Source organism: Heteronotia binoei, chromosome 12 (assembly GCF_032191835.1).
Source record: "Heteronotia binoei isolate CCM8104 ecotype False Entrance Well chromosome 12, APGP_CSIRO_Hbin_v1, whole genome shotgun sequence".
Classification (NCBI taxonomy): domain Eukaryota; kingdom Metazoa; phylum Chordata; class Lepidosauria; order Squamata; family Gekkonidae; genus Heteronotia; species Heteronotia binoei.
The window spans coordinates 21,400,046-21,544,224 of NC_083234.1; the positions used below are offsets into that span (position 1 = coordinate 21,400,046).

At 46.9% G+C, this 144,179-nt stretch overlaps 2 protein-coding genes across 2 annotated transcripts; both read left to right on the forward strand.

The window, feature by feature from the left end:
* Nucleotides 1–9,808: 9,808 nt before the first annotated feature.
* On the forward strand, nucleotides 9,809–30,695 carry LOC132580704 (sorting nexin-19-like). The gene is made up of 9 exons (XM_060251703.1): nucleotides 9,809–10,111; nucleotides 10,761–12,474; nucleotides 14,037–14,175; nucleotides 16,877–16,977; nucleotides 20,307–20,426; nucleotides 23,674–23,792; nucleotides 26,575–26,671; nucleotides 28,172–28,358; nucleotides 30,673–30,695. The coding sequence occupies exons 2-9, from the start codon at nucleotides 10,807–10,809 to the stop codon at nucleotides 30,693–30,695; spliced, it is 2,454 nt and encodes an 817-aa protein (XP_060107686.1). The 5' UTR covers nucleotides 9,809–10,111; nucleotides 10,761–10,806.
* A 595-nt stretch (nucleotides 30,696–31,290) lies between these two features.
* On the forward strand, nucleotides 31,291–69,423 carry LOC132580240 (sorting nexin-19-like; the record flags this gene model as incomplete). Its single annotated transcript, XM_060250945.1, has 4 exons — nucleotides 31,291–31,433; nucleotides 66,298–66,482; nucleotides 67,284–67,371; nucleotides 68,833–69,423. Coding segments are annotated over 4 exons (546 nt in total), but the record flags the coding sequence as incomplete, so codon positions are not given.
* Nucleotides 69,424–144,179: the final 74,756 nt, after the last annotated feature.

Sequence of the window (144,179 nt, forward strand, 5' to 3'; positions counted from 1 at the left end):
GTACTCAGGACCTTTTAATTTTTTAAAGATGAAGTGTCATTTATTTAATAGCAGTAATAATTAAAAATGATAAAAAGCACTTTTATCAGTACTGATTGGCCAAAGATGTGATGTAAAATTACAAAAAAAGAGGGCGGGGGAGAAAAGGTGAAGCTTATGATGGACTGGAAGTGGGGGGTGGGTTTCTCCAATATCGCAGCTCTTTAATGGTGACTAGCTAGAAGCTTTATTAGGTTCTCCCATTGCGGAAAATCTTCAAGGGAAGGGAACAGGAGAGGTGTGTGTAGGGTTGCCAGCCTCTGCTTTTATAACTGATCTCCAGCTAGTAGAGGCCAGCTCCCCTGGAGAAAATGGCTGCTTTGAAGGGTGGACTCTGTGGCATTGTACCCTGCTGAGGCCCCTCCCCTCCCCTCCCCAAACCCTGCCGTCTCCTGGAGCCACCCCCCAAAGTCTCCGGGTATTTTCCAACACAGACCTGGCAACCCTACTTTGGTTCCACCACTGTTTTCAAGGCTGAGAAACACCAAAGCATAAAGAACTGAGGTGGAACAAATAGAATGAGGGGAAATGACAGAGTTCCAACTGCCTCCCAATGTGAACATCCTTCTGTTTGACACTGAGGCCACCCTTTCAGTGCTTCCCATGGGCAGTGTAGCCAAGCTCCAAATGGGGCCTGGAGTTCTTCCGGAATAACAACTGACCTCCAGACAACAGAGACTAGTTTCTGTGGAGAAAATGGCTGCTTTGAAGGGTGGATTCTTTGGCATTATACCCGGCTGATGTTCCTCCTCTCCCTAAATGCCATTCTCCACCCCCTCCCACCAAAGCTCCACCCAGAGCTGGCAACCCCATCCATGGGCCAGTTGCTGTTGCTCAGTTTTAGGAGTCTGCTTATTTTCTCATATGACAGGGGTGGCTAACAGTAGCTCTCCAGATGTTTTTTGCCTACAACTCCCATCAGCCCCAGCCATTGGCCATGCTGGCTGGGGCTGATGGGAGTTGTAGGCAAAAAAAATCTGGAGAGCTACCGTTGGCCACCCCTCTCATATGACCAAAGTACTATAGCCTCAGTTTAGTCATTTTAGCTCCAAGGGAAAGTTCGAGCTTGATTTGATTTAGAACCCACTGATTTGCATTTTGGTGGTCCACGTTATCTGTAAAACTCCAGAACCACATATCAAAGGAATCAACTTTCTTCCTGACAGGTTTCTTCATTGTCTTACTGCTCTTCTTAGTATCATGATCTAAACTCCAGTTGAGAGTCCCCCCACCCTTGCTTGCAACGACCATCAGGAAGCCCAGCAGAGAAGGAAGGCAGGAAATAACCAGCCCCCCCCCCCCCTTTGCATCATTCCTGGCCCCATCCTCAACTGAGAAGCCCCTCCCAGAGGAATGTTTCTATCGAATTTTAATATCCTATGTGGATTTTTGTATTCCTGTAAGATACTGCCCCGTGGCGCAGAGAGGTAAAGCTGCAGTACTGCAGTCGAAGTTCTCTGCTCACGACCTGAGTCCGATTCCAGCGAAAGCTGGGTTCAGGTAGCCGGCTCAGGGTTGACTCGGCCTTCCTTCCCAGCCTTCCTTCCATCCGAGGTCAGTAAAATGAGTACCCAGCTTGCTGGAGGGAAAATGTAGATGATTGGGAAAGGCAACGGCAAAACCACCCTGTAAAAACTCTGCCATGAAAACGCCGTGATGCGACATCACCCCAGAGTCAAAAACGACTGGTGCATGCACAGGGGACTACCTTTACCTTTTTAAGATACTTTGGGGGGCAATTTTGGAGATATAGAGGGAGAGGGGGGAGAGAGAAACAGAGTGATAGTGCAAAATTTACTGACATTTTATAACAGCAGCCTTCACGCATGGTTACTATATTGTTCTTTGCTAACAAATAATATCATCCTTAATGTTTTATGTCAGGCTCAGTTCAAGGGCGGGGATGGGGGGGGTGGGATAATGAGAAGTAAAGAGAGCAGGCTTCCCTAGACCGTCTAAGTTTCTAATGTATATCTTATCTGTTAATCAACTGTGTTATCAGATCAAAACAAGAAGATGGAAGACTTCAAGAATTTAAGAACTTGGGAAACTAATTATTGTTTGCTTTAAAGCATAATTAATTATTGTTTTGACTGAGAAGTAAAGGGAAATGACATAGTTTAAATATAGGATCATACATAATATGTTGATTTTGAAGACTAGAACAATTAACATTAGTACTCATCAAAAGTAAAGAGAGAGAAGTTATTTAGATACTTTTAGAGGAGTTGTAATAATTTACGTTAAATATTAGAGAGGGGGAGAGAGACTGGCTGTTTATTTTGGTTATATACAATAATTTAATCAGTCATATATGGTTCTTCAATAAAAACTTGGGGGCGGGGGAGAGAAGTAAAGAGAAACCAATGATTTCTTATGTACCTTGGTGTCAATTCTCCACGTTATCCTTCCTTGGAGCTCAGGTGAGTTGCTGTCTTTCAGGAAGAGTAAATGCTACCAGGAGAGGAGTTGTTGGATCACAGACTCCCAACATGAGTAGCATTAACACCTCCTGGAAAAAGGAGAACACTTTGGGACTTCTCAAGCCACAGACGAACATCTGCCTTAGCCAGAGTCGAATCACTGCTCCATCTTGCTGTGTTGTCAACTGACCAGGCTCAGTTTCAGGTGGAGAAAGGCTTTCCTTAATACCTGCTACCTGATTCCTTTTACCTGGAGATGTCAAGGACTGAACCTGGGATCTTCTGCATGTGCTCCACCATCGATTCATGACTCCTTCGCTATAAAAGAAACTGCATTTTCCTGAATCAAAGAGGCAGCTTGTTGTAGTGGGTAGAGTATTGGACTATAACCATGGAGACCTAGGTTCAAATCCCCACTCTGCCTAAAAGATTACTGGGAGACCTTGGACCAGTCCCTGACTCTCAACCTAACCAGTCTCACAGGGTTGTTGCAAGGGTAAAATAGGAAAGGAGAGAGCCACGTCTGCCACCTTGAGATCTTTAAAGAAAGGACTGGATAAAAATGCAATAGACAGACCAGACCATTAGCCCTTTAGCAGCAGCTATTATTTATATCCTTCATTTCTACTCTGCCTTATTCCCCAGTGGGGACAATACAACTTATACAGACAGCCATGGGGATGTAGCTGGGATTGCAAACTTCCAGGTAGTGTCTGGAAATCTCCTGGGATTCCAACTGATCTCCAGATGACAGAGATCAGTTTCCCTGGAGAAAATTGCTGCTTCAGAAGGTGGACTGTATTGCACTATACCTTACTGAAGTCATTTCCCTCCTCAAATCCTGCCCTTCCCAAATTCCACCCTCCAAATCTCAACAAATTTTCCAACCTGGAAGTCCTAGTTGAGGCCATTTCAGCACTTGAAAAGGAATGGGGGGGGGGGGAGGGAAACAAGAATGCTGAGCTGCATGCCTTTGCAGCCAGAAGCAGGCCTTTGCAGCATTTTCAAATGACTTTAAATGACATTGGTGGTGCCCTAGGGTTGCCAGCTCTGGGTTGGAAAACTCCTGGAGATTTGGGGGGAGGGTACAGAATGGGAAGGGTAAGGTTTGGTGAGGGAACCATAATGCCACACACACCTTCCCAAGTGACCATTTTCTCCAGTGGAACTGATCTCTGTTGCCTGGAGATCAGTTGTATTCCCAGGGCACCTCCAGCTACCATCTAGTGACTGGCAAGTGTATGGTGTCCTCATGGTGGCCAAAAATACTCATCACATCTAATTTAGTTCTTAGTCTTCCAGGGCCCAGGAAAGAGGCTGCGTCTCCTTTGGTCAAGCAATCCTTTGGTCTCCTTTGGTCAAACAATCCCTTCAGTGCCCCTAAACCACCCCAAACAGCTCAGAGAATTTGACAGTCACAATTATCACACAAGCCACACTGAGGATGGCTCAAGTCCATTTTGTCACTCCAAGAAAGGTATGTCCTTCACCTCTGAGGCTTATGCCTCCCCCAGCCAGAGATGCTACAGTGCCTCAATTCAAATTTGGTTGGGAGCAGAGACCCAGACGGGGATGATTGTCTCCCTGCCATGAATCTGACAGCCAGCAGAGAGCCAATGGATCAGCATCATCCTCAAGCTGACACCCCAAGTTGGGTTGGTCAGAGAACCTGCCCTGACAACAGCCCAGTTGCACTCCCATGGAGACTCCAGACACAGAGTCAAGACACCACCCATTCCAAAATAGATTTGCCTGTTCCCCCCAGTCTCCAGCAGGAGATGGGCTTTTGGGGGTTGCCAGAGTCAAATTGAGAAATTTCTGAAGATTTGGAGGTTGAGCCTGAAGAGGGCAAGGACCTCAGTGGGGTACAAAGCCATACAGTCCACCCTCCAAAGCATCCCTTTCCTTTCTGCAGTCTGGAGATGAGCTATAATTCCATAGGATTCTCAGGTCCCACCTGGAGGCTGGCATCCCTATCAAAATCAATTCTCTTCACATATATTTTAACCTCAAAAGGCAGCTACAGAGAAATTTGGTAAGGATCAGGACTGAGGTTCTGGGAAACAGGTTTTTACATCTCCTTGGATCCATGATCAAAACAACCCCACGCCAGGGTGCTATCAACTCTGACAGGGAGCCAAAGGCAAGCAAAAATATGGCTTCCTGTGTTGTCCCCTGACTGCAGTTAAAAGCAGAAGGAGGGATCCAGCTGAAGAACATCAGAGAAGCCATGTTGAATCAGGCCAATGGCGCATCCAGTCCAACACTCTGTGTCACACAGTGGCCAAAAAACCCAAGTGCCATCAGGAGGTCCATCAGTGGGGCCAGGACACCAGAAACCCTCCCACTGTTGGAGAAACCGTGTGTGCAAAGTGCCCTCAAACTGCTTACTGTACAAAGAGTAACCTTCCCATCTTGAGCCCCCCCCCCCCCATGGTCTGATTCATATTCCTACTCCTTTCCCAGACACCGCATTGGAGATCCAGTCATAGAATTGTAAAGACATTTGTTATATGTAGCATCTACTCACATCTTGAGAAGACAAGAATCACTGGAAAAGACAATGATGTTAGGAAAAATTAAAGGCGGCAGGAAAAGAGGCAGACCCAACATGAGATGGATGGACTCCATCGAGGAAGCTACGGTTTGCAACTGAGCTGTTAACTGCAGGATGTTATAGAGGCCATTGGTTCATAGGGTTGAGAGCAATTTGACAGCACTTAACACAGAGAGAGAGAGTTGCATCTTCCATGGAATGCACTCATCTCTTGCCAGATAAATATTACCTTTCCCCAGAGAGAACGGCACATTTCTTCCCCTTGTTCTGCATGCAGGCTAACTGTGGTTGAAAGCATTGTCTTCACCAGGCCGTCCTTTGCTGTTCAGTGTCTTTCCTGGGGCTGCGGGTGGTGATCCTTCTCAAGTGCAGAACGGAACCATGTGGAAACCCTGAAAGTGTCTTAATATGTGCAAAACCAATTATGGGGTGGGGGGAATCCCTTGGAAAGCCCAGTAGTATACCTGGACAGCAAAAGCCCCTTCCTCTTCTCAGCCTCCTCCCTGTTTGGTTTCCTGAAGGAAGAAGATGGTTTACTCTTCTTCTGACTGAGGACAATTTGCCATATGGGAAGAGGGGGTTTCCACTGTAGGGTTTTTTGAATTGCTTGGCCCATCGGAGAATGACAGTGAGGGGGATTTCCATCAAAGAGTACATGTTGTCTGTGTCACCTGTTGCAGGTGAACTCTAACCAATTTAACAAGCGTTGCAAATGCAAAGGAGGTTATTATGATAGTTTGTGCTGCATAATGCTTGAGAGCTAGAGGGAACAGCCTGGAAGCCCCCCCCCCCAACTCTCACCTTAGCAAGGTAGGGTTGCCAGCCTCCAGGTGGGGCCTGGAGATTTCCTGCTTTTACAACTGACCTCCAGCTGGCAGAGATCATCATCATCATTTTATTTGTATCCCGCCCTCCCCGCCGAAGCAGGCTCAGGGCGGCTAACAACATTAAATCAATACATTAAGTACAATAATATTCGAAACAATAACTAATTTAACAATTGAATTAAAATTAATAAAGTTAATAAAATTAATAAAATTAACATCCTGGTGCTATTAAAACAGATAGTGATTTTTCTTAGCAGCCTCTCTCTCTTACAGAAAATAGATCATCTCCCCTACAGAAAATGGCTGCTTTGAAGGGTGGATTCTATGGCATTGCACCATGCTGAGGCCCCTCCCCTCCCCAAACTCTGTCCTCTTCCAGATCCACCCCCAAAGTCTGCAGGTATTTTCCAATACAGACTTGGCAACCAGGGCTTTTTTTTTAAAGCAGGAACGCACAGGAACGCAGTTCCGGCTGGCTTGGTGACAGAGGGTGTGGCCTAATATGCAAATGAGTTCTTGTTAGGCTTTTTCTACAAAAAGCACTGTGTGAAACAATGGTGATATCAGGGGGTGTGGCCTATTATGCAACTGAGTTCCTGCCAGGCTCTTTCTACCCAAAAAAGCCCTGCCAGCAACCCTAGGCAGGGGGCATCCAGAGATGGTCTTGGAGAACTGCTCAGGCAGGCGTGAGAGAAGCTCACAGCCCCCATGGATGCCAGCATCCTTTGATTTCCTGCATTTTAATAATTTGAAAGGCAATGCCGGTTGGCAGCATAGAACAGATTTTATAGACTTCTTCAAAAGCTAAATGTTCAGAAGCAGCAAACGGGAGCAGAGATCTGTGTGGCAGGGTGATTAGAGCTCGAGGCCTGGTTTTAAAGCCCCACTCAGCCACAGCATTCACTGGGTGACAGAGGGCCAGTTCCATCCTCACCTCCCTTGCAGGGTTGTTGGGAAGATAAAGTAGGGAGAAGGGAAGCCTGGATGTTGCCTGGAGCTCCATAGAAAGGGGGGAGGGTGATAAAAATAAAACACGCACAATAGAAGCAACCCTAAAGCTACAGTAGACAAATCAGTGGATACCGGCATCTGCAGTAGAATGTACAACTGGAGGGGACATGGTTAAGAAAAGACCTGCGCTCATCTAACTCATCTCATCTGAGTTAACATGCTTGGTCTTAGATTGAGGGCTGCTTCACTCTGGTGGAAATGGGAAGCCTTGTCCTCTCATCCTGGGTGTGTGAGAGCAGACTTAAGGAGGTTGTGTTAGAGCGACTCAGCATGCCTGGATGTTAGGAGTTACATCGCTCAGTGTGTATAAGGTATTACCTTCTTTGTCTTAACCTGGGAGCTGCCCCCTGACCCCTTCTCTCTTGCTCGCTTTGTCCTCTCACTCACTTCCTATGGCCTTCCATGGAGACACACACCTCTGCAGGTCTCTCTGGATGCAGTGCCCTCATACTCCCACACAAGTGATGCCAGACAAGCTGCCCATTTGTGATAGAGAAGTTACTCTTTAGGTTTGACATCTTTCTCTCTCCTTTTGACTGCAACCTGAATGGGAATGGAAATCTACTGGAATAACTATATGTTTTTATCTTTTGCCATATACTCCTTGGGAGATTTATTTACTGCACTCTTCTATGACTGGTCAAAACTCTGCTATATTAACCAAATATCCCAATAAATTGTACTAGATACAACACAGATTTTTGGTTGCATCAAAAGGCTTCCCAGAACAGGCAAACAAACAATGGCTGGTCTCCCATGGAAAAGCTCAAACACCAGCAGCAATTCAACACAGAGAGATCTGTCTGATCCTCTTAGGAGGCACTATGCTCAGTAGCTTTTCTTCCTTGGAAAACATAAATATCAGCAGTAACTCAGCTTTCTCCAGCACAGACGGATCTGTTTCTAACTCATGGCCAGTGCAAGAGTTTTGTATGTAGAGAACTCTTGGTTCAATGGCTGGCATCACCATAGAGATGATGGATGCTGAGGAAAATGTATGCATGCCTGGATGGGAGTCTAAAACTGCTGTTGACATCGCTCTCCTCTCCTCCATTTATCCCCACAACAACCCTGTGAGGTAAGTTAGGATGAGAGTGACAGGCCCAAGATCACCCAGCAACCTTCCATGGTAAAGGGAAATTTGAACCAGGGTGACCCATATCATAGTAGTCCAATACTGTGATTAGTATACAAGACTGTCCTTTTGCTCGACAGCTATTCAGTTCCTTGGAATGCTATTGCCAGGTAGGGCAGACAATACTGAGCTAAATGGAAGAATGGTCTGGTTTGGGATGAGATTGAGGTGGAGTATAACGCCATAGAGACTAACTTGCAAAGCAGACATTTTCTCTGTGGTCTGCAGATCACTCATAATTCTGGGAGATCACCACATCTCACCTGGAGATTGGCAGCCTAGCTGTGAGACAGACAAGCAACAAATATATATTAGAACAACTATTGTGATGCCTGCTGGACAAACTGGCAGAGAGGGCTCTGGGAGACCCAGTTTCAAATCCACACCCTCCCATGGGAACTTGCTGGGTAACCTTGGTCAGTCACACACTCCCCCATAGTCTACCGCACAAAGTTATTGTGAAGATAAAATGGAGGATAGGATGTTGTAAGCCACTTTGGGTCCCCATTTTGAGGGAAAGAGGATTACAATGTAAGTAAATAAAATGTAGTTGAAACAAAACACAGTATTTAATTAAATGCAAAATTATCTTTTTTCCCAGGTATGCCATAAGAAAAAGAGGGTTCTTCATATACCAGTTATAGTTCTGTTTTTCCCCCTTTAACATTGTAAGGGTAGATTCAGGTGGGTAGCTGTGAAGCAACAGAACAAAGTTTGAGTCCAACAAAGTTTAATTCTGAGTATAAACTTTTATGTGCAGGCACACTTCAAGTACCTGAAGAACAGTGTTCCCTCTAAGCTGAGTTAGAATGAGCCCGCTCACAGATTTTTAGCCTCCAGCTCACACATTTTTGTCTTAGCTCAGGAAGGATGACCCGAGAGCACAATAATTTATGCAGTAGCTCACAAGTTTGCCAGGAGCTCACAAAGTAGAATTTTTGCTCACAAAACCCTGCAGCTTAGAGGGAATATTACTGAAGAGGTGTCCATGCACAGTTTGGTCTTAAGACAATGACGACTGCAGATTTATACACCGCCCTTCTCTCTGAATCAGAGACTCAGAGCGGCTTAGTCTCCTATATCGTCTCCCGCCCCCCACCCACAACAGACACCGTGAGAGCTCTCACAGCAGCCGCCCTTAAAAGGACAACTCCTGCCATAGCTGTGGCCGACCCAAGGCCATTCCAGCAGGTGCAAGCGGAGGAGTGGGGAATCAAACCCAGTTCTCCCAGATAAGAGCCTGCACACTTAACCACTACACTAAACTGGCCAAAGGTGCCATTGGACTCATTGTTCTGTTGCTTCAGACCAACATGGCTGCCCACCTGAATTTACCTTTCAAATATTATGAAGCGACAGAACAAAGTTTGAGTCCAATGGCACCTTGAAGACCAACGAAGTTTAATTCTGGGTATAAGCTTTCGTGTGCATTTTAAGAGGTTCTTATTACACGGAGGGTTGTGCTCTTCCGCTGTAAATGCCCAAACGGAAGGGGCGCTGGACGAAACCGGCGCAGCAACCAGGCCGGCTGAACCTTCTCCTCCTCTCCGCCTGCCGTTGCTGTCGCCATGCGGTGCCGCGCTCTGAGCGCTAGGTGGCAACGAAGAGAAACCCAACCCCGCGCGCGCCTGGCTTTGTGCGCTCACCTCTCTTCGGCAGAGAGACCCAGGAAGCTCTCGGGCCGGTGCCTGCGACGGGCTTTCTGGCCAGAGGGGGCGCTCGTAGCCCCGCCGGTTGCGAGGATCCTGGGGGAGGAGGCGGAAGGGCGGCCGGCAGGGAGGCGGTGGAACTGCCCGGCGGCGCCTTTGGAGAGCCCGTGACGCAGGTGGCGCCTGGCGAGGGAGCGGCGCGCAAGAGAAGCCGGCGTCGCTGCAGAAGCAACTTGGCGGAACAACTCCTGCCGGGGCCAAGTTTTGCAACGAGGGCAACTTGGGGGGTTTTGCAAGCAGGAGGGCCACCAGTTTGGATCTCGCCTGCCTTTTGCAGAAGTCCTTGGGAGCCTCCCAATGCGGGAGCAAAAAACGAGATCCCTGGCTGGGACACTTCTCCGTCCATTGCAGCTTTTCCCCGGGCGCCGCTTGGGGATGGCCGAGAAATGATTTAATGTGAATCCTCGCAGGTGGGGAAACTGCAAGAAACGAGCCCCCCCCCCCCCGCTGTTGCCAGCAGTGTTCCCTCTAGGCAAGGTTAGTGTGAGCTAGCTCACAATTTTTTAGCTTCTGGCTCGTATATTTTTGTCTCCGCTCAGGAAAAATGGTCCTAGAGCGGTAGCTCTCCAGATGTTTTTTTTTTGCCTGCAACTCCCATCAGCCCCATGCTGGCTGGGGCTGATATGAGTTGTAGGCAAAAAAAATCTGGAGAGCTACCGTTGTCCACCCCTGCTAGAGCAAGCTAATTTATGCAGTAGCTCACAATTTTAATGCCAGTAGCTCACAAAGTAGAATTTTTGCTCACAAGTCTCCACAGCTTCGAAGGAACATTGGTTGCCAGGTATGGGTTGGAAAATACCAGGAGACTCTGGAGGTGGATCTAGGAGAAGGTGGGGTTTGGGGAGGGGAGGGGCCACAGCAGGGTACAATGCCACAGAGCCCACCCTTCAAAGCAGCCATTTCCTCCAGGGGAGCTGATCTCTGCTAGCTGGAGATCAATTGTAAAAGCGGGAGATCTCCAGGCTCCACCTGGGGGTTGGCAACCCTATCCCCCCTTTAAAGCTATTGTATGCATTTTAAAAAAATAATTTATAAACTTTTGTTGCATGATTTGCATAGGAGTGAGGAGCTCTTCACTGTTCTAAAGGAGAACTAAAATACAAAGATGTTAAGAGTCCAAGACCCTGGCGTGAGCTTAAATGACATGGTGGGGAACAGGAAGCTGATCGCCTTTGGGGCCCTGTTGGGCTGGCTGCTGGTTGTGCACTTGCTGGTGAACGTTTGGCTGCTCTGCATCCTCTCCGGCTTGTTGGCAGTGCTGGGGGGATGGTTTGGTTCCCAGGCAGTGATCGGAACTCGCAATCGGGTCCACCTGGAGAGGTTCCTTCTCCTGGAACCCTACCCCCCGAACCTGGAGGCAGAGAAAGAGCTGGACGAGGAGATCGAGAACATGATCCAGAAGATCATTCGGGACTTTGTGTCGTCTTGGTACAGTGCTGTGAGCCGGGAGCAAAACTTCGAGCGAGAGGTTCAGAAAGCCATGATGAGCCTCGCCCAGGAGCTGAAGAGGAGGCTGGCCTTGGTGAACAAGCAAGCCCTGACCCAGAAGGTGCTCCTCCTCGGTGGTTGCCACTTGCAAGCTTACAAGAAAGCCCGGGAAAAGCTGGCACTGGTGAGAAAATTCGATGACCCGGCTGAAAGAGCCAATCGCCTTTGGCTTGAGTACTGTGAATTGTCAGCCCCACACACTGCAGTTCGGAGCCCCACAAACGAGGTGGACTATGCCCGGCGTATTGTGGACTTGCTTCTGCGCATCTTGGTGCCCGAACCACACCTAGAAACCAGGACTGGACGCTTCGTGGTGGTGGAGCTCGTGACTTGCAATGTGCTGTTGCCCATGATCAACAAGATGGCAGACCCTGACTGGCTCAACCTCCTGTTGATTGGGATCTTCTCCAAGGCTGGTGGGAAAACAGCCGAGGGGAAAGAAGAGGCCGTGGGGTTGCCCCTGGAACCAGCCCTTTCCCCGCCCCAGCTCGTGGTACCCAGTTCACTGCCACTGCCGTTTCCATCAGAAGCCATCCCAGAGGTATGGATGTTGTCTCCCAGAGGTTCTGAATCTTCAGTCTTTGACACCATGGATGCTTTGGAGTATCATCAACTGGAAAGGAAAGAGTCCATCGGCAGAGAACTGAGCTCTGACATAGATGGAAGGAGAGCCAGTAGCACGTCTGCATCCAGCCTTCAGCCAGATACTTTGGGATCCTTCTTCCCTCCTTGTGAGGATCTGGAAGTGGAATCCCCCATGTCGGATGTAGGAAGGGACTCTGGCTCCATGGTCCTCATGTCCACAGAGGAATTCCTCACAGACTCCCTCGGTGCTCTGGAGGGGCCCAGTCGCCTGGATCAAGAAGATGGGGTGGGAATCAAAAGCAAGTTCTTAGACAACAGTCATGGCTGTAGCTTGGAAGCCAACCTCCGGAGCCCTTCCCTGAGCCCATGCCCTGACATCCAGATCGAACCAGCCACGGACAAGGAGGAGACCTTTGCTTCCCTTACGGCTCTTCTGGAGGACTCCCAGAAGTCTTTCTCGAGGCGGCCGTCCTACCTGGGGAAAGACTTGGTGTCGTCTGAAGGCCTGGTCCACTGCCCTCAGGATCTGCCAGGCTTGCTGTCCTCTTCCCCCACTGCTCCCATGGGCACCTTCAGCTTTGAGCCACTAAGTAGCCCAGATGGTCCAGTGGTCATCCAGAACCTGCGAATAACTGGCACCATCACTGCCCGAGAACACAGCGGAACGGGGTTCCACCCGTACACCCTGTATACAGTCAAGGTAACCAAATAGTTCCTCTGTTCATGTTATGAATGGATAGGCAGATTGTATTTAGTTAGAACACTTTTATGCTGCCTTTCCACTCAATTAGGGTCCACAGGGCAGTGAATATTTAAAAAACAAACATTTGACTAATTACAGATATAGTTAAAATTATAAAATGTTTCAATATAAAACTCATGAACAGCACTAGAAGGAGGGCCGGTAACTGTTATTTGGGGGTATAGCCAGATGAAGCAAAAAAGTCATCACCTGCTGGGACATTGATAGAAGAGATTGGATTTATATCCCACCCTTCACTAACCAAAGGAGTCTCAGAGAGGCTTACAATCTCCTTTCCCTTCCCCCCCCCCCCCGCAACAGATGCCCTGTGATTGAGGTAGGTGGGGCTGAGAGAGCTCTGAGAGAATTGTTCTTGTGAGAACAGCTCTGAGAGAACTTGTGACTGGCTCAAGGTCACATCAGCAGGTCCATGTGGAGGGGTGGGGAATCAAACTGGGTTTTCCAAGATAAGAGTCTGCATTCTTAACCACTACACCAAAGTGGCTCTGATAAAGAGAGACAGATGGAAGGGAGGGAATTCCAAAGTTTCAGTGGCCCTTCCTTGGATCACCATGCATCTAGTTTGAGATGGCAGGGGCAACCAAGGCAGGACTTCCAAAAATAACAGGAATGACTGGGTAGGACAATTGGTCGCTAAGTAGATTCTGCGTTATCAATATGACAGTGAAGCATGGATTGTTCATAATTTTTAAATCAGTGATGTTCTTCCAATGAAGCTGTTGGGCAGTAGGCTCAGGACAGACAAAAGGAAATGCAATTTTACACAGAGAGTGATTCAAATGTGGAATCTTCTGCCAGAAAAGATGTAGTGATAGCCACAGGAATAAACAGTTTTAAAAGGGGCTTAGATAGCTTCGTGGAGGATAAGTCTTATCATTGGTGACTATCCATGGTGGCTGAGGGAAACCTCCACATTTAGAGATGCTAAACCTCTGAATCCCAGAGGCAGGAAGCAACGTCAGGAGAAGGTCTTGGCCTCTGTGCCCTGTTGTTGGCCATCCAGAGGAGCTGGTTGGCCCCTGAGTGAGACAGGATGCTGGAGTAGATGGACTGTTGGTCTGATCCAACAGGGCTCTTCTTACGTTCTTATGAGGGGAAGGCCTTGGCCTTTAGGCTCTGTTGTTGGCTGGAACTGGTTGACCACTGGGTGAGTCAGGATGCTGAACTAGATGGACCATTGATCCGATTTATCAGGACTCTTCTTTTTTAAAAAAAATGGCTCTTTGACATGCCAGTTGCAGCTCTTCTATATTTCCCAATGTCCCGTGTTTCAGCCGGGGACCTTGCCTGATAGTGGGGTTTGCAGTTGGCCAGTGGTTTCTATCATGAATGGGTAAGCTGTGAGCCTCTCCAAGATGCAGGCTGCCATTTTTAAGTGGAACTCTGTAGTTCTTCCTCTAAAGCCCTTGTGCCTTCTGTGCCGTTTATACAGTTCTGGTAACACAGGAGAAAGTTACTTGCGTTCCAAGGCTGAGTATCATCTCCTTTGTCTTCAACAGTATGAGACAACATTGGATAGCGAGAACACCAGCAGCCTCCAGCAGGTGGCGTACCACACAGTGAACCGGAGATACCGGGAATTCTTGAACCTGCAGACCCGATTGGAGGAGAAGCCAGATCTCCGGAAGTTCATAAAAAGTTAGTACCAAATTTTGCTTATTTCCGCCTTTTTGGGTAACTCGGTTCAGCTCAACGGCTTGTAAAAAAATAAAGTATTGCAGGAAGCTCTCTTCTGTAGTACTGAACAGTCAACAAGCGTGGAGGCAAGCTGGATAATAATCTTAAATATTTATGTGGAGTAAACTATTATTTCTGTCTATCCACTTCCCTGGGAAAGAATAGTGGTAGAATTAATCTGAGTGATTGAAATGCTGCCAGTTGCATGGCTGGTAATAATAATAATAATAATAATAATAAATTTATTTTTATATCCCGCCCTCCCCCGCCAAAGGCGGGCTCAGGGCGGCTTACAGACATGGCATTCCATGATTCAAATAAAACAATATACACAACAATTTAAATATAATCAGTTACATAAATAATTAAATAAAATAGATAAAATAGGTGCTATAAATACTATAAGTTATGATGTCCACAAGATGGCTAGGTAACTACACGTCAGTTTAGCCGGGTTCTATTTCAAAGGCAAGCTGGAAAAGAAATGTTTTGCAAGCCCTGCGGAATTGGTTCAGGTCCCGCAGGGCTCGTATCATCTCTGGAAGATGGTTCCACCATCGAGGGGCCATTACGGAGAAGGCTTGCTCCCTGGTAGTCTTCAGTCTAGCCTCTCTTGGCCCAGGGATTGTTAGCAGATTTTGAGAACTGGATCTTAGTGCTCTCTGGGGAATATATGGGGAGAGGCGGTCCCTTAGGTAGGCAGGTCCTCGGCCATATAGGGCTTTAAAGGTAATGACCAGCACTTTATAGCGAACACGGTACACAACCGGCAGCCAGTGCAGATCCCGCAGCCCAGGCCGCACGTGTTCCCACCGTGGTAGTCCCACTAGCAGCCTGGCCGCCGCGTTCTGGACTACCTGAAGTTTCCGTGTTCGGTATAAGGGCAGCCCCATGTAGAGGGCATTGCAGTAGTCTAGTCTCGAGGTGACCGTTGCGTGGATCACAGTTGCTAGGTCGCTGCGCTCCAAGAAGGGAGCCAACTGCCTCGCCCTCTTGAGATGGAAGAAGGCGGATCTAGCAGTGGCAGCTATCTGGGCCTCCATTGATAAGGAGGATTCCAGTAGCACTCCCAGGCTCTTGACTTTGCGCACTGGTATCAGTGGCGCACCGTCAAAAGTCGGTAGGGTAATCTCCCCTCCCGGTCCGCCGCGGCCCACGCAAAGGACCTCAGTCTTCGCCAGATTCAACTTCAGCCCGCTCAGCCTGAGCCAGTCAGCCACGGCTTGCAACGCCCGGTCCAAATTTATAGGGACGTTGCCAGCCCGGCCGTCCCTATAATATTGGTGGTGGAAAATGCCACTAAACCACAGCTGACTTACATTGACCTCATAGGTTTTCTCAAGGCAGGAGGCATTCAGAGGTAGTTTGCCATTGCCTGCCTGCTGTCTCTATATAGTGACCCTGGTATTCCTCGTGGTCTCCCATCCAAGTACTAACCTGGGCTGACCCTGCTTAGCTTCAGAGATATGATGAGTAGAGGCTAGCCTGAGGCATCCGGGTCAGGGCCTGGGAATATTAAAATGCAATTAATAAATGTATCGTATTGGTTAGTAACATTTTAGGTAGTTTTTCTTTTAAAAAAATACATTCAGGTTCTAGTCTGAGGATTGTTTTACAAAAATAATTTTAGCCTGCTGACCTCTTGAAGGAGAAAACACTGTTGAGGAACATATGAACATATGAAGCTGCCTTATACTGAATCAGACCGGGGGTCCATCAAAGTCAGCATTGACTTCTCAGACTGGCAGCGGCTCTCCAGGGTCTCAAGCTGAGGTTTTTCACACTTACTTGCCTGGACCCTTTTAGTTGGAGATGCCAGGGATTGAACCTGGGACCTTCTGCTTACCGAGCAGATGCTCTACCACTGAGCCATCGTCCCTCCCCAAATATATTGTATATGGTATATGTTGATATATTGTAGCCATGACATTCATCTTGATCTTCCCCTCCCCTCCTCACACACAGTTGACTAAGGCTAATATATTTTATTTATTTATAAGGCTAATATATCTTATTTATTTATTTAAAAGAACAATATTTTATTTTGTTCTTTAAACAACAATTATTTTAAAGAACAATATTTTGGCAATTTATTTATTTATTTGGCACACAATTGTGGGCATTTTATTTATTTATTTATTTTCCGCATTTATATCCCGCCCTCTGTGCCGAAGCAGGCTCAGGGCGGCTAACAACATTAAATATCCAGAATAAAACAGTAAAACCATAAAACAATAAGAACAATTACAACAAGATCAGATTAAAATTAACAATTGCACTTTAAATATTAAACAATTTTAAAACAGTTTTTGGTGCTAAGTTCCATACCAGCAGAAGAGTGGGGTCAGAAGGTTGTGGTTCTGTGGACAGAAATCCTTCCATTTATGGAGACTTTAGCTGGGATTTGAGCAGCACATTTTTATTTCACCTTTCCCAAGCAGCGTTCCCTCCCTCATGTTGTCCTCACGACAGCCCTGTGAGGTAGATTCATCAGAAGGAGTGACTGGTCTGCGCTCACCTAGAGTGGGGATCTGATCTCAAGTCTCCCAGATCTTAGTCCAACTCTCCATCCACTACACCTCACTGAAAAAAAAAAATGTCTTTTATTAACGTTGTTCAAGGTGGTATGAGATTCATGGATTTATTTTTTCCCCCCCTCGAGATGTAAAAGGTCCAAAGAAGCTCTTTCCTGATCTTCCTTTTGGGAACATGGACACAGAGAAAGTGGAAGCCAGAAAAAGCCTCTTGGAATCATTCCTGAAGGTAGGGAAAGACTACTTTACACAGAGAGTGATTAAAATGCGGAATTCGCTGCTAGAGAATGTAACCAGCTTTAAAAGGGGATTTGATAGATTCAGGGAAGATAAGTCTGGCTGAGGAGAACCTCCACATTCAGAGACACTAAACCTCTGGATCTCAGAGCTAGGAGGCAAGATCCAGGGAAGGCCTCGGCCTCTATACCTTGTTGTCGGCCATCCAGAAGAACTGGCTGGCCATTAGGTGAGACAGGATGCTGGACTCGATGGACCACTGGTCTGATCCAGCTGGACTGTTCTGTAGTTTTTATAAAGGCCTTGGCCTCTATGCGCTGTTGGTGGTCCTCCAGAGGCATTGGGTGACCACTGTGTGAGACAGGATGCTGAACTAGATGGACCACTGGTCTGGTCCAGCAGGGCTCTTCTGATGTTCTTATGTACCCTCTCAATTTAAGTAGGTGCGAAATCTTGAGACACAAAATAGCATCCCAACTAGAATAGCCCTGCTTGTTCTACCATCTTCTGGCTTAGATGCCATCTTCTCTAAGGTGTTGAAAATGTGATTGAGAATAGGGGAGGGACGGTGGCTCAGTGGTAGAGCATCTGCTTGGTAAGCAGAAGGTCCCAAGTGTTCAATCCCTGGCATCTCCAACTATAAAGGATCCAGGCAAATAGGCGTGAAAAACCTCAGCTTGAGACCATGGAGAGCCACTGCCAGTCTGAGTAGACAATACTGACTTTGATGGACTTAGGGTCTGATTCAGTATAAGGCAGATTCATACGTTCAATATAAAGTTATAGGATTTATAAAGAAACAAAGGAGGCCTAGCTGTTTTCTTAGCCCACTCCCCCCCTTGTGAATTGGGAATGGTACAGGTGTTTAATCTGTGTGAACCCTTTCCTAACCAAAGCTTCTCTTCTCCTAAAATACTAGCCTGAGGTGCTTTCTGTTTTTCAACTCAAGTTGTTCTGCTATGTTGTAGTCAAAGCATCAGTTATCCCCTTCAGAGCCCCTGTTATTCAGTCTCACCACACTTGTCAACTGGAATTTGTTGCAATGACTGTTGATTCCCTTGAAGCAGCAGGGACTCATGTTTGCATTACATGAAAAAAGAAAAACGAAATCTAAACATGAAGAAGGGTTCCAGCTTGGTAGAGGAGCCACAGCTCAGCAAAAGAACATCTGGTTCACATGCAGAAGGTCCCAGTTTCAATCCCTGGCATCTCTAGTTAAAAGGATCTGGCAGTAAGTGATGTGAAAGGCCTCTGCCTGAGACCCTGGACAGCTACTGCTAAACTGAGCAGACAGAACATAAGAGAAGCTATGTTGAATCAGGCCAGTGGCCCATCCACTCTGTATCACACAGTGGCAGAAAACCCCCCAAAAACCTCAGGTGCCATCAGGTACAGTACTGACCTTGATTGACCAATGGTAAAAGGCAGCTTCAAGTATATATGTGGTAGGGAGCCGCCATTGCTCACTGGCAGAGCATCTGCTTGTCATGCAGACAGTTCCCTGGTTCAGTTCCCAGCATGTGCAGTTAAAAGGATCTAGCAGTAGGTATTATGAAAGATCTCAGCCTGAGACCCTGGAGAGCTGCTGCCAGTCTGAGTAGACAATACTGATTTAGTAGGACCTGATACAATATAAAGCAGTTACATGTATTCAGTTGGGATTTCTTTTGAAAAAAGATAATGTAGATGATCTGCTTAAGCTGAAGGGAGTCTCTGCAGGCTGGAGGAAGAGTTGTTGATTGGTAGGATACCAGCCACCGTTTCTGAACTCCAATCCGTAATTATTTTCTGGAGTGAAATACCAAATTTTATTTAGATAAGCTTTTAGCTGATAGAGATCAAGAGATTACCCTAAATGTGGCAAAATTTGCTATGCAAGCTATAATAAGATCCTGGAAGCAAATCATTGGAGGAAGTATTTAACTGGTTTATTAACCCTAAGACTTAAAAAGCTGGAACTCGGATGTATATAACCGAGGTTGATTTTATACTTGTATGTTCTATTCTGAATGTATGTTTATGTCTAGAATGTATATTCTATCTGATTGGTCTTTGACCGTATTTATACTACTACTAAAAGTTACGGTGGAGGCAGGCAACCAAGAGAGCGCCAGGCAGTCAGCTGCAGTACTGCAGTCGGAGCCCTCTGCTCATGACCTGAGTTCGATCCCAGCAGAAGCTGGTTCAGGTAGCTGGCTCCAGGATTCAGCTTTCCATCCTTCTGAGGCTGGTAAAATGAGTACCCAGCTTGTTGGAGGGAAAGTGTAGATGACTGGGGAAGGCAACGGCAAACCACCCCGTAAAAAAAGTCTGCCATGAAAACGTGAAAGCATCGTCAACCCAGAGTCGAAAACAACTGGTGCTTGCACAGGGGACTAGCAGGGGTGGAATTTTAGCAGGAACTGCTTTGCATATTAGGCCACACACCCCTGATGTAGCCAATCCTCCAAGAGCTTTCAAATAAGAACCTTGTAAGCCCTTGAAGGATTGGCTACATCAGGGGTATGTGGCCTAATATGCAAAAAAGGAGCTCCTGCTAGAATTCCACCCCTGCTCGTAAGTTGCACATCTAAATAAAGGGGAGGCCATGGCACCACTGAATGTGTGCCTGGAAAGGTATTGCTACAGGGATGGTGATGGAATTTCCAAACGTTCCTGTAAACCAGGAACTTTAAAAAAAGGGGGGGGGATGATATCTGGGTGAGGGATGGGAGGAATATGTCCATTTTGGGGGAAAAAATTAATAAATGATGAAGTGAATGGTGTCAGTACTGAGTAGAAAGCCTCATGCAGAGGCTTCCCCAGTAGGGAAATGGGTTTGGCTTACTTAGAACAAAAGCCTGGGGAACGTGTGGTTGAGTAGAGTTTACGTCCCCAATGTAACGCCTGTGGGTGCCAATGGCAAGCACCCAGTGATACCTGGTTCCCACCGTGTTTTGAGAGAGAGGGGCCATTTCTGATTGGCCACTGGATATCTCATTGGCTGTGCAGATTCAGCATCAGCAGCTGCCACAATGTTGGTTTTATTTTCTGTCTTATTCTTCTTTTTCAGTGTGCTTCCTTAAATTGTGCTTCTTTTGCCCTGCACATGGGCTTCCTCTGGTCGTGTGTGTGGCGCTGCCTCATGTAGCAGCTGTTTCGTAGTTGCACCCACCACCCTATGTCAGAATGCCCAAAGTGTCTGCTGGCTCCAAAAAGGTTGGGGACCCCTAGGGAAGGGATTGTGTCCCCCCTCTAGCTGGCATGAGGAACCTGTGTTGCTGGCCCTGGTTCAAAGGAAGCTGGATGTGCCCTTAAACTCATATCTCTGGTTGTTTTCAGCAATTGTGTGCTATTCCTGAGATTACCAACAGCGAAGAGATGCAGGAATTCCTTGCCTTGAACACAGATGCCAGGATTGCCTTTGTGAAGAAGCCTTTTGTGGTCTCCAGGATTGATAAGGTAGCGTGCTCAGTCCTGCCAATTGTGTTGCTTTCTAACATTCTCAAGAATTACAACCATTGAGATAGAAGAAGAAGAAGAAGAAGAAGAAGAAGAAGAAGAAGAAGAAGAAGAAGAAGAAGAAGAAGATGATGATGATGATGATGATGATGATATTGGATTTATATCCCGCCCTCCACTCCAAAGAGTCTCAGAGTGGCTCACAATCTCCTTTACCTTCCTCCCCCACAACAGACACCCTGTGAAGTGGGTGGGGCTGGAGAGGGCTCTCACAGCAGCTGCCCTTTCAAGGACAACCCCTGCCAGAGCTATGGCTGACCCAAGGCCATGCCAGCAGGTGCAAGTGGAGGAGTGGGGAATCAAACCCGGTTCTCCCAGATAAGAGTCCGCACACTTAACCACTACACTAAACTGGCTGATGGAGTTCTGCTTTGTGTTCAGAATGTTCCAGGTTCAATCCCTGCTTTCTTCAGCTGAAAGAATCAGACAAAGAGATGTGAAGGGGTGGGGGAGAAGATGATGATACTGGATTTATATCCCACCCTATACTCTAACTCTCAGAGCGGTCACAATCTTCTTTTCCTCCCCCCCCCCCCCACAACAGACACCCTGTGAGGTGAGTGGGACTGAGAGAGCTCTTAAAGCAGCTGCCCTTTCAAGGACAACTCTACTAGAGCTATGGCTGACCCAAGGCCATTCCAACAGCTGCAAGTGGAGGAGTGGGGAATCAAATCCAGTTCTCCCAGATAAGAGTCCCCGCACTTAACCACTACACCACCCCTCCTTTTTTTTCCTTTTTGACTTTTCTCCCCTTTATTTTTTTTTTTCTGATGGGAAGAATTGAGGAATTTGGGGAGGACTGAAAAGAGCTCAGTGTTCTCTATTTTATAAAGTTCAGGTTAATATCTGAATATGCTGATAGGCCTCCCTGTTGTGATTCCTTGAGAGAGCGTCTATCCAAGTTATAACTTTCTTTTGTTTACTGCAGAATTTGTTTTTTACCTTCACTTCCCCCCACCCCCCAATCTCTCAGGTGGCAAAAATTAAAGAAATGTGTGCTATGGTAATGTTAAGGGGGCATCGCTCTGCAGCTTTTTATCAAATATTGAATAACTTTCCTCTTTTTTCCTCATAAGAAACAAATACATTTGTAATTTTAAATTCCATAAATATCCCAAATGGTACAGTTTTACATGCTAAGTTATAAATGATGCATTTTTTCCTCATACAAAAAAAAAGACGTTTAGAATTTTAGATTCCATAAATATCCCAAATGGTACCATTTTATATACTAACTAAGCTATAAATGAAGCATTTCTTGTTGTTAAATCAGTAGAAGCAGTTAAGGTTTCATAGGGAAATAAGTATTGCCTATATTTCAATCCCCCCCCCCAGCCATTTTTTCTGGGGCGGGGGGGGGGAGAGAAAGAAAACTCCCCTCTCCAGAGGAATTCAAAATTTTTGGTAATTTTACATCTCTTGCCAGTTGGAGATGTCACTGGCAAAGACAGCTATACTATAGTGGGTTCAGCACAAGGAAGAGGCGACGTGGTAGTGATCATAGCTCTTTATTAAGTTCAGCGAGTATAGGGCTGCGCTAAAAGACTGAAGAAATGGGCCAACGGGGCCATTGGGGTTCTCAGAAACTCAGGGTTCTCGCGCAAGCACGTTATTGGATCATTCAAACCAGCAGGGGGCCTGTGATTGGTGCAGGGCAGCAGGGATTTGAATCCTGCTGCCTATTGTTCCTGGGTCCCCAAGTTCAGTCCTTATGACTCCAATGAGCTCAGCAGGAATATCCATAGCAGTCTTCACTTTGATCCTCATACACAACAACAGTAAAGCTAGAAGTTGAGATCAGTGGGGGCGGGGTGGGGGGGAGAGGACAACCCAACATGAGGTGGATTGACTCAATCAAGGAAGCCACAACCCTCAGTTTGCAAGACCTGAACAAGGCTATTAACTATAGGATGCTTTAGAGAATGTTGATTCATGGAGTCACCATAAGTCGGAGGAGTTTGACAGTCACACAACCAAGTTATAGGTAACATGAACAATTTCTCTTTGGGACCCTCAGTCCGCCATCCAAGCAATTAGTTTCCCCCTGGCTATTTCATCTTAGGAAAATGACACAACGGAAGAGGCAAAAAGCTTTATCTCTCTGTGTGCCCTTAGAAATAGAATTCCTGACTGGGAGACTGGTGCTGCCATGAGACTAGAGTGATAGGTTGGGGAGCCAAAGCCCGAGCCGTGGAACAACAAAATGTGTCATCTGGCCATCAAGGCCCTTGGCTCCACCAGCTCTCTTCCTGTGAGGAAAACGTCGTGCATTTCACTTAGTAAGGACCAGAGGTGGGGCCATGGCTCAGTGGTAGAGTATCTGCTTCGCATGCACGTCTGAAATTTAATCCCTGGCATCTCCAGTGAAAGAGGTCTGTCAGGAGCTGATGTGAAAGATCTCTTTCTGAGAGCCGCTGCCAGTTGGGAGTAGACAGTGTCCATCAAGAGTCTGACTTAGTAGAAGGCAGCTTCCTGTGAGTCGCACTGTGGGCAAACACTCCTCCAGCCTTACTTGGTCTTCTCAGTAGGAACAAGGACCTTATTTCCCATTTTATACACACCCTCCGTGGGATGCCTGTGACATACAGAGGCAGGAGGTGGTGGTGGTATTGGTGAAGCTAATGGCACAAAATTCCAAGGGGCCAAGTTGCTGGGGTATCATAACAGAAAACCCCTCAGGAAGTACCTTGAGCGTTTCCTTCTGAATGTTAGAATGTCCCAACTGTGACACAAAAGGGTCTCTTAAAGCAGGGGTGTCAAACTCATGAGGACCAGATCTGACATAACTGAGACCTTGTTGGGCCAGGCCATGTGTGTCATAAAATGTAATGCCAGGTAGTGGAGACATGAACTTTATAAAGGACACAGACAAACACAAAGATTTTGTTTTTTTGAAAACCTTTAAATAAAACATGCTTAAAAGATTAGCACTCATGCAGTTTTTTATTTAATAGTCGCTAATAACTGAAGGAAGCAAGAGAGAGAGGGAGAAGGAAGCAGTTTTGCTCGTGGGCCTGATGGGAGCCCTCTGGAGGCCTGATTTGGCCCCCAGGCCTCACGTTTGACACGCCTGTCTTAAGGAATCTTTTTGTGGGGCTCTTGGTACATCTCATAACAAGGGTTGAGTGGTTAGTAATCTTCTTAAGATGGTCCTGACCTCTCTGGCTTTCTTTGTGGTCCGTTTCAGATTGTGATGAATGCCATTGTGGACACGTTAAAGACGGCGTTCCCCAGATCTGAGCCTCAGAGCCCCACGGAAGACTTGAGTGAGGCGGAAGTGGATGGGAAGTCCCAGAAGACAAATAAGTAAGGGTACCCTTGAGGCTCACTTCCTTTGGTCTGAGGTTGGCCCCCTTCTGTGTGGAAGATTCGTACTCTGAGAAGTGATGGCCACTCGGTAGCACTTTGCGTTGCCCTCGCTGCTCAGAAGTACTTCGCACTCGCGTTGGCCTCTAACTCTTTCGTATTCTGCTGACTAAAGATGGCTGAGGGCTTACAGGAGATAGTTACTGTTGCCAGCTCTGGGTTAGGAAATACCTGGAGATTTTGAGGGTGAAGCCTGGGGAGGGTGAAGATTGGGGAGGGGAGGGACCTCAGGAGAATATAATGCCATTAAGTCCACCCTCTGAAGCAGCCATTTTCTCCAAGGGAACTGATCTGGGTTACCTTGAGATCAGTTGTACTGGCAGGAGATCTCTTGGTGCCACCTGGAGGTTGGCAACCCTTTATAACTTCTATGGGTTGTAGAGCCATCAGCAGCCTCGTCAAGGAGGAGGGGTGTCTGTTGAGTGTTCCCTGGCCAAAAATACAAAACAAGTGGATAGAAAACAACGTTGGGGATACAGCTGATCTGAACCTTTTCCCTTAATATGCTCATTTTCTTCTTTCAGGGAGGGTTGTGAGGGAACAGTCGCATAGTCTTCAACAGGGGTCATTTTTGTAGAAAAATAGGTTGTGGAGCTCATCCAGGGATTGTTATGCAGCTACACCTACTATTCAATGGTCAAGGTATGTGGGGAGGAGGAGGGGGAACCCTCAGAAAGGTTCAGGAACTGTGTTCCTGTGAGCTCCTGCTGAATTCAAGGCTTGGTCTTTAGCACCCAACAACTGTTGGATGTTTAACAGTACAGTAAGGGAGGGGCTGTGGCTTCGTAGTAGAGCATCTGCTTTTCATTGAGAAGGTCCCAGGTTCAATCCCCTGCATTTCCAGTTAAAAGGATCTGGAAGTAGATGCTGTGAAAGACCTCAGCCTGAGACCCTGGAGCGCTGCAGCCAGTCTGAGTGGACAGCACAGACTTAGTTGGGCCAAGGGCCTGACTCAGTATAAAGAAGGGGAGATTAGATTTATACCCCGCCCTTTGCTATCCTAGGGAGTCTCAGAGCGGCTTACAATCTCCTTTCCCTTCCCCTCCCCACAACAGACTACACCGTGAGGTAGGTGAGGCTGAGAGAGCTTTGACAGAAACTGCTCTTGAGCAGAACAGCTTTGAGAGAACTTGTGGCTGACCTAAGGTCACATCAGCAAGGGCATGCGGTGGAGTGGGGAATCAAACCCGGTTCTCCCGGAGTCCGTGCACTTAACCACTACACCAAGGCCGCCTCATGTATTTGTGTACCTCCGCATGAGACGATAGAACCCAGGAATGTTTGTACCGTTCGAGTCATCTCCTTGAATAAACGAGCATTTGCAGGAGAAATAAATCCTATGAGATTATCCTTCGGTTTCTCCAAAGGGTCGTATTTTTACCCTGAGCATCATGTGCTCTTCAAAGGCCACGAGATGTGGGAGCCAGCAAATCCTTAGCATTGTTTATCCAGAGGAACAGCAGACTGGTACCGGCCATGTGAAATGTTTGCCATTTCTGTAGATGACTGGCCGGTCAGGGATTCTTGGTTAGAACAGGGTGAAATGCCGTGCTTTTTGCAGCCATATCTGGGACGCGGTTCTTGGAACAGGATTCCGCTTCATTAAAGCCATCAGATAAACAAAATGAAATCTGGTGTGTTTTTAAAAGAAAAAGAAAAAAACCACTTTGGCTGGATATGACATTCCTTCGCATATAAACAGAGTCTTTTACTTCAGAAAGCCAGAAGACCCTTCCAAATTACTCCAGCCTCTCCCTGCGTGTAGATTCCATAGAGGGAATTTTGCAGTTTGCTTTGCATCCTGAGCCTGTGTATGTTTGGAAGCAAATCCCACTGACGTTTAAGGAGACTTGCTTCCTAGTGAGTGCACTTAGGGACATCGCTGTGCTGTCCTCTTCATGGAGCACATTTTCAGTGCAGAAAGCAAAAGCATTGAAGAAGAAGAATTGCAGATTTATACCCCTACCTTCTTTCTGAATCAGAGACTCAGAGTGGCTTACAATCTCCTTTATCTTCTTCCCCCACAACGGACAACCTGCGAGGTGGGTGGGGCTGAGAGGGCTCTCACAGCAGCTGCCCTTCCAAGGACGACAACTCATAGCTATGGCTAACCCAAGGCCATTCCAGCAGGTGCAAGTGAAGGTGTGGGCAATCAAACCCAGTTCTCCTAGATAAGAGTCCACACATTTAATCACTACACTAAACTGGCTGTTTCAGAGTGGCTTACAAATCTCCTTTTCTTTCCCCTCCCCACAACTGACACCCTGTGAGGTGGGTGGGGCTGAGGGCTCTCCCAGCAGCTGCCCTTCCAAGGACAACTCTTGCGAGAGCGATGGCTAACCCCAAGGCCATTCCAGCAGCTGCAAGTGAAGGAGTGGGGAATCAAACCCGCCTCTGCTTGTCCTTTCAGTTGACAACTCCAAGAGGTGGAACTTCATGGAGTCTCCATTCGTCTGTTGCAACTCAGTGGCACATTTTACCTTCAGCTGATGTGTCAAAGCTTTAACTTGTATGTGTGAGCAGGTGGTAACTCTTTCAGACTTTTGTATCGCTTCATGCCATGTTACACGGCATGCTTCTTTAGTACCACCCCCCCTTCAGATCCATGTCTGGACAAGCTCTTTCAGAGGCGAATCAGAGGTGATAAATGCCATAAATAATTGTTTAAATTATCAAAAAGAAATATTTCTCTGAAATAATGTTGGGGTTTTCTCTTTCACAGGTCCAAGCTAAGGTTCTCATCCGGTAAAATTGCCCCTGTGTTAAATGTGGCTGGAACACAAGAGAAGATTGCGTACTCCCTGAGGGAAGGCACCTCTGTAAGTTTATCACGTCTCTGAGGAAAGCTCAGTGAGGATTGGGGGCTTGAAATATCCCTCTTGTGTTTCTTTTGGATATCTTTCTGAAGTGTTTCTGTGGCAGTGTTTTGATTTGAAGTTTATTCAGTGAAAGCCAGTGTGGTGTAGTGGTTAACAGTGTTAAACTAGTACCTAGCAAACCCAAGTTTGAATCCCCCGTTGTTCCATTGAAGCTCATTGGGTGATTTTGGACCAGTTGTACTGTCTCAGCCTAACCTACCTCACAAGGTTTCTTCATTTTTATTTTGTGTGTGTCCTTGTGCATGTCTGGAAGCCATGGCTGTCTTCTGGTGACCTCTTCTGAGGCATGGAGGTTGTTCAGAAAAGTGGCTTGATACAGCCTGCCTCTGCCTCCCGTCCTGGTATTCCAAGGAGGTCTCCCATCCAAGGACTTGCCAGGATTGGCCCTGCTTATAGCTTCCAAGATCTGACATGATTGGACTTGCCTGGGCTGTCCAGGTCAGGGCTACCTCACAGGGTTTTTGTGAGGATAAAATGGAGAAGAGAATGATGTAACCCACTGTGGGTTCCTGTTGGAGTGAAAGGCAAGATATAAATGAATTCAATAAATAGTTATATGCATTTGAAACAAAAATGGTAAAAACTGTGTTGAAATAGGGGTGGGGAGCGGAATGTGTCATGAAGAAACAGAAAATGGTGCAAAAATAAAGGCTTGTGTTTTTGATTTGCACGTGGGAAAAGAAGAAGAAGACTGTAGATTTATACCCCGGCCTTCTCTCTGAATCAGAGACTCAGAGTGGCTTGCAATCTCCTATATCTTCTCCCCACAAAACAGACACCCTGTGAGGTGGGTGGGGCTGAGAGGGCTCTCACAGCAGCTGCCCTTTCAAGGACAAGTCCTGCAATAGCTATGGCTAACGCAAGGCCATTCCAGCAGCTGTAAATGGAGGAACGGGGAATCGAACCTGGTTCTCCCAGATAAGAGTCCACCACACTTAACCACTACACCAGACTGGAGAGCCGGTTTGGTGTAGTGGTTAAGTGTGCGGACTCTTATCTGGGAGAACCGGGTTTGATTCCCCACTCCTCCACTTGCACCTGCTGGAATGGCCTTGGGTCAGCCATAGCTCTGGCAGAGGTTGTTCTTGAAAGGGCAGCTGCTGTGAGAGCCCTCTCCAGCCCCACCCACCTCACAGGGTGACTGTTGTGGGGGAGGAAGGTAAAGGAGATTGTGAGCCACTCTGAGACTCTTCGGACTGGAGGGCAGGATATAAATCCAATATCTTCTTCTTCTTCCTCTCCAACATAAAACAGGGATTTGTGACTCAGAATAGTAGGCAGCATCCAGAATAGTGACTGCAGAATTTGGCAGCATCCATTCTTGGGATTACCAAAACCTGCCTTTGAATCACTGGAGAAGATGGCGGCTTTTCCGGAATGAGAGTTTCGTTTGTTTTGCTCTGGAGTTCTGAGAAACTGACATACTCATGCTTTCCTTAGGTGGTGGAAGGTTTGTCCCTAGCAAGAATGGAGTCCTTCATCCAGAAGCAGGAGAAGCTTCTGGAAGCGATGCTCAAGGAAGGCCTGGAGAGTGAAGGAGATGGAGACACTTTTGACGATTTGGCAACTCAAGACTCAAATCCCTTGGAGATGCTGCGGCAGCCCGCTGAAGACAGCGACGATCAAGGTGAGCTTCATTTCTACTTCAGAGGGCTTGACTTGTCTTTCTCCCTCTTGCCCTCATTTCCTAACAGGGATTCTTTGCCTCTGCCTGACTCTCACACGCAGGAGACTGAGGTAGCAGAATAGACCGTGCCACTACAAACTGCCGGGGGTGGATTCCAGTTTTGATATTCCTTTGCACCGGAAAAAAGCCATGCAAATTTAACAACAACCACCCCCCTACCAAGTTCTGTTCTCCGCCTCCCCCCCCCACACACACACATTATTTGCTGTGCTGACTTTCTATTTGTGGGGAGTTTTTAGTGTAGTGGAATCTTCCAAGACATAGATTCAGGTGGGTTAGGGTTAGCCATGTTGGTCTAAAGCAGCTGAACAAAGTTTGAGTCCAACCAAGTTTTATTTACCTTGAATAAAACTTTGTTGGTCTTAAAGGTGCCACTGGACTCAAACTTTGTTCTCCCAAAACATGACCCTCCAGTTGCAGTGGTACAGTTCGTTCTGTGCTTTTGATTTATTTTTTTATCCTGGCCTTCCCCCAAGAGATGAGGGGTGCAGACTTGGTTCTCTCACCCACCCCTCCCCCAGTGTTATCATCAAAATAACCCAGTGGGGGAATGTAAGCGGAGAGAGTGTGACTGGTCCATGGTTACCCAGCAAGCTCCATAATGAAGTGTGATTTGAACTTGAGTCTTCCAGGTCCTATTCAGACACTAAGGGGTCGTTTCAGGTCCTACTCCAGGTCCTACTCAGACGCTAGGGGTCGCTTCATAGAAAAACGGGCGCTGGAGCTCATTAGCATAACTCATTTGCACCTCATTTGCATATGCCACACACCTCTGACATCACCGGAAGGTGTACTAAATTATATCAGCTCAGCATCTACCTTAAAATGCTTCTTGAATTAGAATTGACATTATAAAACCTTACTCCGATCATACTTTTAAAAATTACTTTCTCCCATGTGGCCGCAGTGGCATGATGAAGATTTCCATCACTCTGCTTTATGCGTTTTGGTTATTTTCCCATTATTTTGTGTGAACCATATTAGAAAGTTTGTCAAATCTTAAGAGTTCAGCAAAATTCTCACAGAGGGTTTGAACAATGGAGCCCAGAAGCAAGTATTGGGTGGGAGGAGGTAAGAAAGAACACCATAAAATGTAGAGGTTCTGAAGCTCTGCTCCTGTGAGCTCCTGCCCCAAATGAGGCCTACCAATCACTAACCCATGCTGTCTCATTCCACCATTTAGAAGAAGAAGACCGTAGATTCATACCCTGCCTTTCTCTCTGAATCAGAGTCTCAGAGTTGCTTACAATCTCCTTTATCTTTTTCCCCCACAGTAGATACCCTGTGAGGTAGGTGGGGCTGAGAGAGCTCTCGCAAAAGCTACCCTTTCAAGGACAGCTCTTGCGAGAGCTATGGATGACCCAAGGCCATTCCAGCAGCTGCAAGTGGGGAATCAAGCCCGGTTCTCCCAGATAAGAGTCCGTGCACTTAACCACTACACCAAACTGGCTTTCCTGTATGTTTACTTTATGTGTAAGCAGGATTCAAAGGTGGCAATTGTTTACCCGAATGTGGCTGCTTTGCAGAGCTTGGTTGCTGAGTCCTGATGTTACCATCAGGGGGTACCAAAGCGACATAAATGAAAAAGACCGGGGGGGGGGGTATAAATAGCAGAAAAGAAAACTAATTCTGTGTCTGCACCACAAACGTAAATGTCTTGGTAGTCATTCGCTCTCCCTAAGGACTCTTGGCAACTGTAAGATTTTTTTAGGATTATTTTGTGTGCTTGGGATGGAGGAATAGAGATGATCTGGATTCTTGGAAGGGCACCAGGATAGCTAAGCTGGTGAAAAGTAGGATCTTTCCAAGGTTTGCAATCTCTTGGTTTCAGCATAGTCATCCTACTTTCAACCTTTCTTCTCCCTCGTGCAAATTGAAACCCATGGGTCTTTTAGGTTTCTTCCCCTGTCACCCCCCTCCCTTTTATCTAAGACAATTTTAACATTTAATTTTAATTTTTGCATCAAGTGTGCATAAATGGCAAAAAAGAAACAATGGAATGCAAGCAGCAGAAATTGGAGAAATGAAAAGGCTCACATTGGCAACATGCAGAAAAGGATATATCTGTACATCCCCTGTACAAACCTGATCTCAACCTCTGAGAGCTCTCTCAGCCCCACCCGCCTCATATCTGTTGTGGGAGAAGGAGATAAAGGAGATTGTAAGCCACTCTGAGACTCTGATTCAGAGAGAACGGCGGGGTATAAATCTGCTGTCGTCTTCTTCTAAATGCCTGAACCTTCTCTCTTGGTAGGTTGTGGTTTCCTAAACAAATGAAGAGCCTTGATGACCTGGCTTCTCCCACCCTTCCCTGCTGCGTGTCTGCCTACAAAACACCTCAGTTTGATATTGTGGTTAAGTGTGTCAACTCTAATCTGGGAGAACTGGGCTTGATTCGCCACTCCTCCTCCACTTGCGACTGCTGGAATGACCTTGGGTCAGCCAGAGTTCTCTCAGGAGCCATTTCTGTCAGAACTCTCTCAGCTCCACCTACTTCACAGGGCGTCTGTTGTGGGGAGAGGAAGGGAAGGAGATTGTAAGCTGCTCTGAGACTCCCAAGAGAAGGGCGGGTTATAAATCCAATCTCTTCTTCTCACCAAACCCTGGCATCTTTAGCGAGGGCCTAGAAGGCCCCTGTGCCAAAAGCAATGCTCCGTCTAAGCTGTGGAGTCTTGTAAGCAAAAATTCTACTTTGTGAGCTACTGGGATTAAAATAGTGAGTGGCTGCATAAATCAGTTTGCTCTGAAGCCATTTCTCCTGAGCTAAGACAACAATGTGTGAGACGGAGGCTAAAAAACTATGAGCTAGCTCACACTAAGCTTAGAGGGAACATTGGCCAAGAGCCCCTGCTGATTTCCTCATTTGCCCCTCCTTGCCTTGGCAGAATCAGAGACGCCACTGGCTGACATAGCCATGGACCTCCTCCGCTTGGTCATGATGGATCATTGGAGCTGGCTGTGCACCGAGAACATGCAGAAGGTCCTGCACTTGCTCTTTGGGACCCTGATCCAAAGGTAAGGCCGTCCACATCGTCGGGCTATCAGAAGAGGAATACAGCTGGGGAGAGGGAGCAACTGTCAGCCCCGGGTAACTTTTTCTTCTAGAGAAGTCCAGTTTGCCTGCAGATCGCCGTCCCAAAGGGATCCAACTTCTGGTGACTCGGTGAGAACAAAATGGCTAACGGTGCTAGAAAACCCACCGATCTGGCTCCCGTCCAGCTTTGGCCCTTTTTCCCAAAAAGATGTACGAAGGCCTCTTTGAACCTTCCGTGGTGTTTCAAAGATGAGTTGATAAGCATACTCTAAGGCTTTTCCTGTAGTTGTTTTGAAATCGCCTATGCTGCTATGTGCAGTGGCTGCCTCTGCACTTTTCTGCAGCTCCTTGAGGATTGAACTGCATGTGTAGGATCCATGATTCGGTCCCTGGCATGTAATTTAGCCACAGAAAGCAGCCTCGGGGGCAAGACTCCCTCTAAGCTGCGGAGTCTTGTGAGCAAAAATTCTACTTTGTGAGCTACAGGCATTAAAGTTGTGAGCTACTGCATCAATTAGTTTGCTCTGGAGCCATTTTTCCTGCGCTAAGACAAAGATTTGTGAGCCAGAGGCTAAAGAACTGTGAGCTCGCTCACACTAACTCAGCTTAGAGGGAACACTGCTTGGGAGTTATAGATTGGCCTGTTGCATGGGGCAGTCATGCTCACTCTTTGCCCTTGCATTTTGGCCCATAAAACACTATGGCCCCTGGACTTGAAGCCCTGGTAAGAGAAAAAAGACAGGCATTGCGCTTGCTCTTTGGGACCCTGATCCAAAGGTAAGGCCGGCCACACTGTTGGGCTGTCGGAATAGAGCTGGGGGGGAAGGAGGGACTGTCAGCCCTGCATAGTTTTTTTTTCTTTTAGAGAAGTCCAGTTTGCCTGCAGATCGCCATCCCAAAGGGATCCAACTTCTTGTGACTCGATGAGAGGCATTGTGCCTGTCTTTTTCTCTAGCTGGCTGAAAGCAGCCTTGGGAAAAGGGGAACAACTGCAATTGGCGAAGCAGCACCAGGACAAAGAGCTAGAATGCTTTCCCCAGTGTCTTGGCTTGCTTCACCTCTTCTCCAGTGGCTGCTAAATATCTCGGGGGGAGGGGGGGGGGGACATGATCTGCCATGTCAAGTTACTTTGGCCAACCTGTCTTACTCAGGTAAGAGCTGCCTGAGAGTTGATTCCTGCTGGATTTAAACGATAACGCTGTCCATCGAGCATCTTAGTGGCATGCCACAAACAGAAGCGTGGACCTTGCTCCTTTTCCGACAGCCAGGTTTCCATGTAGTAAAATGTACACAAGTTCAAATATGTGGTTGGTTGGTCTTACATTATCTCTACGCTGCCTCTTCAGCATCCGGGTGTTGTGATAGAATGGCAACTTTGGGCTAGAGTTTCAGTCTTTGCTCAGGCACACAGCTTGCTGGCTGGTCCTCAGCCGTTCACACGCTGTCGTCTTAGCCCACGTTGGTGGGTTGTTGTGATGAGGCCCCGTGATGTGTTTGCCACCCTGAGCTTGGTTGACGAAGGGCAGGGGATAAATGCAATGAAAACCCAGGAGCTTACTGTTGTGGAATTGAACAAGTTAGAATGCGAGTCTGCTCTCAGTCTTGTGTGGGATTGTTACCACCAGCAACCTGCATAGCTCGGAATAGCCTGATCTTGTCAGATCTCCAAAGCTAAGCAGGGTCGGCCCCAGTTTGCACTTAGATGGAAGGCCACCAAGGAAGTCCAGGGTGGCTATGTGGAATGGCAAACCACCTCTGTCGCCTAGAAAACCCTTAGGGGAGGGGTCAACACAAGTTGGTTGCAACTTGATGGAGCTTTAATTATATTAGCATGTGTTTGAGTTGAATTTGTCCTTCTTTTTGAATGAAGGCTGTCTGTGAACACATGAGAACCAGTTTGGTGTAGTGGTTAAATGTGCGGACTCTTACCTGGGAGAACCGGGTTTGATTCCCCACTCCTCCACTTGCACCTGCTGGAATGGCCTTGGGTTAGCCATAACTATTGCAGGAGTTGTCCTTGAAAAGGCAGCTGCTGTGAGAGTCCTCTCGGCCCCCACCCAACCTCACAGGGTGTCTGTTGTGGGGGGAGAAGATATAGGAGATTTTAAGCCGCTCTGAGTCTCTTGAGTTCAGAGAGAAGGGCGGGGTATAAATCTACAGCCTTCTTCTTGAAGCCACCTTGTATTAATGGACCATCAGACTTAACAGTAAATGAGTTATTAAATGCAATTATTTGAAACACCCAATTAAATCCAAGGTTTGAACACCATCAAAGGTGTCTCAAGTGTACTAGCCTCATTCATGAAGGAGAGAATTCTTCCCCTGTCAGATCGTGCTGGCTGATAAAAGAGAGAGGCGTAGTGGTTAGAGTGTCGGACTAGGAGGGAGAAATCCAGGTTCAGTCCCACATTCAGCCACAGGAGCCCCTGGGCAAGACACCCTTTTCCAGCCCAACCTACCTTGTAAGGTCACTGTGAAGTTTAAACTGAGAAGATGAAATGGTATGTTGCTCTGAGCTCCTTAGAGGAACGGTGGGATAAAATAGATTAAGTAGAGCTGGGAACTAGGACAATCGGTAGAGACTTCTGCTCATCAAAAAAAAAAATCACTGATGCAATCATCTACTGTATAATCAATATAAAATTAAATATATTTGCCCATGATCAGAACATCAATAGATGAGCCTTTTTGCATGCTGTTGAAGACTAACATGCATTTAAACATGGAGAGGGACGGTGGCTCAGTGGTAGAGCATCCGCTTGGGAAGCAGAAGGTCCCAGGTTCAACCCCTGGCATCTCCAAAAAAGGGTCCAGACAAATAGGTATGAAAAACCTCAGCTTGAGACCCTGGAGAGCCGCTTCCAGTCTGAGAAGACAATACTGACTTTGATGGACCAAGGGTCTGGTTCAGTATAAGGCAGCTTCATATGCATATGAAAACACACAGAAGCTGTTGCACACTGGGGAAAGTAAAAGCTCTTGCTTTTTCCCCCAGTCATAATTCCAGTAACACACCAGAACCAAAGTAGCTTCCCAAACTAAGCTGGTTGGCCTTTTTGCAGTCAGTTAAAATTTGCCCTTGCCAATCCAAGGTTGTACCCCTTTCTTACTCTGTATGGCAAAACTTTCCTAGACTGACCCGAGGTTTGGACATAAATCTTTTCCCCTCTGTTATGGCATGCAGCCCCAAGGACAGTGTCTGGGGTACAAAAGGAGGCTTGTGAAGAGGTCTGGCTTATTTGATCTGCTGCCATCAAAGATTGCCAAGATGTTTCACGGTCAAGGAGATACTGGCAGCCACTAGAAAGCCAATTTCTTTTTAAAGAAAACGGGACTGGGGGAAAGCAGAGGCCAGAGCTGTCATGGCTCTGAGCAACATTTCTGAAATGGGCTTTTAAAAGCAGAGTGACCGAGCTGGAAACTGATACCCTTGAGAGAGATGCTCGCGGGCACGAGGCCTTTCAACGGAATGTCATCACCTGCTAATATGCAAGACCCCAGTCGTCTGGGGCGCCGTCATGCGGACCGAGTATTTTCTTCAGGAGACGTAGCCACACGATAATTGCCCGGCTGACTTGGATTCCCAGCAGAACTTGGCTTACAGAAGTGTCCCTGGCTTGGTCCCGATGAGACCTAGACGGTCCAGTGTACACTGTGGGTCTGTGCTATGCAGCTGCAAAACAGCTGGCAGAAGGTGTTGCTGGATGCGCACGTTTTCATCAGCAACTTCCACCCTCCAGCTGATTTTCGGACTGATGTCCACAGGCCCATTTGCAGGTAGAGGGGGAAAGCAACACAGAGGGAAAGGATGCATACGCACATACCTACACAACTGCAGAACAGAGTTTGAGTCCAACAGCACCTTTAAGACCAACATTGTTTAATTCTGGACATAAGCTTTGGGGTGAATGCACAGTTCATTTTTTGCATTCACGTGAAAGCTTGTACCCAGAATTAAACTTTGCGGGTCTTAAAGGTGCCACTGGACTCAAGCTTTGTTCTGTTGCTTCAGATCAACACAGCTGCCCACCCGAATCTATTGGTCAGGAAGGGATGGTGGCTCAGTAGTAGAGCATCTGCTTGGTAAGCAGAATGTTCCAGGTTCAATCCCCGGCATCCCCAATTAAAAGGGTCCAGGCAAGTAGGCGCAAAAAACCTCAGCTTGAGACCCTGGAGAGCTGCTGCCAGTCTGAGTAGACAATACTGACTTTGATGGACCGAGGGTCTGATTCAGTATAAGACAGCTTCATATGTTCCTTGGTCAGGATAGCAGAGGGCACATTGTGCAGGCAGGGCTTTGATATTTCAAGAGGCCTTGGGGAGTGGGATTGTGGTTCTCTGTATGCTTTCTGTCCTATGATATATCCCTTCACCCAGACATCATCTTCATTATGGGCAAAAAGTGGCTTCTGTCTAGACAAGACCAAACTAGACAAAATGGCTTCTGTCATGCCCTATGTGGGTTACGCTGCTTTCCTTTAAAAATTGAGGAAAGGAAAGGAAAGGTCCCCTGTGCAAGCACCAGTCGTTTCCAACTCTGGGGTGACGTTGCTTTCACAACGTTTTCACAGCAGAGTTTTTACGGGGTGGTTTGCCATTTCCTCCCCCAGTCATCTGCACTTTCCCCCCAGCAAGCTGGGTACTCATTTTACCGACCTCAGAAGGATGGAAGGCTGAGTCAACTTTGGGCCAGCTACCTGAATCCAGCTTCCACCGGAATCGAACTCAGGTTGTGAGCAGAGAGTTCAGACCACAGTACTGCAGTACTGCTGCTTTACCACTCTGCGCCACGGGGCCACTTCCTTTAAATACTGGGGGATGCTTAAAGTGCTGCAGGTTCTAAGTGTTGTTGCACCTAGGTCAGAGGTCCCCAATATGGTGTCTGTGGTGGGATGGCATCTGCCAACACTTTTCCTGGTGTCCACCAAGTGGTTTTCGAAAGTGGGTTGGTCAGGATGGAGCTTTTTCTTGGCAAGGTTTCTGATTGGCCATTGGAGGCCTTATCGGATGTGTGGAATTTAGAAAAGGCAAAACAAAACATTGCTTTGGCAGCAACTTCCACCACAGCACAAGGATCTTCACTGTGTAACTGAAGGTCCACTGTGGCAGCCATTTTGTGACTGCGTCCACCCATGCTGTGTCAGAATTTTGGATGTACTGGCAGGCTCAGAAAAAGTGGGGGACCCCTCGTCATGAGAACATAAGAGATGCCGTGTTGGATCAGGCCGATGACCGATCTAGTCCAACACTCTGTATCACACAGTGGCCAAAAAAAAGCCAGGTGCCATCAGGAGGTCCATCAGTGGGGCCAGGACACTAGAAGCCCTCCCACTTTTGCCCTCCCCCAAAACACCAAGAATACAGAGCACCACTTGCCCCAGACAGAGAGTTCCATCTAAAGCCAATGATGGACCTCTGCTCCATATGTTTATCCAGTCCCCTCTTGAAGCCATCCATGCTTGTAGCCACCATCTCCTGTGGCAGTGAATTCCATCTAAACCTATCAGCCTTCAAGCACCAGCTACTGCGGTGCTTGTTCTCTGCCTGCAGCTAGACATCAGGCTTCCTTCCCTCCAGAAAGCTGTCCAGCTTTTTCCGTCCTCTGTCCAGGGAGGGAAATCTGTGGCAGGAATTGTAGTCCTGTTCTGAGTTGCTCCCGCCAGTCAGTTCTGTGGCAACAGGCAGTAGAGGGGAAAAGGCATGACTGAAAAACGGTATCGCTCGGAATGGGTAAGACGTGCAGGCCCGTATAGGAAGCAGCAGGCCTGATCTGTTATGTAATATGGAGGGATCCTTTTTTGAGGACTGGTCAGTGGGATGTGTCAGCCAAGAGATGAGATCACAGAGAGCCAAGAAAAGATTCCCACTTGGGTGCTTTCCTTTTTTACTTGGTCTATAAACACTCCCTTTTCCTGGTTCGTATTCTTAGCGCTGACTCTGTGTTGCAACAGGGTGGGGTGGGGGCTGCGTCGACCCTTCAGGGCCCATGGTGCAAACTGCACATTTGCGTCCTTCTAGGGGGCTTCTCCCCACAATGATGTCCCCTCTCCCCTTCCCTTGGCAGGGGTGGCTCAGGCGCGCAAGAGCAAAATAGTGAGTCTTAAGGGAGGCAGCTTTTTCTTTAGATGACGTGTTCATGTATTTCGGCAGGGCCCGTCTCAGAAAAGACACCCCCTCCGTCACGAGATAAAAGGAGGAATGCTTATTCTAGGAATAAGACTTGCATTAAAATAATGCTTTTAAAAAAAATGTTTTCTGATCAGTCAAGGTAACCTTTTCACTTGGTCAGGGGATTGCAAATCTGCTGACCCGTGTCTTCAGATTAACACGCTTATCTTCCCACACCAGTGTATGGAATACTCCAGGAGTTCCCAGTTTTTTTTCACCCCCTTGATTCTATAAACTCATCTCCAGAGACCTCTACCTTGCCCTATAAAAACCAGTATTCAGAATAGCAGTTGGCATGGCCCACTGAGGAAGATAACAACAGCAACATCGACACAGCAACAATTAATTGCACATTCTTTCCAAATCCAGTTAAAACTTTTTAGTTTAATTCAGGCTTTTTTGGCAGCAGGAACTCCTTTGCATATTAGGCCATACACCCCTGAGGTAGCCAGTCCTCCTGGAGCTTGCAGTAAGCCCTGCAATTCCTGGCTGGGAAATTCCTGGAAGTTTAGGGGTGGAGCCTAGGATGGGGCAGGATTTGAGGTGAGGCTTCAGCAGGGTATAATACTATAGGATTCACTCTTCAAAGTAGCCATTTTCTCCAGAGAAACTGATCCCTGTTACCTGGAGATCAGTTTTAATAAGGGCTTTTTTTGTAGCAGGAACTCATTTGCATATTAGGTCACGCCCCTCTTACATAGACAATCCTCCAAGAGCTTACAAGGCTCTTCTTACAGGGCCTACTGTAAACTCTTGGAGGATCGGCTACATCAGGGGTGTGTGGCCTATTATGCAAAGCTGTTCCTGCTACAAAAAAAGCGCCCTGGTTTAATTTATTCAACAACATCGATGAACTGGATCTGGCAATACCGGCTTTTCAAAGCTTGATAGTCATTTAGCAAGATTACCACATCTAGCATCACATTGGATATCACACTGAGCGACTGTTTCACATGAAGCTGCCTTATACTGAATCAGACCTTGGACCATCAAAGTCAATATTGACTACTCAGACTAGCAGTGGCTCTCCGGGGTCTCAAGTGAAGGTCTTTCACATCACCTACTGCCTGGTCCTTGCTGGGACCTTCTACATGCCAACCAGGTGCTCTGCCACTGAGCCACAGCCCCCACCCCCCTTTGAATGGGGCAGGCAAGGCAGCACTCCTTCTCATGCCCCTTCTGCATCTCTGAGGTTGCCATTGGCACCATGTTTTTGCACTGTGTTTTGAGTTGCTGCTAGAACTCTTGACTTGTTTTAGGGTGCTTTTTAAAATGTCTTCTCATGTGTCTTGTAAAACTTTTGAAGAGGGTTTACCCCAATGTTTTTTTTTAAAATTTCCTTTTATACAATCTCTCCCCCCCCCTCAGAAATCAGAAACTAACCTTGATTGGCCCCATTGTTTGTTTGGGCTTGATCCACACCCTTGGCTATTAGCAATAAGAATTTAGGACCCCTTTGGGTCCTGTTCTGTTTGCAGAGAGGCCAGACACCTCCTGGCTATTCATGTCCTTTGATGGCATCCGATGAGAGGTTGTTGGTGTCTTGAGCATCGTGGTCCTTTTCTTTGAGCTGGTGAGTCAGAAGAATGATTAAAAATACAGATCTAACAGCTGGAACATGTGGTGTCTGCTTATGTGCGCCCTGCCCTCAAGCCATCCTGTTTGGCAGCGGATACTGTACGTAAAAAGGACAGGCCGCACCAGTCCGTCCAGTCCTGAGGCGCCTTAGCACCAAGATAAATGGATGTTCTAAGATGCTGCCTTTGCTCAAAGCAGGCCAGTTTCACAGCAGATCTCTGATCCTTACTGAACTGAAAAGCCACCCGCAGAAATCAGAATCCCCAAGACAGTGACATAGTACCGAAAGGAACAACCAATAGCCTGGACCGATAAATCAGGCAAGACGTGATTTGGCAAGAGGGGTAGGAAAGGAGAATGTGTAAATCTGTGAGAAATACGACACCAGTTGGCAGTGCCGTGCCAAAGGCCAGAGATAGGGAACTGGGGGGTTGGCGGCATCCCTTGGCAATGTTCCTTTCAATTCCTGCAAGGCAACTGCTCCAGCAAAGTGGGACTTAAAATAGACTTCCTGGAAGAATAGAATCCGAGACCAGCTCTGGGATAGGGGTTGAGCCCATTTTTGAAAAATCTTCTTATGGTATTTAGAAGTACCCAGGTGTGTTCTCTTTGCTGTCAACATGTATAGGGAAGAGCCAGTTTGGTGTAGTGGTTAAGTGCATGGACTCATCTGGGAGAACTGTGTTTGATTCCCAACTCCTCCACTTGCAGCTGCTTAAATGGCCTTAGGTCAGCCATAGCTCCTGCAGAGTTGTCCTTGAAAGGGTGTCTGTTGTGGGGGAAGAAGATAAAGGAGATTGTAAGCCGCTCTGAGACTCTGATTCAGAGAAAAGGGTGGGGTATAAATCTACAGTCATCTTCTTTTTCAAAGCCCTAGAGAACTCTTCTCTGGTCCCGCCATGATTTCTGATTCCAGGCCTGCCACTTCTTGGATACTGCATCCATTTTGGAATGTGCAGGTGAACATACAGCTTTCTACTGGCTGCTGGTCCACCTGACTTGTTAGCAGCTGTTCTTCAGGGCCCATGGCAGACAAAGGTATTTTCCGATACCCACTGCCTTTTAAGATGGAGGTGCCAAGGATTGAACCTGGAACCTTCTGCATGCCAAGCATGTGCTGTGTCACTGAGCCACAGCTGCTTTCTCACTTTCTGAGAGCCTTCTGCTGGGGGTTGGAGTAAGCCATGAAGATATGTGATAAAGGAAGTGCTCAGCCCAAGCTTCTGATGTACACCAGAGAAGAGTTAGTGGATGAGAGTTTTGTCCTTTTCCAGGCAAAACTGGGATCCCACTTCCATCTCAGTCTTCTTGAGGAATCAGTGTGGTGTAACACTTGGACTGGGAAGTCCAAGGTTCAAATCCCTGCTCACCAGAATCACCCTGGGCTGGTCAGACACTCTCTGGTGAACCTACCTTGTTGGTCTTGAAGATGCTGCTGGGATGTGGCATTCACTGCTGTAGCAATGGTCACAGAAATAAACAGCTTTAAAAGGGGATTAGATAGATCTGTGGAGGACTAGTCTATCCATGACATGATGACTGAGAGGAACTTCCACGTTCAAAAACACTTAAGCCTCTGAATCTCAGAGCCAGGAGGCAACATCAGGGGAAGGCTTCATCTTCGATGCCCTGTTGTTGGCCATCCAGAGGAACTGGTTGGGCACTGTGAGAGACAGGATGCTGGACTGGATGGACCATTGATCTGATCCAGTAGGGCTCTTCTGATGTTCTTAAAAGGCTATCCAAAGGAACTACTTGGCGACTGCATGAGACAGGGTGCTGGACTAGATGGACCATTGGTCTGATCCAGCAGGGCTCTTCTGATGTTCTTAATCTTGTTCTTTTACTGTAGACCAACACAGCATCCCTCTGAAACTACCGTTTGGAATTGTTGTGATGATATAATGGTAGAGGGGACCTGAGCTTCTGAAAGGAAGGGAGGATCCCAGTGTGGTGGACAGCACAGTACACCAAGTGATAGGTTGCCTTAAATGTGTAATAGTTTGGGTAGAGAAGGGAAGGCAACGTTTGCAAAGGTACAGACAAAGAGGACTAGAAACCTGTTTGATGACAAATAGAAGTCCAAGTTTGCCTGTGCAGCCCCATTCTGGGTTGTGTAGAAAATGTGGGTAATAGCTACAGTGCCTGCTAGAGCCCTTTTGCAGCAGGGAACTATATTCATCGCTAAGTTCGGGGCAGAAAAACTTTAAATATTGGAGATTGTATCTCACCTGTAAACTATATTATAACTCATAACTTGCTGACCGTCTGCTTCAATCCTGTCTTTTCATTTAATTTTCCTTCCCTTTGCTCCATCCTGGCTTTTTTGGTTTTTCTGTGAACCAGGGCTTTTTTGGTAGCAGGAACACCTTTGCATATTAGGTCACATAGCCCTGATGTAGCCAATCCTCCCAAGAGCTTACCGGACTCTTAGCACAGGGCCTACTCTAAGCTCCATGAGGATTGGCTACATCAGGGATGTGTATCCTAATATGCAAAGGAGCTCCTACTACAAAAAAAAAAGGCCTGCCATGAACTCTTTCACCACCTAGAGCCTTTTCCACATCTTTCTGAGCAAGAAGACAATAATAATATAATAAAATTTTATTTATACCCCACCCTCCCCGCCAAGGCAGGCTCAGGGACTCTGAAGACAAGAGACTCTGAAAATCAGCCTGGATAAATAGGGGTGGTAAATCTGAAGGGTGGAATCTGCTCTACCTCCCATTCCCCTGTATGCTGCTCTGTCAGTTCCAGGTCTGAACCTTCCCAACATCTGAGCCGTGCTTCTCCTGTTGGCAGGCTGCCGTTCTGGACTAAGCACTTCTCGTAAGTCCCATTTGCTGACCTCAAGTATCACTGGAGGGCCATGCCATATACAAACTGTTAATCCAAAGATAAAGAGAGGACATCTCGTCACATCCTGGCTGTCTGCGCTTGGAAACCTGAGCAGCTTTCTGCGGGGGGGGGGGGGGCTCAGAACAGCTTCTGTGTGTTGAAAGAGGAAATGTAGGTGCCCATTAAGAGCAGGGTGGGTGTTGAGTTCCAAAGCAAGAGTTAAAATAACTGAGATGTATCCTTCGCTTGGCTAGGAGCTGAGCATCCTCCAGGCTGCTAGTGGGTCTGTCTGTATTTTCAGATCGCTTTGGTTCAGTGCATGTAGAATGAAGTCAGAAGTTCTCAAAGAAGAAGAAGACTGCAGATTTATACCCGGCCCTTCTCGGAGACTCAGAGCGGCTTACAATCTCCTTTATCTTCTTCCCCCACAACAGACACCCTGTAAGGTGGGTGGGGCTGAGAAGACTCTCACAGCAGCTGCCCTTTCAAGGACAACCTCTGCCAGATTTATGGCTTACCCAAGGCCATTCCAGCAGGTGCAAGTGGAGGAGTGGGGAATCGAACCCGGTTCTCCCAGACAAGAGCCCGCACACTTAACCACTACACCAAACTGGCTCCTTTAATCGAACACAGCAATGATAAATCCAATAAAAGTTCCTGATAATTGCGACTTCCTTGGGATTTCCTTCCTTATCATGTGAAACAGACCCATATCATGTGAAACAGACTGTTGGCTGAGGCTCCTCCCCCTCCTGGTCCCCTTTGCCCACTTCCCTGGATCCCATGGAAGAAATACAAAGAAAGCACCTTTAAGACTAATGAGTGCTAATGTTTCAAGCATGTTTTATTTTTTTTTTAAAAAAAATCTTTAATTGTGTTTGTGTCCTTTATAAAGTTTATATCTCTGCTAATCTTAAATAGAAACACACACGGCCTGGCCCAACAAGGTCTCATTTATGTCAGATTCGGCCCGCATAACAAACGAGTTCGACACCCCTGCTCTAAGGTGCTACAGGATTCTTGCTCTTTTCTATTGAGATGCAGTTGGAAAGGAAAAGGAAAAGGTCCCCTGTGCAAGCACCAGTCGTTTCCGACTCTGGGATGACGTTGCTTTCAAACGTTTTCACAGCAGACTTTTTACGGGGTGGTTTGCCATTGCCTTCCCCAGTCTTCTACGCTTTCCCCCCAGCAAGCTGGGGACTCATTTTACCGACCTCGGGAGGATGGAAGGCTGAGTCAACCTCGAGCCGCCTACCTGAAAACCCAGCTTCACCAGGGATCGAACTCAGGTCGTAAGCAGAGCTTAGGACTGCAGTACTGCAGCTTTAACACTCTGCGCCACAGGGAGATGCAGTTAGTTGTGTGTATATTTACATGTCGTCAAGTCACTTCTGACTTAATTGCAACCTTCTGAATTAATGACCCCAAAAATGACCTCTTGTTAACAGCCTTGCAAGCTGAAGGCTTGCTTTATTGAGTCTATCTATCTTGCTCATTTAGCTATTGTTTGACAAATAAATCTTGCAGATAAATATCTCATAATGGAAATGTAATTTCTTTTGGCCAGCATTCATAAAAAAAAAAAAAAAGATTTCCAGCTTTCTGAGAGGGTAACCCCACCATCTGTCAACCTGACTAATTCATTTAATTTACATGGTTTACTGTTTCTCAGGCTTTTTAAAATCCAAGATTTACTGCTCAGGCTGTCTGCCCTTTTCCAGTTCTGTCCTAGTAACGTTTTTGCTTCTGTTAAAAGATCAGGGACGGCACCTTTTTGAATTCTCAGAATACAGTCAGGGAGAATTCCTAGCAGAGACACGCCTCAGATCAATTTTAATCTCATGTCCTTCTTTTGATAGAGTTCCCAAAGGATTCTCCTTCCAGAATTCCCTGACTTCTGGGCACGCGCTTAAAATCTACTTTTCCAACAGCACATAATGGTCAGTGCAATATGATCCAATTTAAATAGCATTGTGTTGGGGCTGGTGGTGGTTGCCCCTCCCCCTCCCCTCCCCAAATCCTTCAGTTTAGGGCTGAAGCATCAATTGATGCAAAGACCAACTGGCAACCTTTCTCAAAAATTACGTTGCACCCTTGCCCTATCCGTTTCCTCTGGCAAGGATATTCTTGTTTGTAGACACAAGAGGGTGCTGCTAGCCCATGTCTGCCCCTCCTGTATATATTAGTGTTCAGAAGAAATGGGCATACTGATGAAGAAGAAGAAGATATTGGATTTATATCCCGCCCTCCACTCCGAAGAGTCTCAGAGCGGCTCACAATCTCCTTTACCTTCCTCCCCCACAACAGACACCCTGTGAGGTGGGTGGGGCTGGAGAGGGCTCTCACAGCAGCTGCCCTTTCAAGGACAACCTCTGCCAGAGCTATGGCTGACCCAAGGCCATGCTAGCAGGTGCAAGTGGAGGAGTGGGGAATCAAACCCGGTTCTCCCAGATAAGAGTCCGCACACTTAACCACTACACCAAACTGGCTCTCTGATGAAGCATCCAAACCATATCTCCGCTTCAGCCTTTCAGATGTGCTGCAGCTGTATTCCACTTGTCAACTTCAGATGAGTTAGTGGCTCACTCTCCCCTTTCAACCATTCCAAAGCCTTGTTGGTTGTCTAGTAGAACACTTTAATTAGAACAGACCAGTTGCCCATCTAGCCCAGCATCCTTCCCAGCTGAGCATTCTGGTGTGGTTTGCGTTCTATTTAGAACTGAGCCAGGCTTTAGACTGGACCAGTTCACTGCTTAAGGAAATTGCTTTGCATTCCGTATGCATAGGAGGAAGGGATCTCTCGATGGCAGAGCCTGTGGGATCCAGCATAAGAAATGTTGCTCTCCTAAACAGCTGTTCTGCAGAATACAAAAAGTGCATCCCATAATTCTTTGTGGTATCATAGAAGTTTTGGGAGAAGTGGGGGAGCAAAGCCCTCAAGACTCTGTATTCAGTGCAAAGATGAAGCTTGTTGCATTGCAAAGCATTTCCAGGGGTTGACATTGCATGCTGTTTCATTGGTGCCCTGTGGTGGGTTGGTACAACAAGAGTTACCTTGATATTGAAACAGCCAAACATTCCAACATGGTTTTCCTACCAATCCCATTCACGAGATTTTCATTTGCTCCCTGGAAATTAATAGCCAGAAGTTTTAAACGTGATTGTATACATTAGATAAATTCTTGGGGGATTGGTCTATCAAGAAATGTTACCCTCTAGAATATTTTGGGTTGCCGAATGCTGAGTCTGTGCGAGGAACAAAGGAAGATCCTGAGTTTTGTGTTTTGCTTTTTGTGTGATGTTTTTCGTTGTGCATAATTTCCTGGATTTCTCCAACGTTTAATACTCTCTTAAGTATGAGTGCTCTTTCCCCTGGAAGTTCTAAAGCTCATAAAGCTAATTGAGGGCATGTGCAGTAAGAAACCCAAGTACATGCATAGAAGACATCTGTAATGCTTACTGTCAGTGAAACATCTCACTGTTTCCTATTTTTTTCTTTTATTAGTCTATGGTATCATTGAGCAGCCTCACTAGCCCAGTCTCTTAAGATCTTGGAAGCTAAGCAGGATCAACCCCGGTTAGAACTTGAGTGGGAGACCACCAAGGAAATCCAGGGTCACTTGTGGGATCCCTGTGGGATCATGAGAGCATAAGAGAAGCCATGTTGAATCAGGCCGGTGGCCTACCTAGTCCAACACTTTGGCTGATTCTGCACTAACCTTGCTCCATGCCAGGCTTCCATTTCTCTCTGGAGTAAGCTAGTGATTTTGCACCAACTGCTCCGCATTGCCATTTTGCGCAGGGAAAACCTGCGATTTGCCGCACCACAGTGTAAACCTGAAAAAACAGGTTTACGTTGCGGTTAGGCAAATTGTGGGTTTTCCCCATGCAAAATGGCAGCGCGAAATCACTAGCTTGCTCCGGAGAGAAACAGAAGCCTGGCGTGAAGCAAGGTTCGTGCAGAATCAGCCTTTGTGTCAAAGAGTGGCCAAACCCTATAATGAGGTCTACCAGCAGGGCCATCATAGGATGTCTGCAATTTAATTACTCATTCCACCACCTTCCACCACTAACTAGAATGCTGGACTAGGAAGATATAGAGCTGTCTTAAATAAAGCCAAACCATTGTCCCATGTAGTTCACATTGTCCGATTTTAACTGTTCCATGTCCATAGGAAGGAAAAGGTATTTCCCAAAATCAGCTTGCTGATACCATTAAACTGATCCTTCACACTCATCCATTAGGTGGACCTTGATCTGATCTAGATAGGCAGCATTGTATGTATGTGTTTTTTAACAGGACTGCAAAGAAAATGTGCCTGTAAGTCTATGAATTGTGGAGGTTTTCTCAGTTTGCTGGTGTTTTGCTTTCTACCGTCTTGTGCCCTGTAAGCACTGTTATATAGCTCATAAATCAGGACAATTAGTCCCACATTGAAACTCTGCAGGTTTAATGTGAAAGAGGAAAATTATATCTCGTATCGAAACGTAAAGTTACCCTGCACCAAACAGTAGTTCTGCTGTCCAGAAACGCTTGTTACCTTTAAATCAAAAAGGCAAGAACGCTAAGATGTGGACAGCCAAAGCATTTGCTACAGGTGGAAAAAATTATGCCAAATGATGGTTTGATTTATGAGGTCTAACAAATCAGGCCAATAGTCTTGCTTGTAATAATTAAGTGCATTGTTAAAGTTACAGTTGTATTTCTCCCTTTTATTGAGTCTCGGGTACACGTTCTGCAGGGAGTTGGCAGTGCACTGAGAACCATTTGTTCAGGTCTTTGCCACCAGTGCAAGGACAAATACTCAGTCCAAATATAAAATAACACACCCTGCTAATTCTCTCGAAAGAAAGAAGGAATGGGATAATGGTATAGCAGCAGGCCATTGCGTTGCTGCAGGAGAGTAAAGAAACCAACTGTCGCTTTCTTGCTTCCCCTCACATAAGAACATAAGAGGAAGCCATGTTGGATCAGGCCAGTGGCCCATCCAGTCCAACACTCTGTCACACAGTGGCCAAAAAACCCAAGTGCCATCAGGAGGTCCATCAGTGGGGCTAGAAACCCTTCCACTGTGCCCTCCCCCAAGCACAAGAATACAGAGCATCACTGCCCCAGACAGAGAGTTCAAACAATAAGCTGTGGCTAATAGCCACTGATGGACCTCTGCTCCATATGCTTATCCATTCCCCTCTTGAAGCTGTCTGTCATTGTAGCTGCCACCACCTCCTGTGGCAGTGACTTCCACATGTTAATCACCCTTTGGGAGAAGAAGTACTTCCTTTTATCATATGGCTCATGCTTGTTTCCATCCCACAGTTCTCTCCTCCCCAAAAATACGTAACAGAAAAATCAATGCACACCTTCCTTTGATGAGAGCTGAGGTGGCACCATGTTGGTTGACTAGGAGCTCCACCTACTGTATGTGTGTGACTAGGGGAGGGGCTGGGGACATGTGGAGCAGAGTCCTGCCCAAATTCACCATGTCACAAAATAGGCTTGTACTGAGTGAACAAAGTGACTTCATATATTTGTCTTGAGGTGAATGGTTTAGATCAGGGGTGTCAAACATATGGCCCGGGTGCCAAATCAGGCCCCCGGAGGGCTCCTATCAGGCCCCCAAGCAACTGGCTTCATCTGCTTCCTTCTTCCTCTCTCTTGCTTCCTTCTGTATAACAGCTTGCTTTGCCAGGCTTGCTCAATCACACAGGAGCTACAGAGAAAAAAACTCTATTTTCTCTATTGGCTGAGGCTCCTCCCTTGGGGATGAAGGTGGAGGGAGGCTGAGCTTGCTTTGCCAGGCTCCCTCAATCACACAGGAACTACAGCGAAAAACCTATTTTCTCCACTGACTGAGGCTCCTTCCTTGGGAAGGAACGGGAAGGGAGGCTGAGCTTGCTTTGCCAGGCTCCCTCAATCACACAGGAGCTACAGAAAAAAACCTCTATTTTCTCCATTGGCTGAGGCTCCTTCCTTGGGAAGGAAGGGGGAGGGAGGCTGAGCTTGCTTTGCCAAGCTCTTTCAATCACACAGGAGCTACAGAGAAAAACCTCTATTTTCTCCATTGGCTGAGGCTCCTTCCTTGGGTAGAAAGGGGGAGGGAGGGAGACTTGCTTTGCCAGGCTCCCTCAATCACACAATAGACCTACTGAGCCAAGCCTCTCTTCATTATGTTAGCTGAGGCATCCTCTCTCCTGGTCCCCTGGGGAGGGAAAGAGCCAGAGCTTCCTTTGCCCTGTTCCCTGGATCCCATGGGGGAAATACAAAGAAAGCACCTTTAAGACCAACGAGTGCTAATGTTTTAAGCATGGGGTGTGGCCTAATACGCAAATGAGTTCCTGCTACAAAAAAGCCCTGATTAAAACTGATCTTCAGGTAACAGGGATCAGTTTCTCTATAGAAAATGGGTACTTCGAAGAGTGGATCCTATGACATTATACCTTGCTGAGGCCCCACCTCAAATCCTGTCTACTCTGGGCTCCACCCCCAAATCCCCAGGAATTTCCCAGCCTGTTGTCATTGGTTGAGTTCAACAGGGGAGTTCAACTTACTCATATGGCTTAACTGTCCACACTTATTCCCAGCTCCTTGCACCATTGTAATACATTGTCTGTTTTGTCTTTTTCCATGTATGCCTCTTGCTTTTCTTTCATTTTGGAACTCAGAGTGGTATATGGGGGGATATAACTGACCACGCACTGTCCACCTCCAGACTCACTCAGCTGCAGCATCATGTACCCGCAAACTGTACTGTGTCAGCTGATGAACGTCTGCTCCGCCCACTTCTAACAGGAAGCCACACCCATTTTGTATTATCCTGTTCCATCCTTCCTGTCAAAAAGGCCAGTGAAGCTACAGTTAGTCTAATATTATTTATTTATTTTAATATATTTCTATTCCGCCCATTCCTCCTTAGGGCTCAGGGCAGAGTACAACATATGATAAAACAATAAAATACAACTCAACAGCACTCAGAGAAGTTTACCGTGTTGATCAAACACTCCCAACTCTCCATCTCTTCCATCTAGATGGTTCTAACCAGTTTCTTATCGTTGAGACAATATATGAGGTTGCATTTCTGGGTATCTGAAGAAGCACATAAAAACATACGTTGAATAAACGTTTGTTGGTCTTGAAGGTGCCACTGGGCTCAAAATCTGCTCTTGAGACTGTACTGTCCTTGTTCTGTAAATTAAATTGGTATCCAGAGACTCATTGTATACAAAACCTTAAATCTGAGGAGAACGAAGTACAGTACCCTGTATATCTCTCCACCCCAAATTCTCTCTCTCTTTCCTCCCCAGTCTGTTTTCTGGACATTCCCCCTGCAGCTGTTCATTCCCAGCACCTCTGTAATCCATTTTTTGGCCTTTCCGCGATGGAGGTCATTCCCCACGGAGGTAAATTCACTGTGGACAATTGGGCTCCCAGTCACCACGACAACCATTAAATTGCTGTAGCTGCTTCTCCACCCAGTCAGGTTTCACACTTGCAGCTCCTTGCTGAGTCTGAGATTGTTTGGGGGCACGGAGGGGTGTCATCTCTTCACTCTCTTTTTAAAGCCAAGTTGTGTGGTCAGTTTAATTAGCTCTCATCCCAGGGACTCTGTGCTGGGAAAGGGAGACCCGCTGGTCCTTGTTGAAAGAGGACAGGGGCAGGAGGCCTTTTTTTTCTTGCACTGAAACAAGAAGGGGGGGGCAGAAAGGTGGCTGTTCCTCCAGCAGAAATAAAGCAAAAATATGACAGGGCTGTGTCCATGAGCAATGCATATGGGACCCTCTTGCGTCTCAGAAACCTGCCATGTGCCTGCCATATTGGTTTGGGTAGAGTTGATTTGTGACCATGCATTATAGGAGAATCTGCGATTGTTATTTTATAGCTGGACCCCCTCCCAAAAGAGACTCATTTTGCATGTTGTTCATTTCTTTATTTAAGATGTATTATGGCTCAGAACCAAAGTTCTCTAGAAGGCCTAAAATACAGTGATACAAATGCCTAATTAAAATTAACAAAAACCCACAGTATAAAATTTCACTAGAAAGGCCAGTCTACACAGCAGGAAATGTAGAGGATGTAGTGGTGGCCCCAGAAATAAACAGCTTTTAAACGGGATAAGATAGATTCGTGGAGGACGGGTCTATCAGTGGCTACTGGCCATGGTGACTAAAGGGAACCTTCACATTCAGAGACAGTCAACCTCTGAATCCAAGAGACAGGAGAGAACATCATGGCAAGACCTTCTAAGGCCTGTTGTTGGTCCTCCAGAGATACTGGTTGGCCACTGTGTGAGACAGGTTGCTGGCTAGATGGACCACTGGTCTGATCCAGCAGGGCTGTTCTGATGTTCTTATGATTAGCTGAACCACAGCAGGGTTCTTCTTATGTTCTTATGACTTAATGGGAGCACTGGTTTAATCCAGCCAGGCTGTTCTGATGTTCTTATGATTAGGATGGTTTTTATTTACAGTTCACTTGCAGTATCGCAAATACTAGGGACAGTGGAGGAAGACAAAAGATTCCCCCCCCCCCCAACCTCCAAAAAACCACAAAAAGACCATACTTTTTATAGCATTTTCAAAATGTTCTCAGTGCTTGATGTGCATCATCATCCTTATAGTACTGTTATCCCTGTATTGCAGAGGGGAGGGGAGGATTCTTTCTGACCAAATTTTGGGCAGAAACATGTTTCTAATCTGGGACTGTGTATCTCAAGTCTTCGGGCTGCTGGACTAGATGAAATGTGCCCCTTCTTCCAGAGTCAGACCTAAAACCAACATGTCCCTAGGGGGCCAGGATCTCATTAGAATAGGGGTGGTCAAACTGAGGTTCTAGAGCCACATGCAGCTCTTTCACACACATTGTGCAGCTCCCAGAGGCTGAGAAAGAACATAATGTGGGCTTACTCTCATGTAAGCATGCTTAGCAGTGGAACCTCAGTCAGCTTCTGAGTACTGACCCACAGGTAGGTGACTGTCTCCGCCATGTGTGAAGTGGGCAAGGAACGGGAAAGAGGCAGGCTTGCAAGCTCTTCACCACCACCACCACAGAGGTTACCCAGAGACCTAGAGCAAGGACAGAGAGTGCAAGACCCAAGGGAGCCATTGGAAAGGGGACAGAATTAAAGGGGGGAAGTGCAGGGTTCTCCCTTAGTTTCATAACTCTTGCCAGAGCTGTATTTACTAACCTTGGTGTCAAGTCAAAGAGAGATGCATAATGATGCAAATAGTGGTCAGTGATTTATATGGTACATGTGTGTTTCCTTCTCCCTCTTGTGCCAAAAAAATAAATCCCTATCCTTTCCCTATGCTGGTTGTATGGGGACTGTTATTCCCAGCTTTTTTTTTAAAGTCTCCTAACATGTAAAGTGCATACGTACGTATTTTAGCTTGCTGTGCAAAGAAAGTATTAGGAGCCTTAATAAACACATGTGTATAATATTTGTTCATGTCTTGCGGCTCTCAAACATCTGATGTTTATTCTTTGTGCCTCTTAGTCAAGCAAGTTTGGTCACCCCTGCATTAGAAACTTATTATACCATAAACGTCATGGAGATTGCAAGTTGATTATCTCCCCAAAGTGATGAGGCAGCATCCATTGGAATTTGTCCCAGGACAGTTGTCCCTTTTCACACTTATGCCAGAGCTGTTTTGTTTTCTTCCCCTTCTTCACGTAACCGTTAAAAAAAAACGTTAAAAGGCTGATGTGGGTCCAGCCAGGAAACTAAGCCCCTTGGCATCCCTCAGTTTGGCTGCGAGGAGCTTGTAACATTTTCATGGGTTTTATAAAGTGCCACAGCTCTGAAAAGCTGCCTGGCGTCTCCGAGCCACCCTCCTGGGAACTTGCCTGTGCAGCTGGGTCGTAACTGGGCTCCCTTCTCCAGGCACCTGCTCCCCACCCCCTCCAACTACTGTGCCTGCCCAGAACAGATGCCTAAGGCAGGTGAGTCACTCATCTTTTCTTCCAGGACCTTCTGGAGAGCTGAGCATCCAGCTGCAAAGATTGGCCCTGCCTGACCTCTTTTTGGATGACTCCTTTATGGGCCGGTGGAAATATTCTGGTACCGCACAAGCAAATCAACATCACAGGCTCAGTCAGGTTTAATAGGCTCTCTTCCCAGAAGATCTTAAGGTACAAGGAGACATGAAAAAGACTGTGCATCTCTAAGACCATAAAATGTATGCCCCCCCTCCAAGCTTGTGCAACCTCAGTTTGCCTCAGAGTTGTGCAGGGAATGGAGAGGATGTTTTAACCCTTCAGCTTCTGCTCAGGTTTATTATTGTGGTGCTGGACTACCTTCTTTTAATTAGCATTTTAAAGGGAAAGTGTATATTTAATTGTATATTTAAACAGTGGAGGATGAAGGGTTAAACCTCTTTTCCTCCCCTGCAAGGCCTTGGGGGAAAATCCTGCCTGCATGCGCCCGTAGTTTGTCTTTGATGGAAGGATACAGATGTGTCCTCTTTATCACATCTGTGCTATTACTTATTTTGGGGGCAGAGAGCAATTTGTGACTTCTCAGCCCCTTCATAAAATTAGAATTCCCAGGATTCTGGTTTGTAACTGACATGTTGTCAATGCATTTATCATGTCCCTGAGGAAACATTGCCTCTGAATAGCATTAGTTTTCTTGGTAGTTCAGCTTCTTTCAGTACATGACCAGCTTGGAAACCATCAGTAAAAACAATAAAAGCTCCCACATACAATACCGAGACCAACAAAAGAAAAAATGACTTACACGTGCCGTTATCTTCCAACATTTCAGCATTCCTGCACACATTTCACAGTAGAAAGGGTCAGTTATTTGAAGATTCAGCCATCTGCTTTCATATTGCACATGCCGTTGTACAAAAGTTTGCTACGTTACAAGCAGTTTCTTTAGGAGAGCCTGAAAGAAGGAGGGAAGTGTAGAATTGCTCTGATCTTCCGGGGGAATTTATTAAAAGTTGGTGTAATATATTGGGAACATCTATCATTATAGTAGGGACGATGTAACAATATGTCATCAACTGCCTCAAGCTTTCCCATTTGAGAAGGGCAGACCTGTTGGGAATAAGGAATGCAAAGATATCTGCCTTCCAGAAAAGCTGGGGGCAAAACACTGACACTCTCTTGGTACAGATATATGTTCTTAGATGGGCATAAACTTTCCTTCCTGTAATCTGCAAAGCTGTAAAGTAGATTGCATTTCCTTTCTCCAAAGTCCAAGGGACCAAAGCATTAACTGTGAAAGAGGATCCATCTGTTTCTGTTCTAGACACAAGCTATGGCACGTAACCAGCCAGCCACAAAGTTAGTGGAATGGGGCTTTTCCAAGTTGTTCCTCTTGCAGCAGCCCAGCTTCTCCCCCTTCCCCCCTCCCCCAAAAAATGACAGAGGTGCAAATCAGTGGCAGTTAGCACCAGGGCTTTTTTTTGTAGGAGGAACTCCTTTTCATTTGAGGCCACACCCCCTGGATGTAGCCAATCCTCCAAGAGTTTACAGTAGGTCCTGTAAGAAGAGCCCTGTAAGCTCTTGGGAGATTGGCTACATCAGGGGGTGTGGCCTAATATGCAAAGGAGTTCCTGCTACAAAAAAAGCCCTAATTAGCACCCACTCTCATCTAAAGATATAGCCTTTTTGGAACTTTGTGGCTGGATGCATTCCTCTGGGTTTTAGAGTTGGTTTAGCAAAATGTATAATTTTGGACTGCTGGAGGCAGGATGCTTTTTCAAATGCTCTCCTACATAATATGCATGTAAGTGACTGCTGTTTCTATTTGCAGGGATGTTTTTTAACATAGGGGAACACTCAAAGGCACTCCAGTCCAAAATCCACCTACCTAGGGTTGCCAGCCTCCAGGCGATAGCCGGAGATTTCCTGGGATTACAATGGATCTCCAGGTGACAGAGTTCATCTGGAGAAAACGGCTGCTTTGGAAGGTGGACTCAGTGGCATTAGACCTCATTGAAGTCCCCACCTTCCTCAGGCTCCACCCCCAAAATCTCCAGGTATTTCCCAACCCAGAGCTGGCAACTCTACCCCTGCCTCGTTTTGCGTAGTGTGCAGATCAGTGGCGATATAATGTAAAAACCCTGCACAGTGCTTAATCCGAAACATATGATCAACCTGTGCCCCCAGTCAGCATGATGTGAACATATGACATAATGTACACGCTGTAGATCTTCTTAGACTTGGACTTCTGCCTTGAACATACAAAGTTGCTTCATATCTAGTCAGGCTGCTGGCTTGCCATCTTGGGCAGAGAATGATCCCTCCCAGCTCCTGTTTATCGGAGAACCTTGAACTGGGGCATGTCAGGGATTCTGGATAAGAAGCCTTATTTTCCTCCTTTGAGCTCCAGCTCTTCCATGGATCAGAAGAGAAGGTGGAAGGAAAGGAAATCTGAGCTCCTGACCCAACACCATTAAGTTGCTGTGACCGTTGGTGCCTCCCAAACACCTGGAGGTTTTCAGCTGGATCTTCCAGCAGCTGCAAGCCAAGGACGTCACCAGCCTGGCTGCTGTGCAGCGGCAGATGTAACTCTTCAGCCATAGCAGCCAGGTTCTTGCTTTGCTTTATTACAGAAGCTGTAATGTTCTGGGCAGGGAGGGATTCTCTCCGCTAAGTACAAGAACAGCCGCGTAGCTGCCCTCCTTCCAGCTGAGCGGTGTTCCAGTTGGACCGTGTTACTCACATTGGCAGGTCTGCTGCGTGCGCTGGCCAGAGGTGTGTCTGCTTGGCCCGCGGTGGGGGGGGGGGGGGGACTATGAGTTGATGCAATGACAGCAGAGGGAGAGTTTTTGTAAAGATGGCCTCGTAGCTGTGCGCCCACAAAGCATTATCACATTACTTTTTAGCATTTGAAGAAGATGATGATATTGGATTTATATCCCACCCTATACTCTGAATCTCAGAGTGGTCATAATCTCTTTTACCTTCCCCCCTCCCCACAACAGACACCCGTGAGTGGGGCTGAGAGAGCTCTTGAACTAGCTGCCCTTTCAAGGACAACTCCTGCCAGAGCTATGGCTGACCCAAGACCACTCCAGCAGCTGCAAGTAGAGGAGTGGGGAATCAAACCTGGTTCTCCGAGATTTGATGTTACACTTTGTATCAGCAACTAGGGACTCTAGGGATCAAGTTTGGTGAGAGCCAGTTTGGTGTAGTGGTTAAGTGTGCGGACTCTTATCTGGGAGAACAGGGTTTGATTCCCCACTCCTCCACTTGCACCTGCTGAAATGGCCTTGGGTCAGCCATAGCTCTGGCAGAGGTTGTCCTTGAAAGGGCAGCTGCTGTGAGAGCCCTCTCCAGCCCCACCCACCTCACAGGGTGTCTGTTGTGGGGGAGGAAGGTAAAGGAGATTGTGAGCCGCTCTGAGACTCTTCGGAGTGGAGGGCGGGATATAAATCCAATTTCTTCTTCTTCAACTCTGACTCTTCCAAAGGAGTACCACTTGCCCCACCTCTTGCCCAGAAGTGAGAGAGTGAGGGATGGTTTTAACACCACAAAAAGGAGGAAAGCAGTGCATAGGGCAGGGGTGGCTCAACTGTGGCCTGGGAGCCACATATGACTCTTTTACCCATATTGTGTGGCTCTCAAAGCCCCCGCTGCCCAGTTGGCTAGCTTGGAGAAGGCATTTGTCTCTTTAAATTGCTTCTCCAAGCCAAACCAGCCAGCAGCTTGCAGAATTTGTTTAAAGTTAAAGTTGCTTTCTTTCTATCCTTCCTTCCTTCCTCCCCATATCTATTTGCCTGCCTTCCTCCCTTCCTCGTGGCTCTCAAACATCTGATGTTCATTTTCTGTAGCTCTCAAATATCTGATGTAGCTCTTATGTTAAACAAGTTTGACCACTCTGGCATAGGTTTGTGTGTGTTCGCACGCACACACCTGGAAGACATGTCAACCTCTGGTGACTGACCCCTACTGGGGGCCTGGAGGATATTCAGAAAGGTGGCTGAATGGAGCCTGCCCCTGCCTATCCAAGTAGTAACCACAGTCAACGCTGTTCAGTTTCTGAGGTCTGACAAGATCGGGCTTGCCTGGTCAGGGTTTGTGCATAACTTTTGTGGCCAACTTTTGAAGATCTACTTGTTGTTTTGAAAGAGAGTTTTTAAAATGCACCTGCTAGGATCCTTATAAGTCAGGGTTCCCCAACCTTTCTGAGCCCATGGATACCTTTAGAATTCTGACACAGTGTGGTGGGCACAGCCACAAAATGGCTGCCAAAAATGGCTGCCACAGCTTGCCTTCTTTGTGCTGTGGCAGTGGCTGCTGCCTAAGCGGCATTCTTTTTTTAAAAAATTGCACAATCAGAATCCTTGCTGAGCAAAAGGCCCACTTGGTGCTGCCCACTTTTTAAAAACACTTGGAAGATGCCAGAAAAAGTGTTGGCGGGGCATCATGGGCACCGATGTCGCACGATGCCGAAAGTGTTTCAAAGGGAAAAAATGTTTATTCAGCAATTAATAGAGTATGATCTATTTCTGTTCTGTTTTCATTATGGGATGTAGCAGTGAGACTTCCATACTGTCCGTCTTGGGAGTGGAGCTTGGCCCTTCACTATCCACCCTCTTCTTCCTAAAGTAGTCTTTTTCATAATGCCTGTTGACAGACCAGAATGATAGCAATTTTGGTCACATAGAATGTTTTGCAATGACTTCACAACAACCCTATGGGGTTTGCCCTGACGATTCCTCCTTTGGTGGGTAAAAAATCTCAGCAGAGGCTAGAAAGGTGAAGGCCAAGAAAAATTTGGGGGGAATTCTTTTCATTTTTGCAGTTAAAAATTGGGGAATGTTAAGAAGGGGGCCCATTTTTTTCCCATTCTTGGACTGAGCAAAACGATTTATGACAAGGCATGCTCAAAATGTGTAGCATGAACCTTTTGCAACATTAACAGCCATTTACAGACGATACCTAGATATCCTGTAGAACAGAGGTCCTCAGTCTTATTGAGCCTGTGGACACACTTGGAATTCTGAGATAGTGTGGTGGCTGCAGCCGCAAAATGGCCGCCGTAAGGTGCAAAGCCAGCCACAAAAATGGCTTCCGCAGCTTACTTTCAGTCACACAGCGAAGGTCCTTGTGCTTTGACAGCAGCTGCTGCCAAAGCAACATTTTCAAAAACCTGCACAGCCAATCAAAGCTCCAGTGGCCATTCGGAAGCCATGCTGAGCAAAAGCCCCATCCAGCCCCACCCACTTTCTAAAAACACTTGGCAGCAAGGAAGTTGTCGGGGACTGCCAGTGCACCACACCGGGGGGCCCACTGTAGAAGATGCGACACATTTTGAAAGATATGCTTATGGTTGAAGTGGGAATGATTCTGGCAATAAGATGCTTTTGATGATACTGCTGAGTTATAAATTATGCAGTACAATAAGATCAGACTTGCTAACTGGGTAACTAACAGCACAGCAATCTCTCTCTCACACACACACACACACACATTTGTATGTTTTTTTTTTTTCTGGGGGGGAAAAAAACAGAGAAAGACATACACCCTTTCTATGTGTTCCCCATTTCTAGAAATGTTTAAATTTCTACTAGAGGTCACATATGTGAGCCTTTCCAGTCAGATATGACCGTCTTTTAGTTCCGCAAAACCACCCTGCAAGATTGAACTGCTGAATTCAGCTTTTGCTTTATCTGGGGTATTATCCCATTTCATCAAAGGAGCCCCTGGACTCTCTCAAAAATTACCTTACGTGAAGAAGTTAAAGAATTCCATAAACAACTGTTGAGAGTGGCAACATTAGAGCTATAGTCACTCACTCAAAATACAACACCCATTTCCTGAGCCATCAAACAAAGGATAAGAATGGCCTTGCTAAAAATACCTCCAAGAAATTTGGTTGTTCTTTTACTTTGTGTTCCAAAAATATGTAAACTTGGAGAGGCTCTCTTGGGATAAGATTTCTAGGGCAGTGGGGTTAGAACCAAGAAGGCTTTGTCAGGAGTCTCTCCATTTTGTTTTATTGCAGTCTGTTCCTCTTGCCATATGTATCCAATTATACAATGCTAATGCTGTGCTTTGCCATGCTAGCTTTGAAGCTTCTTGCTGCTTATCTGAAGGGAGGGTGGCATGTCTGGGAACTGGCTAGTTACTACGCAACCAAGGTCAGGAGAGCTGGAGAGATGTAACCAGGGGGCTGATAATGGACACCTGGGGTGATGAGAGAGTAGCAGAGAACCCGTGCAAAATTCCCCACTTTAGCTTGACGTGCTTGGCTTGAATTATAACAGTCAGGGCAAAGGTTTATAATGGTGTGGAACTGGCAGGATAGCCAGTTCCGACAAGGCCTGTATCTGCTTATGATGCTGGAATAAAGATCTTTAACTATACTTGTCTTTTCCTTGCCTCTGGGTCTGACATTTTGTAGGAACTCTTTTCACCCCAAACTGACCTAAACCAAGACCCACGATGGTTAGTGAACAGGACCAAGCTACGAGGACCAACAAAACCACTGAAGAGGAGGAACCAAAGCCCGAAGGACCGCTGGTTACTCCAGCCACCGTGACGATGCGCAGAAGAGATTGGGGCACTATGGATTTCTGGGAGAGTATTATCGGAGATGTGAGAGAGGACCCCCAACAGCAACACTGACTCTCGGGACTGCAACGGTCTTACCACCCATGAGGTTTCCAGAGAGACGAGAGCAGAGGAGAGTACCCCCAAACAAGCGGGTCGGGGGATGGGGCCGCGGAGTGGATGCAAGAAGCCCTTGCTAGCCAGAGCAGCCAACTCTGAGAAGAGATGCAAGCCATGCACACCTCCGTAATCCAAAAGAAGCAGAACCTCGCCTGGAGAGCGGGTCGTGGCCGCACCCCCTCTTCAACCAGCTCCAGTGGGGGTGAGCAATCGTTGGTCCCCACGAGGAAAGAACCCCCAGCGAGATGAGATCTGCCAGCCAGGGGCGAACCAGGCCCCCAACCCTGACCTCAACCCGGACTGGAGGAACCGGTGGCAGTGCCGGGGGAGGGGGGGGGGGGCTCTGAGTCAGCGAAGCAAGATTCGACAGGGACCCAGCAGAGCTAGCCTATTTCATCATGTCGGTGCAGGGCCACCTCAGCATCTGGGCTCGCAACTTCCCGACGGAACAAGCGCGAGTAGTGTACATCGGGAGCTGCCTTCGAGGGGCGGCTGCCCAGTGGTATGTCACCCTGTTTGAGAGGAGATCCCCCGCACTGGAACTCTTGAGGGCCCTGCAGCGTCACTTTGCATACCCCTTGCAGGAGACTAATGCCATAGCGGCCCTGCAAGACCTGAAGCAAGGTGCTGGGTCGGTGCGGGACTGCCTCAATGAATTCAGGGAGCTGAATTCAAAGGTCCATAGATGGGACGACGGGGCCCAAATCGAACAGTTCAAAAGGGCCTAAACTCCCACATCTACGGGGAGGCTCTCAAGTTGGGAGAACCGCAAGACTTGGTCGGGTGGACCCAACTGGCTTGCGAAATAGAGGACCGGAACAAGATGATTGCCCTCCACAAGAAGCAACAAGGGGTGCAGGGCGGTGAAAGAAGCCCGGGAGAAGACGCCCAGGCCCAGTTTGCCCAAGAGAGCCCCAGATCCCCACCCTTCATCCACATATTTCAAACGTAATTTGCTGGCAGCTCACTTGGTAGGGTCTGTAAATCTGATGCAGATTCATCTGATCCAAGGAACTTCAGGCAACCAACCTCCATGGTTCTGCCTTTCCCTTGTTATGCTCACAACAACTCCATGAGTTAGGTGAGACTACAAGAAAGTGACTGGCCCAAGCAGAAATTCACTGAAGCCAATAGGCATCAAGTGTGTTATGCTGTTTAGGACAACACTATTGGTCTCTCAGAGTCTCCTCTAACCACAATATCACAAAGCATTTGGATGGGCAACCTCCAATGAATACTGGGGGCGTGGCGCAGAGGCAAGCAATGAAATGCCTCTTGCCTTAAAAACAAGTCTAGTTCTCCATCTAGTGGTACATAATAAAAAAAGAGCTAGAACTTCTGGCTGCCAGATAATCTTAGGATCTTCTGGCTATACTACACACCAGGGCTTTTTTGTAGCAGGAACTCCTTTGCATATTAGGCCACACACCCCTGATGTAGCCAGTCCTCCTGGAGCTTACAGTAGGCCCTGTGCTAAGAGCCCTGTAAGCTCTTGGAGGATTGCCTATATCAGGGATGTGAGGCCTAATATGCAAAGGAGTTCCTGCTGCAAAAAAAGCCCTGCTGCATACACTGCCACACAATAATCAATTAATTTAATTACACCACACTCTGTTACTTATTGCGAATACTAAATGTGGCCTGGGGCAGGGGGGTGTCGAACAGAGTCCATCACGCTCAAATGGTGGATGCTTCATTGTCTTGTTTTGATTTCCATTACTTGGTCAGTTTGAATTATTTAAACTGTCTCCTTTGGGTGTGTTTTGTGGTCAGAGACTTGAACAAATAAAACACACATGTAGAGTGATGCAGTCCACAGTGCAGCAGATGAATGTTGAGCTTGCAATCGATAATGTTACTTTTGCTTAATTCTTGGTTGCTCTTGGCCTCCATGGAAAGGATGTGGTTTCTGTGTCCGGATTAGTTATTGATGCCCTCCCCACCCCGGCAGGCTGCTGCGCCCCTCTAGGATTTAATTATTATTAGAACTGGATGCTAGAACATCAGACTTGGTATCGGTAGCCCTTTCCTGATGTTCAGGGTTAGAACTGGCGAGATGGGGAAATGAGACTCCCATATATGTGACCACACAAATACCCAGCGTTGGGAAGTGCTGTCAAGTCTCACCTAATTTGTGCTGACCCTGTAGGGTTTTCAAGGCAAGAAATGAACAGAGGTGGTTGGCCATTGCCTGCCTGTATAGAGACTGTGGACTTCTGTGGAGGTCGCTCATCCTAGTCCTAACCAGTGTGCCCTCTGAGCTGAGTTAGTGTGAGCTAGCGCAAAGTTTTTTAGCCTCCATCTCGCACATTTTTGTCTTCGCGCAGGAAAAACGGCCTCAGAGCAGGCTAATTCATGCAGTAGCTCACAAGACTCCACAGTGTAGAGGGAGTATTGGTCCTAACCAGGACCGACCCTGCTTAGCTATCAAGACCTGATGAGATCCGACTAGCCTGGGCCATCCAGGTCAGGGTTGTCGTTCCCTAGGGATGAATTATTGCACAGATGCCTCTTGGGTTGTTTGTAGTTAGCAGAGCCCGGATGCCCACTGGCCAGATGTGCTGTTCCAGGTGTCAAATAGTGGAGCTGCATTGGCACCAGTAGCTGGGCCCAGGCCTGAAATATGCACTCCCCCGACCCGGTGTAAACTGGCAAAGCAGCCTAGAGAGTTCAGAGTCCTCTTTCCCCATCAGTGCAGGGTCAGGGAGGATTGCAGCTCTGCTAAACAAACACTTCATCATCCTGTCCTGCAGCCAGGGGTACAGAACACATTGTTCGTGGTTTATACCATTGTAAATTTTTACAGGGTAGGCAAGAGGAACATTTCCAGTAAAATATTGAGATACTTTCTTCTGCTCTTGGCCGGCTCTCGAGAAGGGCTTGGAGTGCTTCATAGTTGCTGATTTATGGGCGGTTTGATTTTTGTTCTCTCTCTCTTGCAATGCAATTTAGCAACTTGCTCGGCAAACTTGAGTTGGCTCGGCAGGCTTCTGGGTCCAGGTTTTTCTAGGAGGAGAGGGAGGGCGGCAGTCCTGATGCCGGGGAACAGTGTTGTGGCAGTGGCCATGAGAACAGAAGCCTTCAAAAAGGGGGTAAGACAGATTCATACTCTGTGGATGGCCGCTAGCCGTGGTGAGTAAAGGAAAGCTCGGTACTCAGAGCCAGCAAACTTAAGAGCCCTGCCAGATCAGACCAGTAGTCCATCTAGTCCAGCATCCTGTCTCACACAGTGGCCAATCATAAGAACATAAGAGAAGCCATGTTGGATCAGGCCAATGGCCCATCCAGTCCAACACTCTGTGTCACACAGTGTGTATATATATACACACACACACTGTGGCTAATAGCCACTGATGGACCTCTGCTCCATATTTTTATCCAATCCCCTCTTGAAGCTGGCTATGCTTGTAGCCGCCGCCGCCTCCAATCAGTTCCTTTGGAGGTCCAACAACAGGGCATAGAGCAGGGATGGCCAAACTCGCTTAACATAAGAGCCACATAGAATCAACATCAGATGTTTGAGAGCCACAAGACATGGAGGGAGGGAGGGAAGCAAATAGATGAAGGAGGGAAGAGGTAGAAAGCAACTTCAATTTTAAATGCATTCTCCAAACCACCAGCTGGCTTGGCTTAGTGATTTACCAAGAGAAAGGCCTTCTCTAAGCCAGCTGACAGAGTGATGGGGGCTTCGAGAGCCGCACAAAACGTGTGAAAGAGCCACATGTGGCTCCTGAGCCACAGTTTGGCCACCCCTAGTATAGAAGCTGAGGCCTTCCCCTGATGTTGCCTCCTGGCACTGGGATTCAGAGGCTGACTGCCCCTGAATCTGGAGGTTCCCCTCAGTCACCATGGCTAGTAGCCACTACTAGGCCTATCCTCCATGAATCTGTCTAATCCTCCTTTCAAAACTGTCTGTGGCCATCACCACATCCTCTGGCAGGAAGCTTTTGAATGCCAGCTCTAGGAGGCATAGCATCAGGAAAAGGCCTGGACTTCTGTGCCCTGTTTATGGGCCCTCCAAGGCAACTGGTTGTCCACTGTGTGATGCTGGACTAGATGGGACACTGGCCTGATCCATCAGGGCTCTTTTCATGTTCTTAAGAGCGCAAGAGGTCTGGTCCATGTGATATTTTCAAAAGGTTCTCAGTGGGTGGAATGGCAACCTTGGCGAAGTCATCTGTAATCCATTTGGGCATCACGTGCCCTCATATAGAAATAAAATTAGAATGATGTACTGGAAAGGCTGAACGTTGTGACCCAAATGCATGCTGGGAATTTGGAGGGGTGCGTGTGTCTTATTTTGAATAATTTATTCTGGGGAGGGGATAAGGGACTCTGGGCAAGACAGAGTCTTGATTCCAGGAAGCCTCCTGTCAGACTGGAAATTTCATTAAGTGTTGCCTATGCGCTCTCAGCATATCCACAGTGATAAAATATGGTTGTCCATTAGGCATCAAGCCAAAAACGTTCCTTTTTTTCTCCAGTAGAAAAGAGCACTTTAAAGACTAACAAAAATTTTCAGCGGGCCATGAGCTTTCATGAGTCACTGCTCACTGCTTCAGATACCTCCAAGGCTTTCCCCTCTAGGCTTTTAACTTAGGGGGTTATATCTCTTTTTGCTGGTTTTCATTCTGCTTCTGGCCCGAGGGCTGTTTCATCAATATCATTTTAAACTGTTCAATGTTTGTTTTACACTTTTTTTTAATGCCTTGACTTGTTCTTAATGGCTTTGTTCAATTTATAATGGTTGCGCTTTTGTTTTGTTCTGCTGTTTTAGTTGTTCGCCTAAACCTTGAGCAGGCCGCATGGAATGTTTCCAAACAAATAAACAGAGGGGGTTTTGTGTTTGTGTGTTTCGTTATATGTTAAAAGGATTTATATCCCACACTTCTCTCCTTACAGATCCACAGATCCATTTAAAAACAATGTACAGGAACGATAATAAATTTTAAAAGGGAAAAACCATCTGACAATTCCATATCCTAGTGGCAGTTCCATTAAAAATACAGTTTGCCAACCGCATAAACAGATTTTGTCCCTGCTTAGGGCCATAATTTTACTGCTAAGGTAGACGCCAGTGAGTACAGTACAGGATGGATTTTTTTTAGCAATAGTTTAAAAAGAAGTAGTAGCAATAGTAGTAGGAGTTGTACTGTTAGATGACCAGGATAGATATTCAGACAGATTTCTCTGGGAGTTCTAAAAACGTGCGGCACAGGGACTGGATCAGGCCCCCACAGGGTTCCAGTCAGGCCTATGAGCAGGTCTTTCTTCTCCCTCTTTCTTGCTTCCGTGTCACAGCTTGCTTCACCAGGCTTGCTCAATCGCACACCAGCTACAAAGCAAAAGCCTCTATTTTCTCCATTGTCTAAGTCCTTCCTTTGGGACAAAGATGGTGGAAGGAGAGCCTGTTTAGCCAGGCTCTCTCAATCGCACAGCAGAGCTACTGAGCCAAACCTCTTTTCCTTACGTTGACTGAGGCTCTGCCCCCTCCTCATCCCCTGAAGAGGGAGGGAAAGAACCAGAGCTTCCTTTGCCCAGTTCCCTCGGTCACATGGGAGAGATACAAAAATCTTTAATTGTGTTTGTCTGTGTCCTTTATAAACTTTAGATCCCTGCTACCTGGTATTGCATTTTATGACATACATGGCCCGGCCCAAAAAGGTCTCATTTATGTCAGACCCGGCCCTCATAACAAATGAGTTTGACACCCCTGAACTAAGCCTCCTACCTTATAGTACCTCTATCTTCAGGTCCAGTTTGGTGTAGTGGTTTAGTGTGCGGACTCTTATCTGGGAGAACCAGGTTTGATTCCCCAGTCCTCCACTTGGAGCTGCTGGAATGGCCTTGGGTCAGCCATAACGCTGGGAGAGGTCATCCTTGAAAGGGCAGCTGCTATGAGAGTCCTCTCAGCCCCACTCACCTCACAGGGTGTCTGTTGTGGGGGAGGAAGATAAAGGAGATTGTGAGCCGCTCTGAGATTCAGAGTGGAGGGTGGGATATAAATCCAATATCATCATCTTTTTCAGCACTGAAATTTATTGAGAATCAACTGCTACTTTCAAGCACCTGGTTCAAGCTTTGCATCTCACTTTTGTCATGAGTCTGTTTTGCTAGTACACTTGGGATGGGATTGTGACTCCATGGCAGAGGATCTGTTTTGCTTGTAGACTGTCCCAGGTACAATCAGGTACAGATTACCAGGTAGTAGATGATGCAAAAGGCCTCTTTCTGAGACCCTGAAGAGAGAAAGCCATTCAAAGTAGATAGCGCTAACCTTGCCAAACCAGTAGTTTGACTTAAGGCGGTTTTGTGTGTTCATTTTTATCTCTCTCCCCTTTCACATGGCATATGAGATTATCATCTCCTCTTTTTATCCTTATAACAACTCTTTATCCTTGTAACAACTCTTTACACAGCCAGTGTGGTGTAGCGGTTAAGAGCAGCAGACTAACCAGGAGAACTGGGTTCGATTCCCCATTCCTCCACATGAAGCCCCCTGAGAGGCCTTGGGCCAGTCACGTTTCTCTTAGCTCCATCACAACAGGTCTGTTGTGTGAAGAGAATGGGAATGCAATTATAAGCCATTTTGAGACTCCTCAGGGTAGAGAAAAGTGCGCTACAAAAACCAACTCTTCTTCTTAGGGTAGACTAACAGAGGCCAACTTAAGGACATCTAATAGAAGATGAAGAAGAAGAAGATATTGGATTTATATCCCACCCTCCACTCCGAAGAGTCTCAGAGCGGCTCACAATCTCCTTTACCTTCCTCCCCCACAACAGACACCCTGTGAGGTGGGTGGGGCTGGAGAGGGCCCTCCCAGCAGCTGCCCTTTCAAGGACAACCTCTGCCAGAGCTATGGCTGACCCAAGGCCATTCCAGCAGGTGCAAGTGGAGGAGTGGGGAATCAAACCCGATTCTCCCAGATAAGAGTCCGCACACTTAACCACTACACCAGACTTGCTCTAATGAGCTTCATGGCTGGGTGAAGCTGTGAACCTAGGTTTTGCCTGGCCATGGTGTGTACAGTGACTTTGGCCGTAGGGTTTGTTAACCCATCAGTGGAAGATGACTTCATGGGAGACCCCAGCTCAGCTCCTTCCAGTCACTCACTCCTTGCTGAGCTCCTTCACTTGTCCTTGGCCTCCCATTGTCATAAGCTCTGGTTCTTAAGAAACTCTTTTTTAGCCACAGTTCCATTCCTCCATCAGGCCGTGTTTCAAAGAGAAGCCTCATGACAGCATGCGCAAGTTATGCATTCCAAAAGGGAAGTTGGCACATCTTGCTTCTGTTGCATCTCCTTTTATCCTGTCTGGTTCAAAATTGCTCCGGTCCAGCAGGGTCAGTTTCTCTTTGGATGTCCCAGTCGTGGTTCAGCTATGGGTTGGCCTTCTTTTTACATTCACCACTGAGCTAATTTTTGCTGGCCTAAAAACAGACATTTCTCAGGCACCCAAAACGCAGCCTGCTATGTTTGGATCCGTTTTATTTTAGCTTGTAGACTGTTCCTGGGTGTGCACTATTGTTGAAATATTTGGGTTTGAAACAGTGGAGGTGGGGTGTTTGGGGCTCTTCAGACCATGGGCAGAATAAAGAACCATCCAGAATAATTCTGTCTTCCCCTCGCCAACAGGTGGTTAGAAGTGCAAGTCGACAACCTGACTTCCACTCAACGCTGGGTCCAGTACCTGCGGTTGCTTGAGGAGTCAATTTGGCCCGGTGGAGTCCTGCCAGGGGTGCCCAAGCCCCTCCGAACACAGGAGCAGAAGGCAGAGGTGGAAAAGCAGGCCTTGCAGACTCTCATGGGGATCTTGCCTGGTGAGTTGTCCGCTTTGTGCATCAGGAATGCAACAGACGAGTGTTGCAAATGACCACTTTAATTGGACGTGGTGGCAGGGAACTTAGATGGCCATCCTAGGCTGAGAATCCCTGTATTCCAGAAATTAATATGTAATTTTTGAGTTTGGTGTGGTGGAATGAATTTCAGTGGGTCCTGGGGAAAGTTAGCATGGCAACACTGGGGGGTGGGGGGTGATGTGAGATCCAGTTTATTAACTCTGTTTAGTAAACAGTCTCAAAGAGTAAGATCCAGGGCCAGTTTTATCTTTATGTGCAACTGTCTTTATTTCCAAAGTTCTACACCCACAAGGGCTAGAAACTTGTTTGTATTTAACAAAATGAGCTATTTAGACATTCAGCATTTGCGTTGTTGCATAGCAAGATAAAATGTAGTTTGTGTCCCAAAATCGATGGGTTTTAAAACACTGTAAGCATGGTTTAATTGTAAGCTGTGAGTTTAAAGATACCAAATTAGGCTTCTCATTATTATGGGGCAGTAGAGTGGAGGAGATACCATGTTCATCTCAAAAAGAATCTTTTTCTAAATCCAGGATTTGGAAAAGCAGGATGCCTGCTTTGTTCTAAGGCTGGACTAAAGACCTGTTTCCAAAAGTTATGTTCATTCAGGAGTTATTTGACATTAGGCAGTATTTATCCAGTCTCCAAGCGCTTTCTTGGTATACAGAGTAAAATCCCAGTGTGCAGTCTTAAGAGCCACTTGAGTCATGTTGTAAGGCCTGTCTTGTCCTTGGAATTCATACCAATCTCTGGTGACCACAGAAATAATCCTAGAACTTCTTGGAACTGGAAAATGTCAAGAAAGCTGGAGCCTGGTGCTGGAATCCATGCAGCACCCCATCATAAACAGGTAAGCATGTCAGAATCACACTGTTACAGGTCAGTAAAAAGGCATATACAGTAGTTAAACCATCACTTTGGATGAAACTTCATAGGATTGGGAAGATTCGGTGGAATTCAGTGTTTTAGTAATGGAATGAGAAAGATATAATTGTCTCCAGAACAACGCCCAGTGGCACCTTTAAGACCAACAAAGTTTTATTTAAGGTATAAGCTTTTGTGTGCATGCACGCTTCAGATAAATTCCTCTGTATCTGAAGAAGCGTGCAAACACACATAAAGCTTATACTCAGAATCAGTGTTCCCTCTTAAGCTGCACTCTTGCGAGCAAAAATTCTACTTTGTGAGCTACTGGCATTAAAGTTGTGAGTTACTGCATACATTTTTGTGCTCTGGGGTCATCCTTCCTGAGCTATGACAAAACTGTGTGAGGTGGAGGCTTAAAATCTGTGAGCCAGCTCACGTTAACTCAGCTTAGAGGGAACACTGCTCAGAATTAAACTTTTGCTGGTTTTAAAGGTGCCACTGGACTCAATCTTCATTCTGCTGCTTCACACCCACACGGCTACCCACCTGAATCTGTAACTGTCCCCAGTGTATACTTAGTGGTAAACAGGGCTGGCCCTATCCTGTCTGGCACCCTAGGCAAGGCTGACTTCTGGTGCCCCCCCTCCCCTCTGGCACTGATAACCAATTTTCAAAAAACAGATGAATTGTGAGAAAAATGAAAAGCCCAATCTATGACCCCAGAAGGCCAGCACTCTAGGCAGTTGCCTAGTTTGCCTTGTGGCAGGGCCGGCCCTGGTGGTAAAGTCACAGACATGATCTTCTGGAGCAGAAAGGAGGAGCATAAAAGTGATGGGGAGGCCTGCATTATGGCCACAGTTGCACTGTCACCTAACCCTCCTTTTCAGCTCAGCCAGTTCTGGAAGAGAGCATACAGAAGGTACCATGTTCTGGCTTCACCAGTTAAAGGTTCTTAGACAACAAGCTTTGGGGAAGGCCTTTCTCTGCTTAAGACCCCAGAGAGTTATTGTCACTAAGACCGATTTCCCACTCACCTTACGCCGCTCTCACATTCATCTTCTCAGCGTGGCTTCCTTCTGATTTCATACTGTTTGCCCCTGGGCTGCAACAAGCGTCAGCATTTCCACGCAGCAAACAGAAACTGTTTTTTAGCTTAGTTTCTGTTTGTTGCACGAAAACACCGACGCTTGCTGCAGCCCTGGAGCAGATAGTGTGAAATCGGAAGGAAGCCCTGCTGAGAAGACGAACATGAGAGCAGCGTAAGGTGAGTGCAAAATTGGTCTAAGAGTAGGCAGTACTGAGCTAGATTTATCAGTAAACTAAAGAAGCTTCTAATGGCCAGTTGCACGGGCATACCTGTCAAGCTTGTTGTGCCAATGAAGGTGTGATATTAATATTAACCTGTCAAGCTTTCCTTTAATATCCTCTTATTCCTTGTTTTCAGACACATAGTCTACTGTCTCTCAGACATCCTGTTGGAGTTTTTGATCCCTGAGCTCCAAGTGGATAAACCCCAACTGGTAGCTGTTTCTGTCTGTGGTGCTGGTGAGAGACCTAGCTTTTCATCACACTAACGTAGCCTGGTGCTGCCGGCAGCCAAGGAAAAGACAATTTCAAAAGCATTGATTCTTTGACGTTTCGTGTCCACTGCATTGAGCCAAGGGCTGCTGGAGAAAGCCTGTGAGACAGAACTTCTTCCAGCAATCGCTGGATCCACCTGTGGTCCGACTGTCTTGTCTTGTACTGTAAAAAGAGTTTCCATTCCACAACTCAAATGCACTTCATGGTTAGAAAACGCCTTCTCTTTGAAGAGGTGAATAACCTGCTTTAATAGGACAACTTTCCCACTGATGTTCCCGGATAGGTGTAATGTAACATCCTGCATATCTTTTCCGACTGTTGTCTGCTTTGAGAGCTGAAAACTCAGTGCACATATAGATGGGCATTCTTTGTCATGCTCTCTGTTGGCATATATTTCTAATTAAGAGAAGAAAGGCAACTTTACCTGTTTTAGTAAATAAACTTGTCATCCCTCGTTTGGTGCCTTGACCTTGACATTCATGCAGTCCCTTCAAATACAGCGCTCCAGTCACCTTGAGTCAGTGGTATTTTCAAGAAACAGAGCATGGGAAGCAGTGAGAATCCCAGCTAAACCCATAGATCAGGCCGTAAAAAAAAACTCTACTAAATTAGGATGGTTTCTCCTGTAAGGCTGGAATCAAGGGAGGTACGTGCTAGCAACCAAACCCAGTTGCATCTTGGCTTACACGCAACTGAGAATTATCTGTTATGATTTGATGAGCCATTGCTGAGGAGACTGTTCCTGTCTAAAGATGCCACCACCAAAAAGGCCCTGCAATAGTCATTTATATAGAGACCCTTACCAGACAGTTTGGTTGGAGGGGGGGGGGGGGAGTTCCATAAGGGGCACACCGCCCAGGCTGTTTGGTGCTCAAAAGTAATAACCAGCACTTTGCATTGGGGTTGGCAGCTGACAAGCAACCAATGCAGGCATGTCAAGATAAAAGTCAGCTATTCTCTGCAGCCTGGTTATGGACGGGAGAGGTCAAGAGTTCTGCATCAGCAGGTGCTACAGAATCATTTTCAAAAAGCAGACCCACATACAGATAAACTTCAGCTAGGACAATAAACCAAACTAGGGCCAGCTTCTGATTGTTAAAAAGGAGGACACGACGAGCTAGGTAGCAGAACTCAAAGACACGTGTTCGAAAGGGGTGGAGGAGTTCGAGACCCAAATTAAAACAATATTAATTTTATTTTAACATGAGGATGAAACCCTATACGGCAAAGCGCTTGGGTCATATATTATTCCAGATTAGGCATGCCACAGAAATCCATTACCTACGACTAAAATGAACATTTGCGCAACACATGATGTGATGATCACTGCGAGAGAGCCAAGATCCCTTCCATAATATCCACCCCGGGCTAGACTGGGCCCTTTCCAGTATCAACAGCTTGAAGATTAAGCACTTATCCTCTCATGGCGTATGGTGTAATTAATACCAGATCAAACTGGGAACTCCAGTCTTGGCACCATCACTGTGTCTGAGAGGGTCGATCTAGGTGGATTAGGGGTAAGTCTAATGAGATTTCCCAACGTTAAGAGCTGGAGGCCTGGCCTTGGTAGAATACGCAAAGGCTATAGGTGGCAATAATATCATAAAAATAATTAATTGCACCTGCATCTCTTCTTAAGAAGACATTGTATTAAAACTGCAATCCTAAGAAAAATTATACCCTTTTAAGTGTTCGAATATTATTATTATTATTATTATTAATTTTATTTATATCCCGCCCTCCCCGCCAAGGCAGGCTCAGGGCGACTCACAAATTAGAGGTCACATAGTCACATTTGTGTGACCAAATAAAATAAAACAACAATAAAAACATAAAACAATTTCTAAAAACATCGACTTGTACTGGTATGGTTTCAGACAGTGATCTGAATGGCGGTTAGCCATTCTAAGAGGTCCTAGGATTGCAATAGCATGGAGAGGTAGACCGTCAGTGATGTTTTTATGGGCCAATCCCGCTGCTGCAGATGTTGCCATTATGAAAATGCATGGCGGAAGAGTTCCATTTTGCAGGCCCTGCGAAATTGTGGAAGCTCTTGCAGGGCCCTGATCTCTTCCAGCAGCTCATTCCACTGGCTAGGGGCAGCAACGGAAAATGCCCTGGCTCTCGTTGATTTGAACCTCACTTCTCTGATGCTGGAAACTGTCAACAGGTTTTGAGACCCGGGCCAAAGTGCTCACTGGGGCATATGCCAATGCTTGGTGTACAAAGAAGAGAAGAAGGTAGCAAGAGGACAGTTAGATAGGATAGTGAGCAGGGCCAGCCCTAGACTGTCTGGCACCCTAGGCAAAGCTAATTTCTGGTGTCCCCCTGCACTGAAAATGTCACCAAGTCACATGAGGGGTCTACAGTTCTAACTGGAAGGATCTAGTACTCAGCTTACAGGGGTCCGGTTTGAGTTCTGTAAGACCTACCCTTAAAAAGTCTGGTATCATTTATGCATGTCATACTGAAACAGGCGAACGGTTTAAGAATTTATACAGAGCAACATTTCATTGGTTCATTTTTCTTTTTCTGTCCTGCACACTCACCAGTTTGGTGCTGGACGTCCTGAATTCAGTAATGGCAATTAAAACATCTGAACGAGGGGTCATCCATGCAGTGTCCATTAAACTCTTAAAGGCAACAGTCTGACAAAGGATTGCCAGTTTAGCATTGCAAAATAATTCAGGGAATTATCAGCCAAACACTAAAAGCAAATAGCATTAAAAGACTTGCTACTATTGGGCAGATCAAAGCAAATGTGAAAGGCAAATGAGTGTTTAAGTAGCTTGGGGTGTCACAGTCCGCCTCAGGCCTTGTCCTTTGTACAGCTGCAGCAATTAAAGTCAGGTGTCCTTTGAAGAAACCTGCTTTGAAGGCTCCTTCCCTTTTCTCCAAGCCTCTTCGTTCTCTTCCTCTCGTTTCACCAAACCAGGCAAAAGAGCGGTCGAGTATCACTTGACCAAAGAAATCCCCCTTCCTGTTCCCAAGCCTCTTTTTCGGATCGAGAGAGCAGGAGTCCTCAATGGCCGTTCTCCAAAGAGGACAGAAGTGGAGGAAGATCAAAGACCATAAACGGTTCTTTTTTGCTTTGTTTTCCAAGGCATGACAAAGTGGACTATTTTCACTCAAGTACCAAGCCTTTCTCAAAACCTCCCTAGTAACGGGCCTCTTCCCCCTTGCCCATTCTTTTTTCCCCTTTTAAAAATCAACAAAGGTCAGCAAAGTGGGCCATCTTGACTGAAGATGGCGGAAGGACGGATGCTTGTCTCTGTGTGTTCAGTTCAAAGGACAAGGTCCCAGCTGTTCGCTTGCCAAGATGGGCCTTTCTGTGTAGCCACTTCACTTTTCCGACCAGATGGAATGGAGCACTTGAAACCCCAGTGCTCTTTATTTCTGAGCTTTTAATTTCCACACACACACACACCCCTTAATTCTCTTCTGCAGGAGTCTCTGTTCCCTCCGCGGTTCATTCACACTCCCTTCTGCTTCTACGCCCCTTAATTGTTATTATTATTATTATTTGGATCTGTGAGAAAGGCGATTTAATCCCCTTGTACCGCAGATTAAGTGTATTATAGCTGCTCTGGCCCTGACATTTTCTCAGAGAAGCACACAGCTGGGACCTTGCAAGAGCTTTCCAATATCTCCACCTCTGCTTTTCTTTGTTGGATGTGGAACATGCAGATGTGACCTTTTCCCCAACATAAAAGCCAAGTGCGTAGGATAGCACATATAGGCAGAGACCCATATGATACAGAGTAAAAGCCAGGGCTTTTCTTGTAGTAGGAACTCCTTTGCATATTAAGCCACACACACCCTGATGTAGCCAATCCTCCAAGAGCTTCAAGTAGGCCCTGTAAGAAGAGCCATGTAAGGTGTTGAAGGATTGGCTACATAAAAGGAACATGGCCTAATATGCAAGGGAGTTCCTCTTAGTAAAAGCCAAGCAAAAAGCAAGACAAGGGTGCAAGGGATAGAAATGGACCAAGGTGAGTGGTCAAGACCTGGGTCTCAGATTCCAAATCTCTGAAGCATGGACGCAGTGGGTGCTTGAAAATGGATAGGAATGTTATATTTGCAAAGGCCAGAGTAAATTACTATATGCATCATGTAGATCCACTGTCTTGATATATGTTTGGTCCTTTTTTGGAAGACCAAAATCCTCCATACTTTTCCCATATGGTCGATCTAGAAGCCACAGCCTCCCTCCATAGGCCCTGTCCATCTCCTGAGTTAGGAAGAACATACATTGGTTGCTTTTCATGCTGTCTTGGCTCTCTACATCGAAGCTTCAGGTGGTGTCTGGTGATCTCCTGGGATTACAATTGACCACCAGGAAATGGAGATAAATTCTTCTGGAGAAAATGACCACTTTGGAAAGTAGACTCTGTTTCATTATATCCCATTGAAATCCCTCCCATTCTTAAACCCCACGCTCCTCAGCTCCACCCCCAAAATCTCCCAAGTATTTCCCAATCTGGATCGGATAATCTTATGTGTCACAAAGCTGTAAACATGGAAACAATGTCATATCTGGTATGGATACCCTGCTCTCCATCCAAGTGCTTCCCAGATGGACAGCACTTTTGGGGGTGTCTGCAAATCAAATCCACTGCTTCTTGATTCAAGACTACAGTTGTGAAGCTCTAGGCTTTCTTTAAATAACAAAGTTTTAACTGTTTGTCTCTTCCCCAGACTTGGACTCTGGTTTCAGAAAGACTTGAAACATTCCAACGATATCGCTATTTACTATTTTCTAATACCTGCCTCTGGGAAATCATCTATTGTCCATATTTTTGTCTTGGCAGGTTGGCTTTTGGGAATGTTAAAGCATGAGATTCTAGAGGGCTTGTTCCCTTAGGCCTTTTATTTGCTACTGGTCCACTGTAGGAAGAGTTCAGGTCCCTCCCCTGGACCTCTTAAAAGATAAATCTTTGGTTAAAATGGTGGTAGATATATCTTGCCCCTAGATGCACATGCAGAAACGTAAATGCATACAGATGGACTGTAAGGCACAATGCAATATACTGCCTGGAGCTCTCCTGGAATTGTAATTGATCACCTGACTACTGAGATCAGTTCCCCTAAAAAGAAAAAGTGGCGGGTTTTTTTTGGGGGGGGACTCTATGGTATCACATCGCTGCTGAGTTTCCTCCCCAAACTGCACCCTCTCCATGCACCTCCCCCCCAATCTCCAGGAGTTTTCCAAGCTGAGTTGGCAAGCCTAGAGCACATTTGCAGCTGCAGTGAAATCCAGGCCCCAAGGACGTGCAGCCAATGTCATGCAGAAGTTCTGGTTAATATCTGGGTCAGATTCCTACACTCCCTTGAGCTCCACAGCTCAAGCTGTTGCAGAAGAACCATCTCTCCTTCCCCCGCCCCGATATGTCTCTAAAGAAAAGAGCAAAGATTTCCTTGGCTTTTCAATCATTGGAGACCAGGTAACTGGAAAGTGACTAGGGCACAATCCTAAGAACACTTTCCTTAGAGTAAGTCCCACTGAAAAGCATGGGATTTATGTCTCAGTAAACCTTGGGATTACTCCATGAATGAAGACTAATAAGGGAGGGGTGGGTGGGTCTCTGTCAGGGTTTCTTTTTAAGAAAATAGAGGGGTTAAAAGTATGTTCCATTTTGCATCTGCAAAATTTTGGAAGGCAGACCCTTTCTTGGAGTTACCTCAAATCCACTGTATTTGATTATCCATGACATGGTGAAATAGATTTAACCTAATTAAGACTATCTCAGATGGAAAGTAAAGTACCATCAACATTAGTTGTCCCCAATGTAGCTCCCAGTATGTGCTCCATTTGGTCGTTTTACTTCCAATATTTGCATAGCTGGACTGGTTAAAAACATTTCTTCACCTTACCATAGAACACAATGGTTCTGTCCAGTTTTGATATGCTCTGATCTTGATGGCAGATTTAGACTGCTGTCCAGTTAGGGTTGCCCAATCCCCCAGGCTACTAGTGGGAATGCGGGGGGTAGAGTTGCAAGATCCAGGTTGGGAAACTCCTGGAGATTTGGGGATGGAGCCTGGGAAGGACAGGGACCTCAGTGGAGTGCAATGCCATAGAGCCCACCCTCCAAAGCACCCGTTTCCCCCAGGAAAACTGATCTCCATGGTCTGCAGATGAACTGTAATTCCGAGGTATCCCCCGGTCCCACTTAAAGATTAGCATTCCTAAAACACTTGCTTGGGAGTGCATCCCATAGGACTCAGTGAGACTTACTTATGAGTAAATATAAGATTTGGGCAGCGAATACACTTTGAATAACAGTTCTCCTGGAGGGGGGGCATTGCTCATTTTTTATATCAGGTGGCAGTTTTCAAATCTCCAGCCAAACGGGTGCAAGGTGAAAAGCTTAACTGAACGATTTTAAGCATATTTCTCAACTGTCAGTCCCCCTTTTTAACCTGCACTTTCAGCGATGGGCTGAATTGTGCTTGAGAAAGATCCAACACTTCAGCAGCCCTGTTTTTCCAGATCGTTTGGGTGACTGAGGTGCTGCTGTGCCAAATTTATATGAATCTTTTCCATCCCTTGGCAAAGGAAACCAAGGCCCTGTGATTGATTCTACAGCCAGCGGGAGCTTTTCTTTCTCATTGTGTGGGCCTCAATTATTGCCACCCCCCTTCCTTCTTCCTTCCCTGCGATCTCCTCAGGTTCACATTACAAGGGAGGATATTTATAATGAAAAATAAGTTGAGAACAAAAGCCGGCTAGGAGTAGGCTCTCCGGTAAGGATATGAGAAGCATTAGGCTCCCATCTCCATTAGGTCTGGTGTCCACTGTGAGAAAAAAGGGTGGATATAGAGATAGTATGGGGAGACTCCTTATTAACCTTAATCTGAAGAATAGTGGCCATTGAGACCGCATCGAGGCCCGGTTTCATAGATACAGCAGGTCTCCTTCAAGCTTGTGCCTATATGAAGGGCCCGTCTCCCCAGCAACTGGTTCGACAAAGTCTCTAATGTGTTTTGAGGCTCACTGACTAATCTGAGGTAAAAATGTCACCACAAGTAGGCCCCGGGCTGGCAGCTTCCAGCTATGGCCCATCTAGAAAAGCACATATCCGCCGCACACCTTCTGGTTGCTGGGGTGAAAAGGCCTCTTTATTCTCCACAGGAAGAGCTCGATGAAGTTGAAGCTCAAACCTGCCTTTTTGTTCCCCCCCTCCTTCACCCGACGGTAGCTTGAAGGGGCTCTTTATTATGTCTTTAGCTCTAATCTTGAAGTAGGAGGGAGCAATAAGCCTGGAGAAATTGGGGGGGAAGGCCCCTCTCAGTGGGGAAAGGATGGAGTCAATGGTGTGTGAAAAGAGAAACCAGTAAAGGGGATTAGAAATGTCAGCTTCATGGGAAATACTTGATATTTAATAGCGTTAATTGATTAGTGCAAGTCAGTGGCATCCACAGGGCAATCCAGTGCTTTGAGTGGCCATCTTATTGGGTCTTATTATAGTGTGTGGGTCTTAGTCAGAATAGCATTGAAAATCTTGCATTAAATAGTTGCCAGCTTCCAAGGTTGCCAGGCCAAGGAAGGCAGCCAGCTGGAGGGCTGCAGATGGAGAAACGGGGTCAGCAGTGTTGGCTATGTTGTAAAGTCTCTTCTGGGGAAAACCAACATGAAATGAGGTAGGAAAGCTCTAGGAACCACCCAAAAGAGTTTCTGGTGATTCCTAGGGCTATTCTGCATCATTTCCAGGTTTTCTCCTCTCCCTGTTTTATCATTACAATAACCCTGTAAGGTAGATGAGGGTATGTGAATGGGACAGTTTTCCTGCTATTACAACTGGGTGACAGAGATCAGTTCCCCTGGAGAAAATGGTTGCTTTGGAAGATAGACTCTATGGGAAGGGTGGCCAAACTTGCTTAACATAGGAGCCATGTAGAATAAATGGCAGATTTTGAGGGCTGAAAAACATGAATGGCAGATGTTTGAGAGACGGAAGGAAGGAAGGAAGGAAGGAAGGAAGGAAGGAAGGAAGGAAGGAAGGAAGGAAGGAAGGAAGGAAGGAAGGAAGGAAGGAAGGAAGGAAGGAAGGAAGGAAGGAAGGAAGGAAGGACAAATAGATGGGGAAGAAAGGAGAGGTGAAAAGAAAGGAACTTTAAATGAATTCTTTAAGCTGCCAGCTGGCTTGGCTTGGAGAAGCGATTTAAAGAGAAAAATGCCTTCTCCAAGCCGGCCAATGGGGTAGTGGGGGGCTTCGAGAGCCACACCATATGTATGAAAGAGCCATATGTGGCTCCCAAGCTGCAGTTTGGACACCCCTGCTCTATGGCATTACACACCACTGTAGTCACCCCCCTTCCCAATTCCTTCCCTCACCAGACTCCACCCTCAATATCTCCAGGAATTTTCCAACCAACAGCTGGCAACCCTAGGTCAAGCAGAGAGCTGCCATAGCAATGTGGGTTCTGAACCCCTCCGTCTCCCAGAACCAGGCCTTTTTTTTTTAGAGCAGAAACACAGTTCTGGCTGGCTTGGAGTCAGGGGGTGTGGCCTAATATGTAAATGAGTTCCTGCTGGGCTTTTTCTAACAAAAAAAGCCCTGCCCGGAACCTAGATGTGACATTTTAAACACTACACAATACTACCTCTCAAATAAGGAATTCCCCCTTCTACAGCATCACAGGGGCCTCAGGGGTAATATCCAATTCCTGGCAAAAATGGATAGCCCAAATGTTTGTAATCAGTTGTAGGCCTTCCATAGGTCTTAGCTGATGTTCAGCCATGCTGAGCTTTTGATGCCAATTCTGACTCGATTTTGAGAAGGCCTGGTGAAACCATCCACAAGTTCTTCAAGACTTGAGCAGGTCACATCTATATTTATCTTTATTGAAATGGTTACTCTGCTTTTACAGGCAATTGAAACTGTTCTGTTTGATTGAAAATCTTAAGGAAATCCTTTTATCATTACAATAACCTTGTAAGGTAGATGAGGGTGTGTGAATGGGACAGATTTCCTGCTATTACAACTGATCTCTGAGATCAGTTCCCCTGGAGATTGGACTGCGATGGCTGATGTTGGTCAGATGTCTGGAGCGGGTTAGCCATTTTAGCCTGCTGCAGCAACCAGTCTCCTGGCATCTTAAAGAGTAACAGATTTATTGCAGCAGAAGCTTTCAGAGGATAGCGCTCACGTCATCCGATGCATGAAATATTCTCCTCAGCTGGCAGACAGACAGACACGTAACATGGGTAGAGACCGAGAAAATTGTAAACAGCATGGCCAAAACATCATAAAATGTAAGAGGCAGAAGTCGATATGAGAGATGGCTGTAAGATTATTCCGAAACTACTTAATGACTCTGATCAGCTTTTTACTCCTGGAATCTTTTTATGAGACATTTTTGCAACCCGTTGTGGGAAAGGCAGCAGAAGGAAGACCGCAGATTTTCAGTAGGACAGTAAGGGGCCCAGACATGGAAACAGCAGTTATTGAACACACAAATGGAGGAGAAAAAATGTATTCTATACATTTCAGATACACAAGTGTTGCCAGCCTCCAGGTGAGGGCTTGAAATCTAGAATTACAACTGATCTCCAAACTGCAGATATTAGTTTGGCTGCTTTGGAGGGTGAATTGTATGGCATTCTACCCAACTCAAGTCCTTCCTCTCCACTAACTCTGCCTTCCTCAGGCTCCACCCCCAAATCCCCAGAAATTCCTCAGCCAGGAGTTGGCAACCCTGCACAGTGACCACTTTTTCAAATTCTCAAAGGTAGGTAAATAATTCTATTGTTTCCAGTCATCAAAGGGGCATAGAACCATATCCATAACTTTTAACAATGTTGAAATTTTCAGTGATAAAGAACAAATGTCCTCGATTAAGCCAACATCTAATCCAGCATCCTGTTACATTCAAGAGGATCTACACCGGCAACCTTCCTTTAAACCTTCAGCAGTAGTCGCTTCAAGTCTTCACTATTTTCTGCCAGTAATATGGTATCATCAGTATAGACAGCTTTAAAAGGGGATTAGACACTATGTAAGTAACTCTTTGGGTGGTTTCACACAGATTTGCCCCAATCTATCCCTGCCTCCCATTCAGATTAAAAGTGCATGATCACACAAGCACATCTGCTCTCCAAGCTGAGCCCGCACTCACCCTATCTCCAGACACCTATCTGCATCAAAAAGCTACCTGGATTTTCCCGGTACCACCCCTCTGAATCAGATGTAGGTCGCATAATCGGCTGCTGTCTGAATGCCATAGGGCGACTCATAAGCGGAAGAGCTGTGTGATTGTGCCAAGCCATTTCCAGCAAGGTCCGGGTTTTTTCCCCCCTAACCCCTCTCCAAGGTGCGCTTCTCTGCTTCTCTGATCATGCACACACACAAGGGCCCTTTTTAAAAAGACAGCCCTTTCTGCAGAGGGTCCCTGGTTGAGCCGGGCTAGCAGTGTGAATGGGCAACCACTGACCGCTGCCGGGATCCTGTCGCTTCAGCAGCAGCTGTCTGATTGCCCAGAACAAGAGGAAGAGTGCTTTGGCTGGAAGGGGACTTCAGACATTGCTCACTCCAAAGGTTAGATAGAGGTATGATCTACCTCAATGTCCAGAGAATATGAAAGCTTACATTCTGAATAAAACTTTGTTGATCTTAAAGGTGAACTTGATTCCTACTTTGTTCTACTGCAGGGGTGTTAAACATGTGGCCCGGGGGTCAAATCAGGCCCTTGGAGAGCTTCTATCAGGCCTCTGAGCAATTGGCTGTCACCTTTTTTTTTTTCTCCCTCTCTCTTGCTTCCTTTTGCATCACCACTTGCTTTGCCAGGCTTGCTTAATTGCACAGAAGCTACAGAGCAAAGTCTCTATTTTCTCCATTGGATGAGGCTCTTCCTTTGGGGAGGGAGAGCTTGCTTTGCCAGGCTCTCTCAATCACACAGCAGAGCTACTGAGCCAAGCCTCTCTTCCTTCTATTGGCTGAGGCTCCTCTCCCTCCTACCCCCCCCCCGGGGAAGGAAAGAAAGAGCCAGAGCTTGCTTGCTTTATTTATTTATTTATTTATTTATTTATTTATTTATTTATTGGATTTATATTCCACCCTCCCCACCGAGGCGGGCTCAGGGCAGCTCACAACATAAAATACCAGAACAATAAAATTAGTAAATATTAAAACACATTCAATAATTTACAATAATTAAAACTATAAAAGCAGAAAAAACAGTCTAACAGCTTGGTGCTATTCTGACAGCCTTCCTCTGCAGTTCTTAAATACCAGTCAGTTGTATGCCAACTGGAAGAGGACAGCCTTACAGGCCTTGCGGAACTGCCCAAGGTTCCGCAAGGCCCTCACCTCCGATAACTGGTTCCACCAGCAGGGGGCTGTGATTGAAAAGGCCCTATCTCTGGTTGACTTCAGACGGGCCTCCTTCGGCCCAGGGATTACTAACAGGTTTTGAGACCCAGATCTAAGTACTCTCTGGGGAACATGTGGGGAGAGACGGTCCCTAAGGTAGGTAGATCCTAGGCCATATAGGGCTTTAAAGGTAATAACCAGCACCTTATAACGAACCCGGTATACTATTGGGAGCCAGTGCAGTTCCCAGAGTCCCGGCTGAATGTGCTCCCACCTGGGAAGCCCTAATAACAGCCGGGCAGCGGCATTCTGCATTAGCTGCAACTTCTGGGTTTGGCACAAGGGCAGCCCCATGTAGAGGGCATTGCAGTAATCCAGCCTCGAGGTAACCGTTGCATGGATCACTGTTGCCAGGTAGCCGTGCTCCAGGAAGGGAACCAACTGCCTCGCCCGCCTAAGATGAAAAAATGTGGATTTAGCAGTGGCTGCTATCTGGGCCTCCATTGTCAGGGCAGGCTCCAGTAGTACCCCCAAGCTCCTGACCCTTTGCGCCATTGTCAATGGCACACCATCAAAGGCCAGTAGGGGGACGTCCCTTCCCGGATCACGATGACCCAAGCATCGCTGGATTTAGCTTCAATCTACTTAGCCTAAGCCATCCAGCCACAGCTTGCAATGCCAAGTCCAGATTTTCTGGGACACAGTCAGGCCGGCCGTCCATCAGTAGATAGAGCTGAGTGTCATCAGCATATTGGTGACAACCCAACCCATACCTCTGGGCAATCTGGGCAAGGGGGCGCATGTAAATGTTGAACAGCATCGGGGAGAGCACCACCTCCTGAGGCACCCCGCAATCGAGCGTGTGTCTCCGGGACAACTCACCCCTAATCGCCACCCTTTGTCCCCGACAATCAAGGAAGGAGGAAAGCCATTGCAAGGCCAACCCCTGAATCCCTTCATCGGCGAGACGGCAGGTCAGCAGCCGATGGTCAACCGTATCGAATGCTGCTGATAGGTCTAACAGCATCAGTACCGCCGAGCCGCCTCGATCCAGGTGCCCATTATCCTGGATCCCATGGGCGAAATACAAAGAAAGCACCTTTAAGACCAACAAGCGCTAATGTTTTAAGCATGTTTTATTTTAAATTTTTAAAAAATCTTTAATTGTGTTTATCGGTGTCCTTTTTTAAAGTTTATATCTCTGCTACCTAATCTTAAATAGGTACACATACGGCCCAGCCCAACATGGTTTGACCCAACAAGGTTTAATTTATGTCAGATCTGGTCCTCATAACAAAGAAGTTTGACACCCCTGTTCTACTGCTTCAGACCAACACAGCTGCCCACTTGGATTTAAATAATTCCAGGTGTCCAAGACACTGCCATTCATCTCCCATGCTAATATATGTGTGTGTTGTGAGCTGTAGCCTTGGGTTTAAGGAAGTTTGCAGGCAGATCAATCTGTAAAAGAAACAGAATAGAAATATTCTCTGCATTTGTTTGGTTTTTTTATTATCGACTGTCAGGATGAAACACAAGAGGGAGCTGTCTGCCTCCATATCTGAAATTTAGCAAGCGGATGTTGTGGTCACAAGGTGGCGCAGTTGCCCCAGCCATAGTTGTCATTATACTGACCCAAAAGGCGATTGGGTTACTAGTCAGGCCTGAAAGTGAGCATAAATGCATGCTTTTCAGAGCCTTCCAAGGGAAACAAGACAAAGGATTAATAAAGAAAATGAACCCAGATTACAGTTAACAGCCTCAGTCCAATAGTTAGAATTTACTCTGTTGGAATTCTAGCAGGAGCTCCTTTGCATATTAGGCCACACACCCCTGATGTAGCCAATCCTCCAAGAGCTTACCAAAAAAGAGCCTTGTAAGCTCTTGGAGGATTGGCTACATCGGGGGGGGGGGGGTGGCCTAATATGCGAAGGAGCTCCTGCTAGAATTCCATCCCTGAATTTGCTATAATTTAAGGTCTGTATGTAGAATTTCCTGAAGATTTTTGCAAGCCTCTGAAAATAAATTTGCACAACTAATAGTGATCTGTTGATTAGCACCCAATAAAAGCTCCTTTAGAATGACAACATCAGAACAGCCTGAAAAACTTTTAATCAATGGGGAAATTATATTTGAGTGATTTTCCTTATAAAAGCAGCAATAAAACAAAACCTGCTCAACTGATTCCTCCTCTTTGGTACCACAGGGACAGATTCAATCCTCCTTGGGGAGTTCTCCATAATTCTTCATCAGGTGAATGTTTAAAAAAACAGGAAGAAGGAAGAAAATAAGGTTGTTTCAGGTCCTGCAGTTAAAGCCTCTCATCGTTGCTGAGCAGACAGGTTAAAACGGATATTGCTGAGCAGACAGGTTAAAACGGATAAAAGGAAGTACTTCTTCACCCAAAGGGTGATTAACATGTGGAATTCACTGCCACAGGAGGTGGTGGCGGCCACAAGTATAGCCACCTTCAAGAGGGGTTTAGATAAAAATATGGAGCACAGGTCCATCAGTGGCTATTAGCCACAGTGTATGTGTGTATATAACATTTTTTGCCACTGTGTGACACAGAGGGTTGGACTTGATGGGCCGTTGGCCTGATCCAACATGGCTTCTCTTATGTTCTTATGTTGTCCTGTATAAAATTTAGGTTTGCCAACCTCCTGGTAGTGCCTGGAGATCTCCCAGAAATCATAATGGATTTCCAGACAACACAGATTTATTTTTTTCATTTATACTCTGGCTTTCTCCCCAATGAGGACCCAATGAAGCTTTCAATGATCTCCTCTCATTGCTGGATTAAACCCTGTGGAGGCCCCTAGGCAGCCGAAATCTCAGAGGCCCCCTCTCAAATTATCTCCTAATGCATGCAGGCCATGAGGGCTGCAAGAAGGCGGAAAACCGGGGGGAGGAGCTGTCCCAGGGCCCCTAAAGGCGTGGGGGCCCATAGGCCAGTGCCTAGTTGGCCTATTTGTTAATCCGGCCCTGCCTCTCCTCGATTTTACCCTCGCAACAATCTTGTGAGGTGTAGGTTAGGCTGAGAGACTGTGACTGGCCTAAGGTTACCCTGTAAGCTTCCATGGCACAAGTGAGGATTTGAACCCGAGTCCCCCAGATCCTAGTCCAACCCTCTTAACCGCTACCCTACACTGGGCTCTCTAGATCAGTTCCCCTAGGGCAGGTGTGGCCAACGGTAGCTCTCCAGATGTTTTTTACCTACAGCTCCCATCAGCCCCAGCCATTGGCCACGCTGACTGGGGCTGATGAGAGTTGTAGGCAAAAATTATCTGGAGAGGTACCGTTGGCCACACCTGCCCTAGGGAAAAAAATGTCAGCTTTAATAAAATCCCAGTTAGGTAGCCATGTGGCATAATAGAGCAGAAGTTCAGTGTGGCACTATAAAGACTGACTGCATTTATTCCAGCATTACATCATGTAAATGTTGCTTATCTTTAAATTACCCTGTTAGGGCTGTTAGGCCTCCTGCTATGCTGTGTGGCATAGCTCCCACCAGCAGCCCTCATTGCCCTATTGCCCTTTTGGAGTCAAGAAGGAATTTTCTTCTGGGTCAGATTGGCCCAGGGATCCTGGAGGATTTCTGTCTTCCTCTGGGGATAGAACAGGGGTCAATAGGGGAGGGAGGTAGCTATGAATTTCCTGAATTGTACAGGGGGTTGGACTAGATAATCCTTCAGATTTCTTCCAGCTCTGTTTCCGTGAAGGTGGGGTTGGGGGGGGGGGGCTTGTCCTCAGCAGGGTATAATGCCAGAGAGTCTACCCTCCAAAGCAGCCATTCTCTCCAGGGGGACTGATCTCTGTCACCTGGAGATCATTGGCATTTCCCGACCCCACCTGGAAGTTGGCAACTTTAGGATGCTGCCAACTCCAGTGCTTCGATTCTAACATCCCCGCTTCATTTTCACTTCTTCCTTGTGCCAATCAAACCTGTGTTTGTGGGTTGGTTTCAAAAAATACTTTCTGTTTCCCTGAGCTGAAACTTCGCAATATTAAGCTTGCATTTTTGCACCATGGCATGTAATATATGTAAGGCATTGGAAACATCGGTCCTAAAACTGGCCAGAATTGACAACCTTACAGGAACAATATATGCAAAGGGGAGGAAAACCCAAAGAACAAGGCCCAGCCCCCTAATTTCCTGGCAAAAGTTCACAAATTGCATTGGGAAGAGCAGCGCTACAGTGGATCCCATGTACCACAGGAGAAACATACATTTCAGGCCTATGGGGTTAAGCCGGTGACTTCACAGAAATGGTATCATTTGAGATGAGATTTGAAGGAAGAGCAAGAGGTGGCACCAAACATATTTCAGCTATAATGATGATGGTATGATGATGATATTGGATGTATACCCCTCCCTTCACTCTGAGTCTGGCTTACAATGTCCTTTTCCCACAACAGACATCCTGTGAGGTAGGTGGGGCTGAGAGACCTCTCTCAGAAGCTGCCCTTTCAAGGACAACTCTGCGAGTGCTATGGCTGACTCAAGGCCATTCCAGCAGCTGCAAGTGGAGGAGTGGAGAATCAAACCCAGTTCTCCCAGAAAAGAGTCCACGCACTTAGCCACTACACCAAACTGGAGAATGGCTGGAACTGTTTGAAGGAACAGGAGGCTCTTGGTAAACTGACTGATGATATTCTTGAATCAGAGAATCTCACATTAGGAGCCACTGCACACACAATGTCTTTCCTTTGTATGGAATAAGGCAGCCTGATGTGTTCATGTACCCTCATGAGATGATAGAATCCAGGAATGTACCATTTGAGTCAGCTCCTTGCATAAACTAGCATTTGCAGGAGAAATGAATCCTAAGATATTATTCTTTAGAGGAGGGGCTGTGGCTAAAATGGCAGAGCATCTGCTTGGCATGCAGAAAGTCCTACATTTAATCCCTGGTATCTCCAGTTAAAAAGATCAGGTAGGAGGTGATGTGAAAGACATCAGACTGAGACCCTGGAGAGCCACTGCCAGTCTGAGTAAACAGTACTAACTTTGATGGACTGATGGTCCCATTCAGTATAAGGCAGCTTCATGAGTTCATGGGAGGGGAGGTCAAGTGCAAGGTGTTCTTCTAGATTTCTTGCAGTGAACTTCTGGTAATGGCTCAGAAATTACACAGCTTTAAGGTTGACCAGGGCTTTTTTTTTTAGCAGGAACTCCTTTGCATATTAGGTCACACCCCTCTGATGTAGCTAAACCTCCTGGAGCTTACAGTAAGCCCTGTACAAAGAGCTCTGTAAGCTTTTGATGGATTGGCTAGAATAGATCAAAAGGAGTTCCTGCTACAAAAAAAGCCCTGAGGTTGATGAAGAAGAAACCGAAATTCTTAAATATTTTCTATTCCTTGGCTCCATCCTCAGCCAAAAGGGAGAATGCAACCAAGAAACCAGGAGGAGACGGAGTGAGAAGGGCAGCTATGAAGAAGCCAGAAAAGATTCTTTGGGGAAAAGATGTGTTGCTGGTGACCATGATCCAGGTAATTCATGCCATCATATTCCCTGTGATTATGTAAGAGTGTGAAAGTTGGACAATGAAGGAAGCTGGCGCGAAGAAAATGGCTCCATTTGAAATGTGATGTTGAAGGAGAGTTTTATGGATACCATGTGGCTAACCAAAAAGACAAATAAATGGGTTCTAGGTGAAATCAAATGATTGTTTGCTTGAAACTGTATTTGCAATCTGTGCAGGTAGAGGGCGCAAGCAGCCCACTCTCCAGATGGCTAGAATCAGTCACTTCTACTCAAGGCATGCAGGATGTTCCTAGATGGGCTTGACAGGAAGAGTAACTTCCTTACCCAGTACTTCAGGTACTGACATGACAATAACAGTCTGTAAATCCAAACAGATCGTTCTGTTCATATATCTTTGAAGTGCTGAGCCAAGAGTCCTGTGGGCTTTTCCCATTTTATTGCAGTATAAGTTTCCCCGTGCTGCTAGAATTCCCAACCTCAGATACGTGAAGTGTGGCTGTAATAGGGTGGTAGTGTGCATGTGATACATAACCTTGCAAAGCTAAGACAGTCTCACTCATATCAGCGAAGCAAAAAATTAAAACATTGCAGTCATTAATCCTGGAACGAACCATTGCTCTCTTCTTTATACAGAGAACAATTAAAATGTGAGATTTGCTGTCCGAGGGTGTAGTGATGGCCACAGGGATAGATAGCTCTAAAAGGGGGTGAGATAGAATCATGGAGGATAAGTCGATAGCTGCGATCAGATGAGTGCTTTGCTCCGAAGTCATTCCTGTTCTCTTTCGGATTTAAAGTGCACAATCAGACAGCGACACTTGCCTCCTGTTGCCCAGTTGTTGGCATTTCATTCTGACTTGCCTTCGAAGCGGAATTATTAGGCACTAGGGAAAGTCCAATCTTTATGGATGCCAGTGCTTTCATCCTGCATTTCTGGATGTCTGAACTTCCCTGTTGTGAACTGAAGTTGGATGGGAAGGGTGAACTCCCATTCATTCCCACCCACCCCTTTTTAAAATCAGTTAGATGTGCACTTAAGTGCATAATTGCCACTGGGTCTTCAATCACTGCTGATATGTTTATTACTTACAGTTTACAGACAACTCTCTGTCTCGCTGTCTCTCATGGGAGCTTCTCAAGACTATGTTTTTCTTAAGAAAACCTCTAAGGTACCGTTTTAAAAACATTTCCCCCATGCTGAACTACATATCCCAGCAGCCTCCTCCAGCGATCTCATTGGCCACCAGCCTCCATCCTGCCAGGAGTTTGAAGCACTGCTTCCTGTATGTGCTTATGCACATGCTCAGAAGTCAAATGATGGGGCGGGGGGGGGGGGGAAGCTGTCTGACCACCCGCTCTGGTTGCTTCACAGCATTAATCTGATCAATCAGTCATGGAGTGAGAGCATGCTGAAGCAGGTTACAGTGGATGTCCGATCAAAACTCTCAGTTCCAAAAAAACCTGGATTAATTAAAGGTGGGACCAGACTGCACCAAGCCTGTTGTCTGACTGCAGCCTAACAGTGGCTACTAGCCCTGATGACTGGGTGGGACCCCTATGCTCAGAGGCACTAAACCTCTGAATCCCAGAGCCAGAGGACTACATCAGGGAAAAGTCTCAGCTTCTATGCCCTGTTGTTGGACCTCTAAAGTTGACCTCTGTGTGAAACAGGACGATGGACTAGATGGACCACTGATCCAGCAGGGCTCTTCTTACGTTCTTATCCTTCTGTCACCTTGTTCTTGAAAGTATTTCCCCAATGTGTTGGAAATTAAAATAGCATTTTAAATAACTTCTTTCTTTGCGTGCACACGAGCATGCATTTTCAAGAATGACAATATAGTCCAGCTGTTCCTTGCATGCATAAACCCCTGGTTCTATTCAGAAAGGAATCCAGGCAAATTTGATACATAGTTATGCATCATTCAGTTCCACTTGCACAATTATTTACCATTCAGTAGGTTGTATTTGAATGTGTGAACTGTTTCAACAGGGATGTCATGCATCTGAGATGAGCTGACAGGAGATTTGTAAGTTCTCAGTTGTCATCAGATACAACAAGAGTGGCCATATGTGGCTTGGGAGACACACGAGGCTCTTTCATACATGTAGTGTGGCTCTTGGAGCCCTCACTGCCCTGTTAGCCATCTTGAAGACGGCATTTGTCTCTTTAAATCACTTCTCCAAGCCAATCCAGCCAGCAGCTAAGAGAACATATTTAATGTTAAAGTTGCTTTCTTTCCACCTCTCCTTCCTCTCCCTTCTATTGTCCTTCCTTCCTTCCTTTCAAACATCTGATATTCATGTCTTATGGCTCTCAAACATCTGACATTTATTCTACATGGCTCTTACATTAAGCAAGTTTGGCCACCCCTGAGATACAAGAAGTTGCCTTATACCAGATGAGACAACCAATTAAGCTAGCTCAGTGCAGCCTAGCCCCTGGCAAAATTCTTCAAAGTTTTGGGCACAGATCTTTGCTAGCTCTACTATCCAAAATCCTTCAACAGAAAAGTTGGGGTCTCTGTACCTGGGATTCTGTATATCTAAAGCAGATGTTCTTCCCAGAATCAGCGATGAAGATGCATGCATGAAGTCATTCATAAGCTCCCTTGTTTACCACCCTGACTACTGTATGGCTGTCTATCACTTTAAAGCTTAGGTACCCCTTATCCCTGTTGGCAGAGTAAAAAGATGCACTGAAAAAGATGCACAACCTGATTAAAGTGTAGACAAAAGCTTATTCAGGAACCAACCTACTTGACCATGAAGAGGAGAGACAGAGGCAGTGTCTTGTCTACATCACTAGCTGAGAGAGAAAGAGAGAGAGAGAGAGAGTTCTTCCAAGAAGAAGCAAAGAAGCAGGATATATAGCCCTAAGAGTAGCAATCTGGAGACAGACAAGGAATGACACTTAAAAGAAGAAAAGGTGCTGAACTCCAGGGGTGGAATTCTAGCAAGAGCTCCTCTGCATATTAGGCCACACACCTCTGATGTAGTCAATCCTCCAAGAGCTTACAGGGCTGTTCTTACAGGGCTCCTTTGCATATTAGGCTACACACCCCTGATGTAGCCAATCTTCCAAAAGCTTACAAAAAAGAGCCTTGTAAGCTCTTGGAGGATTGGCTACATCAGGGGTGTGTGGTCTAACATGCAAAAGAGCTCCTGCAAGAATTTCACCCCGGCTGACCTCACTATCCTTTGTCTTCTTGCTGTCCCCTGCAGGGTCTTCTCTTCTTCTTTGTAGACCAGACATTGCCTATTCAAACAATCCTGACCAACATTTTTTGTAAGACTGACACCACAACTGAAAGCGGGCAGAAGCTGCACCTGCCCCTGGCTGTTGACAGTTTTCACAGATCACGGCTTGTTCTGGCTTCAGTGTTTAATCCAGCCTCTGGGGACGGGATGCACACTTCTGATGTCAGCGCGAGACCTCACACATTGCTGGTTCTCTGTGCACTAGGCTGAGTTGCATTGGCCTTTTTGCAGTTGGGGAAGGCACAATTAGAGCACTGCCCTAACTACAACATATAGAAATCTGTCCCTTTGATTTCAGTAGTACAGTTCCTCTGCAAGCATAGGTGTTCCTGCAAACATAAACTCTTAGGTGCTCCTGTGACCAGATGGAAAGCAAAGCCAAGATCTCTGTACCTTTAATCATTGAGCAGAAGAGAGATGTTTGGCAGGTGCACCTTCCCGTCCCAACCAAGATGATTAGGAAGTTGGAGCACCTTCCTATGAGTGAAGGCTGGAGAGTCTGGGACTTGTCAGTTCAAAAAAGACTAATAATAATTCTAATAAAATTAATGCTGCTGCTGCTACTACTACTAATAATAACAACAACAACAACAATCCTACATAACAATATGCTGTGCAAAACCTATATCTACTGCCACCAGCAGAAACAATGAGCAGAGCACTAAAGAGAACTCTCAGGATGTTCCTGTTATTTCATATGATTATTTAAGATCAGGCTTCAGATTCAGTGGGCGCTCACAGAAGCACAGCTCCTGAACCTTTCTGAGAGTTTCACCTCCTCCTTCCCACCTTGTCCATTGAATAGTAGGTGCAGCTGAGCTCCACCACCTATTTTCTACAAAATGGCCCCTGTTTAAGATCCAGATCCTTTTGATATGTGGGGGTCACCCAGAAGGGAATATTGGCCCAGCTGCTTGATTTCAGACTGAGCTACAAAGTGAATCAAGACGAGGGGAGGGGCACATGATTGTTCTCTTTTAAGTATTTAAGGCTGTCACTTAGAGGAGGGTTGGTCAACTGTTCCTTTTGGCAGCAGAGGATGGGATTCTCAATAATGGGTTTAATTTATGGGTAGAAAGGAGTCCCATGTTGCAGAATGGTAAGCCGCAGTACTGCAATCCAAGCTCTGCTCATGACCTGAGTTTGATCCTAGTGGGAGCTCGGTTCAGGTAGCCGGCTCTAGGCAGACTCAGCCTTCCATCCTTCCGAGGTCAGTAAAATGAGTACCCAGCTTGCTGGGGGTAAAGTGTAGATGACTGGGAAAGGCAATGGCAAACCACCCTGTAAAAAGTCTACCAAGTAAATGTCCTGATGTGATGTCACCCCATGGGTCGGTAATGACCTGGCACTTGCGCAGGGGACTACCTTTACCTTTTAGAAAGGTACTGGCTGGATATTAGGGGGTGGTTTACCATAAGAGTAGTTTGGAAGTGGAAATGGTTGTCTAAGGAGGTGGTGAGCTCCTCACAACAGGCAGTTTTCAACAGTGATGCTTTAGGCTGATCCTGCATTGAGAAAGGGTTGGACTAGATCAGTGGTGTTGAACTCATATGAGTGCAGTAAATAAATCTCCCTAGGTAGTCAGTTCTAACGAGAAACATCTTTTGCTGTGAACACGTATCTCTTCAACTCCTTTGATTTAAGTCAAAGAGGCTGAGTAGATGAGAACTGAGTTGATGAGAACTCCTTTGATTTAAGTCAAAGAGGCTGAGTTGATGAGAACTGCACAGAACCTGACAACCTGAACTTTTGCTTGGCTGTGACTTCACAGGATGTGTTATCACATCGCTGCTAAGTCCCCTCCTCTTCCTAAACTTCACCTTCCACAGGCACTGCCTCATAATCTCAAGGGATTTTCCAAGTTGGAGTTGGCAACCTTAGCAGTGGTAGGCCTTTGTGTGAAACAGGGTGCTGGACTTGATGGACTTCTGGTGTGTTCCAGCAGGGCATCTCTTTCGGTCTTGCGCTTGCCTCTACACCTACCAGGCGTGGACCCTGCCTTCTCTGATCTTGCAGCTAGGGGGTACAATATTGTACATAAGAACATAAGAGAAGCCATGTTGGATCAGGCCAGTGGCCCATCCAATCCAACACTCTGTGTCACACAGTGGCCAAAAAACCCAGGTGCCATCAGGAGGTCCATCAGTGGGGCCAGGAGACTAGAAGTCCCCACACTGTTGCCCCTCCCAAGCACCAAGATTACAGAGCATCACTTGGCCCAGACAGAGAGTTCCAACAATACACTGTGGCTAATAGCCACTGATGGACTTCTGCTCCATATGTTTATCCAATTCCCTCTTGAAGCTGGCTATGCTTGTAGCCGCCACCACCTCCTGTGGCAGTGAATTCCACGTGTTAATCACCCTTTGGGTGAGCAAGTACTTCCTTTTATTCGTTCTAAGCCAACTGCTCAGCAATTTCATTGAGTGCACATGATGAGTCCTTGTATACTCTATACCCCCACACAACCCAGAACTCATTCTTTAAATCTATCACTAGGAATGCCATCAGATTTTGCAGCCCTATTGCTGTGACCTCCCTTGTGTGAATGGAACCCTTGGGCCTTTCTCTCTGTGCTGTTTTCTACTTTCTCGTGTCAAATTTTCTCCTTTGCATGTATGCAAAAATTTTTTGCCTTCCTCTTGCACCCATTGTGCCTATGGACAAAAGAAACCCACAAACCGGACATACCAGCAATGCAAATGGGTGAAGCAAAACAATACACAATGACAAGGTACGAAAACAAAGAGGAACAAGAAAGGGCCTCTTTAGCTATCGCTACCTCTCCCCCCCACCCCCTTAAGGAACCAATTCTTGTCAGTTCGATGGCTGCAGTTCACCCTGGACAGTTGCCGGGCTGGCTTTCCCCCTTGCTGAGGTTAGCCACTCCCTCTGCGGGCCTACCTCTTTCTGCTGTTATGTCTGGAAGGCTTTGCGTTTTGGCTTGAGGGTCCCAGACTATGGAAAAGGAGAGGCTTGTATGGGAACGTGAGTCCCCTTTTGACTCCGTTTCCTCAAAGCTTAAATTACCCCTTGAGTTGTTGTGAGCCTGTGAAATTCTTTGGCTGAATCTTTTTCGGTGCCAGAGAAGATTAGCCCTGTGATTAGTTACACACATCTCTCGGACCATGGTCTGTTTCTTTTCTCGGCTTTCAAATGTAGTTTTACATAATACATGTAAAGGCTGAAATGTATGAAGGCAAGGGGGGGCTTTAGAGGGTGGGCAGCAAATGAACGTCCTGATAGAGTGTGTTTTGCTTCAGATTCGTTTACACAGGACGGAAGGAGGGTGGAGGGCGCTCCACATTTTTGCGCTTCAGGGCATCAGCTAATCTCTGCGGCGGTTCAGAAGGAAACCTATCCTTTCTCCCCAAGCATTTTCAGGTGTCACTTTTCGGAGCCTGGCCCACCTGCTGGACAGATGGGAATCTGCCCAGAGGATTGAGCTTGCTGAAAAAGCTGTGTAACTAGTTGACAGGCACCTTGCCAAGTCTACTGCTAGGGTTGCCATGTCCAGTTCAAGAAATATCTGGGGACTTTGGGGGTGGAGCCAGGAGACTTTGGGGGTGGAGCCAGGGCAAGGTTGTGACAAGCACGATTCAACTCCAAAGGGAACTCAGGCCATCACATGTAAAGGGACCACTGCGCACCTTTTAAATGCCTTCCCGCCATTAGAAATAATGAAGGATAGGGGCACCGTCTTTTGGGGCTCATAGAATTGAACCACCTGGTCCAATCCTTTTGGAACTTGGAGGGTATTTTGGGTCGAGGCACTGGATAGTATGCTGAACTATTGATGCCTCTACCTCATAAAACAGCCCCCCCCCCAGAGCCCCAGATACCTGCAGATCAAATCTCTATTATTTCCTATGGGAATAAGTCTCCGTAGGGAATGATGGAGTGCCCAGCAGACATTTCCCTAATCCCGCTTTCTGATGACCCTGAAGCGGGGGGAGGGCCTCCAATCTGGGGGATCCCCTAACCCCACCTGGCAGTTTTTCACTGGTATCTTGCAGTCTTTCCATCTTGGTCAGTGGAACAGTCAGCTAGTCTAAAGGTACCACACGGATCCCCTGAAAATGATGTCTTCGGAGAGGGGCATTGTTTCAGCAGCAGAGCATTCGCTCTCTGGGCAGAAGGGCCAAGCTTTAATCCCCGAAGCCCCTTCCTCTAAAACTCTTGTAGCAGGCATTGGGAAAGAACTTTTTCTGCCTGTGGGGACAAGGAGAACCACTGCCAGTCAAAGTAGACTATGCTGAGCACAGCAGACCAGTGACCTGCCTCTACTATAAGGCAGATTCATCTGTAGCTATTGCAGATTTGCAATACTGGGGAAACTGCAAGCAGATGTGGTGGCCCATTAGAGAAACGTTCCAGACAAAACAACTCTAGTGCAAATCTATTGAGTGTGTAAAGCTGCCATCTAGTCACAGCTGACGTATGGCAATCGTGTAGGGGTTTCAAGGCATGAGACTAACAGAGGTGGTTTGCCATTGCCTCTGCAGAGGAACCCTGAACTTCTTTGGTGGACTTTCATCCAAGTAACCAAGGCCAACCCTGCTTAGCTTCCAACATCTGATGAAATTGGGCTAGCTTGGCTTATCAAGGTCAGGTGATCCTAGTTATTAGGGCCAATTTAAAAAGCTACCAAGTCATGATTTCTGAAACTCTTCATAAGCTGGGATGTTACGTGAAACCAGAAAGAAAAGGGGTGGCCAAAATAATTTTTCAAGCCCCTCTGGAATAGCCTTCAGATGGAACATGGGGGCGGGGGTGTTATGAAGACAACCTAGAAAGGTAAGGTTGCTATATTTCAGGTGTGACCTGGAGATCCCTCAAATGACCATTGTTCTTCAGATTGCAGTGACCAGTCCCCTTGAAGAAAACAACAGATTTGTAGGAGGGGCTGTATAGCATTATACCCCACTGAGGTCCTTCGTCTTCCTAAGCCCCACCCCTAAACCCCACCCTCCCCAGGCTCCATCCCTCCAAATCTCCAGGAATTTCCCAATCTGGATTTGACAAACCTAAAGGTAAAGCCACTCTAGGTGCAAAGATCTCAGGTTACCTTGAGGCTACTGGAACAGTGACATAGTGGCAGATCTTCCTTCAAAAGTATATTTTAAAAAAAATCAATGATACCAATACTTCAAATGCTTGAAATAGTAAGCTGAATCTTACAAACCATGAGCAGAAGTTCATAGATGCAAACCTCCCCTCCTGTTCCCTTAGACACCCCAAAAAGCTGAAGGACAGGGGCCTTGTGGTCTGAAAACTGTGCCAAAGAAAAGCCTGAAGCCCCGCTCACCATACCATGCTCTGGAGCAGAATCGGGTGAGTCCCCCATTGCATATGTGACTGCAAACCAGGTCATGGGATCCCTAACCTGACATGTAGGTTAACTATAGAGTCTCCTGGTTTTTCCAGTGTGTGACCAGCCTCTCCTCCCACACTCACAGTTTACCATTCCTAGTCATCACAGGGCTAGCTAAGGATTTCTCTCCTCCCCTCCCCCTGACATGGCAACCACTTAGTGTGGTTAAAAACAATCTCTAAAAATCTCCAAAGCATACAGCATCGGGCAACCGTCCAAATGCATTCTGGGAACTGCCTTCCTTTTCGAGCATCAGGTGTTGTCTGCAGAGGGACGTGGAGCTGCATGCGATGGATCCTTTGGCTTTGTCCTCCTAGGCTCTGGCAGCTTCCCAAGAATTAGGGGTATTTTTAGAACCCAATACACTTGCCTTGAAGAGGCTGGAGAGACGTCCCATTCCCTCCTTTATTTGGCTTTGGAGGCGGCGCTAGGGGGGAAAGGGGTTCTTTATATTTCTCTGAGTGTTAGTTGATTGAGGTTATGGCTGCTAATAAACACTCTCGAGTCTCCTCCTTTGGAGGTGATTTAATACCACTGGGGTGCATTCTTCCCTGGAATGAAGTCTAGTCCCTCTTGCAATTCAAGGGTCTCAGCCACTGACTGGCTCTCCTTTTCTTTCGTTTACACTGGTGGCTCTCAACTGAGTGTCGTTCTTGTTTTACGGCGAGGAGAAGATAAACCACAACAAAAGTCTTTAGCTGAGTAAACAGATTATTAGAGGGTTTCTAACTCTAATTAGGAGTTAGGAGATGCCTGGAGTTTTGGGGGCAGAGCCGAAGGAGGCCAAAGTTTGGGAAGGGAGCTCAGCATGGATGTGATGCTATTAAATTTGCCCTCCAAAGCTGCCATTTTCTGCAGGTCAGCTGATCTCCATCATCTGGAGATCAGTTGTAATACTTTGAGATCTCCATGCCCCATCTAGAAGTTGGCAACTCTAGATCAGGGGTGTTAAACGTGCGGTCCGAGGGCCAAATCAGGCTCCCAGTGGGCTCCTATCAGGCCCCCAAGCAACTGGTTGTCATTTGCTTCCTTCTCCCTCTCTTTTGCTTCCTTCTGCATCACAGCTTGCTTTACCAGGCTTGCTCAATCGCACAGGAGCTACAGAGCAAAACCTCTATTTTCTCCATTGGCCGAGGCTCCTCCCCCGGGGAGGAAGGGGAGAGAGGCAGAGCTTGGCTTGTCAGGCTCTCTCAATCACACAGCAGAGCTACTGAGCCAAACCTCTCTTCCTTCAGTTAGCTGAGGCTCCTCCCCCTCCTGGTCTCCTGGGGAAGGAAGGAAAGAGCCAGAACTTCCTTTGCCCAGTTCCATGGATCCCAAGGGAGAAAGAAAAGGAAAGCACCTTTAAGTCTAATGAGTGTTAATTATATTTCTGTCTTTTATAAAGTTTATATCTCTGTTACCTAATCTTAAATAGGTACACACACGACCCGGCCCAACAAGGCCCGACCCGACAAGGTCTCATTTATGTCAGATCCAGCCCTCATAAGAAATGAGTCTGACACCCATGCTCTAGATTATTGCCCCCCCTTTAAAAAGAAAACCATGTTGATGCCACTGGGGTGATCCAATCAACTACAAAGGTGCCTCTGATTGCAAGCAAATATTTTTGTTTCAAATCATTATTATGTGAGTAGTTGCAAAAGCTACCTTAAAAACAAGGTGATCCTACATGACAGAGAATGAGGAATGCTTCTTCTACAGCGGCATCTTCCTTGGCGGCAACACAAGCGCATGCCACCTAACAAAACAATGAAGGCAGTGTGCTTTAGTTTCTTCAGTACTCTGTTTTCTTGTGGGCAAGATTGTGTGGATTTTATTGATGAATCCATTGAAACCCCTGCAATAATCTGCCGAGAACTTTGACAGCAGTTGTTCAACACCAAACCAAGTACAACAGAGCTGATAGTGACAGCCCAAGCTTTAAAAAGAAAAAAGAAAAGAACAATATTTTAAAATCAGTGTGTCTGCACTTAACCCAAAATATTGCACCAAAGATTCTTGAACACATGTAGCTGCTAAATCAGAGTTTTCATCCATCAAAGTCAGATTGCCCGCTTAAAGTGGAAGTGGCTCTCCACTTACATCATCTACTTCTTGGACTTTCCACCTTCCACTGGAGAATCCAGGGGTTGAGCTTGGGACCTTCTATGTGCCAAGCAGAGGCTCTGCCACTGAGTCACAGCTTCTCCCTCAGCAGGTATTGACTGATTTAATTGGCTGATGGCATGTTTTTGTGGGCCATATCTGATCTGGTATATATTGTGACTTGATCCTTGATCCCTTTCCAAGTGATCTGTCTGAAAATGATCTTGAGTCAGGATCCACCACCCAGGAGATTTCAAAGCCTCCACACCCACCAGATCAAGACAGCTTTTGGGAAATCTCTGAAGATTTTCCTCTGAAGGAAGAGGAGTTACCTGTTTATGAATCTGGGACTTGCGAACCATCCAAGAGAAGAGCTGTATCGGCCTTCTTACAAGATCTACTGGAGAAGACTGAAGGCCTGCACTAAAAATATTCTGAAATGCACCACTGGAAGGCTGTTCCCAGTCCCAAAATTCATCTGAAGGGCAGGATTATTGTCACCCTTAAGCCCTGCTTTATATGCATGGGCATATCAAGCCTCTAGTGTGCTTTGTTCCTTGTAGGATCAATCTCTGCATTGCCCCAAGAGCTCTCCAAGGTCCTGCAGAGCCTGCTATCTAGAACCTATTACCTGGAACTATAACCTGTATCTAGGGCTGCCAGCTTGGGGTTGAGAAATGCCTGCTTTGGGGGTGGAGCCTGAGGAGGCTGGAATTTGGGGAGAGGAGGGACCTAAGAGGGGTATAACACCATACAGTCCACCTTCCAAAGCAGCCATTTTCTCCTGGTGAACTAATCCCTGTCACTTGGAGGACAGTTGTAATACCAGAAGATCTCCAGCCACATTACCCGGAATTTGGCAACCCTACCTGTGTCCCACTGCTGGATGAATTTCCACCTGTCTGTGCCTCTCTCAACAATGTGAACTTTTATGAGGAACTTACACAAATCAAGGTTAAAGGGAAAACAGAAACCTACCGTTGGCCAGAATGGTCAATTCCATTTGATATTTGTTTATTCACTTATTACACTTCTATCTCACCCTATCCTACAAAATGCCACTTCTCCTCTTTGAACGCAAAGTGTAAGAAGACTGAGCAGCATTTGTTAGGCAAATGAACATTCTGGCCCATGTTAGTTTTGCATGCTATTTTAGCTAACTCTTTCCACCTTGGTTGAACGGTCTTCTTTCATCCATTTTATGACTCTAAATGTAATAATTGTTGCAAAGATTTGGGTGGCTGCTCAGAGACTGGCCTATCAGTATCAACGTATAATTCTTTGACATCTAATTCTCCAATGATGGATGTGTTAGTTTCTCAAAGCATGCCACTGGCCCATGTGCAGATCCCACAGCTCTTAGCCTCCCATGTTACTCCACAATGAAGCCTCTTTTATTCCCAGGCACCCCTAGGACGTCGTGTGGAACTGCATGCAATTAATGTCATCCATTAATCTGACTGTGGCAGGAGAGGCCGGGGGCTGGATTTCAATGGTTTCATTTTCAGGCAGCAAGCCTCCGTGGGTTGGAGTTAGCTTTGAAAGTGTGACTTGTGCCTAGACACTGGCATGAGTGGGCAGTGCCAGTTTTTCTCTACCTTCTGAGACTTCCACACAATGCCAGATTGCGTCCATTATACTCTGGCATTTCACCTTTCACCCTGTCTCAAGAGCACAGAAGGAGACACTAGGCAAAGTCCCACCTAGCCAGAACAGCTGTTCTGTCTCTTTGCATGTGCAAAGGGTCATCAAGTTGCCACTGACTTATAATGACCCCAGCAAGGGTCTTTCAAGCCAAGTGAGAAACAGAGGTGGTTTGCCATTGCCTTCCTCTACAGAGGCTTCCTTGAGGGTCTCTCATCCAAGCATTATGTTGACCCCAGTAAGGGGCTTTCAAGCCAAGCAAGAAGCAAAGGTAGTTTGGTATCGCCTTCCTCTGCAGAGTCTTCCTTGGAGATCTCCCATCCAAGCCTCATGGGAGAAGTTAAGGTAGTTTGCTATTGCTTTCCTCTGCAGAGCCTTCCTTGGAGATCTCCCAATCCAAGCACTAACCAGGGCTGATTCCACTTGGAATCCAAGATCTGACAAGATTGGGCTGTGCCATGCTGCCTTCCCTCCCTATGCCCTCACAATGAAACACAGATTCATTGGTGGTTGGTTCTCCCCCCCCCCCCTTTAAAAACAAAAATAGAATCGCTCCACTTTGGAGCACGAGCTATATGTGAGCTTTAACAAACGTATACTAAGAAAGTTCCAATTCACAACCCACATCTGCATTGCAAAGACTCCTACACTTTGCCCCAATTATGAAATGATGGAAACATTTCCTCGACTCCGTGGCCCCTTAAAGCTTCGCCCTGGGCCCAGTGGAAAACAGCCGTGCAGCTGGTGAAGTTTAACAACAACCCACGTTTATTTGCTAGAGCGCATATTCTGGGGCTGGAGCATGAGGGCTTTTCAGAGCACAGGTTATTAGCTAATCTGTTGCTTTCGATTTTACGGTCCCAGTGTGGAGTGATTTCTGATTTTGATTGCTTCTTTAAAAAGCCCTCTAGTCAAACAGGCTTTTTGACTCGAAAAGCTCTGAGTGGGGAAGGAATTTTGGTGGGAATGGCTTGTAAATGTCGGGGGAAAGGACAAGCAAAAAATTAGCAAGATAAGAACATAAGAGATGCCACGTCGGATCAGGTCAATGGCCCATCCAGTCCAACACTCGGTGTCACACAGTGGCCAAAAGAACCCAGGTGCCATCAGGAGGTCCATCAGTGAGGCCAGGACACTAGTAGTCCTCCCACAAGATCTATCCGCAGATCTGTAGCACTGTGGCTGTTCTGCAGAAAGGTAGTTACTGGGTGCAAGAAGATCAAGGTTTGAATCCAGTAGTGTCTTAAAGACTGATAGCATCTCCAAGATATAAGCTTTTGAGTGTCTTGAAAACTTATAACCCTGCTAATCTTGTTGAAGATGCTACTGGATTCAAATTTTGCTTTTCTACTACAGAGCAACACAGCTAACCACCTGAAACTCTTGGGTGAAAGAAGAGCTTTGTCTGCTGGCTCCACCTGGAAAAGGATAACCCTAGCTGCTTATGAATATGAAGTTGCTTCATACTGATTGGGTGTTGGGACAACAGGCAATTTTGCTCCCTAGTGCCTTTTTCAAAGTGTCAAAACATCCATGGGGAAGCTGTTTGGACAATTTAAAATGTATGGAGGGAGGAAACAACATTGCCTGCTGCAGCAGCACCTGATCTGGATTGGGCCCTTGCAGCAATTTTTAAAGGGCTAGATTCTCCTCTAACATGACTCACAAAACATTATAAATTGGCCATAAATAAAGAAGAAGAAGATTTTGAATTTATATCCCGCCCTATACTCCGAATCTCAGAGCAGTCCCAACCTCCTCTACCTCCCCTGTGAGGTAGGTGGGGCTGAGAGTGCTTTTACAGCAGCTGCCCTTTCGAGGACAGCTTCTACGAAAGCTATGGCTGACCCAAGGCCATCTCAGCAGGTGCGAGTGGAGGAGTGGGGAATCAAACCCGGTTCTCCCAGAGAAAAGTCCGCGCACTTAACCACTACACCAAAATGGCTCTCAAACACTGTGTTGCTGTTTTCGAGCAGCTTTCTTGGGCATGTACAGTTTTTTTGGGGAAATAAACACACAAACAGATGTGGCAGATGTTCAAGCCATTCGGTGCTGAACTGAACGGCTCTTGTGATTGCCTTCCATCTGGTTGCTAATGGTCAAAGAAGATACATTCAGCCGCTGACTATGTTCACTGTGGAATTCAAGGCTTCTCTAGTCTTCTTGTTCAAAACATGCGTGGCAATTAGCTGATCCCACCCATTATGATCTGTCTGTGGGACGGATATTCATCAAGGACACATCCAAGTTCTCTGAGGAGCAGCATCGAGCTCCTATAAGAACGATCCAGAAACACCACCTGCAGTCCTGTTCACCCTCCCTTCATCAGTTGTACGTCAAACCTTCCTTGGGCCCAGTTCTAATTGCAACGGTCCCGATCCTGCTAAATTTCATCCTGACAAAGTTCCATGGTGTTAAGTACCTAAAGGTTAGGAAAGCATAAACATATAGGCCAATTGGTTGAATCATCATTGTAGGAACCAGTGTACCTTACCATGGCTGTGCATTTTTCAGACTGAGGTTAGGAATATCAGTAATTATCAGTCAGCAATACAGGGCTGAGATCACACATGCTAAATACTGCAGTTTCAATCCACTTTCAATGCAATTTCAAACTGGATTTTGCTCTGTGAACTGGCAAAATCCAGTTTGAAAGTGCACTGAAAGAGGATCGAAAGTGCATTATTTAGTATGTGTGATCGCAGCCTCAAACTGAGAATATATCGTATCATATCTGAAGGAGTGCACGCGCACACAAAAGCTTATACCCAGAATTTAAACTTTGTTGGGTTTAAAGGTGCCCCTGGACTCTAACTTTGTTCTGCTGCTTCAGACCAACACAGCTACCCACCTGAATCTATCTTTATCTTGGTCAGTTTATGATGAATGAATGGTATATTATTATTATGTCAGGAGCCAGGCTGTAATGTTATTGGTTTGACCAATGAGGAAGGCCAATTTAGATCGAAACTCATTGAGCCAGGGCCAATATTTGTCACTTTTGGATGTCATTATAGAGCATCATAAAATCATAGAGTTGGAAGGGACCTCTAGGGTCATCTAGTCCAACCCCCTGTGCAATGCAGAAAACTCACAAATACCTCCCCCTAAATTCACATTGCTGTCAGATGGCCATCTAGCCTGTTTAAAAAACTCCAAGGAAGTAGAACCCACCACCTCCTGCAGAAACCTGTTCCACTGAGGAACCACTCTAATGGTCAAGAAGTTATTCTTAATGTTGAGCCGGAAACTCTTTTGATTTAATTTCAACCCATTGCTTCTGGTCCTACCTTCTGGGGTCACAGAAAATAATTCCACACCATCCTCTATATGACAGCCCTCTATGTGACAGTACTTGAAGAAGGTGATCATATCACCATGAGGAGAGGATGTTACTTGAGGCTATCTGTTTTAATCAGTTGTATAAAGTGCATGCATTTTCTTATATGTGTCATCTGCTGATTTTTTAAAATTCACAGGCACCATTATTCAGCCTCTGTGGTTATGTTTTCTTAACCTCTAGGTATTCAGTTGCTTTGGGTTAAGGTTCCCCCCCCCTCTCTTTTTTACAGTTAAAATTCAATGGAACCAAGGAAACTCACAGAACAAGGACTATCTGCTTCCATATAGTTTGAAGATTTTGTGCCCCCTCCACCCCAAACTGAGCAGAGATGGGCTGGGCTGGTGACCATTTCATGATGGTGCCATTTGTACAACAGGCCTCCCCCCCCAGATGTTTGCCTGGTACCATCTATAATTCTATATGACAAAATGGATGTTTTTTATTCAGGCTGTGTATGGTTAAGTCCATTGCCTTGCTTATTTTTATTATGCCCCCCACTTGAGATGACCCTGATTTTGTTCTCTGGTTTTATTGCTCATGCGTCAGTTCCTTGTAAAATGTGGCTGTTTTATTCTTCTGCTGACGTCTTTGCCCCCCCAGCTCCCTGATATTTGCAATCTGTTTCTTGCTTTTAATGGTTTGTTTTATTTTACAATGGTTTGGGATCCATCTCAGACTTGGCTGAAAAGAGGGGACCCCATCAGCCACTGTTGCTTTTAATGGGGCACAATGGTAAGTCAGTTTCACTGATGGGATGGCATCAGCGTACCCAGAGGTGGAGCAGCTGCCAGGGCTGGGACTTTTGGTGGGGCCTATTGGCCCCCACCCACACACTTTCCATGCCACCTGTCTGTACCTTTGCTCCCAGATGCCCAGAGTCAATGAGAAAGGCTGAATGGACAGTGCACAGTGCTGGCACTCCTGGTGACATTAGCAATGGCAGTCTCAGCTACAAACATTACCCATAGGGTTGCCAGGTCTGTGTTGGAAAATACCTGGAGACTTTGAAAGGGTTGGGTTTGGAGAGGGGAGGGGCCTCCGATTGGTCCGATGCCATAGAGCCCACCCTTCCAAAGCAGCCATTTTCTCCAGAGGAGCTGATCTTTCCCAGTTGGAGATATGCTGTAAAAGTAGGAGATCTCCAGCCCCCAGCTGGTGGCTGACACTGCAAACCCAAAGGTAACTGTGACCAAATTAACTAAAATATACAATGTTTATTATACCAAGAACGGGCAAACTGGCCTTGAGCCAGCTGAGCATTTTGCCTGTAAGAGTCATGTATTCCGGGGTGGAATTCTAGCAGGAGCTCCTTTGCATATTAGACCACACACCCCTGATGTAGCCAATCCTCCAAGAGCTTACAAGGCTCTTTTTTTGTAAGCTCTTGGAGGATTGGCTACATCAGGGGGTGTGGCCTAATAGGAAGAGGAACTCCTGCCAGAATTCTACCCCTGATGAGACATAACATCTAGCATAAATTTATGTATTGAGCTTGTACCCTTAAGGATGTGATGGATATAACACTTTAGTCCTGTGCCTGAAGAAAAGTGGCATTGAAACAGGAATTGAAACACCGGCTGTCCTGTTGCACATACATATATTTTCATAGGATCTATGGAGATGCAAAATCACTGCATGGATTGGAAACATTGATACCTACAGGAAGACTATGGACTTTATAGAAGCATTGTGAATGGAATTCAGTAGTATTGGACTGAGTGTTCTTGATGTGAATGGTATTTTTACAGTATGCCTGTTCTTGATATAATAGATATTGTATATTTTAGTTAATTTGGTCACAGTTACTTTTGGGTTTGCAGCGCCAGTTCCCCATGTGACCTCTCCCATTGTATATCGTTCCCACCTGTTGGCTGGCAACCCTAACTACCCAGTACCGTTGGGGTATGCAGGTGGTACAGGGGACAGAGCATGGGCGGCAAGAGGGCTTGTAAGTGTGAGAAGGATGAGTGGGCAGATGGGAGGACTTGCAGACATGCGGCCAGAACTGAGGGCATGAGAGGGCTCTGGTGGTGGGCACTGGAGGGGCCTTGGGTGCTGTCTGCCCAGAGCTCCCTAAACCTGGAACTGGCCCTTCTAGATAAGACCCATGCTGGGGGAAAGATTTCTGGAGAGCTTGCTTTTGATGGGGTACACTTTTGAGGCCAAACTTGAATAGGAAGAATAAATAGGATGCCAATGTAAAGAAGAAGAAGAAGAAGAAGAAGAAGAAGAAGAAGAAGAAGAAGAAGAAGAAGAAGAAGAAGAAGAAGAAGAAGAAGAAGAAGAAGAAGAAGAAGAAGAAGAATTGCAGATTTATACCCCGCCCTTCTCTCTGAATCAGAGACTCAGAGCGGCTTACAATCTCCTTATCTTCTCCCCCCACAACAGACACCCTGTGAGGTGGGTGGGGCTGAGAGGGCTCTCACAGCAGCTGCCCTTTCAAGGGCAACCTCTGCCAGAGCTGTGGCTGACCCAAGGCCATTCCAGCAGGTGCAAGTGGAGGAGTGGGGAATCAAACCCGGTTCTCCCAGATAAGAGTCCACTCACTTAACCACTACACCAAACTGGCTTCCCTACACCAAACTGGCTCCCAATCCCAGTGGATATAACTGGTATCTTCCTTTGGGACACTCTTCTGCCTGTTCAATTTCATGCAAGAAATAGAAGCTCCAAACAAAGCAGCTCTCAGGAGAGAGATTTGGGACAGGGGAGGGGAGGGGGTGTCCTCAGGCTCCCATGACTCAGGCGCAAACAGCTGTTCACTGCAAAGGGGGAAAAAAAATCAGCCTTGGCCCTCGGCAGCTGTCTTGCACTTATCACGACCCAGATCACAGTTGGCTCTGTTGACGTGAGCATCCTGTGCCGCCAAGATAAATATACTGTGAGAAGAAGGACGAGGATCATCTCTGGTCAAATAAGTGTGGCTCGATGGTTTTTAAAAACTTTTTTAACATGTTGCATCATCTGGAAAATTCTTGGGACTGGGTTGCTCAAGAGGTTACCTGTGCTAGAGGATCGGTCCACCCTGACCTTCCGCTTTGGATCAGCTGAAGAAACAGAAGCGCATCTAACTGAAGAAACAGAAGCGCATCTCAAGCTGCGCTGGGATACAGATGTGCAGAACTGAAACAGTAGCCTCCCCCACCACAAAAGTCCAGAATGGGGCCCCAGAACCACAGTCACCCTCCTGCTGCCACCATTCCAAGCTGCACATGGATGCAGACATGTGTGATTTGTAGTCTTTAGTAGCTTCGCAACTGCAAAGGATGTTCATGTGCAAATTTATCAGGGCAATATGCCCACTTTTCCTTTTACTGTTTAGTGTGGGTGATGTGGCAATATATCTGTGTTGTAACAAGGCCTGAGATATTCTTAATTGCATTAAAGTTTTAAAAATATGGGGAAAGGTTGCAGACAATTCCCACGAGACATTGCAAGAGTGCACAAGTATGAAATTATTCAGATTGCGGCGGGGGTGGGGGGGGTTGGAAGCCACTGATGGATGCTAAGTGACAGTGTAATAAGGCACACAGAGACCCTTAAGTAGTAAGTCTCATCTCAAAATGTCAAATCAAATTAGATTGCTGTGTGCTGTTCTGTTTGAAATGATATAGTAGAGTTGAGAAAGTGATGCTCTGTATTCTTGGTGCTTGGGGGGGAGGGCAACAGTGGGAGGGCTTCTTGAGTTCTGGCCCTGCTGGTGGACCTCGTTATGACACCTGGGTTTTGGCCACTGTGTGACACAGAGCGTTGGACTGGATGGACCATTGGCCCGATCCAACATGGTTTCTCTTACGTTCTTGTGAAAGATGAAGAAAAGGGCAACCAAAATGAAAAGGGGTCAGAAGAAAAAGCCAATACCTTTTTAGTTTTGATAAAAATGACTGTGGTCTATAAAATTATGCCTGGGGTGGAGGAAGTGACCACAAAAAAACTGTCTCTTGTAATATGAAAAGTCCTGTGGTACTAGTGCTAATGGGCATTGGTGAAATGCAGAGGCCATACAATCAAGACAGACAACTATAAAAATATGAATAAATTGGCAGCGTGGTTAGATGCATATATGGAAGACTCAAATCCACAAACCTTCAACAGATTTTATTATTATACCGTTAATTAATAAAGGTACATATGGTCATATATTAATTAGTATTCCAGCAATTGGTTAATGCTTTGTAAGAAGGGGGAGGAAACTATCTGTAACGAGTTACATTATGTAGTATGTGCATTTTGTAGCAGGTAGTATGAACAGTAATGTTTCACTGCTACCTGAGTTTGTAATTATTAATGGACTTTGCAAAGACTTTGAAATTAAAGAAACACTTTTATTTTTTTAAAAAAAAATCAAGACAGACAAAATGAAATCCTTCTTAACTCATTGAGTAACCAACTTGTGGAGTTCACTGCCACAGGATGCAGTGATGGCTACTAACTAAAATGTCTGTAAAGGGGATTACATGGACTCACAAAGGACAGGTCCCTCTCAATGGCTATCAGCCATGATGACTAAATGCAGGGCTTTTTTGTAGCAGGAACTCATTTACATGTTAGGCCACACACCCCTGATGTAGCCAATCCTCCAAGAGCTTACAGAGCTCTTCTTACAGGGCCTACTGTAAGCTCTTGGAAGATTGGCTACATAGGGGGGTTTAGTCTAATATGCAGAGGAGTTCCTGCTACAAAAAAAGCCCTGACTATATGGAACCTCCATGCTGAGAAGCAGTAAGCCTATTAATAACAACTGGGCGGGGGGGGGGGGGGAGTCAGTTCAACATCTTCAACTCTGGGCCCTGCTTGTAGGCCTCCCAGGGCCTGTGGTTAGCCATTGCATGAAACAGGGTGCTGGTCTAGGGTGCCAGGGTGCCTATCATCCTGGTTTACCAGGGTTATTCACATATCCTTAAATCCAAACAGATCATTTGGTTCTCTGCACATTCCTAGATTTACAAGCATGATAATGCGGGATGCTTGCATAATTCACTTGCTGCTATCCCATTTCATTTATGGATAACCTTGGCAGGGGTCGATATAAACACAGTTGCACAAACTGCTAAGTTTCCAATGCGCACAGAGATGGGATTGCAAACAGGGAGGTTGGTAATTCATTCCAACACGATGCATTTCAGATTGTACAGATTGCATCATGTCCTTCTGAGTTAGTGATCTACAGATGTTCACATAACGGTGACAAACATATGCACATATGTCGATTTGCTTCCTTTTCTTCCGCTGCAGGGAACAGAATTACGGCCCAGAGGAAGCCAGTTCATTGACTACAACGGGATTTTCTTCCAAGTAAATGTCCATAAGATTGAGCTTCAGGGCTACGTCAGAGCAGACATTTGTAAGCAGGGATTCTAGCAGGAGCTCCTTTGCATATTAGGCCACATACCCCTGATGTAGCCAATCTTCCAAAAGCTTACAAAAAAGAGCCTTGTAAGCTCTTGGAGGATTGGCTACATCGGGGGTGTTGCCTAATATGCAAAGGAGCTCCTGCTAGAATTCCACCCCTATGTGTAAGAATGCCGCACATTTGACAAACAACCCACAAAAAACTGATGCCACACAATATATTCTTCATAGTGTCAAAGGACTTTTGCTAAAAATGAACAGAGTACAGAAAGATAGCAGGAAAGGGAATGGCATGTGCCTGCTGATAAAAAGAAGGGGGAAATGTACTTAGGAGAACAATGAGAACAGAGGACAACAAAAAGGAACAGAAGAGATAACATTCAGTGCTGCAGACACCAGATGAACCAGACCCCCCCTGAACATCACAGTACAATTATGCAGGGCTTTTTCTGAGCAGGAATGCACAGGAACGCAGCAACAGCTGGCTTGGTGTCAGAGGGTGTGCCTAATATGCAAATGAGTTCATGCTGGTTTTTTCCCTACAAAAAAGCCCTGCACAAAACAATGGTGATGTAGGGGGTGTGGCCTAATATGCAAATGAGTTCCTGCTGGCTTTTTCTACCAAAAAAAAGCTCTGCAATGAGGGGTGGAATTCTAGCAGGAGCTCCTTTGCATATCAGGCCACACACCCCTGATGTAGCCAATCCCCCAAGAGCTTATAAGGCTCTTTTTTGTAAGCTCCAAGAGGACTGGCTACATCAGGGGTGTGTGACCTAAGATGCAATGGAGCTTCTGCTACGATTCCGCCCCTGCCTGCAATTATGAATCAATATGTTTCCAGAATTAATCAGATGCTGGGGGTGGATTCTGGGGATGGGGATGGATCCCCCTCACACAGGCCATATTCAGCCAGGGTTAGAGTATGATGTTTCAAGGACTAGCTGATAGTGGGAAACTGGTGGGAGAAGGGGGGGGGGGAGTTGGGAAGAGGGGGTGGTGCCATCATGTTGGTACGGTATCATCTCCAGGCTGAGCATGTGTGTTTACTGGGTGCCTGCTAATGGCAAACAAACGCCCAGAAATTGTTGCTGATCCACACTGATGTCCTCTGCAGGGTGGACGTTTGGTTGGAGGGTGGAAGCAGGCTGGCAAAAAAGGGAGCAGCACTCTTTGTCGCCATGTGATGGCATCACTTCTGCCGCAACCTGGAAGTGGCAGCACTGCTCCGGAGCAATGCTCTAGTACTCAATGGAAACCATAGGTTATTGGGGTGAGTGCTTGAACATCACCCTGGTGTGACAACAGCACTTCCTGTTCATGCCGGAAGTGATGTCACTGCACGGCGGTGAAGATTGCCACCCCCTTCATAGTAAATAGTTGACTCTCCCATACTTGCATGCCTGACAACCCTATAACATGGACATGATGTCATACCACTCTAGGATTCAGTGGAAACTTTATGGTATTTTCTGCTGAATCCAAGAGTGGTACGATACCTAGATCTGCAAACATTCAAGTGGGGTCTTGAGATCCTCTGGAATTACAACTGATTGCCAGTCCACAGGGATTGATTCCCAGGAGAAAATGGCTGCTTTAAAGGTGGACTCTATGGCATCATATCCCACTGAGGTCCCTCCCCCTACCAACCCTCCCAAGCTCAACCCCCTGCAAATCTCTAGAAATTTTCCAAACCAGAGTTGGCAACCCTAGAACAGCACCTGGCAGACCCATGCTTTGTACCCATGAGGGCTTCCGGGTTCCCCGTGGCAACTGATGGGGGTAGGGTTGCCAGCTCCAGGTTGGGAAACTCCTGGAGATTTGGGGGTGGAGCCTGGAGAGGACAGGGACACTGGTGGGTTACAATGCCATACAGCCCACCCTCCAAAGCATCCATGTTCTCCAGGGGGACTGATTTCTGTAGTCTGAAGATGAGACTGAATGTGAAGTATAGTGCTGTGAAAAAGTAAAAAGTGTACTTATTGATAGAAATTTCTGAAGCCGGAAAAAGCCTATGTTCAAAACAGGACATTAAACCGGTTTTGCCTGTAGCTATACAGGTTGAGTGGAATAAAATTGTCTGGATGTCATTTGGAATTTACATTACCTTTGGAGGAATATTATAAATGTGCAAATTTGTTGGTTTGGAGTGTTACCTGTGTGCTGTGGCACACTGTGAGAAGTAAAACTTTATTAAAGTATTGGAAGACTTGTTGTGCATTTTTGAAGTAATAGTTTGACATCATGAAGATTTATAGGTTTATTAGATTTATATTCGACCCTCCCCGCCGGGGCAAGCTCAGGTGAAGAGGCATTTGTACAGAGTCTTTGAGTTTTTGTTTCCAGTTCCACCTGGAGGCTGGCATCTCTACAATCCATAGCAAGTCTATTGATATGCTGTAAGAGAATTTTTTTTTTCTCCTAGCACCCCTTTAACCAACATCACATAGACCATCTTGGCTTATAAAGCAACAGCGGTCAGGCTATTGAAGATGGACTGACTGCCAGGAAGAACTGTATGTGACGTTTATGAAGGGAGGGGATGGGTGATCCTTGTTAAGAAAAGGGCAGGGTTGCAAAGCCAGTTCCTACCTCCATCTGTGAAACGTTAGAGGGTTTGTGTCTCCTTAACTTGTTTCTAACAAGAGCTTTCATCAGGAACTGAGAAGGAGAGGAAGCCATGTTGAGTTGCTATGGGAACCAGAGACTGCACTGTCCAGGGTAGCAGCAAAACAAAACAAAAAATTAAAGAAAGAAAAAAAAGAAAAACAACCCTAGAGCACAAGAGGAGCAATAATATTATCCCCAAATGATGTGCTTAAATTGAAATCAGCTGTAGGCCTTTGTTTCAGCAGCAGCCCTGAATGGAGGGGGGGGGCAGCAAGAAAGGCGGGATTTGATGCTATGGAACAAGCGTAAGGTGATACACTGAGAAGCAATTAACTTCTTAACCAGGCTTCCCACTGTTCCCACACTCCAGTCTCATCATCTTTCAAGACACCCCAAAGGCTCACTTTGCAAACCATAATAAACATGGTTCCAAGAGAGGCCAGGAAAACACACTCTGCACACGCTCCAAGTCTCTGTCGATCATTATTCTAGCAGCACAGTCCAGAATAATCTTCATCTGGGTCCACTTCCTTTTAGGATTGCCATCTCTGGGTAGGGAAATACCTGGAGATTTGGGGGCGGAGCCTGGAGAGTGCAGGGTTTGGGGGAGGGGAGGAACTTCAGCAAGGTATAAGGCCATGGAGTCCACACACATACCCCATGCAGCCATTTTCTCCATGGGAAGTGATCTTGGTTCCCTGGAGATCAATTGCCATAGTGGGAAATCTCCAGGTGCCACCAGGAGGTTGGCAATCTCTTCTTCTGGAGACTAGACCAAGGGCTGATGGGAATCCACCTTCTATTGGAGAGTTCAGCTGTGTTGGTTTCATTCCATGTAGCTCAGTCTTAGCAAAAATCCACAATTATTTTAATGTGGAATTCAACAGGAAACTAGGTCAAATGGACAAACACAAAGAACCACCCTGTTGAATATATTTTCAAGCTGATAGAGCACAGGAAATGTGAAGACTTCGTGGTGAGATGATGTCTCCTGTTCTGTTCCAGATTTTCCTTTGCACTGTATTTCACCACTTTTATCATTCTGATTGAACTTAGAGGATTTCTAAAATGTATTCCAGAATATGCCATTTCTTGGAGCTTTCAGCTGTTCACTTTTCCCCTCCCCTTCCTCCTTTACACAACTGTTTTATCTGGGAACGTAGATAGAATACTGTCCTGATGCCTTCATATGTTGGTTTGTATTAAGGTTATTTTGTTGTTGTTGTTGTTCTGTTTTACTGATGCACAAAAAAGAACATTGATAGAACAGTCCATACCATCACATCAGTATTGCTCCTTGAGTGTGCTATCAATGTACACATGTCCATCCATAAAGCAGGGTGAGAGGAAAACCTACACGGGGATTAAAAACTGTGGCAAATGGCGCATGTCCAAAATTTGGAAATCAAAGATGGAGTCATTGAGGATTCCTAAGGCATCAGTTCCTTCTTGGAAACAAGATGAGGTAATTTGGAACGCTAACCTCCAGAGGGAAATTTTGATGTGAGAATTTTGGAAGCATTATTCATGATGACAAAGTCCTCCCATGGGCATGTGATGCCATCAAAACCCCACATGACAATTGTGACATCACAGAGAACACAGGAGCTGTTACAATGGAGATACTATTAATGACAATTTATGCTCTGCTTCCCAGTCTCAACCCCACCCCTCACAATCTGGCACAGGAGGCTAACAAAACTGATCAAGGAAAGCCAAAACTACTTATCTTATTTCATGCACATTCTTATTAAAAGGACCTTTTAACCTTTAAAATTATTATATATGTTTTTAAATTAATGGTAAACACATTTTAAAAATTTGGTGTAGTGGTTAAGAGTGAAGGACTCTAACTTGGGAACCTAACTCAGCTTACAGGGAAGATTGCATCAATAATAATAATAATAATAATAATAATAATAATAATAATAATAATAATAATAATAATAATAATAATAATAATAAATTTTATTTGTATCCCGCCCTCCCCACCTCGGCAGGCTCAGGGCGGCTAACAACATTACTGTTGCCACACAGTGGCAAAAAAAACCCAGGTGCCGTGAGGAAATCCATCAGTGGAGCCCGAATACTAGAAGCCCTCCAACAGTTTCCCCCTCCCTGCACCAAGAATACAGAGCATCACTGCTCCAGACAGAGAGTTCCATCTATACCCTCTGGCGGGGCTTTGTTTGTAGGAAAAGCCCAGCAGAAACTCATTTGCATATTAGGCCACATCCCCTTATGTCACCACTGTTTCACACAGGGCTTTTTTGTAGAAATAGCCCAGCAGGGACTCATTTACATATTAGGCCACTCCCCCTGAGACCAAGCCAGCCAGAACTGTGTTCTTGTGCATTCCTGCTCAATAAAAAACCCTGCCCCCTGGCTAATAGCCACTGCTGGACCTCTGCTCCTCCTCCTCTTCTTCTCACTTTGTTTGCCTTTATTTGCCTTCACTGTCCTTGACCTCATTTTCCTAGACATTACTGTTTAGTCAGCAACCCATGACTAGGGTCCATAATGTTCCCCTTCCACAATGTAACCAGGGAAGAACCTTGCAACCCAGTCATTACATCAGACAACCCAATCCTTGCACCAGACATTGCATTCTCAACTAAATCACACACCAGGTCACCCCATCAAGTCAGATTCAATGGCAAGGCGAACAAATGGACAGTGAGGGCAAAGGAGAAGAAGGGAAACAACAGTGCAAAAAAGGAACAGCCAAAGGAACGAAAGGGTGTGGAAGAGCACCAGAACAATGCAGAGGCTTGGCAAGACATTATCTTTTTGGCAGTTTGTTCAGCTGCATCCAATGTGGAGTCCATGTCCAAATGAGAAAATGTTTGGCAATTGACTGACCCCCTCTGCCAAAAACTTTTGAACAGTCTGAAGCTCTGTATCAAATGCCTGTTATTATGACGACAGCAAAATAACTATGGTGATAGGTGATAACAACCTCTGGCATCTTAGGTAGGAACAAGCAATTCATGCCTATTTCCTTTATTTTATCAGAGACGGCTCATCCTTTAGGCATGCCGAAGGGATGGCCTGTGTTAGCACTGCCACCCTCCAGGTGGCACCTGGAGATGTCCTGCTATTACAGTTGATCTCCAGACAAACCTGATCCATTCCCCTGGAGAAAAGGATTGCTTTGGCGGGTATCTTCTACAGCAGGGGTGTCAAACTCATTTGTTATGATGGTGGAATCTGACATAAAGGAGACCTTGTCGGGCCAAGACATGTCAGGTTGGGCCAGGCCATGCGTGTACCTATTTTTGATCAGGTAACAGGGATACACACTTTATAAAGGACACAGACAAACACAACGATTTTTTTAAAACTTTAAACATCCTTAAAATATTAGCATGCAGTCTTAAACATGCTTCCTTTGTATTTCTCCCATGGGGCCCAGGGAACTGGGCAAAGGAAGCTCTGGCTCTTTCCTTCCTTCCCCATGGGACCAGGAGGGGGAGGAGCCTCAGCCAATAGAAGGAAGAGTGACTTGGCTCAGTAGCTCTGCTGTGCCTGGCAAAGTAAGCTCTCCCTCTTTCTCCCCAAGGGAGGAGCCTCAGACAATGGAGAAAATAGAGGCTTTGCTCTGTAGCGCCCATGCGATTGAGCAAGCCTGGAACAGCAAGCTATGATGCAGAAGGAAGCAAGAGAGAGGGAGAAGGAAGCAGATGACAGCCAGTTGCTTGGGGGTCTGATAAGAGCCCTCTGGGGATGTGATTCGGTCCCCAGGCCACATGTTTGACACCCCTGTTCTATGACATTATACCCTGCTGAGGTCCCTCCTCTCCCGAAATCACACTCTCCCTGGAGTCTACCTCCAAAATCTCCAGGTATTTCACAACCCAGAGCTGGTAACCCTAGCTAGAATGCCAGAGGAAGAAATGTGCGAATAGGCCAGGGTGTCAAACTCTTTTGTTATGAGGGCCAGATCTGACATAAATGAGACCTTTCTCAGGCAGGCCATGTCAGGTTGGGCCAGGCTATGTGTGTACCTATTTAAGATTAGGTAGCAAAGATATAAAATTTATAAAGAACACAGACAAAAGCAATTAAAATATATATATATATATATATATATATATATATATATATATATATATATATATATATATATATATATATATATATATATATATATATATATAACTTAAAACATGCTTAAAACTTTAGCACTCGTTGGTCTTAAAGGTGCTTCCTTTGTATTTCTCCCATGGGATCCAGGGAACTGGGCAAAGGAAGCGCTGGCTCTTTCCATCCTTCCCCAGGGGACTAGGGGTGGAGCCTCAGCCAGTAGAAGAGAGGCTTGGCTCAGTAGCCCTGCTGTGCGATTGAGAAACCTGGAAAAACAAGCTCTGCCTTCCCGCCTCCTCCCCAAGGGAGGAGCTTCAGCCAACAGAGAAAATAGTGGTTTTGCTCTGTAGCTCCTGTGCAATTGAGCAAGCCTTGCAAAGCAAGCTATGATGCAGAAGGAAGCAAGATATAGCGAGAAGGAAGCAGATGACAGCTAGTTGCTCATGGTCCTGATAGGAGCCCTCTGGGGGCCTGATTCGGCCCCTGGACTACATGTCTGACACTCCTGCAATAGGCCCTGATCCCTGTTTAGGGTCGCCAGCTCTCCCCACTGCAGCCATCAGCAGGGGATGGGGAGGGGGTAGGATTACTGGATCCCAACTGGAAAATTCCTTGGGATTTGAAGATGGTGCCTGAGGAGGACAGCCCACAAAATAAAGCATAATAATAAAGAAATAAAGAATCACACATTTCAAATTGCACAAAGGGGTTCTGAAACAGAGGCTGCTGTGATGAGGAATTCAAAATTATTCTTAAGCTCTGCTTAAAAGGGGGGAGCTTCAGAGGTAGGGTGGAGAGGAAACAGATGGGAAGGGAGAGCCAGGAAATAATGTGAACCCTGTTAATAGGATCTAAGATAGCAGGACCAGAAAAGACCTTTTCCTTAAACTTGGTCTAGCCAGACAGCAAAATGAGGTAATGGGATAGAGTTGCCAACCTCCAGGCGAGTGACAGGAGAAAACTCAAAGGTTCCGTGATAACCAGCCTCAAAAGGAAAAATCTTAAACAAAGAACAGAAAATATTTATGACAACTGTAGACACTCTCATTTAAAATACACTCAATTAACATACCCTGATGTACAGAATTCCCAAGTATAACATAAGAACACAAATGAAATCATCTAAAGACCCAGTCTTAAAGTATATCCGATAGTCCTTCAGCTTCAGAGGAATCCTTGGTTCCACAGTTCCTGAGGAGACTATGAGGTAGTTCAAGTTCCAATAAATCCAATATGTCTTGTACAAAGCAGTCTTGAAACACAGCGATGAGGTAGTACTTTAAATTCCCTCATTTCACTAGAAGCTTTGACCAACTGTCTCAAAAAAATGACAATATTTAAAAACATACACTTTTAAAGAAACATTGTACCAATCCACACCTGTAATATACATACCATATAACAGTGTCTACAGTTGTCATAAATATTTTCTGTTCTTTGTTTAAGATTTTTCCTTTTGAGGTTGATTATCATGGAACCTTTGGGTTTTCTCCTATTACTCTCTGCCGTGCTTCTCTTCTGGTTTGCACACATCCTCCAGTTGGGGCGTGGAGAGCTCCCAGAACCAACAGAGATCAAGTCCCCTGAAGAAAATGGCTGCTTTGGAGGATGGACTCAGTGGCATTATTCTCTGCCGAGGTCCCATCCTCTTCCCAAGCCCTCCCCTCCCTAGACTTCACCCCCAAATATCCTGGAAATGGAGCTGGCAGCCTTTGGGTAGAATCCTGACATGGACAGGTGGACTGTACCACTTCAGATGGTACAAATATAACTTTTGCATGCTTCTTATAAAATGCACTGGATAGGAAAAATCTAGCCTATCAGAGTGACGATTCTGGTCCAGTCCAATTCTTTCTGTAATAAGACTCTACTTACAGGAAATCGTTTACACTTGGGAACTTTGACAAATGTGTGATCACCCCCAACAGCAACAACCCCTCCCCTGTAGTGTAGAGTAGAACAGTCCATTCTTCCACCGAAACTCTTAACACCTCAAACCCACCTCATACCAACACATGGATAAGTGCTTCAGAGATCTGCTAAATCCTTGGAGATCTGCTAAATCAGAGAGCCAGTTTGGTGTAGCAGTTAAACGTGTGGACTTTTATCTGGGAGAACTGGGTTGATTCCGCACTCGCAGCTACTGGAATTGTCTTGGGTCAGCCATAGCGCTCTCACAGAGGTTGTCCTTCAAAGGGCAGCTTCTGGAAGAGCTCTCTTAGCCCCACCCACCTCACAGGGTGTCTGCTGTGGGGGGAGAATGTCCGGCCCCTCCCAGCCAAGCCGGCTCGCCGGCGCTCAGGCTGGGGGCCGCCTTTGCTGCCCCGGAAGGAGGGAGGGGCAACATCACCCCACATACGGGGTTTGCTTCAGGCGCGGGGCTGGGGCTATATAAGCCCCGGCCCCCGCCCCTTTCTCCACGCAGTTCTTTTGGCTCTCTGAGTGAGAGAGCCACGTGCGTCGGGAAAGTGCAGCGGGAGCGGTCGGACGGTCACGGCTCCTTCGCTCCTTCCCTCTTCGGCGGCGCGTGCAGCCAGTAGATAGGCGCAGCGAGGCTGAGTCTGGTGCGGCGCAAGGGACCTGAGCGGGAGCGGCTGGGCGGCGCGGCGTCGGCTCCTTTGGCTCCTTCCCTTGTTTGGACAGCGCGTGCGGCCAGCTGATCGGCGCTGCGAGGCTGAGTGGTTTGCGCGGCGTTTCTGGGGCCTAGGTGGCCTGGCCGGGGTGGGGTGGGCTTGCGCAGCTAACCCCCTTGAGCGGCACGGGGCGCGGGCGACAGGTGGAGCCGCGCTTGCAGGGCCGTGTGGACAGTCCGGTGGGCCAGCTAGTGGCTCGAGCGGGGCAGGGCGACGCTAAGGCTTTATGGTGCTGGGCTCTTGCCTGCCACGTTGCCTTACAAGGAGGAGGAGCGCAGCGTTCACAGCAGTGGGGGGTCTCAACACGCTGGGCCAGCAGTAGACTGTAGCCCGTGGCTGGGTCCCGCAAAAGGGGTTCTTGGTGCCTATTAGGGCCTGCTACGCACGGAGCTGGGTGGGTGAGGCATTCGGCCTATTACTGGTCAGGCCTTTCTGGCAGGTAAACCCCTTCCTCCACATTTTTCCTTTTTATCTGGCCACGTTGGTTTGAGCTTGCTGGGCTAGTGGTTGGGGTGTAATTGGGCGAGGCCTTCCTGCAACGCCAAACCCCCCCCCCCTGACCTCCTTTCCTAGTACACGGGGTGCAGTAACTTGGGGCACGTCTACCTGGGGGCTCGAGAGGGGTCTCTTTTCCGGTTGGTGGGCAAGGGTGTGTGGGGACGTCTCCTCTAATTCTTGCCCTCCTTCCACCATATTAATTGCAAGGGAGTGTTGGGAGGGAACCCTTTGAGTGGGGTTTGGTCACTCCTGCTTTTGGCCAGTGCCATAGAGGCTTTTAGGGATGGCACCTAAAAAAGGGCAGGGCAAATCAAAGGGCAAACAGCCCGCCCACCCACCCCGTGGGCGTGGCCAACAGCAGCCCCCGGTGGAAGACCAGGTTGCCAGTGAGCAGGTGCGGCTGGCAATTATGGGCCAGCTGGACGCCCTGGAGCAGGAGAGAGTCGCCAGGGGTGCTCCCATCTGGGAGGGACGCCGCCGGGCCTCAGGCCGGTCGGCGAGGCTGACCTTTGAAACAGAATTGCTCGCACGTCTTTCTGCTTTACAGGGCGGGCCAGCTGAGACCGAAACACCACTGGAACCAAGCCAAGAGGAGGATCCTGAGGAAGGCCCATCTAGTGGGGCATCGGGCGGCGGTGCACCTGGTGGCAGTGGGCAACATACCCCTGGCGGTGCTGGGGTCTTCTCTGGTGACGGTGGTAAGCCCCACTTTCAGCCAAGTCAAGGGTGGCCGTGGGGCCCCATTCAACTCCCCCCCCCAGATGGGGCCGGGTAGGGCAGTATGGGGTGCTGGGCAACCAGGAGTCAGTGAGCAGGTGGGTCCCGTTCAGCCGTGGGCCTGGGGTTTCCATACAACTGGCCCGCTGCCCAGCACGGTCCTTTCTCTAGTTGGCCAGCAGGCAAGCGCCATTGCGCCGCCTGCTGTTTCTTCCCCCCCGTCCACACCTGGCATTTTGCCGTGGGGCGGTCAGCAGTGCGGTCAGCTTCAGGGGGCCTGGCCAGTGGTTCAGGGTAGTGGGTGGTTTTACCCACCTAACCCTTATGCTAACATCCCTTTCAACGTTCTCCCATATGGGGATACCTCTTTGCCGCTGGGGGACCACTTGACAGCGGCTACGCGTGAGAAAATTCTCCGCGGTGAATATGTAGACGTTTTCGGTCTCCTGTTCCGAGAGCTCGAAAAGAAGAACAAAGATGAGCTTGATGATAAGGAAAAGGAAAAACTAAAACGTAGGAAGATTGACAGGTCCTGGGCAAATTGGTTGCCCGGATTCCTGATTTACGCCGGAGTCATTGCAAGAGCGCAGCCGGCTCGGGCGGCAGCCCTTTTCCAGTATATAGATATTGTTTACAGGGCTTACACGGACTTCGTCGGTGCAGCATGGCTGCAGTACGACGAGGCTTTCCGTATGAGAGCCGCTGTCAATCCAGGGATGCCGTGGGATCAAATAAACCAACAGCTGTGGTTGCAGCTGATGTCCCCAGCAAAACCCAACGCGGGAGATAGGTCTGACAGTGGTCATTTAGTGCAGTGTTCGCAGCAACAGTCTACCACAGGGGCCGGTGATCCCGCGGGCCAGTCACTTCAGACCCGGCCTTTATGTTGGGAGTTCGCATCTAAGGGTGCGTGCCCTAGGAAACCGTGTAAGTTCCGGCATGAGTGCCCGCTCTGCAGTGGGGCCCACGCACTTTCGGCCTGTAGCAGATCTACATTCAGACCAGGCGGTAGGGGCAGCGGGGGCGGGCAGCAGCCACCTGGAAAAGGGGCCCAGCCCCATCCGCCCGGTGGCACTCCGCCATCGGGCACATGAGCAGGTGGCGATCTCCGGCCGGCCGAACTGAATTGGCCCTCTGGTCACCTACCGGTGGGTAGGGGGCTCTTTTGGGTTGTTTTGTTGTTTATGCTGATTGCTGTTTGTCTTTTCAGATGCTGGGCTCGTGGTGGGTGACGGTGGTTCTCATCTGCGGGCACAGTACGGTTTTCAGTTTACTATTTTGCCAGACGGTCTTCGGTGGGCACCCAGCCTGGCCTCAGTGCGGGGCTACCGCTGGCCTGGGATCACGCCCCTGCTGTTCTAGTAGGCTGACCTGTATCAGCCAGATGGCGTTGAGTTGGGCAACCGGGCCTTTAGTTGGCTACGGCAGGGGGTTTCGGTTGGCTCTGGGCCACCCGGTGGGGCGCTAATGCCTAAGCAGAGGCTTGGCATTGGCGGTGGCTGGAGGAGGTTTGGCCACAGGGTTTTCCAGGGGAGCACCTATGGCCTAGCACCGTTGGTGCGGTGGTCTGCAGGAACCGCAGATGGGCTAAACGGCTCAGTGCGGGGAATGCAGATCACAGGGAGCCTCACCTGGTAGGATCTTTCCATGGGGATTGATGCCAGCCCAGATGGTGATGGCTCGAGGCCTGGCCGCTCAGCTACAACCCGAATTTGGCGGGCTTGTGCTGGGGGCAGGGTGGCTCGCCCTTTGGACAAGGCGGGGTCCAGGTGTTGACCCCAGGGCTTGTCTGGTTCAGGTTTCACCCCCTGCCAGTTACAGTGTTATGTGTTTAATAAAGCGGCCCGGTTTTAAACCCAATTCTCGTGTCTGCCTCTTCATTCCGACTGGGGGGGCAATGTCCGGCCCCTCCCAGCCAAGCCGGCTCGCCGGCGCTCAGGCTGGGGGCCGCCTTTGCTGCCCCGGAAGGAGGGAGGGGCAACATCACCCCACATACGGGGTTTGCTTCAGGCGCGGGGCTGGGGCTATATAAGCCCCGGCCCCCGCCCCTTTCTCCACGCAGTTCTTTTGGCTCTCTGCCCGCCCACCCATCCCTTTCGGTAGTACAGGCGTATGCCGGTCGCCTTTTTGGGGGCCAGGTAGGAATTTTTTCATCTCCACGCAATTGGCTATTGTGGGGGTGTTTTTTGCCTACCTTGTACTGCCGGTTAGTTTAGTTTTGTTAAGGGTCACGTTAAGGTCGCAGGCTGGAGGAGGTTTGGCCACAGGGTTTTCCAGGGGAGCACCTATGGCCTAGCACCGTTGGTGCGGTGGTCTGCAGGAACCGCAGATGGGCTAAACGGCTCAGTGCGGGGAATGCAGATCACAGGGAGCCTCACCTGGTAGGATCTTTCCTTGGGGATTGATGCCAGCCCAGATGGTGATGGCTCGAGGCCTGGCCGCTCAGCTACAACCCGAATTTGGCGGGCTTGTGCTGGGGGCAGGGTGGCTCGCCCTTTGGACAAGGCGGGGTCCAGGTGTTGACCCCAGGGCTTGTCTGGTTCAGGTTTCACCCCCTGCCAGTTACAGTGTTATGTGTTTAATAAAGCGGCCCGGTTTTAAACCCAATTCTCGTGTCTGCCTCTTCATTCCGACTGGGGGGGCAAAGATAAAGGAGATTGTAAACTGTTCTGAGACCAATTTCGCATGAGGTTTATTCTAGGTGGAGAGCCCTTTTACTCCCAGGATTTCTCTCCGTTTTCGCAGAATTTGCCTTGGAGCTGCAAGTTGGTGTGGTGCTCTTCCGCAGCAGGCAGGATCCTCTTTCAAGAAGTTTCTGCTTGCCACAGGAGAACAGTGCCAACTCACAGCTCTGGGGCATCTTGTGTGGAAATGGAGAGAAGCACCGGGATCAAAAAGGCTCTCCACTTGGAAAAGCACTAATATGAAATTGGTCTGAGACTCTGATTCAGAGAGAAGGGAAGGGTATAAATCTATGGTCTTCTTCTTTGTCGCCTTCTTTGTGTTCAAAGAGTACATGCAAAAGAAAGGGATCACACCCTCTGACTTTGTCTCCAGACATCTTGAGTATGCAGCCGTAATTCATTTAATTTTTCTAAATTGTCTGCAATTTTTGCACTGTGGTGATTCTAAAGCCATCATTAAAAAAATAACACTGCAAACGTGGGGCTTTCCATCATCCTGCCGTTCTCCTCCCTCAGACAGTTTCTGGTTTTGAGATGATTTCCAACAGCTGGCCCAGCTATCGTCCCAACCGTGTTGCTCTCAGCTTCGGCTCTGAGTGAGATGACCAGACAGGCCTAGAGGGGAGGACTTGGCAACTGAGCAGCAGCTCCGGACTTGGAGCCATGAATGAGCTCAGAGAGAGGGAGAGATAGAGAGGACAACTCCTACGAGAGCTATGGCTGACACAAGGCTATTCCAGCAGCTGCAAGTGGAAGAGTGAGGAATCAAACCCAGTTCTCCCTGATAAGAGTCCGCACACTTCCACTATGCCAAACTGGCTCTCCACGCGTGCTCTTCAATATGTACTTCAAGATAGGATGATCTCTCATGATTGCCTGTATTTCTTGCAAGCTACCGGTAGTTGGCCAACACACAATTCAAAAGGCTTCATGTCTAGGTATGCAAAGCCAAATTCCTTTGCGGAAAGCTGGGGTGTGGGGGGGGGCTTACTTGACCTCTGCTGATAGCATTGGTTATCGTTCTCACACAATGTATAAAAGCAACCTTACCAAAAAGTCTTGCTTGCAATTTAATCTTGCTGAGCATCTTGCCCTACTAACCTGTCCTCTGGTCTCCTTCCTTCCAGTGAAATCTGCAAGCTCAGCTCTTCTCTGATTTAGATTATGAATGCGACAGAGAAGGTAGAGAAAGAAGTCCTTTTCTCCCTTTCTCACAATAGAAGAACTTGTGGACAATGAAATTGCTGAGCAGTCAGGTTAGAACGGACAAAAGAAAATACTTCTTCACCCAAAGGTTGTTTAACACATGGAATTCACTGTCACTGGAGGTGGCAGAGGCTACAAGCATACACAGCTTCAAGAGGGGATTGGATAAGCATATGGAGCAGAGGTCCATCAGTGGCTATTAGCCACAGTGTATTGTTGGAACTCTGTCTGGGGCAGTGATGCTCTGTATTCTTGGTGCTGGGGGGCACAGCGGGAGGGCTTGTAGTGTCCTGGCCTCACTGGTGAACCTCCTGATGGCTTTTGGGGTTTTTTTTTTGATGGCACTGATGGCTTGGGGTTTTTTTGCCACTGTGTGACAGTGTTGGACTAGATGGGCCACTGGCCTGATCCAACATGGCTTCTCTTATGTTCTTATCAGCCAGAGTACCCACACATGACTGCGGAAAGAGGTTAATAGAATGGAAGGATATCAGGAAAGACCATAAAATGGGTGATAGGATTGAGTGGTCTGGTTTGGATGCCTTTGTATTATATATCAAAATATTTTTTTTTTTTTTGCAAAAGCAAAAGACTTAAGGACAGGCCCTCAAGGTCTGGAGCTAGTGGCTTCTGAAAATGCAAATGTCTACTGATGTGTCATCTCTGGGAATTATGTAGTCCTGCTACGTCGGTCATGGCTGGTGTCACCACAACTGAGAGTAGAATCCACAATTCTGGGTGCCTATGACCAAGCTTGGGGGGGGCAGGGTGGAATGGAAATGCAGCCTGTGGGTGGAGACATGTTGTTCTTGGCATGAGTCATTGTTGTACTCGGCTGCATAGGTTTCAAAATGTAAGCATTCCAAAGGCTGGGAGGGCAGATGGGATTTCTGAAAGCCACCTGGATTTCTGCTGCTCAGGCATTGAAGCGTGTCTGACAAATGCAACACTGACACCAGCTCTTACAGGGCTCCTGGCCAGGCAGATATGTTGAGTGACAGATGCTAGCTATCCTAGGGCTGCCAACCTCCAGGTGGTGACTGGAGATCTCCCGGAATTACAACAGATCTCCAGGTGAAAGAAATCCATTCTCTTGGAGAATATGGCTGATGGATTTATACTCCACCCTCTGCTACCCAAAGGGGTCTTGGAGCAGCTTACAATCTCCTTTTCCTTCCCCTCCCCACAACAGACACCCTGTGAGGTAGGTGGGGCTGATAGAGCTCTCCCAGAACTTGAGCAGAACAGCCTAGAGAGAACTTGTGGCTGACCCAAGATCACATTAAGCAGGTGTCTGTGGAGCAGTGGAGAATCAAACCTGGTTCTCCAAGATAAGAGTCCATGTACTTAACCACTACACCGAACTGGGTCTCTTTGGAGGGAAAATACTGGCTAGCTAAGAAGAAGAAGAAGAATTGCAGATTTATACCCTGCCCTTCTATCTGAATCAGAGAATCGGAGCGGCTTACAATCTCCTATATCTTCTCCCCCCACAACAGACACCCTGTGAGGTGGGTGGGGCTAAGAGGACTCTCACAACAGCTGCCCTTTCAAGGACAACTGCTGTGATAGCTATGACTAACCCAAGGCCATTCCAGCAGCTGCAAGTGGAGGAGTGGGGAATCAAACCCGGTTCTTCCACATAAGAGTCCATGCACTTAACCACTACACCAAACTGGGTCTCTTTGGAGGGAAAGTACTGTCTAGCTATTAAGAAGAAGAAGAAGAATTGCAGATTTATACCCTGCCCTTCTATCTGAATCAGAGAATCAGAGCGGCTTACAATTTCCTATATCTTCTCCCCCCACAACAGACACCCTGTGAGGTGGGTGGGGCTGAGAGGACTCTCACAACAGCTGCCCTTTCAAGGACAACTCCTGTGATAGCCAGGACTAACCCAAGGCCATTCCAGCAAGTGGGGAATCAAACCCGGTTCTCCCAGATAAGAGCCCACGCGCTTAATCACTACACCAAACTGGCTCTCCTTCCTTTTTTACAGTGAGAATTGTTCAACAGTGGAATCAGCTACTGAGGGAGGTGGTGAGCTCCCCATCACTGACAGTCTTGAAGAAGCAGCCAGAGCTGGCAACTGTAGCTTCATGGACAAACCGTGATGCTGTGAGGAGATAAAAATTACAAATTCATCTTGATTCTAAAGCAGCCTAGCCATCATGGTATTCCCACCCCCCCCCCAAGGGCACTGCAGTTTGATTAATTTGTTACAGAGCTATGGCTCCCAAAGAGATATATCAAGATGGGCGGCCACGTTGGTCTGTCTGCAGCAGTACAAAAAAGCAAGAGTCCAGTAGCACTTAAAAGACTAACAAAATTTGTGGCAGGACAGGAGCTTTTGGAAGAAGAAGAGGAGGAGGAGAAGAAGAAACTGGATTTATATCCCACCCAATACTCTGAATCTCAGGCTGATAACAGATGGGCAATTTGGGGTGGCTGGGAGGCGACCGAAAGTGGGACAGCTCAAAAAGAGCCATCCTGGAGCCTCCACACAGTCCCCAGCGAGGTGGCCCCATCCCGTTCTTGAGGTGGCCAGGCGTTCCACATGGGGAGGCACCTTAGAAGCAATATGACTGGCCTGTAAGGGGGGGGGGAGGGGAAGCCAGAAACGGCTTGGGGCAGCTTGGTGCTTCCACCCTGCCAAGTTGCCTCATGTGCACTCTTCCCCTTCTGGATGTCAACGAGGCAACTGGCAGCCAGCCGTAACATTTGCAACCACTTTTCAAGTGGTAGCCTTTCGAGCCGTGTGGAATGGCCTGGAGGATGGGGTGATTATGGGACAGGGGCAGGAAGCAGACGTTGCCATCTAGAGGGGGTTTTTTGGGTCAATTTCAGAGGCGTCTCTGATAGGGTTGCCAAGTCCAATTCAAGAAATATCTGGGGACTTTGGGGTGAAGCCAGGAGACTTTGGGGGTGGAGCCAAGATCAAGGCTGTGACAAGCATAATGGAACTCCAAAGGAAGTTCTGTCCGTCCCATTTAAAGGGACGGCGCACCTTTTCAATTCCTTCCTTCCATAGGAAATAGTGAAGGATAGGGGCACCTTCTTTTGGGGCTCATAGAATTGGACCTCCTGGTTCAATCTTTTTGAAACTTGGGGGGTATTTTGGGGAGAGATACTAGATGCTATACTGAAAATTTGGTGCCTCTACCACAAAAAACAGCCCCCCCAGAGCCCCAGATACCCACAGATCAATTCTCCATGATTTTCTATGGGAATAAATCTCCATAGGGAATAATAGAGTTCCCAGCAGACATTTCCCTCCCCTCCCCCCGATTTCTAATGACCCTGAAGCGGGGGGGAGGGTCTCCAAACCGGGGGATCCCCTGCCCCTGCCTGGGGATTGGCAACCCTAGTCTCTGAGTTGACCAAAAGCGCCGATCTGCTATCAGCCTCAGAGTGGTCACAGTCTCCTTTACTTTCCCCCTTCCACAACAGACACCCTGTGAGGTAGGTAGGGCTGAGAGAGCTCTTATAGCAGCTGCCCTTTCAAGTACAACTCCTGTGAGAGCTATGGCTGACCCAAGGCCATTCCAGCAGCTGCAAGTGGAGAAGTGAGGAATCAAACCCGGTTCTCCCAGTTAAGAGTCCACACATTTAACCATTACACTAAACTGGCTCACGAAAACTCACCCCTTGCCACAAGTATTGTTAGTCTTTAAGGTGCTCTTTTCTATGAGTTCCCAAAGTTCCCTAGGGAAATGGAAGTCTTGTTGCAGGTATGCCTAAAGGGAAAGAAAGCAACTGCTGCCTCAGCTATTTGGATAAGGAGTAACTTTTTGTAAAAGATCGTTGTGTCTTCTCCTTTACGGAATGTCTCAACCTGCTCTTGTTAGCATCTTATCTTTCCTTGGCTCATGGCAACGAGTCATCGTGATCCTCCACCAGTTTCTGGGCGGCAGTGGGAACTGGGAAACAGCTGTTACGGTGGATACAAAGCCGTTCCTTCATTTGTGCCTGGTTACATGGCGATCTGTAGCCACATTCCCATCATGTACACTTCATTACATGCTGACAAACCACACCAAGTCAAGACTTGAAAATATATTGTGGGATAACCCCTTGCCAGTTCCCAAGGGCAGCTGGCCCAGCAGGATAATGATTTATTGTTAGGATCTTAGCCCTTGGTCTCACGGAGATGGGAAACCTGTTTATGAAAGGTTCAGACTGCAGCTGCCAACTTGAATAGACTGGCCCACTCAGTGGGAATGATCCTGGTGGGCTAAAGATCTCTCCTGGCCACTAGCAGGGAATGGGGGGGGGGGTGGCAGGGCTTTTTTGTAGCAGGAACTCCTTTGCATATTAAGCTACACCCTCCAGATGTAGCCAATCCTTCAAGAGTTTACAGGGCTCTTCTTACAGGGTCTACTGTAAGCTCTTGGAGGTTTGGCTACATCGGGGGGGGGGGTGTAGCCTAATATGCAAAGGAGTTCCTGCTACAAAAAAAGCCCTGGGGGTAGAGTTGCCATATCCAGGTTGGGAAACTCCTGGAGGTTTGAGGGTGGAGCCCAAGGAGAACAGGACTTCAGTGGGGTAAAATGCCATAAGGTCCACCCTCCAAAGCATTCATTTTCTTCAGGGGCATGGATCTCTATAGTCTGGAGGTGAGCTATAATTCTGGGGGATATTCCAGTCCCATCTGGTGGCTGGCATCTCTAAGTGTCTAGGAATTACCAAGTCCCAGCAGTAGCTTCACTGATATTGCAGGAGTCGCTTGACTCAGGACCTTCAACAGCAGTAGTGATTAGGCCCAGATCAAGAACTGCCTTCTCTACCATCAGTAAGGAGCCCCATGGCACAGAATGGTAAAGCTGCAGTACTACAGTCCAAACTCTGCTCACAACCTGAGTTCGATCCCGGTGGAAGCTGAGTTCAGGTAGCCGACTCAAGGTTGACTCAGCCTTCCATCCTTCCGAGGTCGATAAAATAAGTACCCAGTTTGCTGGGGGTAAAGCAGGGCTTTTATTGTAGCAGGAAGTCCTTTGCATATTAGGTCACACTCCCGATGTAGCCAATCCTCCAAGAGCTTACAGGGCTCTTAGTATAGGGCCTACTGTAAGCTCCAGGAGGATTGGCTACATCAGGGGTGTGTGGCCTACTATACAAAGAACTTTCTGCTACAAAAAAAAAAGCCCTGGGGTAAAGAGGGGAGGGGAGGGCAGGAGAAGGCAATGGAAAACCACCACGTAAAAAGTCTAATCTTTTAAAAAGCCATTTGCTAAACTAGCAATCGCCTCCATAACTTGTTATTGTGAGTATTTTCTTTACAGAGTTGTGTAAAGAAATACTTTCCTTTGTGTCTGTCCTGGTGTAACCGCTAATTGTTGTGTCAGTACTACTCCACATAGTTGTGCCATCTTAGCAACGAGAAAAGCAATCACCAGTTCATGGAGCAAGGCGGGGGGTGGGGGGCGGGTGGAACGGGTTGCCTAAGAGAGCTGTGAGTCCTTTCCCCAGCTTTATGGAGTGTTTCTTCTCTGTTGCACACCCACTTTCTCATCAATGGTGACTTGAGAAAACAGAAGGAAACTTTATGCATGTGTGGAAAGGTGTTTGTATAGGTGCAGGGACCGTTTCTTCCGTAGCCCTGAGGGAGCGCAGGCATGGCAGTGACATCATACGACCTTCCAAAGGAACTTAGGTTGCTAAGGTAAACTCAAGATGATGTCGGCCAACAGATGGTACAAGCCGGGGACGGGGCTTGTGGGCGGTTTCCTCATGCATTGGGACAGAGTAAACATTGCCCCTTCTTGCGATAAACCACCCTTTTAAATAACTCCCCCCCCCTTCGGCTTCTTGCCAATGACGCAATCACCTTAAAGAGCTGTTTGTGCGCATACTGGTCTTGCCCCTGTGGCTTTCCTCAGTGCCAAAAAATTTTCCCCTCCCCAAAATAGATCATTTCTCCTCCAGGGGGATGATGGGCTAATTATTCATTGCGGCGGCACTCATCACCACTTGCCAAAACACCTTTGCAAAGCCTGGCTTTGCCTTTGTGTGGATGTCGCTTTCTGATGCTAAGCGGGCCTGGGAAGAGGGTAGCCTTTGGAGGAAATGTGAGGAGCACGGTGGTGATGGAGGCTCTCTTGCCGACAAGGAAACATGGTACCTTCGAAGGGAAGTGTCGCCAGAAAGCGGGAAAGTACATTTCTGTCACAATCTGAATTCCAGGCCAGCCACATATGAGCTTTCTCACACAGACCGTGCAAAGGCACAGCATGTTTGGTAGCAAGCATAAGATCCAGCATCTAGCTGAATGGATGCAATCTTTCCCTCCTTTTGTGATCAGAGTCCTTCACCAGCAATTAAGATGGCCCATAAAAGTAAGCCTAAGCCAGGTCTCCCCAGCTTAGTGTCCCACCACCATGGCACCCACGACCACCTTTCCTGGTGCTTGATGAGCATTTTTAGAATGTGGGTGGGGTTTTTGCCCAGCATAGCTTCTGGTTGGCCATTGGAGATTTGATTGGATGAGCAGATTTTTAAGAAACATTCGCTTTTGGCAGCAACTGCCATAACAGCATAAGGATTTTCACTCTGCAACTGAAGGTAAAATATGGCAGCCATTTTGTGGCCAGATCCACCTTCTGTGGCAGCCATTTTGTGGGAGGCATCTTGCGGCTGTGCCCACCACCCTGTACCAGAATTGCAAAGGCTGAACTCACAGGTTCAAAAAGGCTGGAGATAAGGGTGCTATATCAGGAAATATCTGGGGACTTTGGGGATGGAACCAGGATCAAGGTTGTGACAAGCATGATTAAACTTTGAAGGGAGTTCTGGCCATCACATTTAAAGGGACCACACTCCTTTTAAATGCCTTCCCTTCATTGGAAATAATGAAGGATGGGGGCACCTTCTTCGGGAGCTCATAGAATTAGACTCCCTGGTCTAATCCTTTTGAAACTTGGGAGTGGGATTTGAGGAGAAGCACCAGATGCTATCCTGACAATTTGGTGCCTCTACCAAAAAAAACCCACCCACCCCCCCCGAACCCCAGATACCCATGGATCAATTATCCATTATACCTCATTGGGACTGGTCCCCATAGGGTATAATGGAGTGCTGAGCAAACATTCTCACCCCCTTGCTTTCTACTAACCCTGAAGTGGAAGGAGAGCCTCCAAACCAGGGGATCCCCTGCCCCACCTGGTAGGGTTGCCAAGTCCAATTCAAGAAATACCTGGGGACTTTGGGGGTGGAGCCAGGAGACTTTGGGGGTGGAGCCAGAAGACATTGGGGTGGAGCCAAGATCAAGGCTGTGACAAGCATAATTGAACTCCAAAGGGAGTTCTGGCCATCACATTTAAAGGGACGGCACACCTTTTCAATTCCTTCTTTCCATAGGAAATAATGAAGGATAAGGGCATCTTCTTTGCAGGCTCATAGAATTGGACCCCCTGGTCCAATTTTTTTGAAACTTGGGGGGTATTTTGGGGAGAGGCACTAGATGCTATACTGAAAATTTGGTGCCTCTACCCCAAAAAACAGCCTCCCCAGAGCCCCAGATACCCACAGATCAATTCTCTATGATTTTCTATGGGAATAAATCTCCCTAGGGAATAATAGAGTTCCCAGCAGACATTTCCCTCCCCTCCCCCCGCTTTCTGACAACCCTGAAGCAGGGGGAGGGCCTCCGAACTGGGGGATCCCCTGCCCCCACCTGGGGATTGGCAACCCTACCACCTGGGAATTGGCAACCCTACAGGAAGAAGGTTGTTATGAACCTATCTATCTAGCCTGCTCTATGTCTATGGTGTTTCTAGTCTTGGAGGACTGAGCAAGAGACATTTTGTTCTTCTAACACTACTATCTGGTTCTTTTAATTGGAAATGCCAGAGACTGAACCCTGGGACCTTCTGCATGGAAAGCAGGTGCTCTACCACTAGGCTTGCCAATCCCCAGGTCCCAGCGGGGGTTCTTCCACTTTCCCAGTCTCCTTCCTGCCCCCAGTCAGCTGGCCGGGGGAAAGCCCCGCCCCCAAAGCCACCATGTGATTTTTTTTTCCCCTCCGGAGGCTCCAGTCTCCGATTGAAAGGCTTCCTCTTGGGATGGGGTGTCTGTGTTACTTGGAAGCAGTTGGCTGCAACTTGTGAGTAGAGAGGCCAAGCCCTCACTTCAGAGTCTCCAGAAAACGAGGGGGGGGGGGAGGAACGTCTACTGAGCATTATTCCCTATGTGGAGATCGATTCTCATAGGGTATAATGGGGAATTGATCTGGAGGTTTCGGGGGCTCTGGGGAGCTGTTTTTTTTTTAGATAGAGGCACCACATTTTCAGTATAGTATCTAGTGCCTCTCCCCAAAGTACCCCCCCCCAAAGTTTCAAAACGATTGGACCAGGGGGTCCAATTCTATGAGCCCTAAAAGAAGGTGCCCCTATTCTTCATTATTTCCTATGGGAGGAAGACATTTAAAAAGGTGTGCTGTCCCTTTAAATGTGACAGCCAGAAGTCCCTTGGAGTTCAATTATGCTTGTCACACCTTTGTTCCTGGCTCCACCCCCAAAGTCTCCTGACTCCACCCCCAAAGGTCCCAGATATTTCTTGAATTGGACTTGGCAACCCTATCTACCACCGAGCCACAGCTCCTTCCAAATCACAATTTTACTCACCACAGTGACTTAATCCACTGGAACCTCCATCCATCCCCTGACATCTCTTGATGCCATCATCAAAACCCTTTACCAGCCAGACAGGGGCAATCAGAGGTTCAGAGAAGGCTTTAGCAGGGGTGGAATTCTATCAGGAGCTCCTTTGCATATTAGGCCACACACCCCTGATGAAGCCAATCCTCTAAGAGCTTACAAGGCTCTTTTTTGTAAGCTCTTGGAGGATTGGCTACATCAGGGGTGTGTGGCCTAATATGCAAAGGGGCTCCTGCTAGAATTCCACCTCTGGGATTTAGCATTGGGTAATATTATTTTATTTTATTTTGGTTTGTATCCATAACACTCTTGGCTAAAGGCTGAAGCGTTTCAAGTCAGTTGCCCTCCTATAACAAATTATCAAGCAAAAGTGCGGAGAATGGAATCTTGCTCCATGGCCCTTCTGTTCGGCATCTGTCAGCAATCTCGCCTGCCAAAGGCCAAGAGGACTCGATCTGGCCCTTGTGTTGGGGAAAACCCACACATTAGTACAAATGTTTTTTTTCTGAGAGCTGCTGGGATCAGTGATTTAATATGGCTTGATATTTGATAGGAGGTGCCCAAGGAACAAGGGTTGGAAACCAGGAAGTAATATTCCATGAAATGAAAATATAAATATATTCCTAAAGAATTAGGTCATTTTTTTCCAATTTCCTCCTTGTATAATCTTAAACTTGCTTTCTCGCTCACACACACACAACCCTTTTCTCTTTATACTTGTGTCTAAAAGAAGCTGAGGTTTTTTTTGCTCAGAGCCCAGCTGGGGGGCTGCAGTGCCTTTTAGCCAGGGTTTTGGGTTTTTTAAAAAAAGCAGGAATGCCATTCCAGCTGGCTTGGTGTCAGGGGGTGTGGCCTGATATCCAAATGAGTTCCTGATGGGCTTTTTCTCCAAAAAAAGCCCTCCTTTCAGCCATCCCAAGACAGAAAGGAGCAAGCTACGAAACAATGATATTCATCTGAGCCGGATTTACTTATTTAGCAAGGCAAGCAGTAGAAGCTTCTGTGGATGTCAGATTACCAGCTATGGGTTGGGAAAGAGCTGGAGAGTTTGGTGGTGGTGCCTGGGGACTGAAGGGTTGGAGGAGAGGAGGGGCCTCAGCATGGTACAATCACAAAGAGGAGGGGTGGTCAAACAGTGGCTCAGAAGCCACATGTAGCTCTTTTGCACATATTGCGTGGTTCTCTAAGCCCTCACCACCCCATTGGTTGGTTTGGTGACTTGGAGAATGCATTTAAAGTTGCCTTCTTCCTATCCCTCCCTCTCCCACCATCTCTTCTCCTTCCTTCCTCCCCTCCAAATAGGGTTGCCATCTCCAGGTTGTAAAATTCATGGAGATTTGGGGGCAGTAACTGTCAGTAGAGCATGGGCAGAGTGCAGAAACAGGGAACAACCATCAGGTCGACGCGAGGAAAGAATCTGAGCCACACACCAGCACCTAGTGTAAAATAGTGTATTTACAACTATATACAACAGACGTGGTGCGGTGATTAACATATACAATACTCAGGAACAAAGTGCTTCGCCAGGAACTCGTTCTCACGAGAGAGAGATATTGTCTGGCACTGCACTCCATATATACAATGGTCAGCCAATCATAGCAGTCCACAAATATGCTGACTTGCAGCAGTTGCTTTCCCCAGATACAGTCCAGCTTCAACCGGCCTTCTTCCAAGGTTGCTCTGACCTGAGCTGTCAGAAGCTGTCATTGTAGATCCACCTGCTTCACCATGCTGTATCCATGCTGTTGACTATGGACTCACATACTGACAGTAACTGGGGAGGTCAGAGCTTGGGGAAAGGCGGGAGTTCAGCAGGGATGTGATGCCATACTGTTCACTCTCCAAAGCTGCCATTTTCTCCTGGGGAACTGATCTCTGTAGTCTGGAGATCAGTTATAATTCCAAAAGAACTCCACCCCCCCCCCCTTGAAGGTTGGCAACCCTACCGCCAAAGCAGCCTTTTTCTCTCTCAATGCGATCTGATCTCTGTCATCTAGACATCAGCTCTAAGGCTGGGAGACCTCCAGACCGCACCTGGAGGTTGGCAACCCTTGTGACAGTTTCCAACCAATGATTCAATGAAACTGTCTCATAGCTAGAATTCATAAGCACAAAACCCCCCCAAAAAACTAAATACATTATCAAACAGACCACCAGAAGAAAACTAGTCTATAACAATTGTCAAATTATATTTTTAATACAGTCCTTCAAATCATGTCATAGAAAGTCAACCGCATCAAAACCAAAGGAAATTAATTTGGGAACTGGGAGGAAGCTTGGGGAATGAGGTATGTGTCCACCCTGTGCTGAGCAGTCATGTGGAGAATTGTAGGGAAGGCATTCCCAAGCAAGACCACCCACTTGACCTCAGAAGAGTAGGGACAAACACAGCAGGACCTCCAAAGAAGATCTTACATTGTGGGCAAATTTATATGGGGAAAGATAGTCCTTTAAGACTTCTGGTCCTTTAAACTTTAAAGGGACACCACAAGACAGCCTAAAACAGCTGAGGGGCAGGGAACAGGCTGTTCCCCATCACTCAGCTGTTTTTTGGGCTTTCTGCAAACCCTGTTGAAAGGGACTGTGGCCACAAAACCACAAACAGGTTTGGTTCGCGAATGAACCTCTTGGTTCAGTTTGTGGTTTGGCCATGAACCGACATGAACCACATTTTCCTGGTTCGTTCCCATCCCTAATCAAGCCACTTCTAACTCACAGAGAGACCCTAGGAATTAATAACCTCCAGAAGATCATAGCATTGACAGCCATGTGCAGGTCTTGCGAACTGAGAGCCGAAGCTTCCTTGATTGAGTCAATCCATCTCATGTTGGGTCTTCCCAGGGCTTTTATTTTTTAGCAGTTCTGGCTGGTTTGGTGTCAGGGGGTGTGGCCTAATATGTAAATAAATTCCTGCTGGGCTTTTTCCACAAAAAGCCCTATGTGAAACAATGATGACATCAGGGGTGTGGCCTAGTATGCAAATGACTTCCTGCTGGGCTTTTTCTGCCAAAAAAGCCCTGGGTCTTCCTCTTTTTCTACTACCTTCAACTGTTCCTAGCATGATTGCCTTTTCCAGTGATTCGTGTCTTTTCACAATGTGACCAAAGTACTATCGCCTCAGTTTAGTTTTTTTAGTTTCTAAGGAGAATTCAGTCTTGGTTTGGTCTAGAACTCACTTATTTGTCTCTTTGGCAGTCCATGGTATCCATAGCATTCTCCTCCAACACCATATTTCAATTGACACTGAGGTGTGGCTTCAAGCAAACTGGTCACCAATGGCGGTCCTTCAGGACCAGGGAGATTTATTCTCACAAACAGGGATTCTTTTGCATATTAGACCACACACCCCTGATGTAGCCAGTCCTCCTGGAGCTTACAGTAAGCCCTGTAAGAAGAGCCCTGTAAGCTCTTGAACGATTGGCTACATAAGAGGGGTGTGGCCTAACATGCAAAGGAGTCCCTGCTACAAAAGCCCTGCCCATAAACCACACTAGGTTATAAAGGAGAGGAATGGTGGCTCAGTGGTAGAGCATCTGCTTGGTAAGCAGAAGGTCCCAGGTTCGATCCCCGGCATCTCCAACTAAAAAGGGTCCAGGCAAATAGGCATGCAAAACCTCAGCTTGAGACCCTGGAGAGCCGTTGCCAGTCTGAGTAGACAATACTGACTTGGATGGACTGAGGGTCTGATTCAGTATAAGGTAGCTTCATGAAGCAGAAGCCAGAATTAAGATTGCCAGGAAAACAACAACCTCAGATATGCAGATGACACCACTCTAATGGCAGAAAGTGAAGAGGACCTAAAGAACCTCTTTGTTTAGGGTGAAAGAGGAGAGCACAAAAGTAGGCTTGAAACTCAACATCAAAAAAACTAAGATCATGGCATTCGACCCCATCACACCTTGGCAAATAGAAGGGGAAGACGTGGAAACAGTGACAGACTTCACATTTCTGGAATCCAAGATCACTGCGGATGGTGACTGTAGCCATGAAATGAAAAGACGTTTGCTTCTTGGGAGGACAGCTATGGCAAACCTAGGCAGTATAATAAAAAGTAGAAACATCACCCCGCCCAAAAGTCCATATAGTCAAAGCAATGGTATTCCCAGTAGTAATGTATGGCTGTGAGAATTTGACCCTAAGGAAGGCCAAACACAGAAGGATAGATTCTTTTGAGCTGTGGTGCTGGAGAAGAATCTTGAGAGTCCCTTGGACTGCAAGAAGATCAAATCAGTCAGTCCTAAGGGAAATCAACCCTGGCTGTTCCCTGGAAGGTCAGATGCTGAAGCTGAAGCTCAAATACTTTGGCCAGCAAATGAGAAGGGAGCACTCACTGGAGAAGATCCTGATGCTGGGAAAGACAGAAGGCAAAAGAAGAAGGGGATGGCAAAAGATGAGATGGCTGGATAGCGTTACTGATGTAACAAACACAAATTTGAGCAGACTTCGGAGTATGGTGGAAGACAGGTCTGGCATGAAACTTTGACCTTGGGGTCGCAAAGAGTCTGACTCGACTGTGCGACTGAACAACAACAGCTTCATATGATATGATATAAACTTGCTGCCATGCTTTACACTAAGTGAAGCTTCTGATAGCTTCAACCAAAGCAGCCTCGCATAGATCTTGTTGAAGCTCTCCAGTCTGGATGCAGCCAGGAATTGGACAACTGTGGTCCTCTTGTGCTTCTGTTCTACAGAGAGCACATTCATGTCATTTTGGAGAAGCTATCAGGTTCCCTTAGCATGAGATTTTTATTTTTGTTGAATTTCAAGGACAAACAACTCTGGCCAGGGGAGCTACATCAAAGACTGCATTCCTTGGCAGACATGAGGATCTCTTTGCTCATATGGATCTTCATTGCTCAACATCTCCTATTCTGTTGCGTTGAGGTTTTTGTGGATACCTCCGTGTGTCACTGCAGGGGAATTTATTCCCACCCTTTAGCAAAACCACAAGGCATGGAAACTTCTCTGTTATTCTTTGCTCTGAAAAAAAAATAATGAAACACTAAAAGAAGTGAAGTCATGCAGGTCCTGCTACGACTACCAAGGGGCTTGTGAAACTCAGTTCAGAATCCCTGCCTGTCTATCTCACAGTTGCAGATATTTGCCCATCAAAACTCGGGTGATTCAGTGAGGAAAGGGGATGACATCACAACCTGGTTTATTATTAATGATGTTCAGATGAATGCCGGCTTTCGTGCCACCTGCCGCCATGTCCCCCACCTGGTGATGGTGAGGTTGGCCTCACAACAGCTATAAATCTTAAGGGCAGTGGCTTTTGAAGCCAGTTCTGTTGAACTCTCTTTCTAGATATCCTGGACGGGCATCACAAGAAACAAGATGCTTGTAGGGAGATGGAAGTGCATAGCAACAATTTCCTTGGGGTGTGGAAATCTGGACCGGAGAAAACACCACACTTGGATTAGGAGACCTGGGCTCAAATTCCTACACTGATGTGAAGCTCAGGGAACATCAAGCTGTCACAGGTTGTGGCGGAAAGTACCATCAGATCACAGCAGACATGGCAACCCTGTGGGGTTTTCAAGACAAGAGACATTCAGAGGTGGTTTGCCATTGGCTGCCTCTGTGTCATGACCCTGGGATTCCTTGGAGGTCTCCTATCCAAACACTAACCAGGGTTGGCTTTGCTTGACTTCCAAGATCTGATGAGGTCAGGCTAGCTTGGGCTATCCAGGTCAGGGTGGACAGACGAAAACAGGGGCAAGGTGAGAAGACTGGTGACTTAACAGCAAGGTCAAAAAGCCTAGGTTTTTCAGGGCTGCCGTCAAGGCTGAGGAAGAGCAGCAGATATTGTGTGTGTGTGTAAAGTGCAATCAAGTCACTTCCAACTTATGGTGACCTTGTGAATTAATGACCTCCAAGATGTCCTCTCTTGAACAGCCTTGCTCGGGTGTTGCAAACTGAGGACTGTGGCTTCCTTGGTTGATTCTATCCATCTTGTGTTTGTTCTTCCTCTTTTCTTGTGCTGTGCAATTTTTCCTGGCATTATTGTCTTTTCCAGTGACTCCTGTCTTCTCATAATGTGACCAATTCGGGGCAGGGGAGCCCCTAGTTTGGAGGCCTTCTCCCCACTTCAGGGTAATCATAAAGCAAAGGGGTTGAATGTTCACTGGGCACTCTATAATATCCCATGGAGATTGGTCCCCATATAAAAAAGTATCAGTGGGTATCTGGGGCTCTGGGGAGGCTGTTTTTTGAGGCAGAGGCACCATATTTTCGGCATAGCATCTAGTTTCTCTCCTCTAACCCCTTCCACCAAGTTTCAAAAAGATTGGACCAGGGGGTTCAATCCTGTGAGCCCCCAAAAAAGTGCCCCATCCTCCATTATTTCCAACGAAGTGGGGTCCCTTTAAATGTGATGGCCAGAACTCCCTTTGGAGTTCAATTGGGCTTGTCACAACCTTGTGTTGGCTCCATCCGGCTTCATCCCCAAAGTCCCCAGGTGTTTCTTCAGTCAGACCTGGCAACCCTACTTTTGAGAGCAACAGATGTAGCCTTGGGACCTGAAGTTCTTCCAGAATTACAAACCGTCTCCAGACCAGGGGTGGAATTCTAGCAGGAGCTCCTTTGCATATTAGGCCACACACACCCCCTGATGTAGCCAATCCTCTAAGAGCTTACAAGGCTCTTTTTCTAAGCTCTTTGAGGACTGGCTACATAAGGGATGAGTGACCTAATATGCAAAACAACTCTTGCTAGAATTCCACCCCTGTCTATGGGAACTGACCTCTGGTATCTGGAGATCTTCTGGGAACTCTCCAGGTCCCACCAGGAGGTCAGAAACTGCAAAGCTGGGGATATATATATATATATATATATATATATATATATATATATATATATATATATATATATATATATATATATATATATATATATATATAGTGTTCCTAACCACTGTTTGTCCAGCACTGTCGTGGAGGGTATGAGGATGATACATACCAGGTCTGTTATTCCACTGACCAGATCTGAGTGTGTGTGTGGGGGGGAGAAGTCCTGCTCAGAAAGCCAACACTCTGCATCCAGACAGCAGGGAAAAGACACAGAATGTGGGGAAAGGGGAGGAAAACAGAGCTAGATGTGTTTGCCTAGTGCAGCGGGAGTGGAAGGAATGAGCGGCGGATGTTTGGGTTCTGGAAAGAGGAGTTAAATAATCAAGGGATGCGTCTCATTTACAACTCTGAGAGTGCCAGCAAGCCTCAGTCGAGAAGCTCAACTTCAGCCACAGGTCACTGTGACTCAACTCCAGAACCTGTTAGCAGTGCCTGAGTTTAGCTCCAGGAGATGTGGTGTAATACTGAAGAAGGGCTTTGCTCCGATCTAATTCTGGTCACCACACCTCAAAAAAGGTATTATAGCACTGGGAAAAGTGCAGAAGAGGGCAGCTAGAGTGATTAAAGGGTTGGAACCCTTTTCCGATGAAGAAAGGTTAAAATGCTTGGGGCTCTTTAGCTTGGAGAAATGTCGACTGAGGGGTGATATGATAGAGGTTTACAAGATTATGCATGGGATAGAGAAGGTAGAGAAAGAAGTACTTTTCTCCCTTTCTCACAATACAAGAACTCGTGGACACTCAATGAAGTTGCTGAGCAGTTGGGTTAAAATGGATAAAAGGAAGTACTTCTTCACCCAAAGGGTGATTAATGCATGGAACTCTCTATCTGGGGCAAGTGATGCTCTGCATTCTTGGTGTTTGTGGGGGGAGCAACAGTGGGAGGGCTTCTAGTGTCCTGGCCCCACTGATGGACCTCCTGATGGCACCTGGTTTTTTGGCCACTGTGTGACACAGAGTGTTGGACTGGATGGGCCATTGGCCTGATCAACATGGCTTCTCTTATGTTCTTAAAGCTTCCTATAGTACTTGTGGTCTACGAAGGGTGCATAAATCCCCTTTGCAAAAGCCAGGCTTCCCTCTCTGTTCAACTTAAAAAGGAGAGAGTGTCCAACTGTTGGAACTTCCAATCTGCAAGAAAATAGTCATGGTTGGAACCTTTGGGCATGAGCAGAGTGCCTTCATTTATGTATTGAGAACACAGAATCATAGAGTTGGAAGGGGCCCTACAGGCCATCTAGTCCAACCCCTGCTCCATGCAGAATCAGCCTAGAGCATCCCTGACAAATGTTTGTCCAGCCGTTGCTTGAAGACTGCCAATGAGGGGGAGCTCAGCACCTCCCTAGGCAGCCAATTGCACTGCTGAACTGCTCCTCCTCCTAAAAAATTCCTGATATCCAGGTACCTTTCTGCCTGTAATTTAAATTCATTATTACAAGTCCTCTTCTCTTCTGCCAACAGGAACAGCACCCTGCCCTCTTCTAAGTGACCGCCTTTCAAATACTTAGAGCAGGAGTGTTAAACTCATTTCTTATGAGGGCTGGATCTGACATAAATGAGACCTTGTTGGACCAGACTGGGTCATGTCGGGCTGGGCCATGTGTGTACATATTTAAGATTAGGTAACAGAGATATAAACTTTTTAAAGGAAACAGACACAAATGATTAAAGTTGTTTTTATAAAAAAAAAACCCACCCTTAAAACATGCTTAAAACATTAGCACTTGTTGGTCTTAAAGGTGCTTTCTTTGTATTTCTCCCATGGGATCCACGGAACTGGGCAAAGAAAGCTCTGGCTCTTTTCCTCCCTCCCCAGGAGATTAGGAGGGGGAGGAGCCTCAACAAATGGAGATGATTGAGGTTTTGCGCTGTAGCTCCTGTGACTTGCAAAGCAAGGAGAGATGCAGAAGAAACCAAGAGAACGGGAGAAGGAAGCAGACAAGAGACAGTTGCTCGGGGGCCTGATAGGAGCCCTCCGGGGGCCTGATTCAGCCCCTGGGCCGCATGTTTGACAGCCTTGACTTAGAGCAATCATGCCCCCCCCCCTCACATCCTCCTCTTCTCTGGAATGAACATTTCTGCCTTTCCTCATAGGGTTTGATTCCTAGGTACGATTATGCTGCTCACTCTCTTCTGTACCTCTACCAAGACCTCTGTGGAGACCTGCTGGAGAAAAGGCACAACTAGAACAATAAAGCCAAACCAAATGAGCCATTAAAAGCAAGCCATCATTGTTATTTTTAGAAACTCATTGCAAAAGAACCCTAAAGGGTTCATTTTTATTAAGGAACAGGGATTCTGGATCAGAGACTCCCAGTCTGGCTCGGCCATGTCTTTGTTTAGAAATCAAGCCCTCTAGAAGGCGGGATGGCTCGCTGGTGACTTTTTGTACTTATTTCATAATTGTCAAAATCTCAAAGAACTGCAAGGCTTTTCTTTCTAAGAAATCAGTACCCAATGTTCCCATTCCAGACTGGTGATGTGCTTCTCGGCTCCGGTTCCTTCTCCCATAACCCAAAGCAATGCATAGCTTGTTTGAAGCTTGGCGTTCCCTAATCTCTTTAAATGATTCCAATAAATTACAGCAGAATCCAAATCCCATGAAGTTTCTTGGTACCCAAAAGAACCCGTGCTAAGCACATGAAGATGTATTCGAGATCAGAAGGAAAAACCTCATCGATGGGGACAACGGAAAGAAGATTGTGTGGGGAAAAGGTTGAAATAGAGATTATAAGGACTTCTGAAATATGGAATATGAGGACTACAGATCCTGAAAGGATCACCTTACCAGGAACTGGATCATTCTGTACTGTTGTTGTTCCTTAGTATAGAGAGATGGTTTGTGGGTATGTCCACCAACTCCCAAGAGGCTTTGCAAGCCAGAGAGAAACCTCCATGATCTCTCTGACACTTATCTGGATGACCATCAACAGGTTAAATCTGTGAGTCTTGCTGGAAGTGGATCTACTAGCCATGCCACCTAGTCCTGAAGATAAGGATGCCAACCTTCAAGTGGGACCTGGGGATCCCCAGGAATTACGACTCATCTCCAGACTACAGAGATCAGTTCCACTGGAGAAAATGGCTGCTTTGGAGGGTGGATTCCATATAGGGATACCAGGCTGCAGGTGGGACCCAGAGATCCCCTAGAAATACAACTCATCTCTAAACTACAGAGATCAGTTCCCCTGGAGAAAAATGATGTTTTGGAGGGTAGACCCTAGGGCATTGGACCCCACTGAGGTCACCATCCTCCCCAGGCTTCATTCCCAAGTCTCTAGCAGTTTTCCAACTTGGATTTGACAAACCTATCCCCATCGCCCACTAGCAGCAAAGAGGACATGACAACTGTACTGGGAGCTGAACACACCTAGGAAAGGGCCAGAAACCCTACATAAAGGCCACATCAGCAGCTGGGTGAGTGATATAGGTGGGTTTGCTAGGCAGCAGGGAGAATTCTGTTAGGAGGAGCAGGAAAGGCAGTATTCTTTTCCAAGAGGGATTTCTGTTTTTGGCAGCTCAAAGTGAGCAAGCAGCAGTCTAGTTCAATGATTGCACCTGTGTTTCTTCCTTACTAACTCTTCATAGGGTCTCTGTCCATTTGCAATGCATTATGCTTCCATACAAACTCATTTGCTGTGCTGGAGTGGCAGGCACTTGGATGCAGGCTACATTTAATTAACTTAAATGCCAACCCCAGGATGGGTTGATGATGGTAACTAGCTTAAAAGCCTTCAGAAGGATTCTCTAGATAGCTCTGGTTCTGTGTCACATCATTTCACCAAGCTAGGGTTGCCACCCTCCGAGTGGCACTGGGAAAACCCCCACTATTACTATTGATCTCCAGACAATGTATCAATCCCCCTGGAAAAAACAGCTGCTTTGGGGCAGGGGGGTGGACTCTACGGCACTATACCCTGTTGAGGTTCCTCCCTTCCCCCAAACCCCACCCTCCCCACACTCTACCCCAAAATCTCCAGGTATTTCCCAACCCTATACCAAGCAGAAGGGCACTTGCATGTTACAATGGCAAGCAGATGACAGAGGCAGGGGATAAATTTGTGCTGCCAAAAAAAAAAAAAAATCTGAGATGGGATTAGGGTTGCCAACCTCTGGGTGGGGCCTGGAGATCTCCCGCTTTGACAACAGATCTCCAGCTGGCAGAGATCAGCTCCCCTGGAGAAAATGGCTGCTGTGAAGGGTGGACTCTATGGCATTGTACCATGCTGAGGCCCCTCCCCTCCCCAAGAAGAAGAAGACTGCAGATTTAAACCCTGCCCTTCTCTCTGAATCAGAGTCTCAGAGTGGCTTATAATCTCCTATATCTTCTCCCCCCACAACAGGCACCCTGTGAGGTAGGTGGGGCTGAGAAAGCTCTCACAGCAGCTTCCCTTTCAAGGACAACTCTGCAAGAGCTATGGCTGACCCAAGGCCATTCCAGCAGCTGCAAGTGGAGGAGGGGGGAATCAAACCCGGTTCTCCCAGATAAGAGTCCACACACTGCCCTCTCCCAGATCCACTCCCCAAAGTCTCTAGGTATTTTCCAACGCAAACCTGGCAACCCTAGATGGGATTATGGTTGCCAAATCAGCAGTAATCATGGAGGCCAGGAAATTCCTGGAGTTCTGGGGGTGGATCCTGGGGGAGCCAGGGTTTGTAGTGGAGAGGGACCTCTGCGGCACATAATGTCACACACTCCACCCTCTGAGCCAGGCATCTTCTCCTGGAGAACTGATGTGCATTGTCTGGGGATCAGCTGTTATCCCAGGAAATCTCCCCACCTGGAAGTTGGTAACCACAGATAGGATTTATGTACAATGCCGATCTTATTATGCCAGGGAAGGGGGATTTAGGATCCACCTTAGGGACACTTTTCGGGCTGTTTTGAGAATGCTGCCTTTTTTGCACAGGCACCAGTTGAGTAAATCTGCAGTCAAGGACTTGATGAACACACCAGAGTCATCACAGAACCCCACTCCAGTATGTTGATTTTCACTGCACTGTAAAGTAGGGTTGCCATTCTCCAGGAATTATGACAGATCAGATCTGGAATTAGCAACTGAATTACAACAGACCTCCAGACTACAGAGGTCAGTTCCCCTGGAGAAAATGGCTACTCAAGAGGGTGGACTGTGTGACATTATATCCTGCTGAGGCTCCCTCTCCTCCTCAAACCATCCTCCCTAGGCTTAACCCCCAAATCTCCAAGAATGTCCCAACTCGGAGCTGGAAACCCTACAGTGTGGGCTTCCTTGCAGAAGTACGCACAATTGCTGGCATGATCTAGAAGCTGTTCTTGATCCTCTTCACAAAATGTACCCTCACTGAACCAGTATGGGGTGGGAGCCGTTTAATGTTGCCATCCTCCAGGTCAGGCCAAGATCTCCTGGATTTACAGCTATCTCCAGATGACAGTTTCTCTGGAGAAAATGACAGCTTCAGATGCTGAACTGCAGGGGTGGAATTCTAGCAGGAGCTCCTTTGCATATTAGGCCACACACCTTTGATGTAGCCAATCCTCCAAGAGCTTTTTGTAATCTCTGGGAGGATTGGCTACATCAGGGGTGTGTGGTCTAATATGCAAAGGAGCTCCTGCTAGAATTCCACCCCTGACCATTCCTAAAATGAGGTTGTTGGTGTCCAGGGCTTTGTGGCAGGGCTGCACTTCTTGGAATTCTCTAGCACCCTGTTCACTTGGAGCCAGCAGTGATAATCAGAGAGCTGGGTAAAGATTATTCTGCTTTCTTACCCTTGCATGACTCTTACTTGGATTAATATTCCTGGTTGTCTCTGTGTGTGTGTGTCTATGTGCGGGGGTTATTTGTTTGTTTGCAAATGTTGGTTTTGTTTTCATCGGTTTATGTATTGTAAGCTGCCAAAGTGGGAAGTCAGAATAAAAACACTGAAATAAATAACAGGGCTGAATATTGCAAACAGAACCCTCAATTGCTGAGCCAGTTTAGTGTGGGTTTCAGGCTAGAAATCGCAAGACCCAGATTCTGACGTACTTAGCCATGAGTGACCTTGGGCTAGCATCTCTCTAAGAACAAAAGAGAAGCCATGTTGGATCAGGCCAATGGCCCATCCAGTCCAACACTCTGTGTCACATAGTGGCCAAAAAACCAGGTGCCATCAGGAGGCCCATCAGTGGGGCCAGGACACTAGAAACCCTCCCACTGTTGCTCCCCAAGAACGAAGAATGCAGAGCATCACTTGCCCTCAGGGCTTTTTTTTTTAGCAGGATCACACAGGAACACAGTTCTGGCTGGCTTGCTGTCAGTTCCAGCTGGCTTGGTGTCGAGGTATGTGACCTAATATGCAAATGAGTTCCTGTTGGGCTTTTTCTTCCAAAAAAGCCTGTGTGGAACCATAGTGATGTCAGGAAGTATGGCCTAGTATGCAAATGAATTCCTGCTTGCCCCAGACAGAGAGTTCTATGTATACCCTGTGGCTAATAGCCACTGATGGACCTCTGCTCCATATGTTTATCCAATCCGCTCTTGAAGCTGTCTACGCTTGTAGCTGCCCCCACCTCCTGTGGCAGTGAATTCCATGCGTTAATCACCCTTTTATCTGTTCTAACCCAACTGCTCAGCAATTTCATGGAGTGCCCACAAGTTCTTGTCTTGTGAGAAAGGGAGAAAAGTACTTCTTTCTCTACCTTCTCTATCCCATGCATAATCTTGTAAACTTCTATCATGTCACCCCTCAGTCATCTCTCTCTCTCTCTCTCTCTCTCTCTCTCTCTCTCTCTCTCTCTCTTTCTCTCTCTCTCTCTCTCTCTCTCACACACACACACAGTCACTTGGAAATGCATCAGAAGAAACATATGTCTATAATTCCAACCTCTGTACATAGGGCTAAGTAGTGTTTGGACTTATTCTGAAAAAGGCGGCTACCAGCTCAGTCAGTCTCAGGACACTAGAATTTAAATATTTGCTGCACATGTAGGAAAACGTTCAGTACATATGACATGAAAATAAGGGGCTAATAAGATCAAGACTCACCATCATAATTAAACACAAGTTTTTACCAAGTCAATAAGAAATGTGTTAGAGCTTCAGCTTCTGCTTTTTCTAGATGGTTTTCCTCTATGGGCTTGGCTCCAGCAGATGGATTTCCATGAATGGTAGGAGCAGGCAATTTTTGCAGATTTTAGCTCCCTCTAGAGAGGGAGCATATGAAGCATCTATATTGTTATATTGTGTTATATAGTGTTATATTGGCTGAAAGGTCGCTAGATTGCGTTAATGTTGGAGGAAGGTAGAACTCCAAATCTAGTAAACCCTCAGGCTGATTTCACACTAACCTTGCTCAGTCTCAAAAATATGAAAGCTGCTTTAGGTTGAGTAAGACCTGAAAAAAACAGGTTTACACTGTGGTGCGGCAAATTGCAGGTTGCTCC

Coding starts and splice junctions, on each gene's coding strand:
- LOC132580704 (XM_060251703.1), top strand. CDS start 10,807: ATGTTAAGAGTCCAAGACCCTGGCGTGAGCTTAAATGACATGGTGGGG. Junction 16,978..20,306: donor TCTTGGAATCATTCCTGAAG/GTAGGGAAAGAC, acceptor GGTTGTTTTCAG/CAATTGTGTGCTATTCCTGA. Junction 20,427..23,673: donor TGGTCTCCAGGATTGATAAG/GTAGCGTGCTCA, acceptor GGTCCGTTTCAG/ATTGTGATGAATGCCATTGT.